Source organism: Cygnus olor, chromosome 8 (genome assembly GCF_009769625.2).
Source record: "Cygnus olor isolate bCygOlo1 chromosome 8, bCygOlo1.pri.v2, whole genome shotgun sequence".
Classification (NCBI taxonomy): Eukaryota; Metazoa; Chordata; class Aves; order Anseriformes; family Anatidae; genus Cygnus; species Cygnus olor.
The window spans coordinates 22,820,147-22,945,096 of NC_049176.1; the positions used below are offsets into that span (position 1 = coordinate 22,820,147).

General features: G+C 43.7%; 3 protein-coding genes and 1 long non-coding RNA gene across 5 annotated transcripts; 2 read left to right on the top strand and 2 right to left on the bottom strand.

Annotated features, from left to right (window-relative positions):
- Positions 1–217: 217 nt before the first annotated feature.
- TESK2 (testis associated actin remodelling kinase 2) lies at positions 218–77,692 on the bottom strand. Of its 2 annotated transcripts, none has more exons than XM_040564867.1 (11): positions 77,486–77,692; positions 69,913–70,216; positions 51,979–52,100; positions 43,116–43,164; positions 23,733–23,879; positions 15,743–15,825; positions 13,688–13,763; positions 11,960–12,043; positions 10,762–10,848; positions 7,074–7,209; positions 218–4,980 (listed from the first exon to the last, which is right to left on the bottom strand). In XM_040564867.1, exons 2-11 carry the CDS (start codon positions 70,132–70,134, stop codon positions 3,974–3,976), a joined length of 2,013 nt encoding a protein of 670 aa, XP_040420801.1. In that variant the 5' UTR covers positions 70,135–70,216; positions 77,486–77,692; the 3' UTR covers positions 218–3,973. The 2 variants fall into 2 exon arrangements, with proteins under 2 accessions (XP_040420801.1, XP_040420802.1); XM_040564868.1 differs by lacking the exon at positions 77,486–77,692 and adding an exon at positions 71,887–72,107.
- A 1,385-nt stretch (positions 77,693–79,077) lies between these two features.
- Positions 79,078–82,625, bottom strand: LOC121073896. Its single transcript, XR_005822002.1, has 2 exons — positions 82,528–82,625; positions 79,078–79,831 (listed from the first exon to the last, which is right to left on the bottom strand). It is a non-coding gene; the product is annotated as an uncharacterized LOC121073896 (long non-coding RNA).
- Positions 82,626–84,790: 2,165 nt separating this feature from the next.
- On the top strand, positions 84,791–98,587 carry LOC121074184 (mucin-5AC-like). The gene is made up of 5 exons (XM_040565931.1): positions 84,791–84,921; positions 93,551–94,018; positions 95,077–95,403; positions 95,568–95,734; positions 96,393–98,587. The coding sequence occupies exons 1-5, from the start codon at positions 84,855–84,857 to the stop codon at positions 96,435–96,437; spliced, it is 1,074 nt and encodes a 357-aa protein (XP_040421865.1). The 5' UTR covers positions 84,791–84,854; the 3' UTR covers positions 96,438–98,587.
- A 12,806-nt stretch (positions 98,588–111,393) lies between these two features.
- MMACHC (metabolism of cobalamin associated C) lies at positions 111,394–118,240 on the top strand. Its single transcript, XM_040565936.1, has 4 exons — positions 111,394–112,015; positions 114,773–114,967; positions 115,300–115,452; positions 115,892–118,240. The coding sequence occupies exons 1-4, from the start codon at positions 111,944–111,946 to the stop codon at positions 116,186–116,188; spliced, it is 717 nt and encodes a 238-aa protein (XP_040421870.1). The 5' UTR covers positions 111,394–111,943; the 3' UTR covers positions 116,189–118,240.
- Positions 118,241–124,950: the final 6,710 nt, after the last annotated feature.

A 124,950-nucleotide genomic window follows, 5' to 3' on the forward strand; every position in this document is an offset into this window, starting at 1 on the left:
TTGAGTAGTGTTAACACTTCAGGAAGATGCGGGAGAGAAATAACACAATAAGGATGACAGTTCTCCTTGTTTATAACTCAGCACCAAGTAACAAGTAATGATACCATCTCAAGACAACCATTAATATCACTTCTAGCTTAAGTAAGCATTTGAATCAACTTTTTGTTTGTTTGTTTAACCTAGAAGTGTCCTCTTAATCACAAGACTCCACCCTTGATTTTATTTTTATTTTGAAAGCAAGATGGGAAAGTTTACAAAACCTGACCAAGAAAAAATTATGAAAATATTTAACTGGATTCATCTTTGGTTACTTCTTATTGCAGTTCCAATAAAACATACACCATTTCTATAGTTCAAAAAAAAAGTCAGAAGGTCAATCAACATAAAAACAAGACGTGCTTTCTTTACATATTCATAAATATCCACAATATTAGAAAAGTTGTTTCGCAAAGATTTTTTTTTCTGGCAGTGTTAACTTACTATTATACACAAGCTACAAACTTCTTCCTAAGCCTTTAATTACAAGTTGAGCTATTTACAGTCTGCAAAATATTAAGACGTAAAACTCCTTCATAAATATGAAAATAGATCATCTTGCAAAGATCTTTATACTTAATCAAATATCTGGCTGCCCCTCCTCCCAAAAAAAAGGTTATTTGTTTTGCATAGAAATGTAGTGACATGCAATATAAACAATAGCATTAAGTGCAAACAGGAATTATTCAAGTGTCTTTAGTCGTACTGGCAAAAAATACCAATGTTCTGTTACACAACACATTGATGCCTTTCCAGCAAGTAGAAGTCTACTAAAGCCCCTTGTCTGCACTGCTTCTGAGGGGCAGCGATTCACATGCATCCTCTTAGTTGCATTTTATCAACCTGCAACCACACCAAAAATAGCTTATAACAGACATGTAAATGAATTCAACATAGAAAGATTTAAAGTGAATTAAAAACGTCTTTGATCTCTTCAGGGAACCTAGCAACGTGTAGAAAGTCTTTTAAAAGAGCAAGAATGGCTCCTCTAAGAAAGTCAAAAACCATGATAAAATCCAATCACAATAAAACTTTGTCACATCACTATAAAACAAGGAGTTTGCTGACCACACGTTGGTATTTCTGTTCAGAAATATAGGTATTAGCTGTCAGAAAATGGCCCCCAGTAGAAAAGCACCTTCAGATGGGCAGAAAACCTAGGAGTACCCACTAGGTGCAACCTGGATTCAGCCTTGCACAACCAAAGGGATGAGACTTAGTGAGTGCCAACTGCGTCCAGACCCTTGGAAACGCCGTGTTTGAGCAGGCATTTAGCTATTTTAAGACGGCCTTTTACTCCAGTTTCATGCACGTGCCTCTTTTCCCATGCAGACCAAGAATGCAGGAAAGGCCTGAGCCTTTGGTATCCCTTGGTATTTCTCTTTCTGACATCTCCCCCTCGGTACAAAGAGCTAGAAAAGTTGATAGATGTGCCCTGTGTCAGCTGGCTGCACTCAGAGTGGACGCTTAGGGAAATAAAAATTTAGCCGTGTTGCTTTGTAAAAGAGCCATTCAGGGCAGGGAAACGTTTTAAGAGACAGTGCTGTAAGAGACAGGTGAGGTCACTGTGACGGCTGTTTTAGAGGTTTTGCAGCCTGTCAGAGGGCAACAGGTTACCCAGTGAGGTGTCAGCTCTGATGACCAGGGTAATACAAGCCAGAGGCACGCACCTGTGCTCTGCTGCGGCTGCACACGGTTACAGGCTGCGGGACAGCTTCCTTGTAGCCTGGGGATCCAGAAGTAAACCATTCCTTATTATTGCTCGTTTGTCTGAAGTCACACACCTACATGCATCTTGTGACAACAGAAGCTGGTGCTGGTGGTTTCCCTCCTGAAAGATTACAGTTGTATAAAAGAAAAAGAGGGAAAAAAAAGCAGGCACAAGGCAGGCAGCCAGCTGTCAGTTGAGTTGTGCTGACCAGTTCCCTGTCCTCAAAGGAAATTACACGCACACAGTGCCAGCCCTTCAAGCTGCTCCATACTCTGCAGACAGGATACACGAGACAAGCTACCCTACACATCAGCACCTTCAAGAGGCAGAGGTGTGAGCCACAAGAGGTGATCTTGGTAAGGATGGGCATTTTTCAAACTGCTGACGGCTGCCTAATGCAGCAGAGACTGTGCTAAGTAACTAAAGGACACTTTCTCATTTAATTCTTTGCAGTCATTACAAAGGGATAACTGCCACTTAAATTGAGAGACTTCACAAGAGAAAGTCATAACTCACAGAATAGTTACCTACACCTCCAAAAAGCTCAGTATCTCAGCCAAGAAAGAGCTTAGGCTTTCTTCTTCATCCATTCCTTGAGATGGGAAAAAGAGTAGGAAAAGTCTTGCTTCCATCAGGGAGTACCAGCTTACATTTTCCATCCTTACTTGAGAGCAGAAAGAGTGTAACAGACTACCTGGATGAAACTCTGGACTTCCAACCCCTCAGAGCCTACTGTATCACCTGCTCAGTGATCAGGCAATGAAACCTCAGTTAGGAATGATAATATAGGTTAAAAAAAAAAAAAAACAACAACAAAAACCCCACATCGTTGTAGGCAATGATAGCAGAAGGGCAGGATGTGGAACACATCACCACAGAACAAGCTTTCCCATGCATCTCATCCCAGAGTGGGGATCTCTGATACTGGTTCCAGCAAGCAGCTTTGAAGCACATGCTGCTCCTACAGCTACCTGCTGGTGGATGGAAGAAGAAAAAGAAATAAGTAGATAATCCTGTTTAGTGACAGGAGAAATGAATGAAGATAACAGATTCTTTCTGTAGAAGAAAAAAAATAATTGGGGACAAGCTAATTTTTTTTTTGACAACTCAAAGCCCTTCTGTAAGCCTTCTGCAAAAGCACTGGTGGCTGCAACACTGCTGGCAGCTTCCCTTGAGCAGGGGATTCCTGTCCTCCACCAAGCAGTCTGGTTTTAAATAAGAAACCCTAATTACTGCGCTGGCACCAATGAAATAGGATGTCCTATCAGAAAGGGAAGTGAATGTGTCCCTTCTATCTTAGTGATGATAGTCAGCTGTTAATCTAGATGCTGTATTTATCTATTCTGCAGAAAGAGATCATGGTGTCCATTCAGCTCTTCAGAGATAAGAGCCCCAGAGCTCAGTACAACTGGCACTTTCACTGGCAGTTTCTCAAGAAGCCCAGAAATGTCAGCACCTGGAATATGGCTCCCCTCTCTTGTGCCCTGGGCAAATCTTCCTCCACATCTGGGTCAAGACACATGAAGAGCTGTGCAAGAAAGCGGTGCTCAGTGTCCTGCTTCCCTGCACTAATGCATCATTAATAAATCCCAAGGGAAACAAGAAACACCAGGGAACAGGTTGTTCTTGTTAATTGGAAAGTACTTATCATGTGACTCAGCCTGCAGACTGCAACCAGCGTGAGGGCTTTTGTTTCTGAAAGAAGAGCTTGTTTAATGCTGCAGCACAGCTCTGCTCAGCACAGTTCTAAAAGATCTCTGTGCCCATTTCCAGGACAGAGGCTCTGATTCGCGTGTACTGCTTGCAGAATGTTAATGCAAAACCTGCAGTAGTTTAGAGCAGCTGGTCAGACAGAGGAAAAGGGAAAACCTACAGTTTGCTCTTTCTACCCAATGTGGAACTTCAGGCCTTGAAACGCTCCATGCTGGAATCCAGGTCAAACTCTTTACGTGGAGCCTGCTTCTCGCTACTACCGCTTGGAAGGGACTTAGGGGCCCGCATGGACATTCTGGCTGGAGTAGTTCCCCCTCCTAAAGTAAATCAGGAAGGAAGCATAGCTTGAAATAAAGTTAAAATAATCAGTCTCTCCAGATGCTGTCCGCGGCTGTTTGACAGCCCATTCTTACCATCTGCTGGGTCTCTTGAGTATGAAACCCAGCACCATAGAGAAACAGAGTTTAAGTGACTGGGAACAACTCAAGGATGTGTTCCGTTTGAGCCCTCTCTTCATATGCCACAAGTCGACTGCGTGCTGCCACTTGCTGAGTTGTTGGAGGTCTGAGACAATGGGGCAGTGCTGTCCCCATCGTGCTCCCTGAACGGCCGTGCCTCTCTCCTCAGCACCGTGGAAGGACTAACACTGAACAGAGACTTTGTAGACTCCAGCAGTGTATTTTTCAGTAGGTCATCTTCCACCTCCATCTCTTCAGAAGGGAGACAACCGGCAAACACCTGTGAGGAATGTCCCTCAGAGTTCACTGAATTCTCAGCTGGGAGCCTTTTGTAAGGTAGTGGCTCAGGCTGGGCCAGCGCTAATGGTTGATTACATGCTGGATCTTCACACGTGTTCTCAACAGGGTAAAACCCATTTTCCTCCTGAGACACTGGCCCATCTGAACAGTCCATATCTTCCTCTTGTCCTGGTACAGGAAGAAATTCTGACCTGTGAGGCTTGGCTTGAAAGGGAGGAATCTCTGACACACCGTATTTACTGCTACTCAGGAGTTTTTGCCGAACCTCTGCACTTAGCTGGGTTGGGTCACATCTGCTGACGGTTGAAGACAGTCCACCAAACAGGCCATACTCTTTGTGTGGCAGTTCAGGGGAGACTGGAAGTGATCTGCATTTCCTCCCGGGAGGGAGGGAAAATTCCTGCCAGTCTGTGCTATATGCCTGCCGGAACTGGGACTGGCTGGCTTTCAGGCCACTTCCTGCCTCTGGAGAATGCAAGTCAAACACAAGAGAGATCACAGACTTGCTCGGCATGTCAAAGAATTTTATCTTTCCACCCTTGAGGTCCTCCCGTGCACTGAAGGGATTAACTTTCCGGCCTAAACCTTTGCTTGGTGTATAGTAGGGGTCCTGTACATTTATCTTCCTGGAAGGCTTGCGGGAGAAGATATCCGACTGACTGCGTGATAACCAGATATTCCGACGCGGACGGGGTGACTTGGGTGGGATCTTATCGTCCAGGGAACTCAAACGTTTTACTCCTGGTCCTTTTTCAATTGACCCTGAGTGGAAGGAGAGAAATACCTTTAGCTTAAAAGGGGCAATATGCCCGCATGTCTGCTCCCTCACAGAGCCTTCACAATAACTGTAGAAGAAAAAGGTGCACTTCTGGTGTTCCAAAGCATCTTCCACAAGCACATTTGCTAGTTACTTACAAGTTCCTGCACATACACAATGACACCAGTCTTCTCCCCAGTGTACCACTGGTTTCAAACTTGGAGATTTGGCAGCCCTGTCCACAGGACCTTTTAAATGTAAAGCCAGTCAAAGCTACATTTAAAACGTTCTCTGCTCTTCATTCATACCTCAGACCGATTAAATGTCACCTTGAAGAACTGAGCAAACTCAAATTCAGTTAATGCCATCTTACTTGTCTAGACAGTGAAACTGGACTGCTTCTGTATTATTTTATAATCAAATTTGCCACACACATTATGGGGGATGCTAATTTAGCATGCCAACATTGTCTTCAGGATAAAAAAGGGAAGGAAAATGTACAAAAATCTGAAAGGAATGAAAGAGTCCTTTCAGTCTTCTATGCAAACCCTGTTTTTTAGGGCTCCTTCAAACCTCTTCACTGCCTGTATACTGACACAGCAGAAAGTTCATAGAGTGGTCTTGGAGAAGAACAATTTGCATGTTTCTATACTTATCATTGTGGTTTCCAGACGAGATCGCCCAAGATCTGTTGATGATACTGACCATAAAAGAAAGCAAATACAAAACATAGTCACCAAAGAAATTGTGACATTTTCACCCTGATGGGAAAAGTCTAAGACCAAAGCAAATGCCCTCCTGATACCAAGAGTTAAAATCATTCCAGCCTTGACTCAGTAAGTTATCCAGTACAGAAATTAGGGATACATGTGAATTTAACTGTAATGAGTAGGAGTTAAAAAACTTCTACGTATGTATTTGCATGCATGCAAATAAGTATGCACACACATGAATCAAATCAAAAAGTTTATCACTACAACAGGATGGGAAATTTATAGTTGTTTTGGAAAAGACATTAACTTCTTGAGTGTTTGGGACATGCAGCTGCCACTGGCTCTCAAGGTGCCTCTGAAAAGCTGTGGTAGAGTAATAACAACTGAGTGGATGTAATGACATGATATTTCCTTTTGATTACAATTTCCAGAATGAGCACATGGACTTCTGCTTTTCCCTTTAAATACTGCCACAGTTTAGTCTATAGGTGCTCCACTGAGGAAAGACTATGCAAGTCAAAGAACTGCACGTAACACTTCTCCAGGAAGATACAAATCTGAGCCTTGCTCCAAAGGGATAATGCCAGGAAAACCAAAAAGAACATTGTTTTTTCACTCACGCTTCTCTGATGCTTTCCAGGTAGGGGAGAACTATCACGTGTGCATGCTTCATGAGGTTTGAAATAATTGATTTTCAAAAATATACAGTTTCATATATGCATCTATATTGTCTGTGTAATATATTTTACTGTACTCTAAGTTTCCGACACCAGAAATCTACTAACAGAGAAGAAATCTCAGTCAGAACACGCCCCCACAAAGAACTGACTGCAGTTTGCTCCTCACACCAGGGGGCACTAGACAGCTTTAGAAAAAGCCCTTCGAGGCCAGCATTCCCAAGCAGATAAGGGATTTATCTTTTCCCCAGTTCACAATACTTCTAAGGTACTTTAGAATACAGTGCATCTTCTCTGCTCTTCCTCCTGAGGGAATCTAAGTAGCTTCTAAGTGTTACACATAATATATACCAAAGAAATTATATACCAAAGAAATTATGTATATGCACTAAGAAGTAGCAGGGGCAAAGCAAAAGTTGATGAATTTTCATGTACTTTTAGCTACTTACATTCCCAAATGAACTCCGAATTTCACTTCAAGAGCTTGTGGGCACAACCTTTTGAGGCACTTTAAGGAAAAGCTGTTCTTTCCCAAATGACACTGAACAGTGCACCATTGTTCCAAAATCATTTTCAGGCTTTAGGCAAAATAATTCATAAACTGTATATAGTACCACATTTATCTGAAATCTCAGTATTCAAAATACAAAACACTGTACTCTCTCACTATTAGCCTGCAGCAATTTTTGTGCAAATACAGACGTTTACCTTTGGGTTTTCTTTCATTGTTGTCAAGATTCAAAAATTTTCTGTCTCTCTCACAGTCCTCATTTCTCAGCCGGTTCAAAGTCTCCTCCAGTGTTTTGACAATATCAGCAAATGAAGGACGTAACTTCGGATCCATCTGTGAATGCACAGAAATCAGATCATTTCATGTGGGTTTGTCCATATTATCCTACTCAGTGTTGACAGACAGAAGGATAACTTGAAGGAACTGAAGCAATTCAATACTATTTTAAGAAGTGTGTTGCCATTGGAAAAAAAAATCTAAAGCAGGGGAAAAGGAGACATGAACTAGAACAGAACACTATTATACTGCTCATTTAATTTTCAAGTTGGAAAGATTCTATGATGAGGACATATCTTATAAAGAAAAGGTGGCAAGCTGTTTGACTCAGGACTTGAGAGAGGATTGTTTGTTTTAAACATTTTCCACAGTTCAAAGATGCCTTTCTGTACCCCAGTTATCAGCCAGAGATTATAGAACAATGTAATTTCAAAGTCTGCATGAAGCAATAAGAATTAAAATAGAGCAACTTGGTTATGTTATTCTTTAAAAGTTTGTAATTCTTCCATCATCTCTTGTGGCTTTAATTAAAGCCCACCGAATGGCATTGCTGATTTTAAACTTTCAAATCTTTTATCTCTGCATCTGTTAATTTTCCATACTACTCAGTGTACCAGTCTGTCTTGTGAGGAAGCAAGATTGACAAATTACATGACAAAAGTAATACAACAGAAAAGACTACTTTAGCCCAAGTAAAATATTCTTTCCTCTGCCTCAGCCATCAGTATGTATTTATCAGTATGCATTTATTTATTCACCCTAATATAAATGCATCTCTAAACAAAGCCAAACATGATAACTGTAAAAGAAAGCAAGCAGCTTAATTTAAGTAGTAATTTAGATGGCATTTAATCATTCTGAACACTCACCCTATATATATGTTACAGGTTTAACTACCGTAGGTAGCACTGTCTAATTATGCAGTCAAAAGTTAACCTCATTATACTATTAAAGAGATTCCGCTTGACCTCACTGTCTCCAGCTCCCTAAAGGCTTTTTCAGAGCAGACAGGCCTTGACAGGTATCACCACCGTGCAAAGGAAACAGCGGTGCTTTGTAAATAACAAACCCCACAGACCTCCCTGATACTGTCCTGCAGGTCCTGAGATGGATCGTTGCGAAGAGAACTGGTACGACTGGCAATGCTAGAACACCTTCTAGCAACACAGGGTAAAGGGCTACAAATTCCTACATAATAAAACAAAATCACACCTGCTTTGAATTCAAGAACTGCGATTTCCTGGCATCTTTCTGCTTTCCCTATTTCACTGAAAGGGTAGGGCACGGTAAAACACCAAAGCATATCCTCTGTACTCTGGCAAACTTAATCAACGTGGAAAAATTAGGGGGCTGTTGCATGCTGCGGAAAGTAAGAACGGGTCTCCGTCTATTTTAGTTTGTGCTAGGGAAGATCCAGGACAACAGCAGCAATGAAAAAGTGACTCAGAGCAACATTTGCCTCTTCCATCCTGATCACTCAGTTCCGGCTCAAATGGAATAGAAGGTTCTTCCTCAAAGTTGCAGTTCTCCACCGCTTAGCTCATGCTCATAAGCCTTCTGCATGATCATACGTGATTACATTTATAAGCATTCCTGCAAGAGGGCTTATAATTTGCTGGGGGAGCTGTACATTTCAGACTTCCTTGCACGTACTCATTTTTAAAAACGCTTTGTAACAGCAAACTAAAGAATTTTTAATCCACTACTCACATCTGTTTTTACTGATTTTCTTATGCTGCCCTAAACATGTTTCCTGGCTTTAGAAAACTCCAGGGCTTTGCAAATTAGTTCAGCTAATCAGCTGAGCTATACATCTTACAGTGATTGTCGAGCCATTAAATAATAAAAAGCTATATAAAAATTATCACACAGATCACTTATTACTGGAGTACAGCATGCTTCGGAAGATATAAGACAGCCTTATCTATTTGCTACCTTTTCATTCCACTAGGCAAGCGGTAAGGGAATGGCAATATGCTTCGCAGTGAAATCAGCATACTAATGGCTCGATCACAAGACAGTCATTTCCAGTTTCAGTTCAGGGAATGGACATTTATTATGCAGGAGACAGCATTTGATGATAATCAGTAGGAGAAAATCCTTTTTCTCTGAACACAACAAATTCTTACATGAGAATATAAGACCAGTCACTTCCCCTTTCTTCACGAGTACAGTTCTACTCTGAATTCGTGCTGAAAAATTGCTTTGAATCAAGCACCATGTGTTGGATGCTGTATAATTTCTGGGGACTACAGCTGGGAGCTGAGGTTTCCAGTCAAACGCTACTTCCACCCAAACCCTACAGTGCTCACATAGTCAAAACAATTCAGAAACACGAGTAGAGCATACCACTGTCCTAGTGAAGTAAGCACCACTGTACTAAGGTGAAATCAGAGGAGCAAAATAGCTTGTCCAGAGTAAGTTCCACAAACACGTCTAGCATTAATTTATGCCACCTTGTGTCAAGAGCAGATGTCACCCCCTCACCCATATTCTCACCTGAATGCCATTCTCCCTTCGAGTACGTGCACTTGTACTAATACACTGCAAAGAGAGAGCTTGGGGCAAAGACAACTATTAAAAGAACGGAGAGATGAGACTGCTTCTTTCAGCAGCAGCGCTGACACGAAAACAAAGCCTGAAAATCAGTAACAGACAGGAATAAAAAGCCTGGTCTGAGAGTTTTCTTACAAACGCTCACTAGGACATGGTGCTATTGCTAGTTACAGCATGGCTTGGTTGTGGTGTCCTGAGCAGAGCTTTGTGCAATAAGCAATCTAGAAGGTGTCTCAGCTTCAGGTGAGACAAGTGACATTTCTAGCTTCATCTGAGTTTCTGGAAGCTCAGGTTCTCTTACTTCAGATTAAGCAGTTTACCGAAGGAATCAGTAACCTCTATTATGAGATAATTCACAAAAGGGATCTACTTCCTTGACATTTTCATGCCGATGAGCCATGAAGGTATCCAGTGTTATCATTCTTTTACTCAAATAACGAGCAGAAATTTACTCCGTACTGCACAGTCTATAGCCATACTGATATTAAGTCACTTGGGTTCTTGGGTTCAAGTTAGTTTTGTTTTTGTTTTGTTGTTTTTGTTTGGTTGTGTTTTGTTTTTTTTAATACAATCTTGGGATTTACAGGGTTATCCCTCTTTTCAAAAGGCAGCATATAGAAACTTTAGAGTAGTTTAGTGCCTGCTCTTTATTTGCCTGTCCCCATTTTGTCCCCTCTGTTTATGAGAACAACTCAGAATTCTTTCTTCACAGCTCAGTAGGTCTGTACACAATAACAGCTGGATTTTGTCAGCCCGAGGGCCAGCCAGTGTCAATAACATACAACTGGTTATGATCAGCCTGAGCAGCCTGCAAGAAGCTGTTCAGTGTGCCAGACCTGTTTGTTTGGCATGACAGAACACGGAACAGCAAAAGCAGAAGTCAGACTCTTTTGCAAGGGGAAAGAAAGGGATACAAAAAAATGCAAGGGACTCTCTGAGTTCTCAGAATGTGCACTGCTTAAGTCTCTTCTGTACACACTTTAAGCTTTATCTTCAAAAGCCAGAGGGATTTAACTCCAGTTTTGGCCTGTCCCCTTCAGGTAAGATACTCACATTACAGCAGTTGAAGGCCAGCTGGAGGAAGTCAGGGGGACAGTCTCCCACCATGTGCTGGAAGCCATCATAATCCAATCCAAAATTCTGTACAAACAAGAACACAGCATAGAGAGCAGAGTTGTAAGTGAGGTCTGGCCCAAAATATCTGCTTTTTCAGGGTGTCTCTACATGGAATAACCATGAACACGATCCCTGAGCAGCCACATACAGTGGGTTTTGAGAAAACTTCATGCACACTCCAAACTAGCATTCCCATTGGGATTTATTTGATACAAGATACCTGTAAGAGAATGAGCTGACTTCAAAGCCCATCCTTCTTCCTGGATTCAACTGCAATTCATTGCACTTGAAGTGTTGCCCATGAGGATCTGGAAGCAATATCCTACGCTATCAAGTTTCACCACAGTGATTTTCATAGTGTAAATTAACAGCCTGCTGTAAAACCAGAGGTTTCACTATGATGAAAATTCACCAATTAAAGTAGTTAATTTTTCAATGCATGGTACCACTAGGCCGGTGTCACAAATTATCCAGTTCCTTAAATGCACTTCTATAAGAAGATCTGAAGGACAGAAAAACAAAAGGATCTCTTTCTTACATATAGCGGCTCAAGACAAGCATTTTCAGAACTGGAGGTGGATAGGCAATTTGGAAGACCCCTATGGAGGGCCAAGAGCTGCCTTGCAGATGGGACTCAGCCAAAAGGCAACTGAAGAAAGAAGAAGCATCTCCTCTGATTAGTCAATTTTAGCTCAGATCAACAACGCTTAATACAGTGCATGTAAAAATAAGGGTGAGCTTATTTTAGCTCCTGCCCCTTTCACGAGGCAAGGCTACTTAGAGGATGTAGCATGTCAGAAGTGCTCAGTTCTGAACCTGGCAAGAAATCTGTGTGAGCTATCACACTACAAAAGGAAAGTCCTGCAACACCCTCAATGTTCTGAGGGTTAGGGACAGGTCTGGAGCTTCTGAAAGGACTTCCCCTGATGACTGCTGCTGCACAAAGTCTGTGTCAAAATGTCTTCGATGGAGCTTCTTGCAACAACAGCATAGAATACAAAGGCCTTTTACAGGCTCTTTTTAGTGTAACTACTATTCATCCTATCTTTGGCAGCAGTGCCAGAAGACCTAAAGGCCAGCCATTATCGTGGCATATTTACCACCTCCCACCAACATTATGAACGTAACCACTTACCTCTGTGCGAGGGAGATAGTCTGGATCTGCCTGTATTCTTGCTATAATCTCACACAGAATTATACCATAGGAGAACACATCCGCCTAGGAGGAAAAAATAAATAGCTACATGGTTCAGCTATGAATACACTACTCTTATCTGCTACTGAGTTTCTCCTTACCCCCAACTGGTTATCGAGAACAACTAAACCAACACCACAGCTTTGCAACCACGAAGCAACTGCACTGTAACTAATATTTTCCATGTGAAAAAACATATGCTCACAGTAAAACCCTACTGCAGCACAAAAAGCAATGATGATTTTAAAACTCTTTCAAAAAAAAGCCACTATTAAATCAGCAACATAAAAAAAATCTTTCCTTGCATAAAGAATAGTAAAGTTGCATTTGATGTCTTACAGATGGGAGTAATTAAAAACATAGCCAAAATATGACATGCCTATATATCACTGTGGTTAGAAAGAGGGGTTTAGAATACACGTGCACACAGCTTATCCAGAATGTTAATGCTGTTCTTCAGAAAAAATGTAAATTTTTTTCCCCCTTCTCTCACAGTTCAGCACCCCTGGAGAAAAGAATCTCCCAAAGCTTGAGATACCTAATAACATTGTACGCCCGCCTCCTTTTCCATTGAAATTTCCATGCTGCTTAGTAATCACTTATCTGAGCATCCCTGGAGCTGCACAGTTCCTCAGATTTCCACCCACCTGAACTTACCAAGTAATAAAATTTGGGAAAGCATTCAATAAAAGTCTACAGAGCAGAAACTGGCATCCCTCAGGTATAAGGCAGGCTTATATGTTAACCTTTCACACTGATAGAGACCTGCTTCCTCTTTAGTCTCCCGTGCCCTAGGGTTAGTGAAGAATGTGGCACCATATCTGGGTACTTTATTATTAATTTAGGTCAACTGGAACTCTCAAAGCTTTGAAATAGTAATGATCGCATTTATTACTGAGGTTGCTACTGCTTTCCTCTACGTTTAAAGTACCAACAATTAAACAGATACTGACTACTAGCTAAAAAAAGGTACAGGATGTGGGCTTTATCATGAAAAGTTGCTCTTGCAGGGCTGAACTACACTGTGTTTTAGAGAACATCTTTGCACATGACAGAGGAAACCCTGTGTAAAGAACAACTTGATAGAAAAAATACTATTTCTAGAGCCTAGTGTGATCTGATGCTCCACTAAAAGAAACATTTTCCAGTACCACCAATAGAAAAAAAATGTAAGAAATGCCTTTGGAGAACATTTTTTATCTGGGCACATCACCTTTGAGTACTGTTGATTTTTATTATTATTATTATTTTTAATTAAAGTAATTGTACAAATTTACGGACCTCTTATTTTTAAGAACAGGTCACTAACCTATTGTCAGGAAAGTAACCGCCACCAAGTATCACCAGACATTTCTAGCAAGATCTGGTTAAATCAAGCTGTGTTAGGTAGACAAGTCATTATCACATTCCTGCACATGGGGTTTTTCAGAATGGAAACAGCATAACAGTGAATTATGCTAAAGGCACTTCTATTTCTGCTTAAGAAACTATTCCATGAATTAAAATTATTAGCTGTTCAACTCACACTCTCCCTCAGTCTGAATGACCTACCTAGTATAGGAATGTGACAAATGAAAAAATAACAATAGTATTACGGAAATCTTAAGCCTTGTATACAGATACTGAAAAGAAACAAGTGACAACTAAAGTCTATTTACATGTACCAACCTTTTCATTGTATGGTTCATCTCTGAGAACTTCTGGTGCCATCCAGAAGGGTGACCCCACCACTGGTAACTTTTCACTATATGTAGACGTAGATATTGGAGGGTGAGCAGCAGGAGGAGAGAGAAGAATAATCATTAATGAATTGGTCTGACTCACACATTGCTATAAACTTTCTGCAACTGCAAGCATCTGTAGAAACTTTCACCGTAGGGAAGTCTATACAAGTGGGATCCATAATATACTGCATTTTACTCTAATTTCCTACTGTAGTTACTGGAACATTTAATAGCAAGAGAAGGTGAAAGAGAAAGAAAGCCTAGGTCAATTACTCAACATATTGTATTTCCAGTTCATAAGTGCCTGAGCCCCCCGTCGTTCCTTTTTTCCCCCCTCAATTGTTTTATCTTCAGGTCACATATTTCAATAGCTTTGTTTTCCAAACTCTTGGCAGAGTGGATTCCTTCATCTATGTTTAAAAAGGCTTGTGGAGATCAGTTTCTGGCTAGATGTCAAATTCTCTATTCATTCAGCAGGACATGCAATTACCCCTACATGCATACCTATAGGCAGCTCCCTAAGTATTCAGCATAGCCTGCTTGCACATTTTGTCAAACAAAAAAAAGCCAAGATTCACCAGATACATCTTTTAGTAGGGAAAAGTTAAAAGTAAGTAGAATACAACTGATTTTAGAATAGAGCTGATTTGACATCTCTACAATGCTTCCAATATGGCTGAAGACTGTGGTCTTAAAAAAGGCATCAAGCTTGTCCCCCAGCTGTCCTCGAATGAACACCCACAAAAAGGCCTCTGAAGGCCTCTAAAACCATGGGTTCCTAGACAGAAAACTGGAAACAATATAACTGCATTTGAAAATGATGGTAAGGCTAGATAAGGCTAGACAGAACTGAAATGGTGGCTACAGTAACACTTTCATTATCTTATATAATTAGTATCAAGATACTTGATTTAGCTATTACTATACTCTCAGTTTTCAGGACATCTCAAAATTGGGTATTAAAACCACACCGACGTCTTCCTGATTCTGTGATGGCTTCCTATTGATACAGTTGAAGCTTTCAGAAGAACCTTGAAAGGCAGAGATTCCACAGGAGCATACAAGATACACATTGACTACGCTTATCAGTAGTTTGGAATTAAAGTGTTCGCTTTGTTAAGCTTTCAGATCAATATTTCACCAACATTAACACAAGCCTTCAGACCTCCCAAGCTACTGTTTTAGGGTACGTGCAGTTTAAAAACAGTGCACAGCTGGGATCAACTTTTGTTTTCTTTGCAGTCAGAAGAGCCGGAAGGTTTTTTTTTTATTTTACAGTGAAGCACACACTGGAGAAAATTTGACTGCACATTTAACAGTCAGAATTCTCTGAAAGACAAGTCAATATACAGATGAGAGGACAATTAAATCCTTGTCCTTGACCTCCCTAACAGAGGGATGACAAGAGAACTATTTCAAATCATGACAATAGTTTGTGACAGTCACCTCACCTGTGCACTCCTCAAATGAGTGAAATTCATAGTTTTATCCCATGGAGAGAAAAATGCTGAGCTACTATTAAACAGTAATTTTAATCTCTCTTCTTTATCGACCTGGATCTTAACTAACGCAGAGGTTAAAGAGAAAAATAATGGAATGCCACTGAACGTTGTTTAGAAAAATGGAAAGGAGCTAGAGTTGTTTGGGATCAGTAGAGGACATTTATTATAAAAATCATCCCAATCCAGATTTTTTGTTTGTTTTGTTTTTTGTTTTAAATAACAAAACTCCCAAATACCTGCTTGGAAGATCTACTGAAAAACTTGAGTAAATCCTTTACTCACTGGAGCAGTTTTTAAAAATAAATGACACCACTAAAACAGAACGGACAATAACTAGAATACTGGTCATCCAGCCTGCAGTTCTAGATCAAAGACTGAGTATGCTTGTCGCAAGTTCTATATCAGAATGCAGTAACGGCATTGGGGACTCAGCTTAATAGAGCTTCTGACCTGCAACCACACCACAACTCTCACTACATTTTGATTAGTTCACGTACCTGTGATCTGGAATTTTCTCTGCTAAACCGAAGTCTCCCACTATTGCTGAGTATCCGTTCTCATCGTGTTTTATTAAGCAATTCTGAGGGGGGAAAAAAGAGAAGAGTTATTGTCTGTGCATGAAAACCCTTATAGCATTTGTTTTACTTATTTTAAATCTGGAAGAAGATTACAAGGTATTGTTTGGAAGACATTTGCCTATGAGAAGCTTTTCTCTGAAAGCAACCACCCTTTTCCCCTACCCTTGCCCCTGCACAATCACACGTCTGTCAAACTTAAGATGCTGCAAACAGTCTTACACTTGGTTAATAATCCACTTAAAAACTTGCTGAGAAAGCAGGCAGTCATAGGCAGCACATACCCAGCTAGGTCCTAGCAAGAATTAAGATGACTTAATTCCCTTACTGTTCAAGTATGCAGTACGTGCTGTTTGCTATGACACCTTAAGTTTTCTTTCAGGTCCTGAACCTGACCAGGATACAAGGTTATCAGAACAACGGTTTTGTATATTTTGCTATATTAATTACTTAAAAGGAACTCTGCCTTACAACAGATTACCATCAGAAAATGCAAGATGTTGCAGAGTCACACATGCTTTTAAAGTCTCAAATCAAATTCTTTATTCTACAGTACACCATAAACCTGATTTAAGGGAAAAGGATAATAGGAAAAAGCTGTCAATCTTTTCCTTTCATATGCCCTCTCCAGTGTCAGGAGGAAGGACAATTTAAGGACACACACCAATAATTCTGGTCTGGCAGCCTCACATCACATGCAGGGTATTATCAATTTATATTTGTTGCTTTTATTTACAACTCAGACGTATGATTTGACCATTCCAGTACCACATCTTTTCCCTTCTGACCGAATGAATTAAAAACTGACTTCCTAAGTTTTTCTGTCCTACAAAAAGTGGGGCAAGACAGAATTCACTCCCTTACACACGCCTTACTCCACAGCCTTCTGCGGGCGGTACAACAGCAGTGACAGGCGGCAAAGCCACTGCTGACTCCTACAGAGTGGTACCCTGCATTAATTAGCTGAACAGCAGGAAACACACTTTCTAGCTTTATTGTGCTTGGACGTACAAAAGCCCCTCGCTGACCCGAGAGTATTGGCTTGTCTGTACAATGCAGCTACCAAGGAAAGCGAGTCCCTTGTCTAAAAGATCAAGTCCAGGTCATCGCTGTTTACAGATTCAGAGATGACTGCGGCTCAGGCCGTGCAGTGAGTTTTCTTCCTGCCAATTAAAAGGTTAAGAGAGACATACTTGCAATCACGTAAAGAAAAGGCATCCAAGCCTCCCGAGGTGCAAAGTTCTATTTGTTTAGCATGACTCAAGTGTAATAAGTGCAGTTACTTTGGGGATTCATAAACATGGACGAAGTTAAATCAACCGTGCTTGCCCAAAGAGCAGTAAAGCTTCTCAGTTATGGGCTTTGTTATCTTCTATCAAAGAGCACATTCATTCAGCTCGCCTCTGTTTAAACATTTGCTTGCTGTAAGTGGACTTAAAACTGAGAAGGATAAAACTTTTTTGTAAAAGTCTTACTCAAATGATTCAGCCGTTGGGCATTTCGTTGCGTACCACAGAAACAAGTCTGTGAGGACAGCAGAGTTTTCATAGCGTACTGGAATGCTGACCCTGATACTCCACTGCATAAACCACTTTATTTTATGACACGGGTTGTTCAGCAATTAAAGATTATTCATAATATGTCATTTAAAAAATTTTCTGATTCAAAAGAAATTTACTTTTAAAATCTAGCTTCCCATCTTGCATTAATTGTTTACATTCTGTTCATTTTGAGTAGCAAGAACGCAGTATCTCTTTTTACCACCTGAGTTTTGTGTATTAGGGTTATTTCTCCAATAAGGCCTGTTTTGCAAAGATTTCAGAGAAATATTTTAATTCAGATCAAAAACTATTTTCATAACCAAAAAGCTGTAGAAACAGTCTGACTGAGCATAAGACTCACAATAATCTACAGGGCTGCTTTGATACCAAGGGGGGTGCTTAAACACAACACAAACCTGACAGACAATTTTCCTCCTCAGCGGTACACGATCACATCCCATTTGACATCCACACATTACCGACTGAAGACGAGCAATCCTATTCCCCCCTGAACCCCAGGCAGCCCGAGCACTCAGGTGCAGCACAGAACCGTTACCCAAGTAGATTATTCCTGGATAAAACATAAATTAAACCAATAGAGCAGGCAATCTAGCTGCCACGTAATGCTGCCTGACAGCTCTGAGCTCCTTCCCACATGAGCAGGCGCTGCGTGCTGTAGAGCCAGGCTCCCCTTCAGTGCAGACCTTTGGGGAAATCAAGCAGAACTGACATGGACATCCCACCCCACCTGACGACCCCTTCCGCTCCAAAGGTTCTGCCAGCGAGGCCAGGACACCCCCACAAGGCAACGGGGAAAAGCCCAGGGCTACATTTTATAAATACTCATCAATCGTTCTGCTGTAGGGGGCTGCGCTATGTTAAATGATGTAAATAAGGAAGCTGAACTATTCGCTTTCATTAGCGGAAGCCTGGCTTTTTTCTGCTTATGAAAAAGTACTGACTGTGAGTTTGAATTCATTAGGGTAAGTACAGGAATGACTTTTTACCTACAATTAAATCAGATGTGAGCAGGTGACATGCACCAGAAAAAAAAAGCCAGTGTCACTGCAAGTGCTCACTGTAGTGAGATTAAACCAATTTAATTCAACTGGTGCAAATTTTGACGTAGCTAAATATCAATTTCTTGGAACCCAGGAAGGATAGAAGCCTGTTTCTACCAAAATCAGTAGGACAGCCTTGCTGTGGATACTAGCATGATCAGATGTCACCTTTAAGCCCATACTGCTCATTCAGGAGAAAGTTTTGCAGGTGGTGATGCTTCACTGTGCTGAGAGTCTCCAAGCGCTCGAAGGATGACTGCCAGCACCGCCACACTCCTCCACCAGCCTTCCCATCCTTGTAAAGCCGTTACCCAGCACTGCACCAAATTCACAGCATGGACAGTTTCGTTACCAGATTTAAAATGCAATTCATGAAAAGGAGACTTATACAGCCTAGAGCAGGTGGTAACTAGTAGTTATGTGCAAACAGCGAGACATTTTTAAGCATTCACATTCCGCTACCATGATAAATCAGGATCAAAAAAGGCACAGAGCTCCATTAGAGAGTGAAAGGTTGAAAATAACTTTAAAATTTAAGCTAGAGGTGATATTTTAGTAGGAAAAGTACAGAGCATAACGCGTTGTTTCTGCTGACAAATTTACACTTCCCAGTTTATACAAAAAAGAAAAAATATGCATTAATTTGGTAATTAGTTTAATTACTGGGATTTGGCACAGAGACACAGGAGTTCAATTTCCTCTCTAGCATAAAGGACAGCTTCAAAAACTGCCAGTGAGACGAAATGTCAAGCAGCTTTACAACATGGGCTTTAAGAAAACTTGTCTGACTTACTAGTGCACTGTTTGTATAAGCTGCAAGGCAATAAAACACGAAGACCTTCTCAAGCTTTCTCCTTGGACCTCTACATAAAGAGGGATATTCTTTCCTTTGGCAGCTCACATGGTCACAGAGGGCAGTATTTGACTTCAGTTGGGTTCTTGATGCTTTCTCCCCCCCCGAAACGGGGACCCCATCGGTCCTTCCTGAGGCAGTCTCTTAATAAAAGCAGGGAGTTCTGTACACGAGTCCTAAAGAGTTAAGGGAGCTGTTTATGCAGAGACAGATGTGAAAGAACATAAAGCCCCCTTTGTGTGTTACAGCAGCTTAACATCTGCTTTGCACAGCATAATCCTAAGATGAATGCAATATTCTACTCTCCCTTTTACACAAACAAAACCCGAAAATAGACTGAAAAGTTTCAGAGTTAAAAATAAGTTGCTCAGATGAAGAAACCTCATCATTTTGTTTTATGACATACAAGCTAAACTCCTCAGAGATTTTATTGCACTCTAGAAAAGAGACATACTCCTGATGTACTCCTGATGTGTCATTTGCAATCCTCTGATGACTGTTACTGAATTAAAATACTTAAATGCATCATCTGTGTTTAAAGTGCCATCCCTTAGCAGAAACACCATTGACAATTTAATGTGCAACAGGAAGTTCACAATACTGTACATGTTTTCAAGACTAAAACCAATATGTTTAAGGGACAGGCTCCATTTTGGTCTCAAAGTACCAGTAAAAGTTTAGTGTTATCATTAGAAATAAACTGTAACAGCCTGCTTTTTTTTTTTTTTTTTCCAGTGCAAACCCTCCTGTGCTGTGCAAAATACCCAGGCAAGAGCTCAGTCTAGCACAAAGGGGACCTTACAGAAGCAGCAGCAAGTAGAAGACCGATCAGACAAAGGTTCTGTTCATTGCTCGGGGTTTATTTTGTTTTGACCAAAAAAACAGCGCACAAGGTAGGGAGTGAGGGGATGTCACTCTCAAGCCCGAAGGCAGGGAGTTTACCTTACATCAGGTAGTCCACAGTGACTGCTCACGTGCGTGATTCTGTAACTGAGACCACTCATCTCTCCGTGAAAGAAGGGCAAGCCATTCCACATTTACTGTGAAGCGAAAGCCTATGTTGGCAGGAATACACACACACACGTTGGCCTAGAGATCAGAATTCCTCCATAGATTTCACCACCAATGGAGCTTACCTAAAGCTGCTCACCACCTACTATTGGTTGTAAGACCTCGTTTTCAATCGCACCCAATTCTGGAAAACCAAAAGGCACACACCTACGATCTGCAGGCTGGGAAGAGCCAATCCAACCACCCTGAACCTCTGACAGATCCAAGTTGGGCTGTTGCTGTCACTCAGGGCAGACCAACCTGATCAGCTACAGAAGCCCGTGCCCAGGGCCCGAGGGCAGAGCTGCTCACAACACGGGTGAATGCCAGCTCTCCGGCCAACCCTCTCCTCCAGCAAGCTCTCCCGATGCGACAGCGGGGCAGCAGGAAGGGCACAAGTGGGGTGTCAGGCCTGACATCCCCTGGGGGCTGCCACATCGACTATACTGACCTACATCTGCTCCTCGCTACTGTTCCTTCCCTCTGGCTTTCTACAGTAACACTGCTCTGCTACGTGGTGCAATTAGGCAGGGAGAGATCATCCTGCCATATACTAATTGTCATAACAATTAATTTTCAATCCTAGATTGACAGAGGATGGTTACTTTTTCTTTAAGCCTTTATGCATCCAGCACACATACACATACATTGACACTCCTGCACAGAAAGTCTCAGTTTATAGTTCACTCAAGGCAGGTAAGTTTCTAGAAAAAATACCTTCCTCTTCATCCCAGCAAACTCAGCATCTGTTCTGACTTTTGTCTAAATCCTTGTCTTCACCCTCAGGTAATTAATGAAGTCCTCACATCAAGTCCCGAAGCTCACCGAAGAAGCACAGTACAGAACACTATTGAATCTACCCTTATCCCATCCAGATCACAAGCTCTCCCCTATGGACTGAGCCTCTCAAATCTTCCTTCACCTCGCTCATACGTTGACTATTTAATAGTAAAAATGGAAGGCAACTCAACCCATCAGCAGTACAAACCTGGTAAAATACAAAATACATTTCCACTAGTAAAATTCAAAAGTACCCTGGTGCTTAAAGTCTGGTGTTTCATCTACTTCACCTCCTAAGAAGAAAACAGGCAAGTACATACATCACTTCAACAAATAAATAAATAGAACTGAGGAACTGGACAACATTACAGTACAACCAGCTACCCGGAAGGCAGCTGACGACAAACTTTTATCCACACACAGTACCCTTAGTGCTAAGACCCACCCAAACACAGCATAACCACTTGTAAATTCTTGCTGGCGCTGGTGGTGGTGTTAAATGTGGACTGTTTCGTTTATTATTTTTAATAACCCTTACTACTTCCTGTGGCCACTGATGTGCTTGCTGGTACACTGAAACCACGCACTCACCCTGCATTTTCTAAACAACGGCTTACACCAATTGAGCAATAGATAACATTGAAGCGCTGTTAGGGCAGCTCCAGAGAATGATAGGTAATCATGCAAAGCTCTGAATAAAGGCATTCACGCTCAGGAAATGGATTTTCATAGGACTAGCCACCACAGCATGTGTTTATGGTAAATACTGCAGGCGATCTCCTTAGTTACTTTGGTTCCTTCCAGTAACTCTACTTCCCCACTCTCAAATGCGCTAAAATTCATCATGAACTGGAAAAAAGGGGGGAACACGAAGTTATCTTTTCAGTTATTTTTATGCACTTATCTGCACACTCCAAGGTGACCTAAATGGAGCTTTCTGAGCCTATCACAAACTGACATGTCTTCAAGTCTGGGCGTTTGTCATAAGTTTGACACCCTTGAATTCAGCACCTTTCATTTGAAAGGCCATTCAAAGAAATACTTTACTGCTTCAGTGAAATACTTCTTTCACCTACCAGTTGAACATTTTTTCCCTTGGCTAAATGCATGTCCTTCATCTGCTTAACAATATGCTGAGATAATTTCAAAAAAAAGTGGATGGAAGGCTAGTAGTCACTTGGATTTTCAAACACGCTGTACTGAGTTTTTATTTATAAAAGCTGCTTCTAATCTTCAAAAAAAAAAATGGTTCCCCTTAGGTTAAGATTATGTTTTTTCTGGACGCTTTTGGCTGAAGTGACATTATAAAGTCTTCCCAAGACAGTTTTTGGGGTATTTTCATGTTACAAGTCCTGAGTAAGCTTAAATAGGGTCATTAGCAGACAGGACAGCAGTCATCACAGGCTGCAATGGATGGCAGGATCCAGTATGAATACTGGGGCAATTTGTTCCCAGAGCTTAGTGCTCTGTGAAACTAGAAGCAGTCAATACTTCTAGCTGAGTTTGAATTAGCTAGCTACTTCAGCCCAGTAAATCCATACAAGCTGTCACCAAAGCAGTTCAGACCGATCTAAGTCCATTGAAAACTCTGCCACTGAAATACCGTTCTGGAGGATAGTTAATAAATTCACCAAGAGGTGAGACACTTAACATCAGCAGTCATAAACAATACAGGTACCTTGCCCGTACGCCGAAGCAATGGAGAAGTCTTAGTTTGTGATGCGATCATTAAAACAAACAGGAGAAAAAAGCTCAACAGATTACTAGGAACTCATTAAATATTTTTAAGATCAAACTTCAGAAAAATGAAAGCTTCATTTCAACATTAGTGTTTGAGCAACAAATTAGGGCAGTTTGAATTTTCATCACATGGAATTTAACTTGTATGATATAATAGTTACATTGCTGAATTAGTCTATTCAAGAACTGGAATTCCAAACCAGCCCACCAGAGATTCTAGGAGTTCTTTTTTAATTCTTTCCCTTCCCATACAAGATTCCTTCATTCCAGTCTCCGTATAGATTCCTTCTTTCCTAACCAACTTTTTCTCTTTTTCAATCCTCGTAAGACCACTGAAAAAACGTAGGTAAATTGGTTTGGTCTTACTGACCATAGAAATGGAAGAAATATAAAACAGTACTGTGAATTAGTAAAGAACAGCCACTCTTCCTGTTGAAGGAAGATTTGTGAAATGTATTGGGAAACAAAACAAAACTAAAATTTAAAGTGCATTTGTAATACTCTCCTCAACTTGGGATCTTTGTATGATTGTTCTGTTACAAGTATTAGATTGTTATGCTAAATTATCCAGGGATTGTAATACATTACTGAACCATAATTCAGAACAAAAGACTAAGAACTCTGCAGCTGGTTTCTCAGAAATCCTAACCTGAACTCATTTAAGGAATGACCTTCCTTCAGCATAATTATTTCTTCAGTTCCCATGAAAACTATCAGCATGTTTTGAGAAAGATTTTAAACCTATAAACTGTATTTGAATTTGTTTCTCACAGTGTCTTAGATCATACTTTATATAACAGTACTTCTCTGCTGGAAGGAGAAGAAAGAACCAAACAATCAGTTATAGTACCTTCATTTAAAAGTTCCCTTCATTTTATAGACAGTACCTTGGATGTAAGGTCTCGATGAAAAATGCCTTTATAGTGAAGATAACTGATTCCCATAGCAATGTCATAAGCTAATTTCACCCTCACTGTCCAGGGCAAATGCTGGTTACTGTCTAATAGCTGCTCCAGGTTACCATAGTTGATGTACTGAAAAGACAAAACAACATTTGTAATTAATTCACTTCAGATATCATCAGGAATGTAAGATTCATCATTACACAAGCACCTTCAGCTCAACTATACATTAAAAACTTTTTTTTTTCCCTTAAGGCTAAGCAGGCAGGAAGTTTGCAGACCATGAGAGGCTGAAAACATCTCCCTTCACCACCTCTACCAATACATTCTAGTTAAAGATGCATGCAACAGCCACCACTGCATCAACTAACAATACGTAAATGCTGGTATTGAAATAGACCTTTCAGAAACACCTACAACATAATATCACCCTCTCATTTCAGCGTGACGAACATAAATGAAAAAAAGATGAAGAGCTGGCTCTCGGGCAGAACAAAACAAGGAGAGGGCTAAGTATCCAAATGTAGGTCATGGAGCCTGATCAAGTTCCCACATATCTTTTCCCTAAACTGAAGCAGCAGCAAAGAAAAATATCACAATATGTTACTGTAAGTTACACTTTTTTATTGCTGTATCTACAAGCCCTAATCAGGGACCTGATTCCCGCTGCGTTCGGTACTACATCAGCTCCATCAAATGGAAACCCTCACGAGAAGGAACGTGCACTAACTGTAAGATAAATGCTGTAAGAGACTGTGAAACGAATCATCAGCCAAGCAGTGCTAAGTAATATAATCCTGGGTTAAGACACAGCAGCTCTGCTGTTTCTCAAATAATCATTAAAGCAATACTGGACTTGTGCTTCATGTATAGATCCCTTACGCCACAATACCTTCTATGCTGTGTTTGAACAGCTTCTGGTTTCGCTCCCAACCCCCTCGTTAGCCACAAAGCAGAGACTAGGTCAGGCCAGAAGGGAAACCTGGCAGCAACGCAGTCAGTCCTCTCAAGAAAATCCAAGCGAGGCAGCCAGGATAATTTGCTCCCAAGCCTAGTCAAAGCACAGAGCACTGAGGCTGGCTGCACCAACTTTGCTCCTCTGCCGCAGGCGGTTCTCCAACACTCCCTTAAGAGGCTTTGCATGTGCCACCAGCATCTTGTTAAAATAAAAATGCTGTAAATGCAGCCCGTTATTTCTGAAACTTTGAATTCAGCTGCATTTTGCTGGACTTCTTTGTGTCTCAGATCCAGAAGGCAAACAGGAACCACGCTCCGTGCAGCCTGGATGTAGCTGAGCTCCCCAGACCACGCTAGGCAGGAAAGGGCGCGCGCAGGCCCAGCCTCTGCTGGCACGTGGGTCAAGACTCACCTCCCGAACAGCTGACAAAAAAAAACCCCTTCCTTACAGCCAAGCCCCGTCTTTTTTGAGCTCAGCGGTTAATTCTGAAATCCTTTCCCAACAGACGCACAAGTTTCACAGGTAACTATTTAACAAGGCCACGTTGTTCAGGTAGGTGATGCGCCAGCGATGTCACCTGTCACAAAGCTTGCCGGGAGGGGGCACCACGAAGCAGCGGGGGGCTCCACACTCCCCTCACAGCTACACCGCACATCCCCTGGGAACCAGGTTCACCCGAGCCCATGAGCTGCGCATCTCACCGGTAACCCAGGACACGACCTCTCCCTCCTTCTCTCACAGAAGCTCCGCCGACTGCTTTCACAGCCCTCGCTGGACAAGCTGGGAAGCACACGCTGAGCGCATGGGGACAGGGGGCACAAGGCATCCTCTCCCTCAGCATTTTTCTCCTTCCAGATACAAACCTTTGGCCTGATCACAGTGCTGTGCGTCTACGTTTCGCCCTTGAGCAACCATCTAGGCAAAGGGCAAGTAGAAGACATACTTCCTCACATTCAAATGTTCTTCAAAGGCAGCTGACAGCTGCAACCTGGGCCAGATTCTCAAGCAGATATCAACTACCTTCTCATACCAAAGGAGGCAATCTCATAAAAGGGGCCTGGGTCTAGGAAATGCTCCAATATTTAGCAATTTTAGCTTCTTGCTACCACTTCAAGACACTGTTTCATATCTTTTGCATTAGCCTAACAGCAGGAGAAAGGGTGCAAGGAAAGCTCTTGAATTCTAGAGAATCTGACTGATATTTTGAAATGTACCGTCCTGTCCTTAAGTAGCATTAACTTTCTATCAAGCTAATCTCTTTTGTGCTAAAGTAGAGATAATTGCTCAGAAATTTGTGCTCAGTGCATATCATTTTGCAAAATAAAATGCCTTCTCGGCCCCTCTCCGCAAATCAAAGCAAACAAGACTTAACACACTAACGATAAACATCAAACATTTGGCACAGCTTTAGCCCAGGCACTGCAGTTTGGGAAAGGGCATTGATTGCACGAATACACTTGGACCAAGAAATCGCAGGCTGGCTCAAGCCAGAGACCCCAAACAATCTGGCTCTCGTGCTGCGAGGTCGCGTGTCAGGAGAGCGGAGCAGATCTGGAACAGGCCACTCAGGGCTATGCAATTGCCATCCGTGGAGATTTTCAAGATTCAACTAGACATAGCTGCAGCCAACCTGACCTAGTGCTGGAAACAATACCGCTTTGAGCTCTTCCAGCTTTGATCTTTCTCAGTGCTTTTACTTGAACCCCTAAGGTAGCCAGATGACCTTACAGTACTCAAGAAAAAAACATTGCTCAATATAATTTCAAATTTATTTTTAAAATCACAAAATGCAGCATGCTCAAGGAAAGAGTGGAGAATAAGAGATTTCTACATTAATTTCATATAACTCATCAGCTTTCCTTTGAAGGGTGCAAGTGGTACTTCTCAGGCAGTTATGCTCAAACCAGAACAATATTGACCAAGTTGGAACGAAAGGCCTAAAAACACCTCGCTCAATTCCCCCAATTCCCCCAAACAACCCCAATTCTAAAGTGACACTTCCCAACCACCTCGGACCATTTCACCTTTCTGACTGGGCGGTAACAGACCGTACATTTAACACTGCCATACTCAAATTCATCAGCAAGAGAACGCAAGGGTGAATGGGATCACTGACCTGGCTTTTTGTTTCGGTTAGGTCTATACAATACCACGGTAAGTGCTCCAGAAGTGCTAATAAATAATAGGAGCACTCCATAAGAGTATTGAAATACATACCGAGATATGACAATGATAGCTACCTGCTATTTTGAGTATGCTCATGCTCTCCTTTTCAATTAAGTAAACCTATTGATTCGACCCATTGCTCCCATATTAGTTAAGTACATCTAATATCTATTCCCCCAGTACTTTTCCAGGCAAATTAGCTTGCAAGGTCATTCATCCGTCTTAACTGCAAGGACTGCATTCTAGCACAGGCTGGGTAAAAACAACAGATACACAGAGGACACAGATACACGAGCTGCAGAAGTCAGCACCAAACCTGATTCTAGCACAGACACAACCCAGTAGTTTCTGACAGGAGGCCCTACCTCCTGGCAAGCGCTCAGAGCTCATTTACTAGAGATGAGAGCTCCAGTTCGGGCTCTAATTACTTCTACGATGCATAGCAGGCTAATCATCAAGTGAGCAACCAATCTAAGATTTTCCTATAGGCAACCTGTAAGACTTGATCTCAGATGGTAGCTGGCCAGCAGGTAACCTTTGCATACAGAGTCCTGAATTGTCCGTAAGGCAAGTGCCACACAGAGTTCAATGTTCCCCCGGTGTCACAGAAGTAATTCAATTCCTCCGATCGTTCGGGCTGGTAACGCACACAGCCAGCCTGATGGCCTGTTTTATTCAGAGCCCTTCAACAATGCCTTTTCGGCATAGGGACAAAATTGCAAAGATTATTTTTTATTTGCCAGTGCAACTGAAAGAAAAATGCTTGTTCTCAATCTCAAACCAGCTCTGCGTGGAAAGAATATCCTAAAGGATAGTAAAGGCACCTCTGCCTTAGAGAATACTGGATTCTACTTTGTCCCTGAGACATTTCAGGGCTGGTACTTTCAGACAAAACCCAGTAAGGTTACAGCACACACACCATCTCAAAGCATTGTTCCGCTACAACAACGGGCATTGCGTAAGCGCACAAGCAATTGGAGGAGAGATCTGATCAGGCTACAAGAATGAAAGCAAAGGACGCCGCGTGTCATAAAGAGACCTCACAGCTAAATGGAACAGTGTTCAGACCTTTTCAGACTCTGTATTATCAAGTTGCAGTGACACAGCTACCCGTTATTCTTACTGCTAGCTTTTTGTCATGCAACAGGAGACCAACAGTCAGGTTATTTGGTTGCCAGAGTCTAAAAGTAACCACTTCAGGTTATTTTTGTATTTACTAGAACTCTGCATAGCAGACTGAACTGCGGTTTAAAAGACTCTGGCATTTTAGCTCACAAAAACATTCTCTCTCTTCAAGATTATCCATGGTATGAGCTATGTGCTTTCATTGCTAGAATGGAAGTTCAGCAAAGCTGTATGTTACATCTCTCCCAAACCTTATGAGGAAAGAGGCCAGTAGCGTCTTTGAAGGACGAGTTACCCAGATGCTTAGCCAAGCACGGGTACTTTCCAGATCAGACAGCTTTGCAGAGGCTTCAGGTATTATAGCTTAATGCAACAAAAGGCAAAAGCAGCAGTATAACCCTTTCCCACACAACTGTCATTGGAAACGTTATTTTCACCTAGGGATAGGATAATAGGGCTGCTTCCTTGCTAGGACTGCTTCCTTGCAAACACTTGCAGTCACGTTATCAGACTCAAGCATGAGAAAGGGAATGAAATTCAACATATAATGGTATTTGCACATGGCATTACATGTTTAACCTCAAGAGATTAATATTGAACCTTCAGCTTTCAGGTTTTAGCCTTCAAATAAAGTCTTGAACACACTAATAGGACAACTAGAAGCTTGCAAAGAAAAGACATCAGATCCACATGATTCCAGCAGCTAGAGCTCAAAACCAAAGCCTCCAAATATCACCAAGTCTGAGGGGGAAGAAAGAAGTGAGCTGAAAAGAGTTTTCAACACTATTTTGAAAAACGATGCTGTTTCAATATGTAGGTCTAATATAAGTCACCAGATACTGCACAGGAAAGCCAGAAAAAGTTGGCCTACTATTTACTCTGCTTTAAATGTCACTGTTTTCTGTTTAAAAAGCAACAAATAACCACAAGACACCCCTCTATGGTGGCCCAAATGTTGACAAAGGCAACACATTAAGTGGTTAAGAAAAGTAGGTGTGGAGAGTGCATTCAAGATGACAAATCAAATGAGGTTAAGTAAAGAATACGAGTTCTGGGGAACTGAACACTGCAAGACAAATGCTGAGACAAAGGGCAAATATGGTGGAGAAGCTCAGTGAAGAAAGCAGACAGAGAAACAGGAATAAAGAGAAACTAGAGTTGTGTAACACCTTCAGCATGGAGGGGAGAGAGGGAAGGAGATGTCGGAGCAAAGGCCAGACTGCATAGCTTGACTCCAAAGGGACACCCAGCAAGCAAAGTAACAGCAGCGCAGACATCTGGGAAGGTATTGAAGCAGACCTCAAAGGGGACAATGCTTGCATTTTTGTATCATGTCTGATGCTGGAAGTGAAAAGGTAACTCTCATGCCTAATAACATCCAGATCTTGTCACTCAGCTTCGTACAGAGGTTTTAAACCACACGTTTCAAGGAGGACACAATCCAGTCTTCAGTTTTCATACATTTCAACAGTCATCTGTCACACCCAGCAGCCCAAGTGACTACTTGGGAGTCTTCTGGCTCTAAGACAAGCCATCATGTCCTTCTGCCCCAGCTGCCATAATCAGCTACATCAGCTACAAGGGGAGGCCTGGAAATTTCCTAATTTCCCCCATCTGGTCTCATCAGCTTCAACTGTACGAAACTGGAACCAGAACAGTATTGGTATATTCAGGACTCCCGTATGAGATACAAGTTGGTACACTGAGACTGCTTACCAGATTCAATTTAATTGTTTTTGATGCCTGTTCATAGCCCTCTGCTTGTTAGGAAGTGGACAGTTTAAAGGTCTACAAAACCACCTCACCCAACCGCCTCTGAGCGGTAACCTTCCGTTTCCACTGATCACCTAACACACTGGTGGCACCAAACAAACTAAATGTTAAAGCAGAACGAGTTGGATGTTTAATTTGGGCTGTAATCTTGGACAGCAGGTGAACTGATGTTGCCAGGGGAAAAAACACAGTGCGGACACAGTCAGAACATGCAGGTGAAGCGAGCGCATTTCAGAACAAAGCTCAAACTTTTTAATGAGACCAGAAGGGCTCAAGTGGCTAAGCAGAACAGCCTGATTAAAAGAATAGAAAAACAAAATTCTTCTTCTAAAGGCCACTTTTCTTTCTCACTTCTCAGTTGCTGAAAACTGAAGGAAAAACAATCTGTAGCCTGAAGTAAAATTCTCTTCTGCTTTCCAACCCATACGTATCTTGACTAAAGAACTGAATTGCTTTTTCTTTAAAAGTGTTAACTGTTACAGGATAAAAATAAGCTTGCTTTAAGAGGCGTCAGCTATTCTTCGGAGAGAGGGCAAGCTTCTTCATGCAATCGCCACAGCACGGTTACCACCAGAGCTTGGGCCCAGAAGCCAAGAAGCACAGCAGACCTAACGCCATGCCTTGTGCTGTGTCAGGTGCTGCAGCGATTGATCCGCTGTCACCTCCTTCTACAAAGGCTTGTACAGGCACGGCTCGTTTTATAGGGCAAGCAAGAATTAACACGCACCACTCGGGAAGGAGCGTTAACAAAACCCATTTGTGGCGTTCCAAACGTTTAAGTGCTGGCAGGAAAACAAACATGGCAAGGTCTGTCCTCCTTTAATTCTCTGCTCTATCCAGCAGCTCTTATGGTCAGCGAGCACAATTTATCCCTTTCCTGTCGTTCCTTTCAATCAATGTTGAACACCCATTTGCTCGCCTGCTTCTAGAAACAGATTACAGTAAGGCTTCACCTGCAGGCACATTGCAACAAGGCACTACTCAACCCCTACAAATGAAGTCAGGTTTATGGGCATTCACTTACTCATACCCACGTTTGAAACACTTCAGGAACTAAGTTCATTTTGTTGGAACCGGAAAACACTCCCACTATATCTATGCAAACCGACCTCGATAACCACTTTTTCCTGCGATTATATTAGTAGGAAAAACAGAAAGCAAAGAAGGCCTAACGCAGAACAGCACGTTTGTAAGCTGAAGTCACACCACTCGGATCCTAAACAGAGCCTGGTTTCAATGCAAATGACAATCTGTGATATGGCGAGCTAGCAACGGCATAAATTATCACACAGGCACAGAAGAGAAAGCACCTTGCTGCTGACACCGGCAAGAGAAACGGCATCTCAACAGTAACACTTGTGTTCAAGAGCAGAAAGCTTGCCCCGCACCGAACACACTATACGCTCCGTTCTGCCTGGAAACATGTTGCAGCCCCTGACGAGGAGCCTCTCACTTAAATAAACTTTTTCTCACCTTCCCCACAAAGATACGAGCAGCATCAGCCCATGGAATATATGCCTGCAAAATTCCAGATAAATAACCTGTTTGCTTTACGTAAGTCTGTAAAAATAACTCCGAGGAGCTACTGACTCCAAGTTAGTGTACACAACCACCTCTCATGGTGCAAACTTAGTTTGAATTCTGCCCCAAAATACTGGTTTTGAGCTGTTTCAGAGTGCTTTCCCCAGCCTCAACACTCCAGCTGTGCCACAATGAGCACCCTCAAATGTTAACGGACATTTCATTGGCAATCATAAAATGCATCAGGATCCCCTACAAACAGGGTTGTGCAAAGGCAAACCTTAAAAACTTTCTCATACAACCCTGTTTCTGAATGGTCCCAATTGCTGACAAGTAAAGTGCAATGAAGGAAGTGAAATTACAAAACACTTCTTAATTCAAGAGTATGCTTCCTGGGGTCCAGGGTGAGAGAGGAAGGAAAGGAAGAGAAAGCACTAGAAACTGAACTTACTAAAAATATATACAGGGAAAAAAAATCCCAGGCAAAAGGTTAAAGAGCCAGCATTACAATATTTAATTGAACTTCATGTCTTTATACGCACATGTAACAGGAAAATCTAGTCCTCAACACAATATTCAGTTCTCCTCCCCCATAATGAGAGTGAGAATATGCAATCTTCGCGTATTAACCTAAACATATTTCCAAGATAGCAGAAAGTAACAATACAGGAATTGCAGGGGTTGCAGTTCAAGCATGCTTTTTTGATTTTTTGCTCGAGACAATGGTAAATGGACCAGTAGGTTTAAAATTAGTGTTGAAACACTGATACAACCCCCCCCCCCGCACACACAAAAGTGCACACACTTACAGGGAAGGGAAGGGAGAAAGGGAAAGACAATGGAGCTTGCTGTTTCCAGTTTAATATTTATCTGCCTCTTATCTTACTTTCTCCTATCCCTGAAACATTCTAAGGAGGAAGAGGTTACCACCAGCAGGATATTTAGCAAGCCTTCCTCAGAACACAGGATATTTAGAGGCATCTAACTCAAAATAATAAATAAAAGAGGTTCATCATGCACTATTACAGGCTCAGAAGTGACAAAACAAGTCAATCATCTTCCTATGAGTGTAAAAAAAAACAACTTGAAGCCTGCGTTGCTGAAAGCAAGGGTTTAACCATGAGCTCTTAACCTCATACACAGGCATTTAAGAAAATGACTGGAATTCAAAAGCTTGCACGTTCACAAGTTCTCACTGAAACAACCGGTTGCTCAACACTTCTGATCTAGCCACCTGCACGCATAAATACAGACTGGGTACCTAAAGTTAGATTCATATTTTCAAAGTCTTGGCTTCTGCCTTTAGATGAGGATTTCTTCAGCGTTTCCGATTATAGTACTTTTACTTCTGAACTTCTGAGACCCACTCTTCTGTCCTTGGTTAGCCAGGACTGCGAAAAGGACTGGCATTCTCTGGAGAGCTGTCCCTAGTGTGCTTAGCTTACCTGGCCACCGCCAACCCAAGCAGGTTTTTCCTTTAACCCATCTGCCTGCAAGCACTTCCTTCCTGAGGCAGAGCTTGTAAGGCCAGTCTGTGTCCTCCAGAAGGCAACATTTTTATCAGCTGTTTTCTGCAACTGAGGTTTTTAGAATCAATTCCACCCTTCTGTACAGCAAGGACCCACCTGAACCTCCACTGCTTATTATTCTAATTCTGCATGTCTACATGGTAAGAAATTAATCCTTAAAAGATGCATCTTGGGGAACTGGTCTAACCATAGCAGGCATACAGCTGCAGGAAAACGCACAAATTCATTAACTAAAGCTTCCTCCGGTCAAAAATTAGTTAACTAAATCTTCCTCCTGTTCTCAGGAGCAGTACTGCAACCAGGTACAGCTGCATTCAACTTCCAGTCAAACTGTAGCTGCACCACAGAAGACTGCAGTCTATAGGACTACCTTGGTATAAGCATCCCCAAAATTAGGGTCAAAATCCCCTGTTGGTTGGTATTTTTCTGGAAACTCTAGGTCTTTGATCACTGAAAGCTAACCATCTTGTCTGACTGCATTCATGAAAAAGGTAAATAGCTATCAGATGCAGGAAAAAAAAAAAGGAAACGCCACCAAACTTAAATAAAGTCCTTTACATGTTTTTCAAGAACCTGACTTATGACATTTAAACGCTCAAAATTGCCAAACTACAGATCAAACAGACTTAGCTGAAACTCCTGTGGAGGCCTGTAACAATTCTGCTGGAGAAAGAATTAAATGGTCAGGCACACCACGCATGCCACAACATCAGGGTACACGAGTATGAACTGGAGATGGAATTTAAAATTTCCTGCCTCCTATCATTGAAAGCCAGGCCCCCTCGTGTGATTTTAAATGGACTTTATTGGTATGTGCAGAACATCAAGCTGTGTTTGGGACTGAACTCTTTTTTCCTTCTAACTAATTCACAAAAATATTCGGTTCCCAAGGAAAATAATATAAACAAAGTAAAGAATATGTACTTTGTCTTCTGTGAAATAACTTTGCAGTCTCAGAGAGTTTTTTGTGTTACAAAATAATTCATGGACTCAAAGCTAGTGCATAAGGTTTAAACAGTGTGATATTTTCCAAATACCAGCACTACCCTCCCTTGTCTACAAACTTTAACGTCTTACTTTGAGCAGTCTAATAATTAATTTACTTATTAAATCTGAACATGGTATATGTAATTTTGCATCCACTGACACATACAGAGGAGCCAGGTTTACTTCTACCTTTAATCAGTAGATTTCTTCTTCTTTTTCATGCAACCTCTCCAAAAATACAGTTGACGCAGACACCCGTCCTCCCCAACAATACAGTTGGTTAATCTACTGCTCTCCAGCTAATACTACATAAGGTTACGGTTGCTTACAGAGCTACCCATGCTTCTTGACAAGGATCAATGGCACAGGAATGGGTCTCTTCAATTCTGCAAGCTGGGAAGCGTCAGATACATTAAACCTTTCACATGTGAATCTCTCAGGTTGAAGAGAGACATGCTGTACTCCTCTTAACAGAATGAATCCATGGGAAAAAGGACCCAGCTTTGAACATGAAACAGTGTGATGCCTTACACAGCACAGGGAAAGCATGAGGTAGAGCTGGTCAACAAGCATCAATCCACATTGGCTGAACGCACTCTCAGCAACTTTTTATAAATTAAACTGAGAATCTAAGTAAACTTATGGCAAAACTGAAACTGACAGTCCACATACTGTGAAGACTGAAAAACTAAGACCGAATATAGCTCATGTGTTGATGAGTGTTTTTAAAATTCTGTTGTGATCAAAAGAGATGAAGGGAGGTGCGCCTGCACTACAGTAAGTTTATAAAAACAACTTCATTTCAAAAGGATTAAAGATACACTAGAAAACATTTTGCAAGCTGCGTAGGAACAAGCAAAAGCACAAGGTCTACACAGTCCTGGACAAAACTATTGAAATAATAGATTTAATTTACATACGTACAAGTACCTAACAGTCAGATTTAGATTTTTTTTTTTTTATGATAGTAACTTAAGCAAAAGTTAACAATGATACTTTGATACAAGAAATCTGAAGCACATCCCAAGGCTTAGGACTTTAAAAACACAGGGTCTTTAAAGTTTCTTTAAAGTTTCAAAAAGATATTGCCAGAGACTTGGTTCGCCATGTTATAAACACATTCATCTCAGAATATAAACAGCAACTTCCTAACTTTTTGGCTCTCAGAGAAGTCCCCATTACCTACGTCTGTTTCCTTTCAGCAAGACAGCTGCTGAATGACAAAGGTGATGCTTTTAGTTCTTCATAACTTAGCTCTGGTGTCCAGGCACAATCAAGTAGAAAGCACAGTCAGTAGACCTGTCTTTCTGTACACATTCTGTTTCTGGGGGCTTTTTCAGCTGAAAAAGATTGAGCTCATATTCACAGGTACCAGTAAGCAGGCACATAGTAACAGAGATTTTGCATCTTTTAGGTTCACTTGAACTCTCTCCCCAAAGTGAAAAGTAAAACACTCCAGTTCTATACATTTAAAAATAGATGACAGTAGAATTAACAAAATATTTCAAGGCACCTATGTGTTTGCAACAATTTTTCTGCAGTGAGATAATGAGGGCTGTTTCTCAAGAACAGAAACATAAAGCACTATGCAGACAGAGAACAGTCCTAACAGACATTGTGTGATGCAGTCATTCTATTTCTGTGCTGGGAAAAAAAACAGTTGCAATGAAATGGAATGATTTCTCACCTTATATATTACAGACTAGCCTCGTCTTCCTAACACTAGGGTTATTTCCTGATCTGCTTTAACCTCTGCTTGTGCTGCCATGACCCTTACTCTTCTCCTCAGGTTCTACAGAGGACTTCTCATAGAGTCCCCAGTCATTAAGGGAGAATACAACTACTTCTGTATCAGACAAGGTTACCATTACTTTCCTCTACAGGTCAAATCCCTGGGGCCCAGATGAATGGTTTTCTCTTGACCCCGAAGCCTGACTCTTAATGACTCCTGTAGGGGAAAAGCTAATGAACCCAAACAATCAAATTAACAGAGGAAATAACACAGATGTGCGCTGCCTGCACTTCCAGTCCTACACCAAAAGGAGCAAAAGAATCAAGGAAGTAATATCAAAAGGTACTCCAGTTTTACAGCATATAACCATTCTTGTCATTAGAGCATACCTTCCTGGAACTGAATTCATTTACTTCTGATACCAAATCCAGGAGGGGTATAAAGTAACCATAGTTTAACAGAGGACCTGATACCTCTGAAATTGTTTCTGTTAAGGCTAAGTTTACATTTCTGGTGCTTGGGTTTTATAACTGCAAAGGCCCAGATTGCCTCTGCACTTTGCATTTTTGAGCACCGGCCTCATTACAGCCCCACTGTAACAACTCATCTTCCCATTCACACAGCAAAGGATGTAAAATGAAGCTGTAGCTATAACGAATGCTACAAAAAGTATCTGAACTAAGGACAAAAAGAGTAAGGCATGCAAGCAGAGATTTATTACAGTATTAATCCACAGGTCACACTACTCATTGGTTGAGAGATCATAAGGATCAATTTAATCTGCAGAATTTCACACATACTTAGAGTTCTTACAAAGTTTAAACAACAGACCTTCTGCAGCATCCTAGACCTTGAACACTTCTAATGCCAGCTGCTGGCTGCTGGAAGTCAGCTGAAAGATACCCTTTGTCATCGCAGCATGTTAATCCTTTTCACAAAAAAAAAAAAAAGGAATCTTGAAGTAAATCCCATCTTTTTACACTACTCTGTATCAAGATTCATTCCTCTAAAACAAAGGCTCTGAGAAGTAACAGGTATATTCTCAGAGCTGTTAGCAAAAACACCCGAGAGAAAGCCTCACGGTTGCTCGCTTCATTCCTCGAGAAAGTCACCACAGTTGCCGGTTCCATGCGACCACAAAGTAACTTGACAGTGCCTGAAACCTCCAATATGCTCGAGATGTTTTATGTATGCACGTGAGCCCAAACTAGACCAGAGCTAGAGACCAAATCCAAGGAGAGACAGAGGACCAAAACATCTCTATAGCTTCCCTGCCCCCTGCTTTTTTCATTCACCCTCTTGAGTCTTCTTTTTTCAATACTGCCGTCAGAAGTAGCAGGTGCCTAGACATTAAGGAAAATTTCAATAAGCACAGGTAGCTAATAAAAAACCACAAGATACTAAGGAACACAAGGTGATCTGGAAGCCTTTTAACAGCATGGATTGGCTGTACACATTCTCAGCACTAAAAAGACTGAGTACCATGTATGAAATAACAGAATTCTTCCATTATTTGCAAAGAACGCATGCCAGCAGCAGATTCCTCTCAAATAGTTTGGGCAGTTACTAAAAATAACTTTACGGACTACATGCAAAAATATATTTAGAGACCTATTTACTCTGCATTGCTGTATGATATTATCATTACTGAATTACTATTTTCCAACAGCATGAAAGTTAGAGTATTTTTATTTCTTTTAATCTTCTACTTATTGCCACCTTTAACACACCTTTCGTCTTCTCTTCAGTTACCTCAAAGCCCAGGCTAACCAACTGATCACTGCGGCTGTTCCCTTTTTTGAGGGACAACCACCAGAGCCTTCTTATCAAGAATAAGAGCTGGAAAAGAGGCGATACCTAAACGGGCAGCAACTCCTGTGCAGTACAGAATATTTGCAGAATGACTGGTAACAGGAAGCAGAGCTCTGAAGACACTAAGTTCTTCCAGGTTGATGGGCTAGCCTACTGTGAACACCAAAACAGTTAAACATTTGCAGTGCTACAGGAGTAAAACTGAAGCTATCCAAACAATACAAGTCACACTCGTAATAACACCAGGGATTTAGCATGTGTTACAGGAGGTGGTGCGAGGAGGAATGGCGTTCCTGGGCTTTTTAAAACTCTGAGTGTGCAGTTGCTATCTGGAAGGAATTCTATGCCCATGATATTTGCTGTAAAGGTTTAGAAGAGGAAACCTAAGTGATGCCTATCTTTTTTTTCCCCATTCTAGGGTCAAGGGTTTACCACAGAAAGGTGCCTAAGAACTGAGGGAGGAAAAAAGAGGGAAGGAATAGGGAGAAGTTTCAATAAAACCTTACTAATGATAGACTGCTTGTGAAAGCTGTATGTCAGAAACACCTTTCCTCTTAAAGAATTTATTTTCCCTTCCTTGTACAAGTATAACAGTACAATTGTTACAATTCTGAGAATTTTAAGCTATTAATATCTTCTCTTCCTAATCATCGCCAAAAGCCAAAAATACTACAAATAGGAAGGTCTCCAACAGCCTGAACCTCCACTCACTGCATTTACAGTTTTCCTAAACTATTGCTGTCAGGAGGAAAAGCAGAGAAGGAAAGTTTTCAGCTATCACAGAGGAACTTTTGAAAAAAATCTCTTCCAAAGCCACAGGCTTTCATTAATATGAGTTTAGGAGTGCAAAAGGACACCATGCAAGGAAGAAAAAAGTGTTTTTCTAACTGCTACATAACAGCATTCTTGTCTCTAAACAATTAATTGTGGTTGATGGTAAAAACAGCAGTGCCAGATTCAATAAGCCATTACAGACATGTCAAAATTGTCCAATAGCAATTATCTTGCCCAAGATGAAAATTAACATGTCTGGAAGGATTTCCGTAGTAATTTTTTTCCCAGGGTTTCCAACACAGCTATAAAAAACTAATTGAGCTGAAAATGTGCAATAGTTCAAAGAATTTCTTTGGATTCTCTTAAAATAAAAGGCTAAAGCAGCAGACAAGATATTTTTCTCACAGCGCTTTTTAGCGCCTGTATCTCCAGCATGCATTAATGGAGGCATCACTGCTCTGAGCACACAGGAAGCATTTTAGGCTTCAAGGCACCTTCATGCATGTCTGCATTCAGCATCTATACGATGAGATGTGCGAAGCAGTTGATAAGGACTCACCAAACGTGGCTACAGAAGCCACTGAAGGAGCCAGGTGCACAGAACGGCTGGCTTGCCCTTTATAGCTATTTCACAATTATCCAAATGCCACATATACAGCTTCTTAAAAGCAAGGCTGCTCAAGCATAATCTTGGACCCAGGAAACACCTAATAACACACCAGACACTTGGGGTGGAATCGGAAGGACTGACTGGGTAGTACACGAACAAGGAAAAAGACTGAAAGGCTGCCAGAGAGGCAAGTTGGGCAGACAGCACGTCCAGCTACTGGCTGAAAGAACATTGTCCAGCCCTCCACCGCTGAGCACGTGCTCCTATCACACTGCCACAGCCCTGTCCCCAGCCTGAGAAAGCTCCAGTGCATGTCAGATCTTGCCCAGGGCACATAAAGCTATAACTTCAAATTGTGGCAGCAGAGAATTTGTACACTTTTTTTTTAAGCTATCAACCAACATGAATAATAGCCATAAAACTTTTGTAGCAACAATCAGCTATTGTTTGCAAAGCACTGCAATTTCAAGATAACCCAATCAACACATAACTCTCCCTTCCTCATCTATTTACACACAGGTGTCAAGGCTTTCGTTTCCTCCGAGAAGGAATTATCAAGCCGTACAACTCTTCCTGTACATACATATCCATCAAGTTATACCAAGATTTTAGCCTGACCTCTTGGCAATTCAGATGAATTTGCTTAACAGAGTTCAACGAATAATTTAAGATCAGCAAAGAGTTATTGAGTGGCTAGATGCTAGACTGTATGCTATGTTACTGCCTTCCATGTAATAACATAGGCCTATACAGCACGTAACGCACAAAAAAATGTCTGCTGACCTCCAGCAGTGGCTTGTACCTGGTCTCTAAAAGCTCACCAGCATCTCACGCTGACGCCAGAGCCTTTACTTTTGTGCAAGATTCTCAAAATCTGAAGATGCTGTGTGCCAGGAGATTAAGAAATGGAAGCTAACAGAGTTGCCAGATTAGGAAGGTGGTCAGAAAACAGAGGTTTGACAGAGAGACTGGAACTAGGCTGGAGAGGCACCTGAGTGTATGCATACAGCAAGCACCGCAGATTCACGTAGCTATGGAACCAAACCACTAGCCACAGATTACAGCTGAATACTAAGAAACAGCCAGTTCCTAGTTTTATGGAAAGTGAGCACAGCAAATCCATGCCCACCAGCTCAAAGCTAGTGAGACAGCCTAACACTGGCCAACTCATCTGAGCTGCACACCTATTGAAGCCTCTACTTCACCTTCCTTAAATGTTTAACTGTGTGCAAGGAGAGAGGTCCATGCCAGCCTAAATCATTTTGTGACTAAGAATAGATACTGAACTACTTCAGAAGAATATGCCATAGTTTTTGGTTTGAGTAGAGCTTCAAAAACAGTATTGGATTTTCAAAGCTGTTAAAACTGTAGATTTAAAACAAGGCCAAAGTTCCAGTGCAATCTATAATTAAACAATTCCATTCTTTTCGCAAAAAAAAAATCAAATCAAAACAAACAGAAACTGCTTCTTGAGTAATGGTTTTAAAACCAAAAGCCACTTAAGACACAGAACAATTAAAACAATATAAAATGCTGCCGACAGGGAAAAACCCAAAGCCTACATACCACCGACATCTTCCTCAGGCAAAAAAACTTGCTTGGCGTGCTCACTGTGTTTAGCTTTCCATGTGTTTAAATACGCAAGAGGAGAAATCTGTGGCGCTTCAGGCTGCCTTCCAATAGTGAAGTACTACATGCTACTAATGTATTCCTTTAATTGACTAAAATTCTTCAAGGCTCCTCTATCATCATTTGTGGCTATTGTCCTTCCTGCTAGTAGTCTGGGGGCTATTGAGCACAAGCCATCTAAATCCATTCACCAAGTATTTGCCACAAGAGTTCAATTTCTTATCCCATTGAAACATATATACAAATAAACATGATTTCCCATCTCCCCCCCCAAGATATAAGCTCTAAGTGATGCTGTATCCCTTCTACTTAGAAATACCATCAACCACACTATCAAAACATGACTTTTCTTACTATGCACATTCCACGTCAACAAGTGATAATTAAGCTCATTTCAGAACAGGTCCAGCATAGGCTAGTGAGAAAGGATTCTCCTTGCAGTGACTCAGATGTCTACTGAGGAACGGGCTGATGAATCAAGAGTTTCACCTCCGAAGAAGTGAAACCTTGGCAGAAGTTCTCTGAGTGCTAGTAGCGTCAGGCTAGTATCAGTTATGTTGAGCACTAGAAGCTAGGAGACCACCTTTTTGGACCACAAGCTGAGAAAAGCCACAAGACAGTGGGTAACTTGTTTATCCTCCTGGGCTATATTTGAACTGGTGACTCACCAAGCATGTCCTACTTGTTATTCCTTCGGCTGGCCATTTCACCTCCTTCCTCTAACCTCCAGAAGTCATCAGCACTCAATTACTACTCTACACACATACCAAGATGAAAAACACCACCACTGTCAGCAGAAATAACTAATCTCACCACCTGGGACATACTCAGCTCTTGAGTTTTAAAAGCTCTGTAAAACCAAAGAACAACTGTTGTATTGGACAAAACACGTGCATTCCCTACAACATCAAATTATGACGGCCTTCGGTTGCAGTTTTTCCTGTTGAAGGCATTAAATGTCCACCTTGGTCCACACAAGCAAAGCAGGAATCACTACATGTATTTTTATAACCTGCTCCTAAAGCTATTCTGTTCCTCAAAATTTTGCAGGGGCCTTCTTCAGCCTGAAATTTTTCCTCTTTGATCTCAAAATAATGTTTCAGGAATCTCTCCTGTTATTCTGAATTATAACTATAAAAAGTTATATAACTATAAAAAGTTATTCTTTGAAGCCTTTCTTGGATTTATTTGCTTGCCAAGAACTCAAAAATAGCCGAAGAAAGCAGGCAGCTACAAGTTAGCTCTCCATGGGGAAGCACGTGTGCTGAAGCTTCATTTTCTTGGCTTTCTGGGTGGGGAGGGATGTTTAAATGTCAAGCAAGTGACATGAAGAAAAAAACCAACAACACGCTGAGGAGGATCTGCCAATATTTAGTAAAAATGAAGCATTATAGAGCTCCACCTCTTCTAGGATATGTCATAGGAGGGGGAGGACCTGAAATCTCCCTGTTAACTGATCAGAGGTCCACAAGAAATAAGCAATAAAGTTAGCAAAACCTGCCTGCAGGACTCAATCAGCCACCCAATGCCAAATCTTAAAAAAAATTTCTTTTCTGAGCACAGGGTGGGGAAGGGAAGAACAGGAAAACAGGTGAGGGGCAGTTTATTTGGAATCAAAGAATTCCTCATATACACGCTGTACCTTAAAATCTCTGAGAGCGTCTTTACCTTGCTCTTACATGAGAAATGCAGCCACCATGAACTACTGTGCATCATTAACAGCAGCTAGAACTATCATTGCTGAATTGCCACACAAAGGTGAAGAAGTTCACTGCCCACATATGCTCACCTTTGCCTCAAAGTTGCACATGACAGCTGCAGGAAGCGGTGGCCACACAGTACCATCCTGACGACTCTGTACACCCATCCACTCTTCCAATTTTACAGTAATTCTTTGGCAAGCATACTGGGAACTCATTTTAATTGCTAATTAATAACATACATGTTACGGCAATTTTTAAGTAGGAGAGGAAAGGGGTAAACTTTTATTGAGCAGTTCCTACAAAATAAGACTAAATAATAAAGATGAAATTTATCAAACGTGCATGTCCCTTCAACCTCTACTCTAAAACAGCAGGATAAACTTTTTACAGATTTTGACACAAAAGAGGTAATGCTATTCCTAGCAAGAGAACACTCCCTCCTGGTTTTTTCCCTGAGGAGGTGGGATTAAGCACACAATCGAGTGAAATTTGGTGAAGACTCACATGAATTGGAATACCACTTTCTCATTTGATAAATGGACCTTGGCAGGGTACTTGGGCAATGGAATTGTTCCTCTGTATGGAACCCAGATTAAGCTCAGATGTTCGTGTTATTCCCAATAAAAAGATGGCAGGGACTGAATCCACTAATATCACCCAGCTGAAACATCCCTGATTCACCTGTGAAATGCACATGCAAGCAGAGTATAAATGAGAGTTAAATGCAAAGCAATGTCTCGCACAAATATTACTTAGGGGCGCCTCAACGGTAAGCCACATCTCTTATTTAGAATAGTATCAGTGGAATTTTGTTCCCACTGTGATTTTTTTCATCTTAATGAGAGCTTCTAACGATAAAAGACATTCCAGGGCTATAAGCAAAGTACAGTTCTGAGGCCTGATGCTGCAACCTTCCCACTGCATAGCAAGCAGCACGTGATTAACTAACGAGTCCCTGTAAAGGACACTGACTCTAGGTGAACAGCAGTTGCAGAACCTGGCCTGAGAACAGTTTCATATTGAGTATGTATATTATTAAATAGTCTTACCTCAGTAAGTGCGTGCAGCTGTCCTTGATGCACACAGACACCCATAAACCTACAAGAAACAAGAAAAGAAAAGTGGTTTGGGCTTTTTTCCCCCCCTCTATTTTTCTTTTGCTTTGTTTCTAAAAACGAAACTAAGATAATAAAGTACTGGCTATGCCAAGAAAGAAGGAAAAAAAAACAGCTTCTCAGACAATGCATACCTCAAGGATGATTATTTAAAAGTCTCAGCACAAAACAAAATCATGTGCCTGCACTACAATAAGCAGTTCCAAGAGAGCACAGGAGACAGCTCAAACAAGATGGAAAGTTAGTGATTTGACTATAAGCAAAGGACAGCATATAATGTTTTATGCAGAAAGGAAGAGTCTCGGAGAGTTCCCTGTTTTAAGGAAGCCAAGCTATCCAGTGTTGGTCTGCACAAACAGCAAATTACTTCCCTTTGCATTTTGCTGATTAAGTATAAAAATGTTCCTTTCTGTCCCATTCCTAACCGCTCAAGAATATGAGAGCACGTGCGTGCAGCGTGCTTTTATTCTCCCTTCCTCCCACCACCTTTTATTTTCAACACTTCCATGGAAGCAAGTTTCAATGGTACCCTGTAAACACACTTACCACTACATTTCCTACACTGCACAACTGCACTACTCCTGCAGTTAACAATAATGACTGTCACCCTTGATTTTTCTGCACAGTGACAGAGAATGTGCCATATATTTAAACATAAAAGGAACAACTGCAAGCTCTTTTTTTTTTTTTTTTTTACCACCACACAAGCTGAACTTATAAGTGACAAATGCAAATAAACAGTAAGCATCTCGCATGAGAACATTCATTACAACTTAACTTGTGTGCACTTCAGAGCCCTCCTGGCACAGTTACAGTTTTGGTCATTTTTGGAGTAACTAATTTTCAGTTTTACTATTTAGACTTTGGTCTCAACACACAAACACATCACCTGTTATTTCCACAATATTTAGAAATTTCCACTTTACAAGCAAGGTGTAGAAATGCGTGATTTCATTAAATGTGACAGAGGAATTGTGTGGGTTGAAGGAAAAGGTCCTTTTATATCCTCAAAACCTTGCGAATTTAAAACCAAAATGATGCAAGACATGCAGTACTAGTTAAGCTAAGCTGCTTTTGAACAAATGAATGATCCTTACTGTTCTCTCATCTAACAGCTGACTAGTAAATTACAAGCAGCCAAAGAAATAACATAGATAAGGTTCTTTGGATAAGCTGAACTGTGGAAATCTGTTTTTATAACCAGAAAGAGAAGCAGGACTTGTACTTTAAAGACTATCGCCTGTTCTCACCTCAAGTAATATCTTCCCCAAATTAAATATGCAATTTTTTATTTGAGAGTGAAATTACAACTCCTCTTGCTTAAGAGCAATAAGGCACAACGAAGCGTTGAGGGAAATGGGGAGATGGGTTTAGATATACTATCTACACAAAACATTGCTGTTCCTGTGTTTCAATTCATACAGTAACTGCACATGAACAATTTTGTAAACCTGTTTACAGATTAACCTTCCTAAAACTAGGAAATCCAGGCCCCTCCAAAGCAAAACTCTGTTTCTACCTTCATGTATTCTGAAAGTCTTGTAAGGCATGGTGTTAATTTATCCACAAGCAGAAGCAGAAAAAGAGATACCAGTTCCAGTATTAAACAAATTTCAAGTGTTTTCTCTTCTATGAAACATGGTAATGGCAGAAGGTTAATCCGGTACTGCAGTATTTTCATTCAACAATGGAGACAAATAAAAATAATACTGTTTCCACCTGTATATCAACTCTTCCTTTATAAAGGTATATTACGTTACTTTCAAATTAGGAACTCATTCTATTTGACTTAATTTGAGAATTTAAATGCAGTGAAGAACTTATCAAAAATTTGGTAAAATTAAATTTCTCATTTTTACCAGACAGGATAAACAACACTGTCATCAAAATCCTGGTAGAACTTAACTTTTTCTGATGACCTGTTTTGGTCAAAGGAAGTCTCAATGGAAAAACGTTCGTTACCTTTGTGAACCTACACTTAAGGCAGAAAAGATACATTGGCTCAAGTTACTAAGAGTTCACAAATACTTAAACATCTAGGTTTTCTACTGGGAAGCAGACATACATTTCTGACTTTACATCAGATAGTAAAACAAAGCTCAATATCAGGATCACATGAAAAACGCAGGACAGAGATATATTCATAAAACCCACATCTTTAGAAGTTATTAGCCAGGAAAAGAGAAACCAGATATGCTGATAAAGACAGAATTAATGAGTTTACAGCAACATACTGAAACCATTAAAACACTGTGTCGAGAATCTCAGTTTTCCTACTCTGGAAAATAGATTGATAGAACAGACCTCTAGCGATCCAAATTCCTGGAAAACTTCTTCTTAACTGCTCTATCAAGCAATAATATGCCTCCTGGTTAAGCCAAGTACTGCTACAAAATACTATTGGAAAGCTTTTTCACTAAAAGGTAATATACGCAGCAGCTACCAGGAAATACAATTACCAAGTAAGATTGAACATAAGATTCCCATTTCTGAGCTCATCCCAGGTGAGATTCCAAGTTCTGCGGGTAGGAAGCTGACATGCTGGCCCGGTACAGCTGAGATTATTCCTGTTGGCTAGACGCACTGTCTCCAGAGCCAAAATGTGCTTGTAGGTGAACTTCAGCATGCTGTCTTGTCGGCCAAGGGTTACACTTCCTATAAACGTTTCTAGCTGGAAGCAGCTTCAATGAGCCAGCTATCCGCAGAAGAGGAGATCACTTGCAGATATAAGGAAGCTTATTTTCAAGACAGAACATCTGGCCTTATCAGAGAAGCTGAATCACTTCCAAAGTCATAACTAGCAGTTGGAAAAGTTCCCCCAGAAGCTGCAAATACATGAAGGATGCTATTCGAGTCCACCCTAAGTACAGTGCAGAACGTTTCCACCACGAGAAACTTTCTAACAAGTGTCAGTGATGATCCCACGTTGGAAAGCTCTGCTTCTGAAAGCAAGGTTATTCCTCAATCTGCGGTACCTGTCCTCCTAGACAGGAGGAACAAAGCAGTATTCTGGACATTTTTCAGTCTGTTAGGGCAGTTACTCGAAGGGCTTCCCACTCAGTCAGGCTGCAGGGGAGAAAATTCTACACAGATGGGGGAGACAAAAAGCTGTAGCCTCAGTGTCCAATCTTTGCCTCCTTGGGAAATCAAATAAAACTAATATCCAGATTAAACAGCCGTTATGGACATCTAGACATCAAACATGTGCTTTCCATTAAAAGAACTTCACCGAGACATGTACCTGCTCTGTGGATAAACCTAGATCAGCGACAGTCCAACATAATAAACTGATGCCCTCCGAAATCCACTGATGCTTAAGTGAAAGAATTCAGGGGGTTCAGGATAACCTTAAAAATAAGAAACAAACCAAACACACCAATGCAAAAATCTCTCATACAAAATCAGTAATATAGAAAGAAACAAGGTCAAGAGACAGATGCTTACTTCACTATACTATTGATGAAGAAGGAAGAGTAAGTAAGAATATTAAGTATGTATTAAAACCTTCCTTAATGTTTTATGCACCATTTTAGTCAGCAAATATATTTCAAGTTTTCTACACTTGCGTTTTGATTTAAGACAGAGGTAAGGCGTTTCATCTATTACACACAACACAGGCTCTCTGTTTATTCTATTACACACAACAAAGGTTCTCTTCTGTTGTGTACAGCATTTCTAAAATACTCTTTTGTGATACCTTCATCACAGAGAAAAGTAAAAATGTTTTTTTTCTGTTACACTGCTGTTTGATACAAGACAAATGATGCTAAAAGACAAAAGCCATTCTTCTACCTATTGGAACAAAGTCAATCACAATTTCACAAAAAGGAGGGTTTGACACGGGGAAATTGCATCAGAAAAGGGTATTGTTTTCCCAGGGTGCTAGATCTGTCTGAAAGTAGCTGACAAAAAATTCTCCTTGAAGGAAGTCCGCATAATATGCGCACTACCTTCTTATTTTGTTTTGTTTGTGTGCGTGCACAGAAAGTAGATTTAATCAATGAGTCAATCTGCCTGCACGCTCACTGCCAAACGCAGCAGTATCTCCAAGTGCTCCCACGAGAGCACTTTAGACATGAGCTAAGGCTTTCTGCATACAGACTGTTTTAAATGAGGTCCCTATGGTACAGCTTAAATAAAGAAGCATTTTTTCAGGAAAACAGTAGTGATATTAGAAACTGAAATTCTATCTCAAAGCTGAAGATACGCTAATTTAAGAGACAGCACAGGGGACAGAGGATCTGTTAGCACACCACTTCGTTTCTGAAAACGAGGAAAACACACCTGTAAGACATTATCAGAATGTAAAGGTATTAGTATCAGAATGTAAAGGTATCAGCTCTCCCAGTCTGAAGCCTAGCAGACAAGGGCAGATTTCTGGAGTCCTTTCCAGCCCTCTTTTCTTCTTTTGGTTTAGCTAAAAACTCATGACCACGGAGCAGCACCAGCATTCAGAGAAGCAGCGATGTGCTGAAAAGCTTTTACAAACATACATCAGCCTTGGTAGCAGATCTAACTCAAGCCTTGTACAGCATTGCACTCTAAGTGGGACACGAACGAATAAGGAAGTGAAGAAATGCTCTGGTTCCCCTACCCCCAGCTATTACAACCCTATCATGCATCAGCCGCTCCGTATTAACGTGGCTATAGCAAACATTACATGGTGTAACACCAGAACTCCAGCTCACTCTTCCATTCCTGCTCTTACCATCTGTTTTGGGGTAAGATGTGATAAGCCAGGCTGCCAGAAAGCAGCACATCCCCACGCCCAGGGGAAGGAGAGGTGTTGAGCAGAGACAGAAAAGCTTTTTAGTCCTCCAGCTTGCATGCAGGAATGAGATGGAGAAAGGAGATGATGCAAGATGGGGCTGACAGTAGAAGCAGTTCAGAGCACCCCATGAACACCACTAGTCTGCTTTTGCTCCATCCACTCCTAAAATGTCCTTAATTTGATCCCTGGGGGAAACAGAGAACAAGAAAAGCAGCTCTTTCTTACTTAGTTTCTGATCGCCAAGACGATGACTGAATAAGAAATACAATACTACGGTTAATATCTACTCTCCCTCTGTAATCACATCTACTAATAGAAATAGGAAGCAATAGAGAGGGAGACCAGAAAACCTCCAAATCCCCTTACTTTTTACCATTCAGTGCAGCTGCGAGCGCTTCTATTCCAAAACATCCTTAACAAAGAGGTTCCACTTTTGCCAAAATAAACCCGTTAATGGAGGCTAGTTTCTCCCTTTTGCTAATGTACTTTGCATCAAGAATTTTTTAACAGATTTAATATATATATATATATGTACATATATATGTACATATATATGTACATATACATATATATATATTTGACCACAAGAACCTTTGTGATACAACCACAGGGATGATACACTTACAGGAACTTGGAAGTGAAAACTAAGCTCTTCACTGTCTTCTGAAGAAGAAGACTGGCTGAAGAAGAAGAATGGCTGGCCAAATGTAGAATTTGAGCACAAAAACATTGAAATGAGAGTGGCGATACTGAAAGTTAGCCTTCCAACTCTGTGCCAAGCAACACAAGTTATTTTTAAAGCTTAAATAACCAGACCAATATTTCATCAGGTATTAGAAGCAGATGAACTGGAATACCTTGACACAACTCTGCCTCCTAAAGAAGTACAGAATTGTCTAGGTCACTAAGGTAAAACACAGTCCTACCTCTAGCCAGTCTCTGCAGTGCTAAAGAATAGAAAAAAGCCAGACTAATTCAGATACCAGACTGGTGCTTGTAGACTGGGAAAACGAAAAAGCTCAAAAGGCATCTGGAACTGTGAAAATGGGATGATATAGATAGCACAGAAGCAAAAGCAGTCTCAAATAATCAGCAGTATTAATTATTCACTTCAGTGCAATTAATGGCAAAAACACAAGAATCTTTGCAGTAACAGCTTGAAATTAATTGCAGGCACGTTGGAATGGAGAGCTAGTAAAAGTTTGCAATGCATTATGGAGCACTGCCAAAGGGGATTTTTATTTTATTTTTATTACACAATGGATAATAATGATCCTTGGCTACCAAATAACACTAGAACGAGGAATCTTTTCTCTATGCCATATCACTTTGCTCTTATAAAGCAGAGAAGAATTCTATGTCAAAGACAGATTCGTTTACAGATTTTAAGGTACTAAACCATCAGGATGTTCAAAAACATAACCCCACCCAGTTTAAGGAAGGTTTCAGTACACCAAAATAAACAAATCATTGCCAAATCTGACACTTACTTTCTAAAACATTAACTGACTGAACCGCACGTGTTGAAATAGGCTGAAAGCAGATTTTAGATACCATAAAGCCAGTATCTATCCCGTTTCATAATCTGACAAGACATTTGGTAGGAGAGAGTCTCACAGTCTCTCTGGCCTGCTGGAGTTAATCGTTGCTCAATGTGACCTAAACATTTCAGTCTAAGAATCCACTAGTACCCTGACTGGCAAAGAGCAGCAGGACTGATGGAAAGTAACTTGTTCACAGCGTAAGTTAGCAGTAAGTAGTCCTAGAGCTTACAGAAGATGAAGAAGCTCACAAGTAAATATTACATAAAATCAGAGATCACACTCAATGCAAGTGGAGGAGATCCAGTAGAAAGTGGAATTTATGCATTAGAACTTCTTGGAAGAGGATCATTCCCTTTAAAACTAACACAAGTTTATAATTTCTAAAAATAATAAAGAAACATGGTGTTACAGACCATTTTCCCAGTGACCTCTTAGCAGTACTTTACTGCTCTTACTTGATAACACCATGGTTTTAGCTTTCAGCATTTTACTATGCAAGTACATGATAATGAAATATTTTTAATGTTTTTGAGGTGGGAAATGGGTCCTAAGGTAATTTTTATAAAACTAGAAGAAGCACCAATAATTTATAGGTTCCTGAAACATACACATAGATGTACATACATACACACATATGCACATGCATACAGAGGCAGATAATATTTAGAAAGGGAGAAACTGTCAACTAACATGAAGGGACTGGAAATACTACAGTGAGTGATTTTAAACGAAAAAATAAAGTGAAACATGACTAAAAACAAAAAACACCAAGTTATGTGATAGAGGAAGGTTTTTACTGTGTATTATTGTTATTCAATAGAAGAATAAAACTAAGTAGTTCTTGTTTGCATTTTCTGTAGGAATGTCCTTGCTGCCTGCAACAAGCATACTTACATTAGACAATTTTTTTTAAATACTTGAGAATCAACTCTCTTTGAAGAAGCCTCAGATCAAGCAATTCACAAAGCAAGTGCTGTTTATGCTTCAAAACAGTTATGCCACAATAAGACATACCTTTCAACATATGACATTTATTTCTTATGCATTGACTCATAACTGCTTAGTTGAACACAGATAATCCTGTGTAATAACTGAGAGATCAAATAGAATTCCTTTTCAGCTTCACCCATAAATCGATACATTAGTGGTCTTTCTTCAGGACCATCTGTGCAACACCACTGATTTCAAATTATTCAGAGACTCTGAGGCCAGAAGACACCAGTATATCATCAATATGATCTCTTAGACATAAGGCCTTTAAATTTCAACAATTACTCAGAACTGAGTACAATAACTCTTGTTCTCAGCAACACCTGTGTAACTCCATTCAAGGGGGACAGGGCTAAATTAAGCTACAAGTGAATGCGTTTTTGCCTGTCAAACCATCCCTTTCCTACCTTCCTTCATCCCAGCCTAAATTAAATACTTTATTTTGAATAGAGTAGTAAAGTGATGTTTTGTGTTTTTTTTTTAAATAAAGATCTACAAACCACAAAGTTGATAAAGCAACTTCGAAATGTACTGAATTTATGATTCTGACAATGCCAATCCAATGAAGTTCTTTCCACAAAGCTTACTAAAGAACAGTTTTATCAGCCCACCAGGATTATACATCGTGTTTCTAAGGGTTCTGAGAGAAAAGGAGTGGTGGATAGATAAGAAAAGTAAAGAACCTGAAAACTAAAATCCAGTTATCTCACATCATTAAAAAAATAAATAGAAGAGCAAGGATAGTTGCTGAGAACTCATCTCACTTTGGAGCAGAAAAGACAGACAAAGACTTCTGATTAGAGGCAGATTACTACAACACTCAGATCACTATATACTGTAACCAGTAAAATCAATACAGTTTTACTATGAGTAAAAATTCTCTACTTTCTCAGGGTTTTTTGTTTGTTTTTAGAAAAAACAGAACAGACTCATAAATACTGAAGGAAACAAACAAGTTGTTACACATCAGTTGATGAAGACAGAGCCAGAATTTCAAGGATCAGAAAAGCTAATTATAAAGATGTTTTAGGCATCAGTACTATATCTGTACTATTTAACAGTCTTGTAAAAAAGAAGAAATTGAAGTTCACTGTGTCTCCAAAAGTTTTCAGAAAGCTGTACTGCCTGGACTATCAACGTAACCACAAATCATGTGAATGGTGATAAATTTGCAATCATTTAAGTTCACGAAGAGAAGTCCATTTCACTCTTCATATCATTGTACTGTTTCATCAGAAAATAACGTGGGAACTTGTTTTTCTCTGAACTTACTTATCACTAGTAAACTCAAGATACCAAAATCATGTGAATTTTCTGTTTGCTCAAGTCTTTTCTTTCTCTCTTCTTCCTACTCCACTTCTCCCATTAGGATAGCAGCTGTTAGAAGCTGTTCCTAACACATTCATAGATACAGATATACAAAAACAAATGGAAATAGAAAAGCTCTGCTAAAGACAACCTATCTCCACACAATTCAGAAAAAGCAGTATACCTTAAGATGTTTGGATGTGAGAGTCTATTCATAAGTTGAACCTCTTTCAGCATGTTTGCTCTGTTGCTGTTCAGTGTGTTCATCTTCAAAGCCATGACCTGGTCTGAAGTTCTGTGTCTTACCTGCAAGATACAAGCAAAAAATGTTAAGAACATGTCCTAGCAACATGAAATTGGACATTGCCTTTATAAGGCAGCACCTCATCATCTTAGTACAAGTGAAGGAAGCCTTTTACTTGCTCAGGGAAAGAAAGTTCCCTACTCCAAGTCCTATGAATCTCACCTCCTTCCCATCCATATCCTTCTTTTCCCATAGCAGTGTCTAGCTTCATTGCTCACAGAATGCGGAGGTCCTGCCTTATATACAGTTACAGGGCAGATTTCAGAGGCAGTCAAGGTTTACTTCTTGACTAGGACCATAAACCAGATTATACACTCAGTGGAGAGAAGGCATTCACACCAACCTGCACTGCAAAGCAGAGATGTTACTGGACATGGTATCACCTAGTCTAGGACATTCAGTAGTGGCTGCGGAGTGCCAACACAAAAAAGGTTTCTCTAGCAGCTGTGCAGAACCAGCACACCATTCAGAGTTAGCTTCCCCAGTCAGAAATGCATGAATGCAGCCACTTCTAACCTGGTACCCTCACACCAGCCTATTTGCCACCAGCAAACAGGCAAATGTTATGTAGATGTGCTACTATTAGAAAGAACTCGTCATGATAGTTTAAGGCAAACGGCAAAGACTGCGCAAGCTGAAAAACAGCCCACAGGCTTTTTCTCCTGCTTCTCCCCTGCCCATGCACACGAGCTTCTCAGCTGGTTCACCCACAGCCACACAGTAATCCCAGGGTAATAAGGATCAGAGAAAGGAGGTGGAAAAGGATGTAGAAACCAGCACCAAGAGCAGAAACCAGCAGCAAGTTCACGAGCATGGGGCTTTTCCTTTCAGTGGCAATACCGGCTTTAAAAAAAACTGGCTGAACTACAGCTTTAGTGTGTTATAACAAGATAATCCAGAATTCTTCTGTGCATAACCTGTCCTGCCTGTTTGGCATTCTTATTAGTTTTAAGCAGGATGATTGCATGTTAAGTTGATGCGGGTTAGTGTTACTGGTCAGGTTTCTTGTGTCTATTGTGTGCTTTCATTAATTTTATGCAGCTTTTGCATACTGAGCTAATTTGAATGAACAAGCTGAGCTGGAGAGGTCAACTTCTTTATGCTGACATTTTTAAATACCTATTTTAGTTACACTTGAGTTTTATAAGCTGTAATGCTTTGGCTGGGGAACAAAAAATGAAAAAAAAGCTTGCACGGACTTAAGAAAGGAAGATTTGTTCTATCGATGCAAACAAATTAGAATAAGGACAATTTAAAAGCTTTCAATCTATACATAACAGCTCTATCAGCTCAAGGAACACTTCCTCTGGGAGAAGGGTGAGGAATCCTGAGTGTTGTGGTAGAGCAATTTGGGTTTGCAGTGAATGGGAAAGAATTTGAAGGAGCTTAACTCCTATGGGCAGGGAGCTACTCAGAACAGGACTCCCTCAGAAATCAGCTTTCCACTAACACAGAAGCTTCAGGGTCTGCCAACAAGGAATGAATAGAGGTAGAAGGTGAGCAGGAACTTGGACGGAGTGTGGTCTTGAACAATATTTGCCTTCTCATTTACTCCACTTAGCTACCTCTTAATTTCTTGCCCATTTCTATAATTCACTCCATTCCCTGCCAAAACGTCAAGTCCTTTTGCCTCTGCTCTTAGGTAAAAGCAGAGCCTATCCTACAGCAGGCCCTTCTTCCTTGTTCTTTGCCTTTTCCTTGGTTTGGCCTCTTCTTGAGCTAGGGAAACCTCAGAAAAGGGGATGGGTAAGTTTTCGGAGCACTGTCCTGCATGCTTCCTGGATTTTCAGGTCTGACAGGCAAGAGGAAGTGGTCAGCAATTGCTTCTCAAAGGACCGGCTGTCCGCAGCACTAACGCCTTGCCCAGAGAAAACTGAGCAGTTTTTGCAAAGGACATTTTTCACCCTTCACTTCGGGAGGACATTCCTGAAGTCTTTTCAGTCTCGATAGACTGAACTGGGTTCTGCAGTGAGCTTGGAGGAATTTTCTTTTTGTAAAATCAATTTGACCACGCTCAGAATAGCTCAGATTACTAGCATCTGAGCATGTTAACAGATTTCTGAGAGGCACCCTACACTGTGCTGAACGTGGGAGAACAGGGACTCGTCCTCTCACACTAGCTACCATTTGAGTTAGGAGGGAAAAGCAGACCTGAAGGCAGAAAGGCGGCTTCTCAAGAAGTCAATACCCAATACAGTGAATAAAAATCAGATGACAGTTTGTACATCATGGAACACACTATTAGTCACTTAGAATACACACGAGGATAATTGTGTTCTCTGTTCTGAAGCAGAGCTGGCAAACAGCATTTGCACAGCACGAACGGACTGCCAAGAGGAACAGGCAGGTCCTACCTCTAAGGTCACGCTCCAGATCACCTGAGCTGTCAGCTCTTCTTTACAGCAGCTGTCAGGTACGCTACCCCGTGCATCTACTTACCTGTCAGTCATACTCTAGACAAAATTTGGGTCTCTATTGGCATTCCTTGCCAAAACCCCACCAAAAAGTCTTTAATCTTTTATCTCCTGTCAGGCCTCTTTTGTGTACATGAAAGCATGGAAATGGTGTTTCACCCACAAGAGAGCTCCAGAAGGGAAACTTGTAAAGATTTTAGAAGTGTTACCAATCAAATTTAGTATTCGTTTATAGGGCATTTTGCCTCAGTGCATGCCTGTACCCTCAACATAAGCAGGGATCCCTAGCGGTTTGCTGTAAAACTGTCAAAGCTGTTGACATTATTATTAATTAGAGTTCCTTGCATATGAGATCAAGTAACCTTTCAGTGCTGTCTGGATGATCGTGTCTGTGCTTGGAAATATTCTAACAATCCTACAGCTGCCTTCCCATGTTGCTCTGCACCCTGTTCTGACTCCAGCCTGCTTACCTACGTGCCTCCATCTCAGAGGTCACAGTAACCAGATATTGCCTCCCTGTCTTATTGCTGTCAGGCAGTTAAAGTGTCCCTTTGCACTCTGATTCTCCGAGGATCAAAGTGTTTTGTAAGTACTTGGACCTGGCTACAGCTAGCTGCATGGCCTGCCTGGTCTCTGTGTCTTCAAACCATGTTCTAGTCCTGGACCTTCTTACCTTCCTCTGAAGAAATGAGGTAGGTAGAGGAAGTCACAGCTCCAGGTAGAGAAACGGGAACATACTTGAAAGAATCATAACAGTGATTGAGCAGGGCTCACATTCAAAGGAATTAGTCACTATGTAGATGTTCTACCCAGTTCACACAGGGAATTATCCTGCAAAAGTTGGGATTTTTAATTTTCTGCTTGCTACAAAGTTCTTTGTTATTAATAAACCCTAAATATCACTTAAATAACTGTTTAATAGCTAATAGGTATACCAGAGCTTTCTGAAAATCCAAACGTTTATATTACTTCTGCTCTTTGCCTGTGCTGAAGGTGTGGGAAAGACCGATTTCATCTTTCTCAAGGCTTTGTGACCTTTACTAATAACTGTACCCTTCCAGCTGTCCTTAGAATGAGTTTCTGAAGATCATTTCCCAATATTGAGGTTACAAATATACCAATACAACTTTAAGGTTTGTCCTTAGTTTTCCACTGTATTTTCATTATTTTTCAGCCATGTAACATTGATCTGGAAGTACTTTATTACTGTTACTTTCCAAAACTGCATTTATTTGTTTTCCAGTTTTTCCTTACCCTCCTCTCCTCTGGTATCCAGCCTCACTGCTTAATTACATTTACAGATCTTTACTTACACAGCCTATTACCCAGAATCAGGTTGCTTCCCCCAGTCTATCACCCACAACAATTTTTCAAACATCCTGTTACACGCCTCAACCTTCACCTGGCCATTTTGTCTTCACCCTTCTTGCCATGTGTCTGAAGTACCACTTTACTAACCATTTTACTAGAGTAACCTTCTCTAGTCCATATGTATGACATTCCCTGAGCTTGCTTCCTGTTTGAGCTCGTTGTATTACCCACAAGAATCCTGCACACGTTCTTATTACTTACACTGACTCACCATCCTTCTGTTCACCAATTCAAATGTTTCCTGCACACTCAGCCTTCACATTAATGATAGATGATAGCAGGTGGTGTAGACATATAAAAAGCTATGTGAGTTGTTCTCTTTTCTCGAAGTCTTTAAGTGTCTTCACCTGATTTGCCTCCATTTTCTCTTGCAGTGACAGGAGATGAAGCTATTACCTTGGTTAGCCTTTTAGGTCATTTGCACTACCTATGCTATACTGTATAACTGTGATTGACCAAGTTCACAAAAAAGCTGGTGAGATGGAGGAGACTATAAAAATTATTATTAAAAAGAGAATACATCATAGGACATTAAATGACAGGGAAACAGTCCTGAAGCAGACCAGCATTTGGCCCTCATGCAAGACCTATCTCAAGAATAATTGACTTCCTTACTGTGACAGCAGAAGGAACCTTGAAAAAGTTAGGGTCAGTTGCATTTTATTCAAGACCCACAGTCAAGCCATCAAGTCATCACCTTCTCATGGACATATAGTCATACCTTGGAGATGAATGTATTACAAAAATGCATAAACACTGATTGAGGAAAATTCCCTTTAATTGAGAAGATAAACCTGTTCTTCAGGTCAGATCTCATTCATATCCTCATGTTAGTGATGTCAATATCATGTCAAGTCTCACATCAGTAGAAAAATCTGTAGTGACAGATAGAAGCTTAAAGAAATACATCAGTCTAGACAACATTAAGCTGCTGTGTTGATGCTAGGGACCAAGACTGGGTTGTGGCTGTTTTCATAGTGGTATAGCATGTCACTACACTAACTTCTTGTAGCAAGAGAGAAACATGCCAAGTGTAACAAAGCCTTGCCAAACAAAACTAGTCGACATGTGTTACATGAGTTTAGCACAGGTTCAGAAGATAGAGAGGAACTACACAAAAAATAAATCAATACATTTTAAAAGCCTGATGGTAATTGTAACTACATCCATTTTTAGTATGAGAAAAAAAATGAGACACACAGAAGGTTGCAGCTTTTACCATTTCCCTTTAGTACAAAGGCTTGGAATTGGTCATTAAACAAAGATCCTGTAACTTCAGTAACTTCTAACATCACCGATTCAGCAGAGTAACAAGATCAATTACTACAGCATATTCCACACCTACCACCAAATGAGTTCTCCATTTTTTTGCCAAACAAAAGTGAACTTATAATTAGTAAGTAGTACAGCTGTTACTTTATAAATCCATTTGTGTGCGCCAAAACCCCTTCATTTTTCTTTTGTATTTTGTCTTACTTCATTGCCCGCTGTAATGTAGAACCAGGGCCCAGAATACAGCGTTCATTTATTTTAAACAAACCATTTGCTGATAGGAATCTGTCTGTACCTCTGCCACTAACTTGATCTCAAGCAAATCAAAGGCAAAAAAGAAACCACAGTCTTATTTTGAGAGAAAGCACAAATGAATCTGAGGACTATTGTTCCACGGTTTGAGATCAGATGTAAACAGGCACAGCCAGGGTGGAGAAGCTGACTGATTTTGTGGCCCGTTCAGCAGAATGTAACCATATAAAATTCCCTTCGCAATCCAGAACAAAGCTCATTCATGGACCTATTGCTTAATTGCTGGGCAAAAAACAGAAGAGCCTTAATTTTAATTTTTTTTAAGCTATACCACAACCTGACTATGTAGTTCACATACGTAGTTCCATACCAAGTATAAAGTCACAGTCAGAAAAGGAAATACTGAGTTAGAAGCACAGACCTGGGAGCTCATTCTTCTTCATTTTTAATGTCAGCTACCTTGTCAGCTCATTGAATAACCCTGAGCATACTACTTAAATTCCATACGTACATTCCCTCTTTAGCTCCTTAAGTCTATAATACGGAGGTGATAAAGCTATTTATGAGCCAGGGAAATCTGACATCTGCAAATGTCAAACATTCAAAGATAATACATAATGAGATACTGTATCTGTGTGTCCTTATTCTCCTATTTCTTTTTTTAATACTGATGATTAAATATTTCCTGTGTTACTACGGTTTTATCCTGTGCAAAATGTGACGATATTTGCATGATCTGCAGATGATTTTTAAGCAAGAACACTTCGTGTTAAGTTCTCCTGGCATGTAACTGCACCTTAAGTCTTTTCTAATATATTAACAGTTTGGTACCAAGCATGCAATCCCCCACTGTACCAGGGATATCATCATCACCGTTCAAATGCATTTGTTGATTTTGTTTTAAAAATCTGCATGGGAACCTTGAGAGAAAGTTTTATTATGGTCAGAAATAGCTTCCTTACACTTCCTTCATGAATCTGTCAAATAAATGTTACTCATGCATGAATAAGGTCAGTCTCACAGTTGTGCAGAGCCTGCTTGCATGCAGCTATTGCTGCTATTATCAGTCACAGCACTAGGACTTGACCACAAATAAGAGAGGATGGAGTATAAAGGAGCTACATTTTGCTTACTTGAAGATACTTACGTTTTTATAAATTGCTACAACTCTGAGGCCATAGCCAAAAAATGAGAGCTCTTAGTAATTTCTTGTTACTTCAGCCTTCATGGAACTGCTTTTCTCGAGCATTAAGTTCTCTTAGAAAAGGAAAAAAAGGAACTAATTAAATATTCCAGGCAATTTCTTAAGTGTCTCCTCATTGTCAGCAATGGCTAAGAATCACAGGAACTGGATTTGCAGGACTCAAATCAAGCCAGCTGATGTGAAAGGTACTATGTTACCCATACTGTCAGCCATGGATCAGTTAACAAAACAATATCTCCATACTGACTACTCAAAGCAATGTTCCACAGCTCTGTCCTCTCCTCATGCCCTGACCTCGTCCGGTAAGAGCAGCAAACCCAGGCGCCCACGCCCCAGCCAGAAGCAGCTCACACACACAGCAGAGATGGATTGCCATCACACACAGCGACATCCATCACTCCTGTGAAGTATTTAACTCCACCCCACCACCCACCCAATGCCAGGAAAATAAGCGTTCAGAGAGGTGTGTCACAACAGTCGTAGGGGATGCAGCCCGTTCCCTAGGCTCAGCCATGTTAACGCTGGACACAGGCCAGCGCAGTTATTTGAAGAACAGTAAATCAGCACCTGTCTCCTGGTATCAGCAATGAATGAGCTTACACAAACGTGCATGTTTGCCAGCTGGCAAAACAGAAAATCCCAGAGCTGCCAACCCAGCACATCTCCATACAGAACAGAAAACTAAACAGACCATTTAACTGCGCTGGAGAAATTATTACATTCCGCTATATTTTTCAAAGATTTTTTTTCTTCAATAGAGAAGTTGGCTGATCAAAGCAGGGAACATGAAATGTAGTGTATGCAAACTCTTTTCCCCCCACATTTGTTAATTTGCTTCACTTGGTACAATTTTAGACCTTAATTGTAGTGATGCCAAGTAGGACTGCAGGAAAGAGTATTATAGAAATAATATTTTCAAAATTTTCTTAGAATTTTCCAACAGCACTACAAAAGGCAAGGCTTACGTTAGGTCTACTACCCAGTGACATCTCTGAGGTTACTAAAATGTTATTGTCACATATATATGATTGTTACATATATATATATATATATATATATCTTAAGACTTCTAGTCATAAAATAGATGAATCAATCAATCAAAACAAGGCTTATGTCAGACAAGTCAAACGTGAACTAGCTCTCTGGTTTTAGCCTTTCAAAGCAATCTCAATTTTAACAAACATAAGAGCATGAGTGCCCTGCAAGTGAGACAGGAAATTCTAAAATTAATGATACTCACACCTGAACAGAGATGAAGGCTCTTGAGTATTTTGCCCGTTTTGTAATCCCTAGGGAATAATTATGCAGGTGAGGTTTTTAAGTGATACATTAGCGATCCATCAGAATAAGGCCTATTTACTTCACCCTGCCTATGTGCTAAAAGCATTGGCTAATTAAGTGAGAAGGACTGGGATGACAGCATCTTGGCACCTCAATAATCAAAAAATCACTAGCAAGAGGAAGGCAACTGTCTGCGTGGTTACCACACAAAACATCTTGGCAGTTGCTAAAAGGCTTCCCAAAGGCTGATACTTCACACAGCATGAGACAAATAATCCTTCTCAGTATTTATGCCTCATCTCAGTTCCAGAATGGTGCTTCTTCCTACTCCTGACGAATATCAGAGTAGGAAGAGAATGATTAGAGGCACCCAGCTGATACAATTCAAGAGCTTGAGGTTTCAAGGTTACTCTAGCCATCTTGGCCAGTTCACGTAATACAGTGACTGTATTCCCAAGCAAACGATTAGTGGTGTGTTTTAACACTATAGTTTCATGTAAGAGGCCTTAAGCCTCATTTATCTTGCTTCTGTCATCCTGAGAGTTTCCTCCACTAGTCGAAAGAGGAAGATTTTTTAGCTTAAATCTAAATCCTTCTGAAATAAGAAGCAAGACCACGAGGCATGTGTGGATAAGATCTGCAGTTTTACTAAGAGGTATCACATCACCCAGGGAGGGAGGCAGCAACTGCAATGTCTCTAACTCACTGTGACAGAATGAAGAAAGAAATTTAGAAGAGGAACACCACACCTGAGTGAGGTACTACTCAAATGGATGTCACTTCTCAAAACTTACGAGGTATACTCCTCATGCCTACAAACACAAGGATTAGATCTGAGTTTCCTACTTGTTTCCTTATTTCTGTACTAATTTTCCAATATACAAGGACTTCTGATGCTACATGGCATAAGCAGACCCTGAAAAATCTCATTTTGCCTGATGTAGCAACACCAATCTAGAGGAAGAAAAATATATTTAAAAGATTTGTTTAGACCAGTAGATTCCAAATTTGGTGACCTTAGACCGTTGGTAGCTGTAAGCATCTCAACACTTGGCCAAGCTTAATCAAGAACACTCTTAAAAACCAGGATGGCTCCAAACATCACCAACGAATCTAACAGGAGAGAGCAGACAATTCTGGTTAGGCGGGACTGTTCCCACAGCCACTTAATGTTTCAGAATAGGCATAATTCTCATTACAGCTAATAGCCATTGGGCCTCGTTATGCCTTTTTCCTCAAACAAAGGGATAAGAAAAAGGCATTGTTTGAGAAATGTTTTCTCATTATAAGACTTGTTTATGCACCGTAATGACATTTTTATACACTGATTAGGTTAAGCTTGAAATGATTAATTGAATCACTTTTCCAGTTATTAGACACTGTTTATATTCTTTTTTTCCCCTGATGTATTGGCACCATGTTCTACAGTTCCCCAGCTTAAGAAAACTCAAATATCTGATGCTGAAAAAGTACTTACATACAACTAGGCAGTTTCCTACAAATACTTTATAGGGTAACTAAAATAAAATACCTTTTAAGCCTATCAAATGGTCCCACAAATATCAAGAATACCGTGTGATCTCACCTCTAGTATTTTATGCAGCTTTTGAAGAGCACCAACGTTTGGCTCAGGGCTCCGAACAGGCTGGTAATTCCAGAGGCAACCAAAGAGGATCCCTTCTTAGTACAAACCTTACACTGAATGCTCAAAACAGCGTATTGGAAAATGAGAGAACTTTGAAACTGAAGTAAAAAGGACAAAGCATGAGATAGATTTGAGGTATCTTGTGAAATTTCACATTATCAGCTGACTTCTACGCCAATGCTGCCGCTTCAGAGTATTTTTATCCTGAATACCAGAAATGCTTCCTTATGATTCAGTTTCAGAAAAAAAAGCCAACCTAGGCAACAAATTAACTGCGCAAGATACATATTCAAGCTTGCAGAGTTTCTACAGCCTATTAATCCAGACAGATATTCCAACTTTTAAATTGACAGTGTTACTATTTCAATCCTTAATACAAAGTGGCAATCATTTTAAGTAAAGCATGAAGAAAGTGCATACAGATGACAGAAAGCAAGTCTTAGAGACCCTTTTATATGACGTTTAGTGTTGCTACAGTCATAGCTCTGTTAACACAGTGCATATGTGAACTTGTATTACATCTCTAGACTTGCAGTGCCATAATAAGTTTTCTTTGTCATCAGCAACATACTGGAGATAATTGCACTTAATTTTTCCTAGAAACTAATTTTTGTCTATTAGGCATAATTCCTCTCTGCATATTTTGCTTATGTCAAGCTTGGCATTTATATTGCTATTTAGGCCTTCCTCCTATGCTGTACATCTTCATGTTTTTCTTTGCATTTGTGAAATCAAAAGCATAGGGTTGGAAAAGACTTCATGCCATCTAGTTCTTCATCCCTCTATATCCCAGGCCAAAAAGAGCTTCGTCTGTCATTCCTCATGGACATCTGCTTAAACCACTCTTTAAAGCTGATAGTAGAGACTACTGTAACAGAAGATGCTAACTCACAGGTATCTGAAGAATTAATTTAATTGAAGTGAGAGAGGAATGGTTGCATCACAAGCCACACCGGACTGAAAAACTTCCAAAAGTAGATTAAGCTACTCCGGTTTCCCATGAAAACATGCACATAACACCTCCTTCAACTGGTTGAGCTGGGAGAGCAGGAGTCCTTGGCAGAGGGATGGTAAAAATCTACAGAGAAAGTGAAAAAGCAGCTGGGAGAGCTGCTTTTCATCATCTGTATGAGCTTTCTTCATACTTTACTTACAACAGCTACCATAAAGAAAACCAACAGACTTCCTGTCTTCCTCTACATAAAAATTCTTCCTGTCTCCCTCTACATAGAATAAAAAAATAAAAAAGCATTCTGCACAGTTAAGTTCCTGAAGATACTAATGCCAACTTGAAGAATGTAATTTTGGCTTGAAGTCTGGTAGCAAAGCCTCAAAGTCACTAAAATTGTTCAAAAGTAAAAGCCAGAGTTGTACTAAGAGCCAAATTCAACCTTTCACTTGGTATATTAACAAATAAACAACCCTTTTTGTGTTGCCAGTGTTTATGTTGAAAGTTCTGAAATAATAACCAACGGGGTGTGTTAGGACTAAAAAAACTCCTCTGGCTGGAATGCTCAGAACCTCCTTGATTTACGCTGACATTTAATCCCTTTCCCCTCTTCAAAGAATTCAGGGCTACCGAAAGGTATTGGTTTGACAGCCCTGAAGACCTGACATCCCTTTACGCAGCAAACAGGTGCACACAGAGGCAGCAGGGAGCAGCTCATGGGGTCCTGGGAGCATGCTGGGGACGTGTCCTGCAGCAGGGGACCCCCTCCAGCAATGAGAGGGGGCTCTGTACCAGCTCTATTCCTGGCCATCCTGCTGAGCCTGGCAATAACACACAGACTTGCATTTAGATCTAAAACACGCTGACAATTCATATATTGCATGTCTGATAATCTGTCAAAACCTGAGTTAATGAAGACTCCGGTTCTGGAGAGTGTTACCTGCAGACTGAGCCACTGGTTTCCAATCCTTTCTCCAACAGAGTTTGCCTGAGCATGGGCTGAAAGCCAACCAGCAGCACCTTTGTTATGAATTCAGCTTCTGTTGCCCTTTTTTTCTGACCTTTCTTCATGTCTTTTTTTTTTTTTTTTTAAAAACATTCATCCTCTCCTTTTAATCTAAATTGGCATTCTCTTTTCTACAGACTCATTTATAAAACTACTCAAATAGCTCCCTTCCTCCTTCCACACATTCACAGACATTTTAGTCTTGGAAGAAGGCCTCTGTTGACATGATAAACCATTAAATGCCACAGGAAAACTGAACCCTCTGTCAGCAAGGAGTTGCTTTTAGAGCCAAGAAGCAAACAGACATGACCAGCTGTAGAAACAACTGAAACTAGGAAGTCCTAGCTATAAAAGGATAGTTTAATAATAATAATATTAAATAATAACAAAAACATGGCCTGGCTACACCAAAGGAGGTTCCAGAATCCCCTATAATGGAAGTTTTAAGGACAGGCTGAAAATATCTGCCAAGAACAGAGCACATGTACTTGAGCATGGCTCAGCTAAGGAGACTACAGTAGTTCTAATAAACAGAGCTGGGAAGGGATGCTAATTTAAAACTTGGTGATCCGATTTATTAGAGTCATTGTATAAAACGACAAGTCTTACAATAGCTATATACATAAACACACAGACTTCTGCAAGACATCCGACTTCGTGCCATAAGCTGCTGTAAGTAGGTTAAATATGAGTGATAGCTCAAGCTACAGCCGTGCACGACAAAGCAGCATGAAATGGGGAAGTTTCTACCGAGCCTCCAGAGGAACTGAGCTAGGCCTCGTGTTACTCAATGCTGTGTTCACTTCCAGCTCACTGATGACAGCTACCACTGAGATAAATTCAAATCCTAAGTTTGTAGCATTGCCCTGTTCTCGTTATTTCACTACGTAGGGAAGGCCATGTCATGCCTCAGGCACATCTGAGCAAAAACCAACACACCCAAATGAAAAATTTCACTAGAAACAAAGACTGAAGGCTGTACGTACAGAGCAGGAGACCCATGTCCAGTGAGCAGCAACATGAAGATGTATGTAGGAGTCCCGTAAAACAGAAAACACAACATAAGTTTGTGTTATGATAACAAGTGTTCGTGTTGTAAAGAGTGTGGCAAAGCAAGAGGCTAGTTTGGACATGTCATTGTTAAGAACAAAACTAGGGCACTCAGTTTTATGCCCACTTTAAAAAGAAAAAGATGTTGGAGAAGATGTTGGAAAGACTTAAACCTCTATTGCAAAAGCAAGGTTAATCTCAGGGCAGGGAAAAAAACAGAAATTTGGACTATGTAACACATCAAAAGGGTCAAAACATAACTTGATAACGCTCATATTTTTTTACAGTGAGGAAGGTAGAGGTAGTAAAGACTCCAGCCCAGCCAAGAAACACTAACAATGACTGGGCAGACTAACAGGCCCAAGAGACTTCACAACAGGGAGATTAAACACTAAGCACCGGAATCACTGATATTGCTTTTGAGGTCTTCAGTTCAGAATTGAAGAAAAACAAACAAACCCTGTATTGTATGTCAGGCCAGCGTGCTTTAGACAAAATACCAGTTACTGCTAAAATATAATGACCTTTGATTACGTGGCAGTAGGTGTAGATCATCTAATATCCTTTCTAAGCTTTAACTGCTTGAGAAGTACATGATGCCTTCCTTCATTTTCAAACATCCAGTTTAACCATAAGACATAATGGGTAAAGCCTAACATGAAAATAGATATTCATGTCAAACAAAATAGACTTTTTTTTTCGGTCAAGCGGCCTGTAACCTTTGTCTCTCATAACCTTTGTTTCTGAAGTCCTATGAGTAAATCCATCATTCACCCCATTCTACAGTTCTTACTTTCCATCGTTTATTCTAGATAGCAAGTTCTGTCAAACTTAGTTCAAAGGCCAAAAGAGGAAAGTGACTACTGCTCAACATCAAACATTTCTGCACTGGACTCTTCCTCACGGCCTGAAAATTATATACAGAGAGATGTCAATTAAGAAAGATAGCAATCAAGTCATAAAACACAAGAAGATACAGCTCTGAATCTCACTTTTGGGAAAGCCATATAGTAGGATCTCTCAGATTTACCACAGTCATATTCCAGAGTCCAAGCCCACCAGCATGACGACGTGCCTTACAGCCATAGCATCCAAAGTGGTACAAAACGTGAACTGTACTGGGTAACGCCCATCAGAGGTAACAGAACTACCAGCCGAGTACATTACCATACTAGTTAGTATTCTATAAAAAAGAATTATATATGAGTGTTCTTCACAACCCTGAAGCACAAAAAGGCATTTAACCCTGTGGGGATTAGTAGGTGAAATTTGCTGCACAAATGCAAAAATGGGAAAATTGCGTAGCCTGAAGTTCTGCAGAAAGGATCTCGAGTTATAGGGGAGCACAAAACCCACTGCTTGGTGCTTTCAGTAACAGCCCGGGAAGGCCACAGTATGTAAGCCAGAACAGGAGGGCTGATTTCCATCTCAAACATTTTTTGGAGACACCCATGCTCATCTGCTTAATGTTTCAGCTCTAAAAGGTTGTTAATTTTGCATTACATCTCATACATTTTATATTCACATACTTTTCTTTGCTCACCCACTATTAAACAACTTTTTAAAAAAGATATTATGCACCTTTTCCACTGCTCACATGAACAACTTTCCCAGGCATATGCTTAAGATACAAATGATATTGACGTAATTGCTTTGAATATTTCATAAGATCAGATTATTTTTTTCTCTGACAATTAATTTCTAATAGTAGCTCGCTCAACTCCTAGGAGGTTAAAAGCATGACTCAAGGTGGTCAAGACTGTGGCCTGGTTGACCTGAGCTCTATCTTTGGGATAAGCAGAGAGCAAAGTTGAAGACAATCAGAGGTTAAACTAGCTTCAACAGTTTTCTCAGAGCGCGTTCCCTGACAAAAACAAATTACTTTTCTCCCTGTTATACGCCATCTCCCTGGCTATTGGAGGGGGAAGCTTTCAACAGGCAAGACCATCATTATGACAGCGGTGAAGTAGCCCTGCACAACAGAACTAGAGCGACACAGATTATTTTGCTCCTGTTTTTGGAATTATCTTCTGATAATACTGCTAATTAGATGGCCAAGCATACTTAAAACAGGAGAACTATCCGCAGTGAAATAACTTTAGTACCCAGGACTGCCCAGGACAAAACCATGCGTTCTTCCCTGGACGTCAGAAGACTTCACCACGCTTCTTGTAACAGTCAAAAACCTTCAGATTCTCCAGTGACCACACCTGTACACCAACACGAACTTCCCAACATGCAAACACAAGCAACCTTGAACCTGTACAATTCTCTGCTGGATCTATGATCCCTGTACAGACAAAAAAATAAACTGCAAAAGAGTCCTCTTTTAGCATTCAAAGTACCAAAATTATTTCCAGTCTCTCTCAGAAGTTCAGCTACGGAATACAGAGCCAACAAGAACCCCTGAAGGAACTTGAATATTTATTACTGGCTTTGAAGCAGAAGATCTATGTGAATGGAGGATCACGGATTTTAATATGACTGCCGTTCCTACACATGCGGTTAACATTCGTTATAAAATATCTCCTTACGCAGTATTTAGTTTCAGCACGATGTTCATCTCCCCCACAATTACTTATAGCTCCATCAGTCTTTACTAGTCTTCCCAGCTAAGAATTTAAAGATTTTGGATCACGGCTGGGAAATGAACATTTACAAAACAGCCTTTGCCCAGTTCAATCTAAGAGCAAACATCAATGTTCTGCACTTGCCATTGAAAACTACAACAGGAAATAGTCAGTTGGATGACTTAAACTAGACTACCGGTGTTTGACAACGTTCCGCTTTTCTAAAGTCATTTCTACAATATTCAGCATTCAGGTGAACTCAAATTGCTACAATGACAGCAAACAAAAGTCAAAAGGCTAGTGTAATATTTCATGCTGAATAAACCAGAAAGCTTCGTTTGTGTGAGTAAAGGTGCCCTAGAAATGCTATAAAAACATTCATAGGATATACAACCATTAACATATACACACACCGATGCTATAATGTATTCATATTCCCAAATTAAGGCAATTTCTATCCACTCTGAAAGATTGTATTAAAAAAGGAGTCTCCGCAGAAAAGGATTGAAGGGAACAAATCACTGAAAACAATTGTCAGTTGTGTAGCAAAAGAAAAATCCCAAACCCTCAAAACAGTGCAAGTATTCTTTGTTAAATCACATGAGCAAACCTGATGCATGATGCTCACTAAACAATAGACAAATACATAATTGAAAAAGCTCTGGTGACATTTTTTTTCTGAGATACCTTTCACTAATTTAAAGGGAAAGCTTCATTGCTTTGTAAAGTTACTTATGCAGCAAGTTTAGAACTATCAAGGATTCTTCTCAAGTTCAATCGCTTACCAGGGAGCCTGCAGATCAGACTGAACTTTGACTGTGTCAAACCACGAGGCTTCCTTTCCTGGAAGCACATCAAGGTTCTCGCATGAAATCTGATCATCAGCACAGTCAGATTAATGACAGAAGTGGTCAGGCTGATAAACTAGCAAAACAGAAACCTGCCTAAATAAGTGTGGAACCGCATCTAAGACAAGGTTGTAATGCATTCTCACCCGTTTGTGCCAAAAGTGAAGGGAGAACCTTTTTTTGAAACTGATGTGAAAGAAAAGGCTTTATCACTCACTGTTTCCCTGCAGGAGGTCTGTAGCTGTTTCTAGAAAAACAGACACTAAGAGCTGGTAGTAATCTGGGTGTCTAGAGTAATGCCGCTGATTGCTGACTTACCCCAAAAGGTGCCTAGGTTAGTTCTGCTGAAAATGGGAATGGCAGGGGAAAGCTGTTTAAAAGTTAGCGGACTCCTTTATGCACAGGAAGGTAAATCAGGTATCGAGGATTTCTCTCAACCAACAGAAGTTCTCAAATAAATGTGTACCTCTGTATGCCACGACCTAACTGAAACAAGCACTCTCTTAAAATAAGATATTCTTAATAAATCAATAACTACGTATGATAGAAAGTTATATTCGCTTTTAACCATTTCCCCACCCACTCACTTTCATTTCCTAATGATCGGCAATACCGTACCTTTCTGCTGGATATGCAAGCATCTTGCCTCAGGGCACTTTTCCATGATGTTCCTCACCAATGTACAGTAGAAAGTTGCTTATTTCACCCAGTAAATCTGTTCACACATGCAGCTGTTTGACTACAACACTTTCTGAAGTCCCAACATACAAAACTTTCTTTCAAAAGAAAGAAAAGGGACTTCAGAAATAAAAACTTGTGTTAGGGGAAATTAAATTTCCATATATCTAGGTAAAGAAAAAAATTTTTGGAGTAACTTGCCTTCACACAAGAGGAGATATACATACAGAGATGGGAATGCCTTTGAGCATTGAAACAGCAAAAATAATTTTCCTTTTCTAATTCACATATCTATTCACAGCAGTAAAGCTGGATAAAACGTTTCTTAGTTTAAATTCTTAAAGATCACATTAAGTATCATGGAATGGACAGAATATACCGTGAGCTATTTTCTGGCATTTCACTGAAACGGAAATAAGTTGGAGGGCGAGTTCATTTAAAGCCAGGAACTAAGGCAAGGAAACAAGTTATTTTTTGCAGTGCCTGAAAGCCTAGAAGTCAACTCAATGTTGACTCAACTCCTCTACAATAGACCTTACCAGAACAGTCAAGGCATAAGAAATACTACTAGCACCGTAAAACTGGAACTACCTGTACGGTGTCACAAATTGCTTTTCCGTGTCCTTAACCACTTTTTAGATATTGTAGCAGCAAGTCACTGGCAATCTCTGATTTTCTTATTCCTATTATTTACTATGAAGCAATCTCTGACTATTTGAGTTAGAGGTATGGCATAACAAGAAGCAAAGGAAATAGAGAACAGTAGCTGAATGTATTGTAACCGCAGTGCAACAAATTTTGTTGCTTCAAACTCAGTAATTATGTGTAGATCTCCTAACACTGGCACATCTTGAGTTGTGAGTCAAAAAACTGGCAAAGGAATAAGAACAATCTCACAAACTTAATAATTGAGCTACATTAAAAGACAGCCAAACTTCAATATGAGGGAACCAAATAGCCACTGGGGTTTAATACACTACACAAACACAGAAATATGTGGCAGGGACCAAAGATAAACCAGTTATTTTCTAGCTCATATTATTTCTCACAAATAGCCTCTGCAGCTCCCCAAGTAACTTACAAGTGATAAAAAAACAGCTGGAAGAGGAACAACTTAGAGGAAATAACTGGAGTCCTGCAAGTTCTTCATCAGTTAAGTAAAGCCAATACAGTAACAGCTAACTTCAGTGAAAGAAGTACTTCTGTTGATGCTCTTATACTTCTCAGCACCAAACACAAAACAATCAACATGAAGGGAAGAACAAAACACACACCTTGAACACCTCCGAGAAGAAACCAGAGCCGATTTTCTCACATGTGAAGTCATCAAGACGGGTAAGTCTGGAAAAGGCACTTATCAGGGCTCTGTACGAAGAGGTCCAAACTCTTCCGATCTGGGATGCAGTCCCATCTCCTCCAGTGCCACCGTCAAAGTCCTCAGCGCGCTCCAAGCGTGGTGGAAATCCTGCTATTGAATTCCGCTTACTTCGGTCCATTTTGAAAACAGGCTTTTCTTCTGCTAAGGGAGGACTTCTCACATCTTAGGTACTTCGCTGTCTTCTCTACTCTTGCTGGAAGCTAAAACACAAGAAATTGAGATGGTCATTATTATAAAAATATCTAATCACGTTTGATAGGACTCCAACACAACTTAACCAGGGTAAGGGAATAAGAAAAGCAGAAGGTACCTTTGGTGTGAAAAAACAAAACACACACAAGACCAACCACTCAGTAGCACTAAAAAAGATGGACAATCCAATGAATTTTTCCTTTAGAGTCCTGGAAATATTCTATACTCTGGCTATTAAGACATCAATAGGTTTGGAGCTCAAAACCTTAAATGATAACAAAAGGCTTTCACACACACACTATTTAAGTTCTGGTTGCTATATCAAACAATTAAGCAATAGGAAATCCACAAAATGTTATTTTCTATGCTACTTCGGTAGCAGTTGGTGACCAATCTAGTGCTATTGCAAGAAACCATTCAACATTAGGGGCTGAACAAAAGATGCCTCACTATAAGAACACTGATCAACTTTCAGTTGACTTATTAGCTGTCAATAACAGTAGCTGAAGCACCCAAAGCTTTGTTGTGTTTTTTTTTTTTTAAACTTCCACCTATGAATGGTCCAAGACCAATTTCTTAACTAGTAAAAACACAAGTTTATACCCGCTAAAGATCTAGTCCCCAAATTTGTGAAAACGATCAACAATCCTGCTACAAAAACAAAGGCTTCTTGTACGAAACTGCCAGAACAATTCTCTACGCACACAATTTTAAAGCTATATTAATTTCAGTTCAACTGAAAACACAGGAAATAAGATACATTTGCCAAGTACGAAGGGGGGAAAAAAGAGAAAAAACAACACTGAGGGAATTTTTTTTCTCTGTGTAAGAGGATGATGAAGTAATCAGGATGACTCTGGAGCCCATCAAATCCAACTTGGATTGGCAAACCTGACAGGTGGCCTACTTTTTTTTTTCCCTTTAAACCTTAGAGTCAGGAGGTTATTCATCTTTTCCACACTTAACTGTTCATTTACAGCGATTCAGTGAAGCCCCTACAAAACCTGAACAAAGTGGGCACTCACAAGGAGGATTTTTTTTTTTTGAGGGTGAATGAAAAACTGGAAGGGGAAGGCAAACTTTTTTTTATATAAAGTGGTAGACAAAATAATCACAAAGCAGGGAGCAGATGAGGCACTTATACTTGTATGTACACAGATGTACAAAACCTGAACAATACACGAAATTTGAAGAGCATCTCAAAAACAGAGGCGCACCAGCTGTCCTCTGAATACACAGCAGCCCTGCTATACACATCTTGTGCGCAGCGTATCCTTCAGAGATGCTGTGCCAACCCATCAGAAAGACGCACAGCCTTTCCCTGCCTTCAGAATTAGCTCTGTTGGATTGCATGGAATTAATTTGAGGTTGTCCTCTCTGAGGAGAAACAAAAACTTTTCCCGCCCAAGGCCTGTGCTGGTGTTTATTTCAAGTATCTTAAAACTCACCTCTCTGAATGAGGGTTGGGATGGGGGGGGATGGTATAGGAGAGCCTTACGAGGACCCGGTTAAGAAAATTTAATCTCTACCAAATCCCACATTGCGGTATTCCTACAAAACTTTATGTGCAGACTCCCCCGTGCGTGAGCTTCCTGCACTTCTCAGATGCTAGTACTACATCATCTAACATTATAGCGTGGCCGACTGCCACAGAGAAGATCAGGATCCAATTTCTGACCTCATATTCCTGCCCCACGAGCCCTGAAGGTCTGGAAATGGTACAGGAGCACCACGGGACGACAAAGCCCGCTCTCTCTCCGCGGAGAGAAGAAATAGCCCATGGAAGCTCGTCAGCTGCAAAGAAGGTGCCCAGGATCTTCCAAGCGTACTTAAATAATTCTTTTTGATCTGAGAGCAGCAAATTAACATTTGGTTGCTTTTCAAGGAGATGAAGAAAGAACTATCTGTGGAAGGAGGAGAGGCAGGAAACAATGGCGTTAACAAGTCGTTTTCTGGAACAAGAGACAAGTATGGGTTGGAGATTGACCAAGAAGCCTGCTGGACTTGAAGAAGCAATGTTTTAGCACTTAGCAGAGCAGCACCCACCTGCACTAGGCACTTCCTAAGGGAAGGAGCAAGGTTTTGCCCCAGCAACGCCCGGTCTGACACTCAATGCCATGACTCCCATGAGGTGCACCCTGAAGTTTTTGCAGACACCCCCCCCAAAACTTAGTGAAACAACCCATCTGCATTGCGACCCAGCAAACAAATCAGAGCTATATCAAGATATATCCAAAAAATGAGACAATAAGACTGCTGTTTTCTAGCTAGAGGAAGACACCAACTTAGGTAAGTGATATTAAACAGGAAGAAAAACCTACCTCTGTCTTAAGCATCCAGATACCATTAACAGAAGATCAGCTCCCCATATACTCTGCTTAATCTACTAAAAAAAAAAACCCACCCTCACACATCCACATCCTTCTGATTGAAATCACATGGCGAACTCCGCAAAACTCCGTACAAATCTCACAATGAAAGAAGAGATTCAAAGCACTTCACACAACATAAATCCCAAAAGGCTTTGCCATCTGGATCCCCAAGTAACCCGTCCCTTCAATTTCTGCCTGCTAAAGCTTGCCTTATTTCCAGACAGCCACACGAAATCCTTGGAAATTATTAGGATAGAGCTCCATTTGTCCAACTTTCTGCCCAGGATTGCATACACAGAATTAGAGGAAAATTTCAAGTGGGCACACTTCCAAGCGGGCCTCCTGTCATTTTGGCCAATTACACTAATGATCACATTCTCAGTCAAATCAACCAGGGTTTAATTGACTGTCAAATCAGTCTGAGGTACTTTAATTTACTACCTTGTATGATTAATTAAAGTGCACTGAGCAGAACGCAAGACCGACCTGCTGCAGATCTAAAGGCTGTTGGGTTTGTTTGCTTGTTCTTTAATACTAAAGTTCAGCTCCAAGATTCTTCAGCTGTGCTCAAGGACCGGTTAAGAAAAGACATCGAGCACTCTAAAAACATTTCCTGATAAATTTTCCAGCTTCCAGACTGCTTTTTTGACATCCTTACCACAACAAAAATGCACCCCACTCTGCCAAGCCAAAATGTTTTAGAAACACATTTGTCAAAACGCGTAACCTGCCCCGCTCAGCCATTCGCTATATTGCTGAAAAGCACAATTGTAGGTTTCATACTCTACCACATTTTAATTTCTCGGTCTAAAAACAAACAAACCAAATTAAGAGTACATTAAGATCGGTTTCTCCACTGCATGAACTCATTGGGTTTTGAGTTGTGGAATTGACTACAAATACTATCAGCACTCACTTGGTTAATGAGGGGGTTGACTTACAAACCCAATGTCTAAGCCTGAAAACATGTAGAGATGGAAACCCCACAACAGCACATCAAGTTATGTCCCGCACATCAACGCAAAATGAACAAGTGAGATACATTAGCCAGTGCTTAGCATTTCATACTGTTCGTAGACATAAAAACAGAGCGAGCTTCTCAGCTTCAGCAGCATCCCTTTAATGCCTCAGGGTGCAAAACAAGATCCCTCCAAAACGGTTTCAACTCATTACCGACACTTTTTTTGTCCCCAGTATCTTCATAACACGTGCATATTTGCACTTAAAAGTCAGAGTTTCCTAAAAGATGGCCCTAACAACAACAACAACCATTTTTAGACACAGAATACTGTCGCTAGGCATTCAGCCTGGAAAGCCATAAATCTGGTGGATGCATGTTATTAATTTGAAAAGGTTTTCTGAAGAGCAAGATGCCAAAGCTTTGACATAAGACATTTGCCAAGAGTTAACTATTTAAACCCATAGTCTGATGGAGTTTAAAAGCCCAGCACTACAAAAACAGGGAGGAATTATGCTGGCAAGTGCCACTCAACAACATAGCTGGGAGGCGAGGGGGGAGAACTCCCTCTAGTAACTTGCAAATTTCAGAAAAGCTTCAAAGGATCGTAAAGAACAAAATCTTCGAGAGACTGAATTGACTTTGAGGTCATTAGCCTGGAGGAGAGGGGAAAAAAGGGGGGAGCAAAACATAAGAAATCAAACTAAATAGGTAAAGAGAGCCAAGCTCTCCACAGTTTTGTTCCTAACTGCAGTAATTCACCGTCCTAACAGAGGAAAGGTATTTGGTTTGTCCCTAACTTGGCTTCCTGTCTTTGGGAGAAAGGTAACATCAAATATTTACAGACAGGGTAGCTACCAGCACCAGGGCTCGCACTGCGCTTGGCCCAGCTCATCCTGAGGCTGAAATCTTTTCTGACCGCTTACTGGGGGAAGTCACCGGTCCAGCCTTCCGTCTTAGTCACAACACGACACTTGAACGTGAAAACCCCAACATTTCCTACTTTCATTTTGGTAATATTTTGCTTTAGCCGCCTCTCCCCTGCTGGGGACAGTTCCTAGCTCTGACCAGCACCTCCACAACATATACCTCGCACGGCTAGGGCTGGCACTCCGCAGAAGAGACCTGCCTTAGCCCAGGGACTGCGACACCAGCCCAGAAACTGGGAGCCTGCTAAGCTGCACCACGGTTTTGTAATGCAAACAAACCTCGCAAGAGGCTGAGCTGAAACAAACAGTTCACTTATTTTGTGACTGCAGCCAAGTTTGAAACCAGAAAGAGACGAGACATTAACTTACTGCAAAGCCTGGGCTTCGAGACCAACGCTGTAGGTTTAAAAATACTCGTATAAAGCACGGGCATAAAGCCTGGCACACACTGAGAAGGCAGATAATTGGAAAACACACAAACAACAAAAAAAACACTCGATCCTTATGCCCACAGTAAGGAATTGCCAACCGCTTCTCGAGTCCAAATACAAAACAAAAGTGAACCTGTACAGACGGGCCTTGCAAAAATCTGTTTGTCTCCTCGCCTGGCTGTAGTCACGCCAACGCACAGGGCAGCCTCTAACGTAGTGGCAGGGTCAAACCATCACACTCAGGTAGATCACACACAGTACACAGCTGCTGCTTCAAATGGACAATCTTAATATATTCTGTTTGCCTAAGAAAACATGAAAATTGCAGGACATCCCGAAGGCAGTGGCCTTCCCTATGCTTCTACAGGGCTTGGTAAAGATGCTGAGAAGCAGCAGGCTGACATTTGCTTAGCTCCCGACCAAAACAAAGGGAATCGAAGCCTTTCTATTTTAACACCTCTGTAATCAAGGGATCCCCCCAGCCGCTCCGCCAGGTTTATAGCTGAGGGCCGAGAGCTGTCTGCAGGGTTCTCACGGCAGGCAGGAAGCAACGCTCCGTTGTTTCGGTGCAGCCGGCGAGAAAACCCAGCACGGCAAAGGCGAGGAGAGAGAACAAGAATGCTTGAAAGCGGGGTGAAAATAAAGAAAGCAGGCTGGGTTTCATATCTGACTGATGATTTATACGGCATCACAAAAGACAGCCAACATTTGCATCTTCCATCTAAAAGTGTTATCACCACAGACATTTAAAACGCATCACTCGAATACGGCTGAAGCTCCAGCCCGTGTTCCTGGGTTCAAGCCTCCCTAAGACACCCAGTACCGTGTCTACGCCAGGTACTGGCGGCACAAACACAACAGTAACAGGGTCCCTGATAACTCCTTTGTGACCTTTTGGAGAACAGGGCATCCCAAATCTGCTGCTGTGTTATTGGAGACACTGGTGGTATTTACACATCAACCTGAAGCACCTCGGGTACCGAGAGGAAATCTATAGCTCACAGTTGCGAGCCACAGACCTGGAGTGTACGAAGTCGGGCTTCAACAGCAAAGTTATTTCAAGCAAATCCCCTGCTGGTTGCAAAAGCTGTCACAGCTCTCCAGTGCAGGCAAGGGGACAACCACATAAAAAAGTGGCCTAGCCACTACCAGAAATGTGTTCAACTTAAGAAAAAGTGACAGGGCCATATGAAAAGAAGCTTACTAACTAAGTCAAAAAGAGGACTTGGCAGCAGACAACAGATGGAGCCACCAGGACACAGCGGCTGATTATCAGATGTACTTACTGATAAATATGATAAACATGAAATGAATACACTAAGGAGCTAATAAGGAGGAAAATGGCTTAAAAAAAAAATAATTACAAATGTTGATCATTTTTGATCTTGCCTAGAAGAGCACTTTTTTTGTACCAGGCTGCAAGATACCACGCTACAAGGATAAAATAAGAAGCGTTGCCATTGTGCAAATGCATGGTTCTTGGCTACAGGAATAAAGGAAACCTATGACGCAAGGGAACCACAAGCTTCACTCTTTCCTGCAGCAGGCACAGAAGCAACATCCCTCTCCCTTAGCCCTGCATTTCTTTCATGCATTTGCAAAGTCACTTGCATAAAGAATCACAATGGCAAAAGCACATATGCAAAAGTGGAGGGTACAGCTCGGTTACAGCAGGCCCACAACACCAGAACACTGCATTTGGACCAGTTTTCTCCTTCCACAGCCTGTCCCTGTCTTCTGCTCCGCTCCCACCGCCTGCTGTAACAGAACAGCAGGAAAGATCCAAGCAAGGAGGGGAATAAAAAAAGAAAACCCAACACAGGAGGGCAGACGCTTGGCAGCAGGTACAGGAGCACACCCAGGTACTTTCAGTTCTAGCTAATCATGCTCTGTGTACAAGTTTTATGTGAAAACAAAACAAGATGGACAACGAAGTAACACAGCCGTGTCTACAGCTGCATAGTGCAGTCCTGCACAAGTCCAAAAATGACGCTTTTATTGGCCTGTCAGAACGCGGCATGCAACAATAATTTCCAGAGTTGATGACTAAATAGAAACCCTTACGACTAACCCACTGGGCATATCAGAGCTCCTCATAAAACACCTTATCTTCGGCTGTAAATTCCACCACCTCATTAACCCCGTGGAACTGTGCGCCTGGCGATTTTGCAGCCCACGAAGACACCCTACGACTCCGATCCCTACTAGAAGGTTAGTTTTGAAGACGTTATTTCAGCTGGAGCATGAAGGCTGCCCAAAAGCCAGCCTCAATATCAGCTGTAAGGGTTTTTAGGAGGCCATAAACGTGACTAGAACTCAGCGCGGTGCTCTCGAAGGCTCAGCTTCCAGCTCCCCAGGCACCTCCTGTCAGGGGACCCCAGGGGCGAGCCCCACGCCTCAGAGCAGGGCAGCTCCCCGCTCAACGCGGCGACCCACCCGGACCCTGCAGGCCCCCGGGCAGCTCCCCCCGAACCCTCAGCCTCCTCTCACGCCTCCTCACGGGGCAGCGCCCCGGAGCCAGGCCTCCCCCGCCGCCACCCTGCCCGGGCACCCCCCGCGGAGCTGCGGGGCCGCCCCCGGCCGTTACCTGAGCAGCGGCGGCGGCGCCAGCGGGGCCTGCGGCCGGCGGGAGCTGTCATGGCGGCCTGCCCGGCTCCTCAGCGGCCCGCCGAGGGGAGGCGAGGGGGCCCCATGTGAGGAGCGAGCCCGGCTGCGGGACCCGGGGCCGGAGAGCGTCGCGGCTCCTCCTTCTGCCCCCGCCTCCGCCGCCGCCGCCACCGCCACTGAGCCGCCCCCAGAGCCGGGGCGGCACCCCGACACCCACCGCCCTCCCGTGTAGCCAATCGGAGTCCGGAGAGGGTTGATGGACGGCGGGGTGCGGCCAATGGAGGAAGGGAAGGCAGGCGCGGAGGGGTTCGCAGGTAATCCACGTGAGTGCCCTTTTCTAATTGGCTGAGGGGCGCTTGAGAGGCAGGCGGCTCGGCCAACGGAAGCAGGGACAACAACTCCCAGGACGAGAGCGGGAGCCAGCGGCAGGAAAGAGAGAGGGGCGTTGCTAGGGGCGCCTCGCTCTCATTGGCCAGCCTTTGAGGGCGGGCTATAAATAAGAGAGTTAGCCAGTAAGAGCGCGGTGCACTTTCTGACAGACGGGCAGGAGAGCCAATCCCCGCGTGTTTATAGGCAACGGCGTGAAGCTGTCAGCGGGCCCAGGTGCTCATGGAGGCCCCGCGGCCTGGGCGGGGGGGGCCCTGGCGCCTCACGGCCTCCTCCTGCCCCGCCGTTTAACCCAAACTGATGTTTTCTTCCCTGACCTCATCCTTGGCAATATCTGAGCTATTTTTCCTGAAACTCAAAAAATAAAAAATAAAAAACAAATAAAAAAGTTCGTCTGTTGTAGAGTCTTGTATTCAAAAAAACGAATCCCAAGCAATTCAAACTGGAGGAATTATAACCAAAAATGTTCTCAGACAAGAACGCGGTGCTCAACCTTGCCATAGTAGCAATATGTTCTGTTTTCTCATTACCCTTCATCATTAATTTTGTATCTAAGCTTTTCAGCTTGAGCCAAAACGTGCTCAGGGGACTTTCGTGTTGGAAACATCAGCACCAGTTCTACAGATAACAGTGAACAGAGTTTTACCCTTACAGCTGGGATAAAATCCATAATCTGCATTTTACTGACTGAATTTAGTCTTAGAATTTCCACCCAAATTTACAGTGAGATGTTCTCTGTAAATTTAACTGAAAATTAAATAAATAAATAAATAAATGAAAAAGTAATTCTGCACAGGTAACAGATTAAAAGTGCTTTGTGTGGAAAAAAAAAAAAAGTCTTTTTTTTTTTTTTTTTGATCATTTGTTTCATTTTCCTCCTGGATTTCCCTTGCTAACAGTGATTTTCCCACGCTCCCGAATGCTAAATACCAAGTACATGCAAACATCTATTCTAATGACAGCTCAAGCACAGGGTGCAGTGAAGCTTTTGTAATTAAGCCACTAAACAATGATTAGCATATCCATCATATTTTAATCTGTGACTGAACAGGTGGAACTACTCGGATCTGTCAGTGTCTTCTGCTCTCTGACACTCCAGGAGAACTGAGCTCCAGAATGGGGCTTTTCAGTAAGACTAATCTTTTAGGACTCATTTTTTAGAGTTAAATTTCAGCTCTTTACATTTGACCAAGCGAGTTGAAAAGACTTCACGCAGAAAACGGCGAAATATCTCAGTTTCCTTGGCCATTCTCTAAGTCAGAGTGCAGTGGTCCCTGCTGCTCTGCACCCTGTTTAAGTGTCAGTGCCTTCCAGTTTCATCTCACTGTGCCCCTAGTCCCGGCTGTGTTGGAAGCTATTAGTTAGCTGCAAGATGACATCTGGTGGCAGGTTTTTATTACTTCTCCTTTTGGGATCTAATCGCAGAACTAAAGCAAATGAATTATCTTTCCCCAATTCCCTGTCATAAATTTCACCTCTTTCCTGGTTTCCAGACAAGATATTAGTTGCTTCTGCTTTTGGTCTACAAATGTCTTATTGGTAATAAGCAATAAATAAACATTTATCTCATGTGCTGGTGCAAAGTAGCAGCATTAATATATGCCTGTGTGATTCAGTGAAGTTAACTCGCAACTGGAAACGCATAACACTGCATGAGGTCCTGTGATTTATATCACAAACAATCCATGTTTTGAGAAGGCCTGGGAGATGGGATAGTCTTATGAACACCAGTACCACCTTATCTCAAAGGCAAGGCTTGTGTTTTGAAAGCGGAAAAGAATGGGTTTTGCTGATGACCACATGTGCATGTACAGCAACAGCAGAAACTTTGTCTAAGAAAGTCCCCCTGTCCTTCCTTGCAGCTGGCAGAAATACCCAACAAATCCGTAGCTTCAATATCTGGAGAAGATGGGTGGCTTTTTTAGTCTCCTTCTGTTTCCTGGAGAGAGAAAAATGAACACCGTATTAAAAGACACTTCAAAGGGACATATCAAAGGAAAAGTCTTGCAGATGTTGCGGTGTACTTCGATCTAATCACCTCTCTCTTGCATCGAAGGGTCACACAGCCTGGGAACAGGGCAGGAAGCTCAGCTCCGAGCAGGTATTCCTCTCTCCTCCCCCTGCCCTGGGCTGGCTGCCCCACGCGGAGATCAGCTATGCCAAAAAGCAGTTCTGTGGCTTGCGGTTTGCTCCACTGCTTTCTCGGTCTGACTCTTCCTCAGACAGATCACTTTGGCTTTATAAATATAACCGGTTTGGCAAAAGAACAGCCAAGGATTTTACTGCCACTCACAGGGTGGCAATAAAAACAGGCATCAGAGGTGGATGAGAGCATGGGAGGGGGAATTCCCTTCCACTGGGCTTTGGAAATGCTCCGGAGGCAGAGAAGTTTGGGAGGTTTCTCCTTCCCAAGGAGAAAGATGCTGCAATGAAGCCACACAAGTTTGCTTCCACGGCAGCAGAGCAGGTGTTGTCCCCAGCAGGGGGGTTTTGTGGGGGGCAAAATTAAACAAGTATCAAGCAAAGGGGACTGCCTTTCTGCCTTCCCAGAGGAACAAGGTAGTGGGTAACTTCACAGCACTGTGATGAGAGCAGGCATTTTAGTGACTTAACCCATGAAGCATTTTACGTGATGAAGCCCCTCAAGGAATAACATCCTCTTTAGACACCAGCAGAAATCTGAAGTCATTTCATGGGAGCCAGACGAGAGAGTCCCAGAGGGACTGCCTGGAATTTGCCCCTTGCCTAATGTCAACACTGTCCCTTTTCCTGCCCTGTGCTAGGCAGACATTTCATGGGACAGCCGCAAGTAACGATCCCCGTAGGCTCACAGTCACACACCAAACCCCTGAGATTTCAAAAAGCATCCCAACAGGCTGCCCTGCAGGAGCATCCTCCCACCCTGCCTTGCAGATGGCCTTTGCAGACCGAGACAAGGCTCATTCATGGATGAGAGGGCATTTCCCACTGCTCCAAGCAGGGCAGCGTGCGGCAGGGGATGTGTTTGGACCATGTACTCCTCGCCGTGTCCCAGCCATCCTCACGGCTGCAGGGAGGGCTCTGTGGGGATGCTTGCACGCTGTCCTCTGCACGAGGATTTAAATGTGTGGTAAAGAAGAGTACAGTGATGCTGTCCCACCACCCATGAGGACAAGGCAACCAGCACATCCTCATGTACAAAGCCGTGCTGCAGCATCCCCTGTCAGAGCATCCTCCACTCTTCTCTTACACGAGGCTGCCAGCACAGGAGGCTGAAAGCAGCACAAGGAACTGAAGAGAGCCCGTTTTGGGACAGATGGGTACTCCCTGCTAGGCAGATGCCGTGCTGTGACCGGTGCCGCAGCCTTGTCCTCCCAGCCTGCTCGTCGTGGCCATCTGCTGCCTTGGCTGGGGCTCAGAGCCCATCACGTTGCAGCAGTGCCGTAGCAGGGCTCCAGCCAAGCTGCCGGTGGTGCTGAGGTTATGGAGTGGTGCTGAGCTGGATGGCCACAAGGACGTGCAAACAACGGGGCGGTGGGACAAGGCCGACCCTGAGCCTGGGAGAGCCCCTCAGACCTTGCAAAAATACAGGCTTAAATTTTAGGTTGCTCTGTGGTGGGGTCCCAAAGAGACCACAAAGGCCCGGTAAGCACCGAGGGCAGGGCAGAGCTCTTCAGTTCATCACCCCCGGCCCCCGGGCTCAGGCACCTCCTTGTTCCCCCTGCCTGAGCTTCCTGTGGAGCTCCACAATGTGCACGCATCCAGACCCCTGCTCAGCTCCCTGAAATGCCGCTCAGCTCAGCAAGCCCCGAGCCAGCAAAGTCCCACTGTTTATCGTTCCTCTCCCCAAACAGTTCTCTATCTCTGGAGCTTTGCTCTCCTATCTACTTTTTTGTACCCATTTTGCTTTCCCTTTCTTCCTCTGCCGGGGTGCAGAGCAGCGCAGGGCCATCGGAGAGGAGATGAGTCAGGACAGATGCACAGGGGAAGGACAAAAAGCTCCCAGCCTTTAAGTCAGGTTCACTGCCTGTGTCACTGTTATTAAAAATAGATGAATGGCAGCGCTCTGTGCAGCGGAGGAGTGGCAGAGGAGATGTACTCTCCTGGGCTGCCAAGCAAATGCTCCTTCTGTCTGCCTGCGAGTCACCCAGCAGCATCTTCTGCTCTGGCAATTTCTTTTTTTTTTTTTTTTCTCTGACTCATGAGATTTAATTTTCCTTTGATTAAAAAAAAGTGGTTTTAATGCTTCAGGCTTGGAGAGGAGGAGTGACTCACCTTGGCTTCTCTCTTCTGCACCAGGCAGTCAGCTCCCAGCGAGCCGAAACCCGCTCCCTTAAGGGTCGTTTCCCTTTGGGAGCAGCCCCTCTCAGCCCCTCTCAGCCCCGCAGCACTTCTGGAGCGGGGAGCAGCCATCCGGGGCTGCTGCTCTGGTCCCTCTACCCCAGCCCAACACCGATCATGCCCAACCATCCAAAAAAGCAGGTTTGCCAGGTGACGCAGGGCAAGGCCAGCACAAGATGTGCACCATTAGTGCCCCACAGAGACCCAGCCCCAGCACCGAGCTGGTGCCTCTCTCCCAGCCAGCATCTCTCCTCCTCCTCCTCCCCGTGCCCTTTCCTCCCCCCAGCCCTTTTGCTCCCACTATTTTGTACTCACTCATTTTCTGTTACCCTCTTCTTCCTATTGAATGAAGATAATCAGAGTTACCATCCCTGGCCTGCTCCCTGCCTTGGCTGCCAGCCAGAAGCAAAAGGACAGGAACTAAATGAAGCCTCTGCAAAGAGAGTGAGACGGGGGCAGAAATCAGTGCCGTGGGTTTTGAGTGTGAAACTTTCATTCAGGAAATATTCCAAGTCCTCAGCTCTCTTTGCTACTCAGACCTGGCTGCTCTACGTGCTGATCAATTTTGCACGAGTGTTTTTGATCCTTGAGAACATCCCAGGGGACTAACCCTGAGCAATCCACAGCCCCTGCGTGATCCACACACAGAGGACTGCCACCCGCTGTCTAAGGGGAATATTTCTCTCCGTTCATGAGAAATCGGCAGTGCTCCAGCAGGACATTACAAAGTGCTCCCTCGTTTTGTTCCCCCCTCTGCGGTGGGGAAAGCATCACGCCGACACTGACACATTTCTCGCTCCCAGCCGCCCCATCCCTGCTATGGGGAGCCCAAGGTGTCTCATTAATGTGTTAATCATAACCCTAATGAGGAGTGCCGAGATCAGCTAAAGTAATAGCGTTGGCCTGCAGGGGGGCTCATCTGCACGGGTTTATCGTGCTGCTCACCAGCCCCTTTGGGGAACGCCAGCCCAGGGCTCTCCTTGTCACCCAGCTGTTGAAAATCCCCCGTGCCACATACACACGCTTAATTAGAGCGGAGGGACCCGCAACCTTGACAACTGAGAGCCGCTGTCTAGAAGCCAGCTGAGACAGATATAGCTTCGGTGTCTCCGGAGAGAGACCAGAGAAGCGACGTGGGTCAGAAGCACGCGGGCGTTGGACGTGTGCGTGGGTCGCATCCAGCCGAGGTCGCCGGGGTGTGCACCGCGAGGAGCGGAGGTGCCCTGGTCCCGCACACGGGGCTGGGCGGTGCCCGGCAGCAGCAGGCTCCTGCAACTTCCCAAAATGTTGTAAATGCGCTTCAAATAATTCCCTTTAAGGACTGGGAAGTTTGTAAAGGCCCGATTACTTCTGCCTTGACGGGATGCCAGAAAACAGCGCGTCTACTTTGGGTGGCAGTAAGAGGTTAGAAATACATTTCCAAGAAGGGGGGGAGATTTCATGGGCTTTTTGAAAGAGCCCACAGAAGACTGCGATCAGCACTGCTCTGGCACAGTCAGATCGCCCCCGCTCTCTTCTACCGGCCCCCAAAATGGAGGCAGAGCTACTGAGAAGCCGTGTTGGAGGGGGAAGGTGACCGCTGGGGGAACAAAATGACCTATTTCCACCTTCCTCCCCTGCACCATGGTGCTGCAGGCACATGTACCCAGGTGGAGGAAGGGACCCAAAGCCCCCCTCCACCACGGCAGCCCAAGAAAGGGTCAGCAAGGACTGTGCCATGGCCAAAAGGCACCTTCCCAAATCAGAGGAGCCCAAAACCTTCCTTACTAGTTTCTGTGAGTGCTGACGGGCAGGACGGGAGGGCTCGCACCAGCTGGGGCTGGAGGGGAAGCAGAGTGGCCGAGGGATTTGCAGGGGGATTTTTGGTCCTTCCAGAAAACAGCCCAGGTTGCAGGGTGCCTCGCCACAGCCAGCTTTGTACTGGGGCTGCTTCTTCAGAAATGCCAACCAGACGAAAGCGGTCAGACTTTCCAAAGGAAGGAAAGGCCGACCCAGCGGCTGTCTGGGCTTGCGCTCAGGCTGGGATTTCCTTCACCCAGCAAACATCTGGGGAAAGGGCCTGGCCTTTGCAGTGCCCAGACGGGGCTGGCCAGACCCCAAGAGGCCGGGCGGGACAGGGCTGCGGGATGCCCCGAGGAGCCAGTCGTGGCACCCCCACTGCCCACCCAGGGCAGCATCCAGGGACACCTGGGGCACCCCGCTCCCAGCCCAGGCACCCCAAAGTGGCACAGGGACCCCAGGGGGACGCTGCCTGTTGTGCTTGGCCATCAACAACGTATGGGGCAGAAACGGGGGTGCTGGGCTCAACCGGGGGTACCAGAGAGGATGAGGGACCAGAGTGGGGGATGCTGAGGAGGGACCGGACCGGGGGTACCTGGACCGGACCGGGGGCGGGGAGGGGAACACGGGACAAGGCAGGGGACGTCCGGGACGGGGACACCCGGGACCGGGGGTGCCAAGACCCAAAGGGAGCCGGTTCAAGCATGGGGTGGGTGTCAGCGTCCCCCCTCCCCGCACACCCACCACCGGGGCCGCCCCACTTACCGGCCCGCCCCGCCCCGGCCCCGGCCCCGGCCCCGCCGCCGGTCCCGCCCCGCTCCCGCCCCGGTGCCGCCGGCGGAGGCAGCGCGGCTCGGCCCAGCATGGAGGGGACGCGGGGCGCCCTGCTCCGCCTCGCCGCCGTCTGCTGCCTGCTCTGCGCCCTGCCAGGTACCGGGGGCGGCCACCGGGCCGGGAGGACACCGGGATGGGATGGGGGGGGGGGGGGGGGGGAGAGAAATAAAGGGGGAGGATGAGGGGGTCCCGCCGGGCTCGCAGCACCGGGGGGTGGTGGGGGGCGCCGTCGGGGCTGGGGGCTCCGCCGCCCGCAGCCGGGACCCTGCGGGGCGCGCCCCGAAATTTGGGCAAACCCCGAGCGCTGGGGGGGGGGGGGGGCGGCGGCGAGGAGGGGGTGCCCGGGGGGGGGTCGCCCCGAGGAGCCGAGCTCCGGTCCCCGGCCCGAGCCTCGGAGCCGGCACCGAGGGGACCGGGGACAAAGCGGGAGGAGAGGCGGCGGCGACCCCCGGAGCCGCATGGGGGGAGCCCCGACGGTAGCCCGGGGAGCCCCCCCCCCCCCGGTAGCCCGAGCCCCCTCCCCCGGTAGCCCCGTCCCCACGTGGGCTCGCAGCGTCGCGCTGGCGGCCACGCGGCGGGGCAGGAGCCGTCGCCATCCCCCTGGCCGTGGCAGTGACAAAGCGGGGAGGGGGGGGGGGGGGGGCTCGGCTCGGCGGCTCGGCGAGCAAGCGTGGTCCCTGTGCTTTGCTGCTAAGAGAAAAGGAAAAAGAAAAAAAAAACTCAGCCAGACCCCGATCGGGTCACAGCGCGGCAAAGGGCAGCAGTTGGGGATGAAAGGAGACGGCTTTTTTTTTTTTTTTTTTTTAATGCATTTTTGCCTCTAATAACCAGCCGGCTGGTAGGAGCCCCCCCGTGGGTGCCCGGCACTGGGAGCGGCTGAGGTTTTGAGCAGGAGCTCAGGCTGAGGTTTCGCGCCCCGGATGCGGTTTGTCTGGGTTTGGGGCTGAGCACGGTGAAGCGGTCCCAAACCAGACCCCGTTATGTTGGCGAAGCCCTGCGTAATGCCGTGCTGCCCGTGCGAGGGTGGCTGTGCCGTTACGGGGTGCAGCAGTGCAGGAGCTCAGGGCTGCTGCTGCCTGAGCTGGCCCCGTCTCGCACGCCGGGGTACCCCAGGGAGCTGCCTTCCTCTGCTGGCTCGTAGGAGCCCTCTTGCTGCAACGTCCAAGACTCAAAGCGCTGGGACGTGCCAGAATTAACATTGCGCCGGACTTTCCCTGGGTTGTTTCGTGCCTAATATCCCAATCCCAGTGTCCCTTGGTGGCCTCAGGAAATGGCACCTATGCGGCTGGCCTGGCCCTCGTCCTCGCAGCTTTTGGATCTGCTACTAGTCCCAGCCCCAACTTGGGAGAGCAAATATTTTGTGAAATAGATGGCACGGAAGAGCTGCCACCAGTAACGAAAACCACATGGCAAGCTCAGTCCTTAACGAGACAGCGGAGAATCCCAACAGGACAGGGATGGTGGAAAGGGGTCACCCTGAGGTTGGCCCCAAAGCCAACAGCCACCCCACAAACCTGCCCAAAACCAGGCACCCAGATGGGTCTCTGCCCTGCTCCCAGCGCCGATCCTCTTTGCCCCCCCCTCTGGCCGTGTTTGCCGTGGGGCCAGACAGGGGCTGGTGCTGCCGTGTCCCCTGCGCTCTGCCCACCCCAGCTCTCAATGCAGCCTTTCTTTGCTGCCTGCGGAAATCCACTTCCTCCGGCACCATTAGCCTTAAATATAAACCCCCGGTGTAGCTTTGGGCTGGGCATTTTGCTGCCTCCCCTCTTCACACTGAGCTGCCTTGCAAGCAGAGGGGACAGCGCAGGGCTGCGGGCAGCGCAAGTGGAGGGAGCCCCGCTTGTGGGTGCCTGGGGTTGTGTGTGCAGGCAACATGCCCCCCAGACGTGCCATGGGTGCCATTTACACACACGCTCTCTCCTCCCCGTCCATCAGGACCCTGATGGCACATGCTTGAAGCACTCGCCTCCTTCAGCTCCCTTGGCCCCATCCCTCCACACCAAGGGGAGCCGGGAAGAGCCGAAGGACGGACGCAGTCACTGCTGGGGTTTCTGTGGGGCTGCCACGCGGTGATGCCGTGCTCTGCAGGGCAGCTCTCGTAAGGTCTGGGGCCCAAGCAGCCCTGCAGGCTCTCCTCCAGCTCATAGCACACTGTCTAGGCTCCCTGCTGACATGGGGCTGCTATTAAGGCAACCGGCTAATTAATTTTCTCCTAATGACATGAGTGCTTCCTCCACTGCAGCTGTGGCTCCTGAAGTAATCAGGGCTGGGGCCGGCTGATGCCAGATCTCCCTGCTGTTGCTGTGTTTATTGGGGTCTGCAGCCCCAGACGAGGGCAGGCGTTGGGTGCTGGCCGTGCTCCCAGCAGTCCTGGGCAAAGGCATCTTCATCACAGCTCAGTCCTCGTCCTCGGGTACGGAGCAACCAGTGCGGGAGCCTCCCGGACACCTTCCTGCCAAGCAGGGTGCTTTGTAGCTGCATGCGGCCAGTGGAAAATAACTGGCTGGGGAGATGGTGGTGGCCAGGCAAAGCCACGACTTGCACCTCCCCGGCACAGGCTCCGGCACTGCTGCATGCCCTGGGCATGTCTGTGCCGTGGGTTTTGTTTTTTTTTTTTGGCTTTTCCTGGTATTGAAGAACTCGCGCTTGGCATTTTTGTCGCTGTTCCCAGGTCTGCTCATCTCTGCTCTCGCAGCTCTCCCTCTGCCCATCTCTGCTGTGCCACCGTGGTCCGGTGCCCCCATCCCAAATGCAGTGCCACCGCGCTCCTGCCTCCCCTTTTTGCTCCCCAGGGGCTCACACCTCAGGCCCGGCATCTGCAGATGCCCTGGGGAAGCATCCTCCTGCCTGCCCAGGCAGGTTGGGCGCTGAGCTGTCCTTCCCCGGTGCCGCACTCGCTCAGCACCCTGTATCTAATCTGAGCCCCGTCTCGTGCTCAGCTCGAGGCCGTCTGCCTATCGGGCTGGAAGGAGCTTCTCGGTCAGGAGACCTGGTTTCTATTCCTGTCCCTTACACCACAGCCCTCGTTTTGCAACGCGCCTGGCCTGGCCAGCTTCCAGAGCCGCGCTGGGCGCTCGGCACCTCTAGCTCAGCTCCCTCGGTTCTGCTGCCTGCGCAACAGGGCACGGCACGGCTCAGCTCGCGGGGGCCCCGTGGGTGGTGTGAATTAACTTGTGATGTGCAAGGGCGCTTCTGTGGTCCCCAGGTGGGCTGCAAGGACGGATCTGTCCCTGCGCCCCACGCCTGGACTCCCTGTGGCACCCAGAGCCTGTTCAGCCCCTCTCTGCTGCGACACAGACAGGGACAGTCCCGGCATCAGCCCTGGTAGGGATCCTGCTGGGACCTGCTGCAAATTCAGCCTGGTGGCATCCCACCTCCACCGAGGTCCTGCGAGGGATCAGACTGGGACCGAGCGTACAAAGCAGCTGCCCTTTGCCGCGGGGTCTGTGTCTGTGAGCCTCATGTTGCCATGGGGAGGGTGTTTGTTCTGCGGCATCCCTGGGCGCATCCGGCACCCACCCGAAGGGCTCCCGACACCTCCGCCACCTGGGTTCCTTAATTCTGGGCTCTGAGGTCAGGCTGGGCTGCTATCTGATCAGCAGACACTCCGGTTCTGCTTTTAAATGAAATTAAGAGCCTTGGTTTTAAATCCCACTTATATGGCTTTACGTGCATTTATGCTTAAGCTCCTTCTCCTTGAAGAGGTTGTTTAATTACCCTTGGTTGGTAACCATCAAGATGTAATAACTGGCAACAAAAGATAATTTCTGCACTTAATGGAGTACTTTGCTAAGCAAGAGGATATAATTGCTTAAATACATATAGGTTACAGCTTAGGCTGTTACTCTTTAAATATTATCTTAATTTTGCATTTTACTATATCGTTTGTGACCTGAGCTGTTACGCTTAAATGGAAACTGGATTCAGTTAGTGCACAAAAATAGCATTTTGGAAGGTTTTGGGTGCCTTCTCTGTGAATCAGAGTAGTGGTTTCACAGTCATTCCGTAGGAAGCTGATTCAAGTGAGTGCCATCCGCAGACAGTGACAGCCTGCGTGGGGGGATAGATACATCAGCACCAGGGAGCCCCGCTCCGATCGGCACTTTTAGTGAAATCCTGGGTGGATCCTTTCTCTTCTTTGCTCTCAGCTCTTGCCTGGGTCTCCGTGGGCCCCTTCTAGCGGTGACTGCGGGCTGCACCCTGGTGCTCTGCCCTCTCAAGCCCCTGCAACCAGCCTGCCACTGGCTTCCCTACCCTACGTGACTCCTACATCTCACCCTGGGCTCGCTCTAAGAGGGATTTTAGAAACGGTGGTAAAGCCTGGGAATTGGAGCTGGATTTATGTTGACCCTTGGGGAGCTCAGGCTGCTGTTTCTGGCTGAGAGGGGGGTGCAGAAGACACCTCTGAGACTTGGACAGGTTTGTGGACACGCTTGTCCACAGGCTGGTCCAGCCGTGGTCCCCGCTCTGTCTCGCTGCCCTGTTTTATTCCGAGAAACAAATACAGGGTGGGGTGGCTGCCGTGGCAGAGGTGAGACCTGGCTGGACGGAGGAGACGTCCCCGCTCTGTGTGCTGCCCTGAGAGCAGCGGTGCCCTGTCCTGGTTGTATGTGCTCGTACAAACCTTCCTCGGCCCCTCGCTTGGCCCCAGCCCCGAAGCTTGGGCAGGGAGTGCAAAGCAGGAACAGCCCCGTCTCCTGCAGAGCTGGCTTCCTTCACTCTGGCATATTTATACCACGTCTGCTGCAGAGCTGGTGGGAGCACGGCTGATGTGTGGAGGTCCGTCAGTGCTGTCGTTGCAGCCCTGGAGAGGGGCTGGAGCCGGGGGCTGATGCTCGGAGCCCTCCTTTCCCTTGCAAAGCAGGGAGCGTTTCCCACCCCTCTCCAAGACGGGGGCTTCTTGGCTGGCTGCAACCCTCCTCCCTCAGGGCCTCTCTCTTCCTTTGCCCCTCTCGGTTCCCAGACAGAGGTCACTGCAGTCAGCACTATCTGATGGGAGCTGCCGCTCCATTTCCACCAGCCCTGCCCCGATGTGGTCTGAGATCGCTGGTTCTCACCAAACACACTGAGCCTGGTGGTGAGCACAGACCCAGGGGCAGGACAGCCAGAGGCCGGCCAGCCAGCTCTGTGTTAGCAGGAACTGCAGCATAACCGAACCAAACCTCCCCGTGGTTCCCCATCAGGGAAACAGAGATGCTGTTATTATCGGAGCTCGTGCAGCTGGTCTGGCTTCTTCACTCGCAGTGCGGCTGTTGTCGCTTCGTTATGATCCGAGGGTGACTGCGCCTTCACCAGCTGTCTTGGTGTGCTGCAACTGTGGTGCCTTGGAGGATCCCAGGGAGGGTGAAGTGTCTGCACTAACTCCTTCCCTTCCCATCTGAGAGAAGGGCCTGGTTCCCTCGTCCACAGGAGGTGATGAGGACGATGCCGTAGGCAATGCAGCCGCAGCCTGCCTGGCATCTGGTGCAGGAAGCAGAGCTCCTCCAGGAAGATGCCAGAGTAACGAGCTCTGACCTGCATCCCTGTAAGTAGCTAATAAACATCTGAAATCATCATCACTTAGCGACTGGAGCAGCAGCCACGCTGCTGGAGCTGGGGATTTTCGGAATTAGAGGGCACCGAGGATCCAGAGCGGAGCAGTGGTTGGATCCCGGAGGATCACAGCTGGTGTGGAGTTTGCTGGGTCTCATCCAGCGCAGCCAGCCTCTGTGGCTTCGCAGCAGAGCCGTGCTCTGCCCCGCTGCACTGCACGCTTTGCTCCAGAGCTGGGTGGGAGTGGGTTGCGGTTGGTGCCTGTTTCCATGATAAAACTGGGGGAATCAAAGCTGGGACATCAAACCAACAATGTCGCAAATCTTAATGCAAAACCCTGGAGGGGTATTTTTAATTTAAAACAAAACTAAAGAAAAACTCACTGGTGCTTGTGCTCTTTAGCATCCACGTGCTGACAAGCTCCAAATTGCAGGTAACAGGTACTTCCCCTGGTGTTTGCCTTGGTGGCTTGTGCTGGCTTTGGATGTGCCCTTACTCTTAGAAGCTGATAGACAGTGACGGTGATCTTTTGTCTGTCTGTCCCTGAGTGACCAGGATTTGCTCCCTGTCTTTTGTCTGTTTGTCCATCTTATGGCTCTTGCCTTGTTCACTATCTTCTCACAGTCATCTCCTAATGGCTTGAGTTTTTGTGTTAGCTTGGTTTAGGCTCTCCTTTTTTTTCCGGCTCTCCTTTGTTTCCTGAACTGGCGTGCTGACTTGTGCTGGGCTCGGTGACATGCTAATGCAGGTGCCATCAACTCCTGCGGTGCTCAAAGGCCCCCGAGGGCATCCCTGCTGCCCAAGCTGTTCCCATTCCTGTTCCATACCTACCAATTTTAACATTTCTACCGCAGTTCTCTGCAAACTGGGTTTTACACGTTGTGGTGTTACAGCACACCCATTCAGGCTGCTGCTATAGCACAAACCTTCCTGAAAGGGTCCCGCTACATTCCTGTTGGATGCGGGGCCGGAGCAGTGTGTGCTACTGGGCACCGCTTCCATGGCAGTCACGGGCACTGGGCAATTCTGTGGGAAGGAGCCGTGTGGCTCCTCGTGGAGAAAAGTTTAGGGAAATATTGCTCCCATCAGCATTTCTTGTCACAGACAGCAGGGAGCTGTGTTACAGCATGACCATGGTAGTGTTGTTAGCAGGATGAGGGGAGCTGCTTGGCCCCACAAACCCTCCTGCCCCACAGCACCTCCCAGCAGGGATGCCAGCTCCTGTACAGGGCCCAGACTCATCCTCCTTCCCCCTGCTTTTCCTTTCCGAGTCAGAAAAGCAGCACAGCCATTTGAGAGGCACTTGCTCTTGTGCAAGACAGCTCTCCCCAGATCTTTCCTCCGCGTGACCCCGATCGCAGCTTGCCCACCCCATGGGAGGCTGGCCCAGGCACAGGCCAGTGATTCAAAGCAGCACATAGCCAGGCTCGCTGCTGGCCGGGCACCTGGCCACCGCCTTTCCTGTTTACCCCGCAGCAACAGCACAGCTCTGTGTGCGCCTCGCCGCGCGGGAGCAGGTAGCCACGTGTTTACTGAGCATCCGTCTCTGCCCGGCCAAGGGCCTTCAGCGCTGCCCAGCCCGGGCTCCGGAGCTGCTGGGATCTTGCCTAGTTGGCAGCTCACTGAATAAGCAATGCTGGCTTTCGGGCTGGAAATTGTCACATGAAGAGCTGTGATCCCTGGGCATGCGGCGCCCAGCTCTTTTCTTTCCGGGTGTTACTATGTCCTATACCTTCCTCCATTTCAGAGAGCAGCTCGCTTTGTTTAGAAGCGTGGTCTGGCCGGCCACGGCCAACAGGCAACACCAAAGGGAGCATCACTTACACCTTTGGCCCTTCATGTTTAAGTTGCCCCAACTGGGGCTCCTCTCGAGAGCCTGTTCTCCGAATGTGCCTAGCGGGGCCGAGCTGCTCGTGCTTCCCCCGCGGGAGCCCTCATGGGACTGGGGCCCGGGCCGGGGAAGCGCAGCTCTGTCAGGCTGCTCCTGGGTTTTGAATTCTCCAGCTGGTTGGGGTACTGCGAAAGCCTCTCTCTCTCGAGATGCATTGTGTCTTTTTTTAGGGCCTGTTAAGTGCTGTAGCTGGAGAAGAGCTCTGATAACTGTGTCCGTTCTGAAGAGCTTTTAAAAACTGCTGTGGTTTTCACAAGGCCTTTGTACTAGAGTGGGCTGCTTTGTCCGTGGGTGAACGTCTCTTGGTTACGGCATCTGCCTCAGATGCTTCTCCGCTATGGAGAGCATGGGCACGAAGATGGATTTCCTTCAGTACCCTTATATTTTTCTGCAGTTGGCTCATCATGCCTCAGTGGCTTAGGTAGAAACATGGGACAGAAATAGTGAAAATACTGGCCACGCGATGTTCTTAAGTGGTCTGGAAAGTCCATCCTGATGTGACTATATTCCTCTGTGTGTTTTTTTTCCTGTTTACACACCTCAAAAACCCTCACAGGGTCCATGTTTTTGAACGGCAGTCTAAGAGCTTTGTGGCTTCCCTCCTCCCGCGTGCTGTCACACTGTCTAGGGGATCCTTGCCCGCTGCAGGTCCCTGCCTGCTGTAGCGGGAGGCTGAGCAGCTCCCCAGTCCTGTGACAGCAGAACACTGTCACACTTTATGGTGATGATGCGTTCTTAAATAGCTCGTGAAGGCAGCTCCCAAAGCACACCACCAGCTGCTTTACAGCTCTGTAGTACTCTTTAGCTCTGCATTTTACCTTTCCCTCCAACTGCAAGCCCACACTTCTACTCAGATGACTAGCAATATACTCCTTACCCTCGCCAGACACAAACTTTTTAAACATCAGTTTTCTACAATTCCTCTAGCAAGGGGAGATAGAGGATCTACTTCTACTTTTTCCCCATTTGTATTTTTTCTACACCACTTCTGACTCATCTTTACTTTCTCAAACAAATCCTCTAAAAAGGTTCCAAAGGTGCTCTGGGGCAGAAGGGGTAGAGATGGTGACCCCACAGAGCAGGAACACAGGATGGAGAGGGAGGAGGGTGAAGACAGGTTCCCTAGAGCAGGGAGGCCAGGAGGGCAGGGAGGCTCTTTGAACCCCTTCCCCAAGTACAAATCTGTGCTGGATTTGGAGTTAACAAGATGGAAAGATTCAGTCCCTGGCTTCCCTCTCTGTTTCTTCTTTCAGTGTGGGATCTCTGTAACACTTCTCAGCATTTCTTAACTCTCTTCCCTAGGAGAAGGAGGGAACACAACAGAGACCTCGGTGACAACACCTTTTCTTAGCACCACGCCAACCTCTCATCAGCTCAGGGAAACCTCTGACCTCAGTCCAGACACTACTGCTGTTCCAGAGACAAGTTTGGGGAAAAACGTAACTGCTGCAACACTCAATGTCACTGGAGTCACCAATGCGGAGGCGGAGGATGCCTCTATCTCTGCCACCACCGTGGCAGGAACCGAGGGAGAGAGACTGCAGGCTTCCGCTACTGCCAGCCCCGCAGACATCCCAATTACACAACATGAGCACCACAACGTGAGCTTGTCAGATAACAGCAGCACTGAAATCCCCTCCCCTGCCCCGACAGCCAGTACTCTGGAAGAAAATCAGCCTGACCGTGAAGTGACGGAGCCTTTCAGCACAACCGAAGAAATGGATGATGCCAGCAGTACAACCCCAACAACTCCTCTGAACAGCGTGCTCGGTGAGGTTTTGCCTTTCCTGACTGTGCAGAAAGTCCTGCCCCAAAGATGCACAACCCAGGAACTTATGGTGCTGAACGTCCTTCTGCTTCTGTGAACTCTTGTGGGAACTGGAGAGGGGGGCGGAATTGGGAAGAGCCATTAGGCCTGTCCCGTTCAGTGGGACTGACTTGCAGAGTTGCTGTGAGTTCAGCATTCTCCTTGCAAACCCTGTTACTTGTGGCATTAATTCTGTTGGCTGCTTGCTGATGAGGATGTTGATGGTGTGTGGGGAAGGCCTTTGTATATCTCTTCCTGACCAGTGCTCCTCAGCTGGGCTGGGGGCCTGACAGGAGCCTTCCCTGCTGCCTCCTCTGTCATAAGGCATGGAGATGGGCAGGCACAAGCAGCAGCCCACCCTCCCTGGGCTATCATGGGAACCCGTACTTTAAATTCAGATCTCCCTGGGCAGCCTGAGGGTTGGCTCTGAGGGGCTGGGATCCCATTTTCAGCCACTTCGGGGTTGTCACCCTCCCGATGCATGGCACATATCGATTGACCGTTGATTTGCATGGTGTTTGTGCACAAGGGTATCCTTCGCCCTGGTTGTGTCACGGGGTCCCACTGCGCTGTGGCACAGCCTCAGGGGATGTTGCTACCCAGTTGCTGGGCAGCCCCTTTGTGCTCCCCATAAGGAGGGATAATCGACATTTCCCGGTTTCTTGCTCTGGGGTGATCTCCAGCTCTGTGCAGAGCTGTTAGAGGTTTCCCTACTTGTCTTTTGTCCACAGAGGACAGGACTAGCAGGGCCGGCTGAGGTTGGCTGACATTGCAGACTGGCACATAGGAAAACCAAGAGAACTTTCTAGCACTGTGCCCCACAGTGTGGCTCTGCTGTGTCTGCACTCTGTGTCTGCTTGTTTTATGAAGGGTTATCAGAAAGCTGCTTTTCCTATAGTCCCCATCTGCCTTCTTTACAGCCTTGCTTCTGTTTTGTCCAGTCCCACAGCACTTGTAGTCTATCCTTTGAAATGATCATTTGTCCCTATTTTGTTTTTCCCTATTTTTCCCTATTTTGCAGCAACCACCAACAGCTCTCAGCTGGGGCCTTCAGACAGACAGACCATGGGGCCCACGGAGGCAAGGTCTGAAACCAGGCCAGGAACAAGCCCTGTGGGTGCCACAGAGGTGAGCACCGTGGAGCCCAGAACCTCCTCTGCTCCCGTCTCCACTGTAGGGAGCACATCCTCTGCTACTGCCTCCGGTACTGTCACAGCGAGACCCCCCGTGAGCAGCTCCGCCACAAGCATAGCCGCCAGCCCCACCAGCACATCTCCACCGGAGCACCCCTTAGAGCCCATGCATGAGAAAGCTTCTGTGTTGGATGTTGGTGATGATGAAAACCCAGGTAAATGCTCTGCTTTTGTCCCTGCTCTCACAAAACATGGCAAAGGGTTGGGCGTACCTTATATTTCCTCTCAGTCGCACTGAGCAGAACTAGAAAAGAGAGGGCTTTGCTACTCCACCCTGTGAAGGCTTTCCTTTGGCCTCATTGCCTTGGTGTCCTTGCAGAGCTACCTAGTTCTCCCTTGGCTGATACAACGAGGGCTGATCCCTTGGTAATCGCAGTGATCTCTGTCTTCATCGTCATGGTGGGCATCCTCGGCCTGGTGGGCTTCCTGCGATACCGCCAGCACAACAGCCGCATGGAGTTCCGGCGCCTCCAGGACCTCCCCATGGTGAGCGATGCCTTCAGCGCAGCCTGACGTGGTCTGGCTTTGTACTGGCTTTTGTCTTCTAAGCAGTTCCCCTATTAGCAATGTTTTGGGGTATTTGGGGAAAGGATGCTGATCACAACCCCTGCTCCCTCTTAGGTCCCTCTCCTTCCCACCAGGGTTTGCTTTGAGGTGACAGATCTCAAGGGTGACAGCTAAAGAAGCAATCTGCCTTCCCCTCACTCTACAGGAGAACACTAAGAGGTTAAACAGAGAGGAAGGGGAGCACCATCTGAACTTCCCCTGAAACAACACCTTCCTATCCTCTTCTCCTGTGTTCTGATGTATTTGCCTTGTGACTATGACGAAGCAGGCTCTGTGCTCTGTTCCAGGGGTGGGACAGGTTTACTGCTGCTGTCCTGCAGCTAGCAAGCAAGCTGATGCTGTCACAGCTTGAGTGGAGTTCTCCACAGCCAGTTTTCCACATCCTCTCCCTGCATGCACCTCTTCTCTCCCAGAGCTTCATTAAAAGGGAAGAGTGACTGTCCAAAGATCCGGGAACTGCACAGGGACAATATTTGTGTTGATGGCTGGGCAAATATCCCTGCTGTGACAGTGTGGATGGTGAGGCTGGGGCTGTATGCCATCATGCACGTTAAAACACGCTTTTCTCTGCTTCCAGGATGACATGATGGAGGACACTCCCCTCTCACTCTACAGCTACTAGGCACCCAGGCTGTCCTCCGCCTGGCAGGCTGAACTTCCCAGAGGAGAAGGCCTTGAGGACTTGGTCCCAGACAATCTGCTGACGAATGAGGGGGCTCTGACTTGCACACAACTGAAAGAATATTTTTTTTCAGGCGGCTTTTGGTTTTAGATTTTTTAAATAGTTCGTTGTTGAAGTTTTTATGTTGGGAATCAGAGCCCAGGTTTGGCTTATTCCTCCAGGCTCTCCTCAAAAAGATGCCCTGAAGAGGTGCCTCCTCCTTTTTGTGTGGTGACCGATTAGCCAAGACAACTTTGACCATCACATTCTGCGTGGAGTTCTGTCCATCTTTGCAGCTGCTGCTTTCAAAGGAGATGGGCAAGTGATCCATGCAAAAGCTGTTACACTGATGGGGTCAGCAAAGTGCTAGCAAAGGAGACTGCTGTTTTCTGAGGGATCCAAGGATGAGAAGATCGGTTCTCTTAGGCTCCCTCTTGTTCTGTGTTTTTAAGTATTTTTTTTTCCTTGCACTTTTTTTTTGCTCCTGTTTCAGCTTTAGTCCTGGGCTTGACACTGCACATCCTGAAACACCTGCTGGGAGGGTGACAGACTACTCTGCTTCCTTCCTACATGCATACCTTTTCTCTTTTAGGGAAAACAGTTGTGTGGCCACTAGAGAAGCACCCTCGCTACCTATGTTGCTTTGAAGTTGCTGGAAGGAAATGAGCATGATTTTAGCTCAACAGGGCTTGACAGAACTCAGTCTATTGCCAGCTAGACACCCTAATTTGGTCTCACCAAACTTAGGAAACTGGGTCTCCCATACTTGACATTTTTAGCATATGCATAACTCCTTGCTCAGGCTCCGAAGTGCTTTAGTCCAATTTCCTGTCTGGATTGACACGTGCCTTTCCTCAGGTACCTGCCATTTTGCTGCTAGCATCTGGTTTCTGAAAATTGTTGTACAAATCTAGCTCTGCACTGTCCCTCCTCTGTCAGTGCAAGGCCAAAGCTCCTTTACCTTTTAATGTTGTTTTTTGAGCCAGTTAGTGTCATGAGGACATATGCTGGATGTAGGTGCCTTCTTCCCCTTCCCTTTCTAGGTGTTAGGCTGATTAGATTCTGCGTTTTTGCCTCAAAATATCACTGCTGTAAACTGCAAGACTTTTAAGGTCCTTCAGAGAAACCCAGAGACCAGAGCCTCTGAGTGCAAGTCCAGATCTTCAGATGCCCTCACTTCAAAAAGACCAGATAGTGCATGACATGGAAGTATTCATGTAACTAGTACCTGCTCCTGTTTTTTAATTCACATTTGACTGCAGGTAAAGAGAAACACATGCCTTCTCTAGAGTGTTTGATTTTTGACTAAGGCAGTTGTTCCCCTTGGGATACAGCAAGGACTAGAAGTTATCTACCACATTGCTCTTAGAAGCCTCTGTCTCTCCCCTCCTTTCAGTAGCAACACGTGGACCCCACAAAGGACGGATAGACTCACAAAGTACCTATTTTTTTCCAGTTCTGTTATTGCTTTTCTTAGCAGGGAAAGGGGAATTTGCTCATCAGCAGGGCTCAAATTATCTGCAAGGCTCAAAGGTGGAGCAGAACTGGTCTGGGCCAAATAGATGAACTGGGTAAAGCAGCAGTTCCTCCTTCCTGCGGTACTACTTCCGAAGTGGCTGACAAATGGCTGCAGTGCAGTTCAGATTCAGCTGTTGGCTTTGGCCTTGCATCTGTTTATTGTAAGGATGCCCAGTACAATAGGGAAGAACAGTTGGTTCTCTCCTACTATTATTGCATGAAAACTAAAGGGCAATTGTCACAGCTCCAAAGCTTTTGTATCAAGCATTGTCTGCACAGAGCAATCTCCCTAGCTACAGACTTGTTTCCCCTGCCGGAGGGCAGGGTGCTACTGGTTTTTCGCACAAAGAGAGGCAAGTTAGTGGTGGAAAATAGAACTCCATCCTGGCTGGAACTGGTGCAGGCTGTCATGGCTGGAAAGTGTCTCTGCACAAAACCAAAAGGGCAGGGGCTGGCTGTTCTGGCTTCCCACACGTTGCTGTCCAGGGGAAAGGGGTGAGGAGGAAAACTCACCCAACACCAAAGTGCAACTTTCTTTGTAAAATATGTTTATAGTGGATTTTTTTTTCTGCAATAAAGTTACAAATGCCAAAGGTGCCCCTGGTTCTCATATTTTCATATGGTCAAATTAGATATAATCTGTCTTAGAGGGACACACTAGACCAAATAATCTAACATACGCACTTTTAGACTGTCCCTTGCCTCTAACTGAAGCTACCCTTATTGTCATCTGTTGTCAACTGCAACCCCAAACTCTATTTACAGAAATATTTTCAAAGCCAGTCTAATCCAAGCCTAAGTAGCATCATCTGTCATACTTCTTTCTATAGTACAGAAATCAAAGCAAACTGAAATGAACATACTTCTTGTTTGGCTTCCTAGCTGTCTGAGCCCCTTGGGAGCTCAGACCCCCAGGGAGACAAGTGCTTAGGGTTGGTTCCAAAAGTCCTGATCTTGCTGCAGAACTGACAGAGTCCCTCCCCAGCTAATAGTCTACTCTAACTGGTAGAGTAATTGTGCAAAATCATCCAGCTTGTGACACAGACTCCACGCTACAGGAGCTTCTCCTGGAAAAGCAAAATATGGTAGGTAAAAATACTTGCTCATTGGGCTTACGTGGTTTCTGAAAGAGTTCCCACAGCAAATCTAGAAAAGCAAACCCCTGGAAAATCTAGAGGATGTGGAGAGATAACAAACACTTCTTAGGTCAGCAAAGTGCTTGCTGAGTAATCTGAATAGACTCAGGGCTGAACACCCAAGCCTGCAGAGATTTCAGTACTGTCCCAACAATACAACCGTACAAAACAGAAGAACTAAGTAACGGAACGAACATGCTACAACTAAGCCAGTCTTTTCAAGTCTGAAGTCAGCATTATGCTTGTGGTTTATGTTGGAGTTTCCTCTGTTCTATCACCGACGTTGCTTGGAGCCAGTTCATTCTCAGAGCAAACTGGTGAGCTCCCCTGTTGGAGAGCTAGCACAGAGCAGATCTGCATTAGCTGGAGATGCAGCAGCAGGACAGGATTCTGCAGGCAGCCACCCTCAGGAGGAACAAAGCTTGCTGCCTTTGCCCAGCCCGGTTTGACCTCCCAGCCAGGTGGTGCAATCTCTGAGGCAGCCAGGTTTGCAGGTGGACAGTGGGCCAGTTGTGTGGGCTTCATCTTCCCAATCCAGCAAAGCAGACTTTGTCAGAACCAGAAAAAAACTGGTGCCAATTTCCACATGTCCCCTTGAACACAGCACTTGCTTTTGGTGGTCTCTTGGTGCTTAGTTTTAATGCCTCCTAGGCTAAGGCACAATTATAATTAATTAGTACAGGGACAAGAATCAATCAAATCACTTACATTTGAAGCTAAATGGGAGGGAAAGAAACCCAGATAAAAGAAAGCAGTTTAAGACCCACCTGTTTTCTCTACCATGCCCTCTTTCCCTCTCTAGGTTCATGTTTTGAAGGGAAGGGGATTTGAGCAGCTGTTTTGAAGGGAAGCTGGGTTGAGCAGCTGAAGAATGACAGTATTAGAGCTCCTGCACCACAGGCAGGACTACCTGTGCCACATACCAGTTCTCTACCCACTCAGTTGTCCTGGTTTAGTTCTGACAATGTGTATCTTCTCCCCCATGTCACACTGCAAGTCTGTACATAAGGCTACAGTGTGCAGAGAGGCAGAGAAACCGCTATGAGAAGCTCTGGAGTGGACGAGGCAGCATGTGGAACTGGTAAGACCAATAACGCCATGAGGTTCTCCCATGGATAACAGTCCTGTGCTTGCGACCATTTAAAGCAGAATGCAGGAAGCATCGCACTGATCCGGGGAGCAGGAGTGCAGAAGCAAGCCAGGGAGGCACAGCAGAAAACTTTCAGTAATGAAGTAATGAAATTATATATAACCATTGAAATTTTTAGCCAGTAGCCAAGCAATGTTCTTCTCATACCTTCTCATTCTGGGGAGAACAGAGAATGCCTATTGTCATTTTCCAGTTACCTAGGAAGGAAACAGGAGGCTACATGTCTCCAAATTATTTATATTCAATTTCCGATGACTATATTCAATTCTGTAAAAATACAGATTTCTCATGGGAGAAGAGGGAAAGTTTTTTCTTATTGTACTTCCTGAACCTCTGCCAGGGATGCTCACGTCTAATTGCTACCTCTGCATTATTGCACAGCAGAACGTGAGATAGGGATCTTCTCTCCAATCTTCCCTCCCATCGCCCACAAAGAAAAAAGAAGTCATGCATTTCCCAGCCATGAAAGAGCCAAATATGTGGTCCTACTGATATGTCGCCAGGTGATAGGCAAAGCTGGAGGACCATGACTGCTAACAAAAGTCTCTGTCAGTATTAGGCCTCCAAAACTGTTTGTTTGTTTAATTCCCCAGAATTTTGTAAGATGATCAAGGTCTTCAAAATTCTCCATCCAATCACGTTTGAATGAAGACATTTCCGCACACCAATGCTGTTTCCTCACAGATCTGAGAAAAATCAGCTCTTACGCAAAGCACAACTTCAGACCAGTCTCAGAAAGTAAAGCACTTATATCTGCCCTGGAGAGCACTTTTCAGTTGTGGCTGGGGATGCATAGGCTGCAAACTAGATCCTGTGCCATATCAGATTCTGTAACATCAGTAAGCTTTTATAAGCGGTCATTAACTGTTATATGAAGGAAACATAGAGAGGATGCTAGACAGTGTCAAACTTGATAGATTTGTGCATTTTGAAGACAAAGGGATCAATGTACTTATCTGCACGGCAGCCTGCACAGCCTTCTGTGGAGTTATTCCCACTTCCTGTCTAATAAATGCACTTGAAAGGCATCCTTAACGCAGGTCTGCTTCTCACGCACTAGCAGTTTAACAATGGTTAGCCTCAGTTCCTCTGTAATAATTTTTCTTTTGAAAGACCCATCAGCCAAATAACTCCCTGAACCACAAAACCAGCATGATCTTGATCAGACGGGCAGTGGTCACAGCTGCAAGAAAATAAGCGTGTTTTTGTTCCTACTGTTCAGCTCCTTCTCTGTTTACAGGTAGACCCAATCCCCCACCCACAGTTCAAATAAAGAAAGAGCTAAGTAAGTTACCAGAGGTATCCTCCCAGCCATAAAACAGGTCTCCCTGTGATGAACTGCCCAGAATTAATACATCCCTGCAGCAGAAGCCTTTTGCTAACGCTCTTTGAACTATAATGGAACATCTGTTGACAATCTCCCGCAGGGTAACTTCTCCCCTCCCCTGTTTTAATCCTCTCTCCTTCAGAAGTACTTTTGCTCTGAAATTAGACACATCAGTTGCCACAGAACGGCTCTCACAAGCATGAAAGTGTTTCCTTCACACTGGTCTTTCCCAAAAGCTGCAATGAGAGGGATGAGCAGCTAGGCCTCCTTGGTATTTTCTTCAAAATCTTGCTGTTATATCCGAGTAACAGAAGCTCTCGATGCTAAATTATAGGTTCTGCTTGGAACAAGACAAGGCTCATGGTTTCTGGAACATGCCTTTCAGCCAGACTTAGGGATTCATTTAATTCAGACTGAGAAGGGTTTTGCTGGAGACCACTGCAAAATTAGCAGTTTTCCTTTGTGCTGATCCTGACTATGCCATCTGATCACCCAAGGGGATCAAGCCTGATCATTTCTTCCATTTCCTTACTGATGAGCTTGGGTGAAGGATAAGTGTTTTCACCTTTTTTTTTTAAAGGATCTCAAGTCTTTTCGGTGGAATTGTGCACAATGTTATTTGTGGCTGGCTAGCAGAACCTCTCTTTTTTTTTTTTTTTTTTCAAAAAGGGCTGAGAGAAGCATTGGGAAAACAGCTCCCTTTGTTTTAGAGTCTCACCTGGTGGCCCACACCGAGCTACAGAGAATTGTTCACTTACATTCAAGCCATCCAAGCGGGCCTTTATACCCTGACCATGATCTGCTAATGGCTGTTCACACATTCAGATCCGCCATAAGATGCAGAGTCGAACTCTGGGAAGCAGCTGTCCCCTGATGAGGGAAAACTAACTGATCTCAGATTAACCTTCAAAGCAAAAGCCACAGTTCATACAGCTGGCTGAGATGAAGATCACAGGAGCAGCCTCTGCCTCTGTGTCCAGTCTTGGTCTGTGCTCAAGCCCCCACTCGACGACTACTGCTGCTGCTGCTCTCAGACTAGCACCACCATTCTCTGCCTGCTCTTCAGACCAGTCCTAACCAGGCTCTGCTGTGTCCCCTTTGCAGGATTCCTAAATCTGTGCCACATCCCAAGGTCCTTTATATTGACTGAGAAGTATACATCAAAGCGAATGCTACGGATCTGTCTCCGGCATTATCCCATGTGCTAGACTACACAGCTTCCACCGTTAAATAGGCAGTTCTCCCCTCTCCCCATCTTCTAAGGCTTTTTGAAGTGCCATCCTTTGTCTCTTCCCTTCTCGTTCACCAGCCAGCAATTCTAAAATTAAATTCTCTCAGAAGAAAATGGGCGAAAAAATTCAAACCATATTAAGAAATTTCACAAGGCCCTTTTTTTTTTTTTTCTCCCCGCTATTGCACTCTCTTCATATAGAACAAACCTATCAGTCCCTCCTTTATGGTGCTCATGGAAGTTTCTGTTCAAAGAATAAGATTTCTGAGCCTGTTCTGAGACACAGAAGAGGAAGGAATTTACCAACGCCTGTCAAGTCAGTTATTCCATATTGGGTCTTGTCAGACAGGGTAAATTTAAGATCAGTTTGTATCTGTTCTGTTCTTGCTATGTACAGTCTCCCTAAATGGCACAATCTATGTATCCCATTTAATCAAGACCCAATCTAATTCAAAATTTGCAATGTATTTTGGAGAAAAAAGCATTCGAAGGCATTAGTAGAGGCAGCACAAAAAATTCTGTCAATTTGTTCTGGCTCAGCGAGTGGGAGGTCAGAAGACAGGATCATATATCCCACCCCATGACAGGGGAGAGGGCTGAAGCAAAAGGCTGCAGTAGGAATTCTCTGACCTTGGAGGAAACCCCCCACTGCAAACAGGCACCACAGCATCTCTCCCTCTGCAAGCCAGTAGGCAACTGCAAAAGCAGATCAATGCACCAGAAATCAGGCCCTCCACCAGTGTGTCACCTGGAGTGAGAGAAGAGAATACACAGAGCTGTGTTGTAAATGTATAGGGTATAGGTCTAAGCCAAAGAACATTAACATTTTAGGTCTCAGGTACAGTTAGGGAGAGCTGGTGGGTCTGTGATGACTGTTATCAAAATGGCTGTTTCTCTTCCTTGAATTGCCTCCCTTAGGTCTGCCCCACACCTCATAGCTTCCAGTTCTGGTAAGTCCAAGAAACCAACCAAGTCCAGAAGAAGAGCTTGCCTGCTTTGGGAAGTCAATATTCTCTACGTGTTTTATTTGTTCCCTGTAGTAAAGAAGGCATCTTTTGATTAACATTAAAGGTCATGCAGATTTAGTTCAGGCAGGCTGTTAGGTCACTGCTGAGGTCATTTGCTTCAGGATATTTCTGTCCCCTTTTCCAGTATCACTCTCCTCCAGCTCAAAACACAGTGTGGAGGTATCTTTACAGTCTACAGCATCAGAACAAGGAATTGGCCTTCCCCAGACTCCTTACCCTATACGCCAGCCCTAAGAACAAACGAGAGCCTATGTCTAGCCTCTCCAGCACTGCTGGTTCACTGTGGACTGCAATTCATGTAAAATTCTAATACAAAAACATCCTCATCCATCACACTGAAGCAGAGAAATACCAAAAAGCATCCTCACAAGCTATACAAGTTCAAATTAAAATAGGTGCCCATGTGTCAGCACAGCTCCTGGGTGTTCCTGCTCTCATATTGGTCAGGGTTTCTGATGCTACTATGATATAAATATTTACTACTAATGCTAAGTGACAGATAAATAGGTTCTTGTTAAATGAAGGATACTGCATCGGCATTTGTTTGGCAAAGATCTATACAGGAGCCCATACCTGGCACATGCCTCAGAATAAAATGTTAAAGAGAAGAACTTAACCCCTTAATGGGACATGAAGGCTCCTTAGGAGTTGTCCCAACAACAACCTGACATGTTACAACGGCACCTACAAAGCAGTTAATTGTAGCAGGTTTGCTAGTTAAGTCTGAATCAGCAGGATTTGTGAATTGGAAGAACAGAATACAGGGCAGTTTAATATCCCTTACAGCCTCCATTCACAAGAATCTTAAGCAACTTACTAAAGTAGGGCATGAATTTTTTCTTTTAAAGGAACATTAGCCCTTTGTTCCCGATTTCCTTTAATGCTAAGTGTTAATGCAAACACAAGGTTTTTTTATATCCTAAAAGCAAGGCAGAAATCCAAAAGGATAAAGAGGCTGAGAGATGAACCTTCTTGAAGTGAGCAATTTTCACCTTCCTAATCTCGCTGGCTGTGTGTCAGCACCAAAACAAAGATGGAGCCACATTAAAAAGGGGGTATCTTGGCGCTGTCAGGGGAAGTGATAAGTATCATAATTGGCCCTCACATGCAGCTTTACATTACCCTGACACCAGACTGGGGGGGAGGATGAAAGAACAGGCAGGCACACACGCATTAACTCTGTCGTTGGCATAGCAATAGTGCTCTCAGAGCAAAGTTTTAACTGTGGCCTAAGTGCTCCAAATCCTACTGCCTCCACACCTTTACATGCCTTTTACTCACCCCGATCAGAAAAACTGGGCACAGCAAGCGTCTCTGATCAAATTATCAGTATGAACTCTGGAGTGGCCTGAACAGCAGACATAAATAGGTTCTGCAGACTCTACCATTTGCATTATTGTGGAAAACCTAGCTAGGCTCTTCAGATCCTGAGGGCACAGGAACCAGCCACACTTCACTAATTACCTTCAGGCACTTTGGTCTCTGTGGTGCTAGAAGCTTTATGGGATCTGACACCTTTGAGATTGAACCCTGAGGTAGAAATCCTCACCCAGAGATGGAGAAAACCACTCTGCCTCTCTCAACAAGTTCCTGCTTCTCTCTAAAAGAAATGAAGCAACCAACAGGTTAGGTCAAAAGTTCAGGAATGAAGTTGCCGAGCCTAAGCCTCCACCACCTTTTGTGATACCTCTTACCTCATGGAAAAACTGCTGCTATTCTTATTTAATATAATTTTATTTATTCTTTCAGGAATTCAAGCGGTGCCATAAGGTAGGAGGTTCTATGATACACAAACCTCGTTCAGGCATTGGATTTCATATGTTCTTTGACAGCCATGGCTCCAACCAACACTAAATCACGCAGGATTAAAACATACAGAATGGCCAGCTCATTTCTGCTCAAAGCCACAGCCACAACGCCAAACCCTCCCAGTGCCCAGGGGTAGGTCTGTGTTGGAAAGGGACAACGGGACGCCTCACCTGACCGCCAGATCTATAAGCCAAAAGGAGGTTGGAATACCACATCCCAAAATGTTAGTGACATAGAAACTATTCCTCACGTACTCCAACGACCTCTGCCTTTCCGTACAGACTCAATGAGCAGTACCTCCTTCAAGAACAGACTTTTAAATTCATCTTTCAGATAGTAGATTTGATTGAAGCAAAAGGGTAGCGCTAACGGTTCCGTAAGCTTAGCCTACTGGAACAACTATTACTGGGTGTAGAGATGGTGAGAGAACATCTTTGACAGGATTTCTGACAAATTCATGCCACGCAGCAGCAGAAGGCACTGCTGCTGAGCAACTCGTGTTTTCAGCAGATCAAGTGTCAAGCAGCAAAACGTCTGCCTCCCCACCTAGCCCTGTCATCTCAGTTGTGCCAGCACAATTTTTTTCCTGCAGCAACACTGAGACACACCGCTTAAAATAATAACAATTAAAAAAAATGCAAAACAAAACACAATGATGCACTTGTTAGGCTCCCTGATCGGATTTACAGCACAACTTCAGGGGCAGAATCTCACGAGGCAGTGTGCTGTGAGGCCAGTGCAGGAAAAAGCAGAGGAGTGGGCACATTTTATGCCGATATTGACAGCAAAGACCCATCATAGCCTGACTGTAGGTAGGAGAGTGACACAATCAGGGAAGGCCTTAGGCTTTTCTAGACAGATACAGGGAATCAATATTTAATTATAGGAGAACTGCGATGAAGTTCCGTTATTGGAAACATCTCACCAAGTTGATACAATACCCTTTATTGAAGAAAACCTAATAATAATAGAGCTGTGCTGACCTCCACACTCAGTGTACTTCCCTACTAATAAAGACAGACATTAATATGCCTGTGGTCAAGAGTGAGAAAGATCAGAAGAGCAGACAAGGAACTAAGATACTCTTTAACTCCATTTCAGGCATGAAACCGCCATGAGTCTTCAAACACTTTGTGTATCTGTCTGCCTTGTGCCCCTACCTAACGCAGGGCAATGGTCCCTTGACCAGGTCAGAAAAGGTTTCAAGAGCTCTGGATGGAAAGCAGAAGGAAAATCCTTTATGTTACAGGCAATACAACACTGGGGCTTGGTGGTATTTATTTACTGTTCTGGAGAACACAGAGAAAGAAAGATCCTTCTGTGTACTGTGTGAGCATTTCATGATGACAAAAAATCATGCTGTAGCCCGTGTGGTGTCAGCACTAGCCTGAGGGAGATGAATGGGTGGCTGTGGTTTTCCTAATAAATAAATAAATATATATATATATATATACACACAAATCTGTGACCCAGACACCTCAAAAGGACATCACTGCTTTCCCCCGGAGGACTGATGCATGTTCTCTGGCTGCTGTTTTACTGTAACACAGGGCTGTATGGGAAAGCAAAGGCTGGGGACAGTGACACCAACCTCCAGCTAAACCTGTGACAGTTAGGACATCTGGCAGCTGTCCCAGGGCAGCTGGGGTTGGACAGAGAAGGATACAGTGAAACAGAGCCAGAAAGATCTAAGGATCCTCAGCAAGGAAGCTCCGACGTCTCTTCTCTCCAGGGAGCAGGTCAGAGCCAAGCTAGCAGGGGCTAGAGGCACGAACAAATCTAGTTCCCAGCAGCAGAGCATGGTGAGAAAGGAAAGTGAAGGGGGGCTGGGGAACTGGGAAAAAGTTAGAGCATAGGCAATTCACATGAGCACCTCTTCTTGCTGTCATTTCAGCAAAAAGTCAGATACTGTCTAGCTAGCAAGCAGGAGAGCATGTGGAGTCAGCTACTGCCCTGACAGAGGGCTTGGGGAGGAGGCAGCAGCACTCCTGATTAAGCAAGGAGGATCAGGTGGCTCAGGGAAGCAGGGAGCTAACTCAGAGCCTGTCAGCTCAGTTCCAAGGACAGCCGGGAAGGGAACGGCAGGTACTCATTCACAACACCCACATGGGATTAGCCGAAGGTGCTAACTCTCAGGACACAAATGCCCCTGTTGGTGACAGTCTGACATTTCACCCCCTTCACTAGCTGTCCCAGGACCAAATACATTGCCTGCATCTAGCCAGAGGTCCTCTCCAGGACAGGACAGACACTTCATTCATACCTGCTTCAAGCTTTGCCAGTTCAGGAAGACCTTCCCTCACAAGGCTGACGAATCTACCACCTTCAGCATCAGCAAAATTGGTTCTATGGAAATAAATTGTGCCCACAAGACAAACACTCTATCCAGGCAGGTACAAAGGACAGCATATGGAAAGACAGCGAACAAGAACAATATGATGAGAGATCAGTCCCCACCATCTCTGAGCTTGCCAGTGCAGGCCCTGTGAGAGCTAGCTGCTAGCTGTGCACAACAACCAGCCAGTAGCACCCTCCTGTGACACACTCCTGCAGCTCCCATTACTCACCTTCAAACCCCAAAGCTCCACTTGCCCCTGCAGCAGTTTTCATGGCAAGCACAAATTTGGGCATCCCCGAAAATTCCTTGAAGGTGTAGCCCCTCTATCTGACGTGCCAAGCTTCTGCTGGGTGCTCCACACTTCCATCCTGAGTTTGTCTGAACTAGAAGATTGTGTTTTGTGCCTGCTCAGCAGATCTAGCACCTGTGAGAAAGAGAGGACAATCACTTCCAAGCATTTCTGAGAGGCAGCCTATGATCCGTGCTATTAAACTCTGCATAAAAATCATGTCCAGATGAGGCTGGAACGAATGAGAAAAAGTAGACAGCTGGACATATAACATGCCACCATTAGTGAACACTTTTCCAGCACCTTTTTCTTTACAGTCTTCTGGGTTCAGTCCACAATAGCACCCTACCTGGCATAATCTGTAATCTTTTCTTCGTGCTAGCCCTCCTCAGCAGGAATTAAGTTTTGCTACATGTAGAAAAGCAGTGTTCTGCCCACAGTGATCACCTTACTCTACAGAGAATTTGAGGGCATGCCTTCATCTCCCCTTGGAAAGCAAATTACAAGCCCTGGCTGTGCAAATATCCTCCTGCAGCAGGAGATTTCCAAAGGAATAGTAACCTGCTGCTTGGTGCAAAAGATACCGTCCAACTGTTGGCCCCCAGCTGTCCTTTCCCTATTCTTTTCCCATCAAGTCTTTTCTGATTCTTCCTTTTTCAAAGGTCATCCACTTCTGCAACAATACCTACTTCATTGTGGCTGCAGTAGGAACTGTTGTATCAGAGTACATACACGTGTTTATTTTTTCCCCAGTTATACATGTTTTGAAGACACGCCTTTTTAACTGCCCTCCATCATTCAACAATGGAAAGGGAAGGCTTCTTCTTGCTGTTTCAGCAAGCTTGTTAAGCAAGAAAGTTGCCTGTAGAACACCTTGCACACCGGCTTTCTCAATCACAGCCTTCTGGTAGTACTACAGCATTTAATAAAAATACTTCTTCTGCAGGCAGCAACAGCATTTGCAGCCTGGCTACTATTTACAGTAAACTCTCCATAGGTAAGTTTCAACACTCAGTTCTTCTCCACAGATAGCACTTGCAAAGCTAGCTCATCCCAACAGTAGGTCTGCCACAGGTCATCAAACCGTCCAGTGCTACATTTTGGATAGAAGGCATGACTATAAAGCAGCACACTTTGCAGTGTCAACTTTGACTTCTCTTCATTTCACCAGTCATAGACATCTGGTTCAATAGTTCTTCCTGTAGTTGACCTGTGCAGCAAAGCAACTTGACTTCACACAGACCAAGAAAAATTCTGTATCTGATTTTCTGTCTCTGTTGCCAGGCAAAACCTTGCAAAACCTTACAAAACTATATCCACCCACAGCTCTCCCAAGGCAAGGGATAGACTCAAGGGTGCAGGCAAGCTGCATTTTCTCCTCCCACAGCTCTCCCAGAGCACAGCATGGAGTCACAAATCACCAGCCCTGTGTATCCTTCTCTACTTCTCCTCAAGTGCTGTCTGTTCACCACTGTTCCCTGGTTTCATTGTCATGAACAGAGATTCACAACTAAAACATTACAGTGCTTCCTACTGAGGGCTGTTTCTGGTAGACCATGTGGGCAGTAAGAAGTTGTTAAACTCAGATTCGGATTTCAGACCACTGCCAGGAGCAGAACACGACAACACTCACTGACTTTATGCTGTAGTTGCTCCAACTCTTTCCTCAAACAGTCATTATTTTGTAGCTTTTTGCTGCTTAAAGAGAGGGTGACAAGTTACGGGTTTTCCTTGAGTACCTTCCCTGCACTATCCCTGAATCTATACAGGTCTTAGATCTGGGATGCAGATAAGATGAATAATCACCACACAGCTAGTGAAGCAATTGCTAGTTATGGCATTCACATTTCGACCCCTCTGTCCTCCTTGGCAAGGCCTCCAAGCTACAGAGAGTGCCAATCACAGAGTGTCCTCTGTAACAGCAAATGGGAAAGGCAGAAGGTGTTAAGGTCCCAACCTAGCCCTTCAGGTGCTGGGACACAAGGAATAAGAATAGGATCAAGGAACACCCGGTAAGATGGTTTCAAAGTTGTCCCATACCAACCCCCGACAGGCAGAGCACAGCACTAACGCATGAATTCCCCTCTGCCACCATGCTGTATGCTCTGCAGACTACAGAAGCCCTATCCTCCTGGTCCAATTGGGACAGCCAATATATTTGGATAGAAAAGTAGGCAAGATGCACATTAAGAATTCAAATATCTGAACTAATATCTGCACCTACAAAGGCAACTTGGTGAGCTGACTAAATATTGTGAGTTAAAAGGGCTTCAGCAAAGGACTTTATGTGAGGACACCCAACTCGAAAACAAGGTTGGTCACGGACCTCTGGAAAATCATTTTAATTTTGTTTTCCATTGTCCATTTCCTCTCCTGAGAAGTAGATGTACTTCTCAGAGTTTTGGATCACTAAAGAAAAGGCATAGGAAGCAATCACAAATTCAAAAAGCCCTTTCTGCCTCGTATCCAGCACACTGTGCTCACTTGTTTAGCACAGAGATGGAGCTGCATTGTGCCAGGCTATATTCACAGGCTGCTGTTTCTTCACGGGGATTTCAGCAACCTAGACAAGAAGTGATCTATGTAAGAGGTTTACAGGTTCTGTACCATCCCATACTGCTTCAGTTCCAGTGCCTTTACCTTCACTACTTTCTAGCTTATTATCCAGCTGCTGGAAGTCCTGCTCCTGCTCAGTCAATTCACAGACTGAATTGATGATCTGAGGGGAAGGGCAGGAACTTATTTTGTATGAAAATAACTTAGTCCAGGAAAGAACACAGGTTGTAAGCTGGTTCAATTTCAGAAGCTGGAAATACAGAAAGAAGTATATAGAGGAAAAAAATAAATAAAAAAAAGCGCGATCCTTCTGTCTTCCTCCTACATAGGGCATGGATACAATAAGAAACAGCTCTTGGGGTTCTAGAAGGTAAAGGGAACTCCTGAAGGAAGGAAATTTGTAAATCCGAAGCAGTTCTGTGCCGAAGAACTGGCAGGTCTGATGTCCTGACACTTCACAAAACTCAGGATTAACAGTGGGAAAAGGTTGCAGAACTAACCATAAAGATTATGGCAAGCTGCTATAAAGGTTATGGTAAAAAAGTCCAAATCTGAGGCTTGGTCTCTGATGTGGCAAATGTGCTGACAGGTTATAGGGAGCTGCAAACAATACGTGCTTTCAGATAGGGAAAGTTTTAACGTGGAGGCTTTGTTATCTATTTTAGCGAGCACTGTCCACACACACAGGGACAGGGGGCTTTCAAACGGCGCACGATGAAAAACAAGAGCACAATACAGCGTGTTATAGTATGGGTGGGCACACGGTGCGACTGTGAGGAAAATTAGCTCTAACAGAGGCAATGCCTCGCTCGGACGCACAACAGCACACACCCGTTAGAAATGGCGGGACCCTACTGAGGCGGTAACCCAACCGCCACTAAGACACGGAGCCCCTGCCCCGCCCCGCGCGCGGAGCCCTCTGGGACATGGAGTCCGCGCCGGGTAACCCAGCGCGGCGGGGATGGAGGCGCGCACTACAACTCCCATGATGCTTTGAGGGGCGGACCGTCTCCTAGGAGACGCGGCGCCTCGCGTTCCCGGCGGCCAGAACTACCCTTCCCGTGAGGCCCCGCGCGGCGGGCGGCATGGAGGGCCGCGTGGCGGAGCGGCTCCGCGGCGCGCTGGGCCCCTTCGGCTTCGAGGTGCACGCCTTCAAGGTACTGACGTCATGCCGGGAGGGAGGGGGTACCGTCGTGACGTCACCCGCGGTGACGTCACCACTCGGCGGCTGGTCGGCGGCAGGGGGCGCCGCCAGCCCGGGAGCCGTGAGGAGGAGGAGGAGGAGGAGGAGGAGGAGGAGGAGGGGGGGGGGGGGGGGGGGAGGAAGGGCACGGGGCTGAGGGGGGCGCTGGGATAAAGCTGCCCCGGGCAGCCCGTCCGGCCCTGCTGAGGAAGGGGGCTAAAGAAAGGTACGTGTGGCCCCGGGGAGAGTAAAGTCCCGTCAGCGGGTTTAAAATTTAATCTAAACGCGGAGCCGGCTCCGCATTTCGGCGCCAATTTCGGCCCCTTGTGTGCTCCACGGTGGGGCTGTTCCTCGATTAACCCACGAACCCTCTTTGCCCCCGCTTAAAAGTCTTCCAAACCTCTCGCACCGTTATTAAATCAAATACTGGTTTGTTTCCTCAGCCTTCAGCCAGTCAAGACATTGAGTCAGTTGTGCAAGGTCACTGCTCTTGCCTCAAAAAGGTCGTTGCTGCTGCCTTATTCTACTTATCCGTGGTGCTTGGGTTTTCCACGATGACAGGTCACCTCTCCTCTGCATTATTCGGCCATTACAAGGGGAAGATTACGTTGTCAATGTTAATCTAGTAGGAAAGAGACCTTCAATGAAAAAATGATAATCTATCTAGAATAAACATGACCTTCCCCTCCTCAGGGCAAGTCGTATTTGTCACCTGAAATAATAGTATCTTCCGTGGTGTATTTGTTATCTGGCGGAAAGTAAAAGGGAATGAGGCTCTGAGAGAAAGGAAATGTCCAAAATGTGGAGGAGAATTTAATAATACTGCTTTCGCAACACATGGCAGCAGAATTATAGGCAGAACCCAGACCAAAAAAAGGCTGCAGCTGCCAGAGGGAAAGCTTACGGCACTGTGTCTTTCTAGATTTAATTTTCTTACAGCTTGCCCTGGTGTATTGACTGATGTAAAACGGGAAATTAGCAAACCTTAGATTCACATCTGTGTAATTTCTTTAGCATCTGAATTCAGCATCTTCAACGAGAGCCACAAAACTGATTACACTTTGGGGTTGACGTAAGAATGCATCTTTATAGTAAACTGAGTTTACCCTTGCTTACGTATGTGCAGGTCTGGCTGCTACTGTCACCTCTAAAGTCACTTTCACATTAATTTCACTGATACTTAGAGGTGATCGGTACCTCGCACCTTCAGGCTAAATATCAGCGTTACACCACACATCTTTCTGAGTGTTAGACTTGGTCCTTAGGGCATCCCAGGAGAGTGGGAGTCGTCATAACCCAAAGACTGGTGGTATTGTGCAACACGTTAGTGGTGGAGCGTGAGGCTTTCAGTCATTACCTCCTCCTGTTCGGCAGCTGCTGGTCTTGTCCCTCTCCTCCTGGTCATGTCCTCCTGCCACCCCGGCTTGACCCCTCTGGGCTGTGTTACATCCAGCCCCGAAAAACAGCTTCAGACTGTGGCCATGTCACAATCCATGCACTACAGCTGATGTTCTGAGGGACTCTAGCGCTGCTAGGAGCTTCACATCCTTCATTTTCACACAGAAATGTTTCCTGCTGAAGCAGTATATCATGCAACTTGTCATATGAGCAAAACAGAAGTACCAGTTTCTTCCTGGCTGAGACAGAAAATTTAAACAAAACATAAGAAATAAACTCACAAAATGATAGACTTTTTCTAACTAGTGAGAGGCATCACAAGAATCAACTGATCGGCAAAACCAGAAGGCACGAAGTAGCACAGGGACAGATTACAGGATCTTATAAGGACCTTACTTTCAGTCAGTGAACTCCAGCGAATGGCTCTGCACCAGGAATAACTGAGGAGTGAATGTGCTCTTGGAAAAGAGCATTAAACTGATACAGGGAAGATTTCAGAGCACGCCGCTATTCAGCTTTCTGCTGTGTCAGTGACAGCTGGATGCCCCTCCTCCACGTGACACAGCTAATTGTGACTTGCACCACCTCACTCCAGTACGCTGGCTTTAAGCAGAAAAAGACTTTGGATGCTTCAGCTCTTGAGCTGATTATAACCTGTAGTCCGTGCTTTATTTCCTGCGTGGTCTCCTGCAGTTAAAAGCCCTTTGAGGTCTTTTGCGTGTTTGTCTAGTCAGAGAGGTCTGCTTTTCTGGCATATAGGTTCTGTGAGTTTTTTGTTACAGGCAGGGACATTTGTATGCGGGATTTTAATTCATAATGAACCTGCTTCCACTGGCACAACCGGCACTTGCTGTGAAAGTGAGTCATGTTAAATCAGATCACTGAGTTTTCAGGTGACAGAGGGGTTGTGACCTGACTAACTCCTACTAAGAAGCAATACAAGCAGTAGGAAACTTGTCTAAGGAAGGATCCAAGGGAGAAGCAGAGAAAACAACTGTAAAAGCTTTATCTAAACCCAAACATCTGATTTGCATTGGCAAGGCTGGTTGCTCGTACTTCCGTCTGTGGTTTCTGAGCAGAGCTGGATAAAGGGCAGTCTTGAGCTGAATGTGGGAGATCACTCTTATCTCTCACATCAAGTACACCTTTCAGAAACTCTAAATCCCAGTATGCAAAAGAACCTGGTTTGAATGGAAAGCACTCAGGCAGGCTGCTTATCTGGGTTGCAAATGAAGGTGGCTACACTTCTTTCTAGCATTTTAAATTCCTGCATGCCCACTAGCAAAAGCGTGGGGTCCCTGTTTTAATGGAGATTTGTTTTTCTTTGCCAAAGGTTGGATGGTACAATGCTGTTCTCCAGCCGGCCTTTCATCTCCCCTACCCAGATGACACACTGGCCTTCGTTGTCCTCAGCACTCCTTCGATGTTTGACAAAGCCCTTAAACCTTTTGTGAACAAAGAACGGTTAAAAATAATCCGGGATCCTGTGGATCAGTGTGTTTCTCATCATTTGTCAGGTGTGAAGGAGGTAAGAGCCTGAAATACTCTTTTTACTACTGTGGCATATTAACAAACAGGTGGATTGAGCAGTAGACAAAGCCTTCCAGGTCCCTGCACTTTCTCCGTAGAATGATGAAGCATTATTCGTATTCTGTCTCTGCCATTACAAGCTGTAGCTATGTGGAGTGCTTTACAGTCACAATTTGAAAATCCAAGGCCGCAAGCACGCTGATAAGATTGCAGTAGCAGGATGTGGAAATTTACAGGCTTCTCATAGTGCCTGATTTGCTAGGATCTAGCATTTCTGTGGTGGCAAGTCGTTTCCCATGAGTTTGGGCTGATGTTTTTGTCTTTTCACAGAAATTCCCTGACCAGAAAGTGGATATCATCTTTGATTATGAGATCCTGCCAAGCCGAAAGCCCAAGTTCTTGGCACAAACAGCTGCCCATGTTGCTGGAGCTGCATATTACTACCAGAGAAAGGATGTGAAGCTTGATCCTTGGGGGAAAAAGGTGAGGCAAAATCACAGTCTGGGAAGAAAAAAACACCAAAATGCAATCACTGAACTGTACAACATTTTTTTTACCCACTAGCTCTTCCTGCAGATAAACAGAGAAAAATATCTTGATCTCTTAAATCTTCTTAGGTGAATAAAGTTCAATGTAAAAGACCTATTGGTTGTAGCATTATAAATAGGGGAAAAAACACGCTGTAGTTAATTTCTATGTTAAACTTTCAAAAAGAAACCCCTCTACATTACAGTATGGGGGGGGGTGCACAGGAAAATGGGAATTCAGTGCCAAATGTTCAGGAAAGAGCTTTCCCTTCTTGCCTTTATAGCACTCCAGTAGGGGGCTAGGACTGAGAAATTGCATCAAAACTTGATGTTTGAACTCCAACCATTACTACAGACCACATGAAACATGCTAGATCTTTCTTTTTTACTTCCAGAAGATCTATGGCGTGTGTATTCATCCCAAGTATGGCGGTTGGTTTGCTATCCGAGGTCTCCTCCTGTTCCCAGATATTCAGGTCCCATTCCTGCAACAGTCTGCCCCTGTTGACTGTGTGAGCACAGAGGAGGAGAGAACTGAATTGCTGGAGCAGTTCAATTTCCACTGGCAGGACGGCCGCTACAGGGACATAATTGAAGTGAAGGAAAGGTACTCAGAGGAGCAGAAAGCCTACTTTGCCACTCCCCCAGCAGAGAGATTCAGACTGCTAGGGCTGACACATTTCACAGAGTAAAGCGGTTCCATGAAGAGGCTGGGCACGAGCAAAGCGTAACTCCCCAGCACCTACTTACCCGTGGTGCTGAGGAGGAAGGTGTGCTGATACAGAGAGTGCAAATCCAAGCATTGCGGACCGTGTCTCAGTCCAAACATCAGCTTCTCAGAGTTGAGAGGGAGCACTGCATTGTAGCTCTTAAGGTCTCGAGGAAGGTGGAAGCAGTCTGTTCCCTGCTGTTGCTGAGTTGGTAGGTATTTTTGGGAGCCTGGTTAAGATACCCACTAGTTGTTGGTTGGGCAAAGTTCAGAAACCTTGGCAATTAGGAAACTCATGCCGCTCATTGGAAAAGTTATGTTTTTCTCAAGAATTTTCTTTCCTAATATTTTGGTTTTACTCTGTATAAGAGTGAAAAAGTTTATTTCAGAACACAATGAATAAGATTATTTCTTTTGGTCTGAACTCAGAGCAGATACTTTTAGATGCATCCAGGATTTTCTTACCCTGTGTCATATCTCTCCCTAGAGAATACATGTTCAGTCCTCAGAAAAAAAGGGTTTTTTCTACATTTCTTCACTTGTAATGAATCTGGCTTAAATTAGTTAATAAAACTTTTCTGAATTACTTAACCTGGAAAGAAAATTCTCCAGAGATAGTTTCACTGAGTGGCATGGTCCTGTGCTGGAAGCAGAAGTAAGCAAAACACAGTCAACAGCAGCCTCCTTTTTCACAGTAGTTATGAAAGGGAAAGGGACAGTGTAAAGGTCGTAGCTTGAGTCTGATACATTTCCTCTTCACTCAGGGTCAGCTTCTCAGAACAAGGTGGAGTCCTTAGGTCAATTTTGAAGCGCTTACCATACAACAGCCTACTAAAAACCTGGAAAAGATACTGAATAATGGCTATGAGTGGAATTTTTACTCACATTAAGATAACTAATTGAAAAAGTCAGTTCTCATGACCTTTTCCTAAGGTAGATGAGGCTTGAATTTAAAATATTTTCCAGTGCTACACCAGCAACACCACAGTTTTAAAACTCTAGTTTCCTGTTACAGTTTCTATATGAAGGAGATCATAAACTTGCACACATCTGAAAGCCGCTACACAAAGCATTGTTGCACTCAGAGACAAGCAGATAAAAAGGGGGAAAATATTCATGACTTTCACATTACATACATTGCTGGTTAATACAGCTTCAGAGAGCAACAACTTCTTTAGATGACGGTTCTGTTAAATTTGTTCATAGGTCACAGTGGCAGGGGAGTTTGGGAATTAATTTACCTTTCAGCATGCACTTTGAGGCTTGCACCTCATTAAAATAATACATTATAATAAACGAAAAGAATGTTTTGTGGAAGTTCTGTTACTTGACTGTAGTGCAATGTTGCAAATTGCTAAGCACTTTTTCCCTTTCCCTGATACCAACATAATTATAAAAAACCATTCACTTCGCAGAACTGAGCCCTTTCTTTCTATCTTGTGTTGTGGTTCTTCATCCCTTTTGGAGACCCAAACACTGAAGTTGCCCTAACAGTAAATCGCTGCTTGATTCAAAATCAAGATTCAGCATAACAAGTTTGTTTTTCTCTAAACAGAGTAGTGAGCATGTGATCACCGATTGTTCAGTGTATTTGCTGTTACAAAAATGTTTGTTATTTTCCATGCTTTGTTCACTGCAACTGGCTAAGGCATGCAGCTGCCTTACTGTGTGATAGTGGCATTGTGATTTTTAAGTCAGACAAAATAATTGTTTAAATTATTGTTTAAAATAATTGTTTAAATTCTGTTCATTATAGAATTACTGCTGGTTGAAATGTTGGTTAACCTTCCGGAACTTCCAAAAATCATTATGAAGTACTGATTCTCTTAGAAGGATAAATACAAAACAGAATTGGATTTTTCTTTTCACATGACAATTTAAAGTAAAATTGGGAGTTGATGATTTCTTACAAATATTTAGTATTTTGTCTTAGTTCACGCCTTAAACATTACCATAGTCATTTCATTACAATTTTTTGTAATTTATTTCTCTTCATATGGTATTTTGGTTAATAAAATGTACAATAAATTTGTAAGTAATCCTGAGAACTGAGTATTTTTATTTAAGCTAGGCAATGATTAATTTGTGGAGAGCTGAGGATGTCAAAGTGAGAATTGATCGCCATGTTTTTAAACATACTGAAAGTATTGATCTACATAGGACAGACAAAAGACAGCATTTGAAAACAAAAGAAAAACTTAGTGATCTTAGCAGAAGCTTGTAAACTATTAAAGCAGGCTCACCTGGGATACTGCAACATAAAACATACAATGTAGTAGGAATTAAGTCTAAAAGTGTTTATCTTCAGTAGGTCATTTGAGCAAGATTATTTAACAACAAGCACATGACGAGGCACTTTGATTTTCTTCCTCTATTCTAGCAGTAACAAAAGTTCAAGGTGTCCAGCAATACATAACTCATGCTTGAGGGGTTTTCCCTCAGTAACTTAAAAGTAATACCTGCAATTACTGAAATTCTTATTTGTTAAAACATATGAATACTGACTCAGATAAAGGCAAATCTGTGTTCTTTGTGCTTCTAGCAGTTACGTCAAAGCTGCTGTATATATATATAGTATATATACTTTCTTTTAGCCAGGTCACTAATCACCAGAGCTGCAGCTAGTAGTTTGCTTTCCTTACTGGTCTTTGTGTTATAAAAAGAGAGTTTGAGAACCTGTTTAACTTCTCATTTCTTGAGACAAGACCAGACACGGTCAGAAATGGATCATTCTTGGATACTGAGGCATCGTGAAGACATTCTTATCTTAGGCAGTTGCAAGTATCGTACAAGTAATTACAAATCTTTGGGTAGAGTATTTTTTCAGCTACTACATTTTACACACATTTTTGCTAAATCCTAATTTTTAAACGTTTATTAAGTACCATTTTTTCCTCAATATAACCAGTAGGGTGAGTATGCAAGAGCTGAGCAGTAAAGAAAATTAGAAGCTACTTGAATTTGAATTCAGTTTTAGCAAGATATTCCATATATTTCAAGCTCATAAGAGATTTTGTGAGGAAATAACAGTTCTGTGATGTTTTCATGCCTCTAACACTTATCATTTAACCCTTCCTTCTGTGACACTTTCAATTTTTACACTTTCATTTTTACTTCATCATTAACCTTAAAAATAACAGATTTGTATTAAAAGATGTGACAGAAAATACTGATTAGATGCAAAGTACTATCTAATCTGGTGACAAGCAACCATTACGATTATTGTTCAGAAAGGGAAAAACCCTTGAGGGCCTGTTTTTTTCCTACCAGCTACACCAATTACTTGTCTTTGATCTCAGTGGTGCAAGAATAAACACTCATGTTTGACTGGGGTATGAACTTCCTTAGGTTGCTTTATTTCCTTCTACGAACAGGATCGGTCTTCCTCTAAATCATGGAAGACTATAGACAGTTTGCTGTTTTGCAGTGCTAATGTGTCAGACAAAAATAACCTGAAAAAATACATAAGTACCATTCACTGACGTTATACATCCACAATTACATTTCTCATTTTATTTATTTTGTGGATGCTCATAGATAATTCATTGAACAAAATTTCATTTTTAATAACTGAAGATATTTATTTTCCCAAAATACTTTCTAAAAGAAATTTTAAAAGAGAATTAGAATTTTTAAGTCTCCGAAGTTTCTAGAAATCATGCACCTCTACACTAAGTTACCCTGTATTTTTTTCTCATGCAAAACAAAGCATCAGATGGGCAACTTCCTGTAGCTAAATTAAAGCTGGAGGGGGAGGAGGAGGAGGAGGTCTGGGTTGAAAAATACCTCACACAACCTTAAATTCATGCTGAAAAGTTAGTTTTTCAGTGTTTGCATAAAAACTCATTTCTTTTAGAAAAAATAGATAGTTTTAAATTCTCATTTCATGTCATAACTTTTTTTTTCCCAGTATCGTTATGACTAGTCTTTCTGAATCATTCCCTGTTACTTCTAAGTTTTTAACAGGCTTTTCTAAAAAGTCAAAAACTACAGGAATAAAAATGAAAAAGAAATTCACCCTGTATTTGTGAAAAGTGAATTTGATTAAGCTTTAACTTTAAATTACATTAAATTGTATTAATTGTAGATTGAAGACTTCTTTCTCCTGACAAAGGACATTAATCTTATTTGTCAGTGTAGATAATTCAAACATACTTTGCTATGGAATACAGAACACAATCCTTATGGACTATCAGTTGCAGAGGGTAGTACAGACATAATATTAAAAAAAGACTTCATATAGATACATGGTCAAGTGGTATCTTGCACAGAAACATTACGAACTCAATCACATGTCCCACGATATATTTAATGACTTAAGTTTCAGGTAAAAGAGCCAAGTTTCACATTGAAGTCCAAACCCATCTCTAGGTGTGGTGAGAGCTTACCACAGGCACTCCGCTTGTACGGAAACAAAGCAAACAATTCACAGCATGATGGCAACCTGCTCTCCTGCAGCCACCCGAATGTGCAGCGCAGATTAGCTGTGTGATCGCAGAGCCCTTCCACATGCACAGACTTTGGCCCATGAAGTGCTGATTCTACACAGACTATGAACGTACTTTTCAGTATTTATCAATACATTTATCTACAGCCCGTGGTTGTTCAAGTTCTAAAACTGTGTTAGTTCAAATTCTGATTGTATTAAAACTTTTTTATACGTCTTTATTATGTTCTTCACTAGCACTTACCCATCAGTGTCTGTAATATCATACTCCTATATTCTGTGAGGTGTTTAAATTATATCTATGTAGAGGAGAAGACACTGACTAGTGACCTGAGATAAAGACAGAAATGTGGACAGCCAAAGTAAATTCAGTTCTAACTGTACTTTAAAAGGAAAATCTACTATGTTTTATCTTATAATATTAAAAGTAGAAGCTAATATACTCATGATTAAAAAGAACAGGTATTTTTTTGATTTCCTAGCACAGTGTTTATTATGTGCTATTAATTTGTATCCAAAAAAGACCATGACAGCTTTAGCACAGTTTCTGAACTGGTATCTAAATGTGCTGTACTCCTACTGGTACTGGCTGGACAGAGATGTCTAACTGCAGCCACTTTTATTTTCCCTTTGCAAAGAAGAACCAAGAAAGTTTGTTTTAACTCCTCTGTAGCTTATCTGTATCAAGATACTTCAGAATATGTATTTATACAGACTGTAATATAATACTGAACATCAGACTCGCTGAACACCTCATAGAGAACATTTTTCAAACTACGAATATGGTAAAACCCAAGTATTTTAACAGAATCTTCACAAAACTGTTGTTTTGATGTATATTACTAAACAGTACAATCATGGGGCTTTTGTAAACATAATTTTCTAACCAAAGTGCATTGTTTTGCAATACCCATGAGACGTAACCTACCGGCTTATAAGTTCTTTGAACTGTCTATATTGATTTGTTGGAGAAGCTGATAAAAAATTAATCAAATGCCTGAAAAAAAGGCTGGAGCACTTGTTAAGAAAAAAGTACTTTTAAAATTTAGTAACTTTTAAAGAGTATTTTTCAAAAACAATGAGAAACTCATTTTCTAACAAAGTGCTAATTCTTTAGATATTCTTTAGCTATCAAAATATCTTATACACATCTGAAAATAAATAATTGTTAATTTTGAGATAACAAACATTAAAATGTACAGAATCTACTAAAGTTTAGGTTTTGTATGTCTAATATAAAAATATATATATTTAACTAAAAACATATACTGTATAGAATGATATATACCAAAAAAATCTTCGTTGATGTTCTTATGCAGATGTCATTCTTGTTGAAAACTGGTGCACAAAACTTCAGCCCTCAAAAACAAGAATGTAAATACATTAAAATACAGCTAACTTCATTATATTGTCAGTAGATGTCTGACTTGGAAATTCCAAGCTACATCTGAAACAATATCGAGTTTGAGCACAGAAAAACTCAGAGTCTTCCTGATTTGGAGAAGTTCGGATCTGACCACCATTTTGTGCGTTACACAGAGATATTCAAATGACAGTGTAGTAAGTGCTCCCATGAATGCGTCACATGGCCAAAGAATGAATAAAAAATGATTTAATTGCATTAATTTCCTCAGTCATGCATTTGGTACAAATGTATAATAGCAGTAAATATATAACACAAGTTCCTGCCCCACTGGTATTTTATTTCTGGGCTTTTTTGAGCTTCTGCTTGTCATCGTTGTCGAGTCACTATGATGTTTAAACACACACTTTGTGTTGTCTTAGTTTGCCAACTGCAAGTGAATGGCAACAGGTCAATTGCAAATGAAATATTTTTCTCCATCACAGATTTAAAAATGATAGCTAATTTAGGTAGCCACTGAGATTAACTACTTACTTTTCAAAATGAGGAAATTAACACATGAAAACAACTACTGTTACCGGTACACCTGAAGAAGGGAGGTATTTATAACTACATTTTAGTACAGTACCAGAGATCATTAAAAGCAGAAGCGAATATGTAACCATATGAGCAGGGAGAGTAAACAGCAAAGGTTAATAAAACCTTCCTGTCAGAACCCGAGCCTCCGCATGACTGGAATTCAAAGGAAATACCGTACCTAACGCAGCCCGTAAACGTCAGAGGAGCGGGCTAAGCAAATCACGAGGGGCATTTCACGGGATTTCCCCACGCGACCTCCCGCGGAGGCGATCCCGCTCCTCTCCCCGCCTCACGACGCCCGCCCGCCGCCATGCGGCCCCGGGCGCCCGCCCTCAGAAAAGCGCGGGCGGCGCGACGCCTCCTGGCGGAGAGAGGGAGCCCGGCCCGGGCGGCTGAGGAGCGGGGCCGCCGGCCTCAGGGCTTCCGCCTGACGGAGGAGGAGCGGCCGCAAGGAGCCGGCGGCTTCTTCCTCCCGAGGGCACGCCGTGAGGAGCGAGGGCTCCCTCTGCCTCCCAGGAGGGAGCTCCATGATCAAAATTGCACCCAGCAAGTCTGTCCCCTTCAAAATGCCTTTTGAACTTTCAAATAATACACCAAATGAAGTTATGAAAGGCTCTTTCTGTCATGGTGAGGTGCAGAGCGTAGTTATTAACACAAAGGCTCTTAGTCTGGGCACAGAGCAGGCTTATTTGTCACATTATCAGGACTTCATATAGCACTGTATGATGTAATGGCCAAGTGTAGAAGCACTTGCATTGGGAAAGACCTTCAAGATCATCAAGCCCAACCACCAACCTGACCAGCTGTGTGCCATCACTAAAGCATGTCCCCCAGTGCCACATCCACATATCCCTGAAATACCTGCAGGGATGGGGACTCCACCCCCCCAGGCAGCCCATTCCAACACTTGGCCACAGGTCCAGTTTCACTTCTGAGTAACAGCAGAAAACATTCTAGTCACAACAGGAAAAGAGATACATATTCCACTGCAGTAGACTACACAAAGACCTCCTACGAATTGCTGTTATCATTTCTGTGACATTTCAAAGTGAATGGAGCTAGCTACAACTAAAGTAAGTTTTACATTAGACTAGCCCTGACTTTCCTCCTTTTCATATGCTAGGATAAGAAAGTTTGATATCAGGTAATTTCATGTTCGACCACATTGCATTAGTATTCATTCACTTATCTTGAATCAGTTATTTATATGCAACTCCCATATAACCATGGGGTTATTTGCAAGGGTTTGTTTAGTGCCTGGAAGCATCCTGACACTCCTGTTACTAATCCAACAACCCCAGGATGTTAACCTAATTTGTTATCTTCATGAGAAGAACATGGATTTTAATCACTAAGCAAAATGATTTTAACTAAGCATCGCTTCCACACTTCCTCAGGAATATTTGTTAATTTGTTATAGTTAAGCAAGACCAAGAGATTAACTTTTTTTTAAAATATTTAGTGCAGTAAGCCTTCTGCAAGAAACCTGTTTCCCCACACACACTTCACAGGTTTACTACTCAAGGCATGTGACATTCACTCTTGACTCATCTAAATAGCCCTGGGCCTCAACTTTGCTACTATTCATTTTAACAGGATAGAACTTGTTTACTAATTGAGGAGTTAAAGGCAGGCTTTTAGGCATTTATACTTTTTAAAGTTTAAATTAACCTTTACAGGTTCATAAAGATCACAAAGCAATAGCACCTTCCCCAAATCTGAAGGTCAGGACTTTATTACAAGGCACCTGTAACCATGAAGCTACACAGCTGTAACGTAACTTAAGGCCATAGCCATATGTTTTGAGTCTCACAGTATGCACATAATCAATTGTAGTACAAAGATGAAAGGCAAGGCTGAGCAAATCAGAGTACCATGGTTTATAGTGCCACCCTTTTGATCTTATCCATTAGCTTCACGTCTTATGATCAACTGGCATATTTTCAATCCTCCCAAGACTTCCACTCCACATAATGGGAGAGATTAGGGATGAATCTTACATATCCAAGGAATTTTGCTTTCCAGAAGGCCCAGTCTTCTCTAGAGTTTCCAAATTGGATGTTAAGGTTCCTAGAAGGTTTGCATATGCAATCAGTTTTGACTAAAAGAGATGCAGGAACAAGTTTACACTACATATGAAAACACACCTAGCCTTTATCAGTCGTATTTGTGCTTCATGATCTGGACACTGCATTACTGCTAAAGTCTGACAGAATCTGATCTAGCCATGTTCCTCTACCTATATTCAAGGCTCCTTTTCTAAAAGAAAACTTCGCTACTGCAACATTAGAACTGAAGTGTTAGTACCTCCAATCTAATGGAGCTGTCTAACGACTCTGGGAATTGAGTTACCTAC

Excerpts from the sequence above, each read along its gene's own strand:
- TESK2 (XM_040564867.1), bottom strand. The coding sequence starts at position 70,134 with ATGGACCGAAGTAAGCGGAATTCAATAGCAGGATTTCCACCACGCTTG. Across the intron at positions 12,044-13,687 it reads ATGAACCATACAATGAAAAG|GCGGATGTGTTCTCCTATGG; the intron begins GTTGGTACATGT and ends TTTTCCTCCTAG. Across the intron at positions 7,210-10,761 it reads TGGCCTTCAACTGCTGTAAT|ATGGATCCGAAGTTACGTCC; the intron begins GTGAGTATCTTA and ends GTGCATTCACAG.
- LOC121074184 (XM_040565931.1), top strand. The coding sequence starts at position 84,855 with ATGGAGGGGACGCGGGGCGCCCTGCTCCGCCTCGCCGCCGTCTGCTGC. Across the intron at positions 94,019-95,076 it reads TCCTCTGAACAGCGTGCTCG|CAACCACCAACAGCTCTCAG; the intron begins GTGAGGTTTTGC and ends CCTATTTTGCAG. Across the intron at positions 95,735-96,392 it reads GCCTCCAGGACCTCCCCATG|GATGACATGATGGAGGACAC; the intron begins GTGAGCGATGCC and ends CTCTGCTTCCAG.
- MMACHC (XM_040565936.1), top strand. The coding sequence starts at position 111,944 with ATGGAGGGCCGCGTGGCGGAGCGGCTCCGCGGCGCGCTGGGCCCCTTC. Across the intron at positions 114,968-115,299 it reads ATTTGTCAGGTGTGAAGGAG|AAATTCCCTGACCAGAAAGT; the intron begins GTAAGAGCCTGA and ends GTCTTTTCACAG. Across the intron at positions 115,453-115,891 it reads TTGATCCTTGGGGGAAAAAG|AAGATCTATGGCGTGTGTAT; the intron begins GTGAGGCAAAAT and ends TTTTACTTCCAG.